The 141,963-nt window shown below is 39.9% G+C and overlaps 5 protein-coding genes and 1 non-coding gene across 19 annotated transcripts; 1 reads left to right on the top strand and 5 right to left on the bottom strand.

Annotated features, from left to right (window-relative positions):
• Positions 1–163: 163 nt before the first annotated feature.
• KATNA1 (katanin catalytic subunit A1) lies at positions 164–18,319 on the bottom strand. 8 transcript variants are annotated; one of them, XM_053938330.1, is made up of 12 exons: positions 18,211–18,319; positions 15,897–16,157; positions 13,225–13,399; positions 12,357–12,514; positions 11,393–11,576; positions 9,373–9,494; positions 7,889–7,994; positions 7,400–7,558; positions 6,166–6,292; positions 4,531–4,665; positions 4,130–4,256; positions 164–505 (listed from the first exon to the last, which is right to left on the bottom strand). In XM_053938330.1, the coding sequence occupies exons 3-12, from the start codon at positions 13,393–13,395 to the stop codon at positions 307–309; spliced, it is 1,488 nt and encodes a 495-aa protein (XP_053794305.1). In that variant the 5' UTR covers positions 13,396–13,399; positions 15,897–16,157; positions 18,211–18,319; the 3' UTR covers positions 164–306. The 8 variants fall into 8 exon arrangements, 7 of the variants coding, with proteins under 7 accessions (XP_053794305.1, XP_053794309.1, XP_053794308.1 ...); XM_053938334.1 differs by lacking the exon at positions 18,211–18,319 and adding an exon at positions 17,025–17,041; XR_008429949.1 differs by lacking the exons at positions 15,897–16,157; positions 18,211–18,319 and adding exons at positions 1,838–1,957; positions 14,756–15,124 and having other exon boundaries at positions 468–505.
• Positions 18,320–18,593: 274 nt separating this feature from the next.
• Positions 18,594–18,664, bottom strand: TRNAG-GCC (transfer RNA glycine (anticodon GCC)). Its single transcript has one exon. It is a non-coding gene; the product is annotated as a tRNA-Gly (tRNA).
• Positions 18,665–20,499: 1,835 nt separating this feature from the next.
• LATS1 (large tumor suppressor kinase 1) lies at positions 20,500–42,350 on the bottom strand. 4 transcript variants are annotated; one of them, XM_053938324.1, is made up of 8 exons: positions 42,079–42,350; positions 37,721–38,226; positions 35,518–35,668; positions 32,193–33,721; positions 26,889–27,471; positions 25,998–26,180; positions 25,642–25,748; positions 20,500–24,695 (listed from the first exon to the last, which is right to left on the bottom strand). In XM_053938324.1, exons 2-8 carry the CDS (start codon positions 38,069–38,071, stop codon positions 24,180–24,182), a joined length of 3,420 nt encoding a protein of 1,139 aa, XP_053794299.1. In that variant the 5' UTR covers positions 38,072–38,226; positions 42,079–42,350; the 3' UTR covers positions 20,500–24,179. The 4 variants fall into 4 exon arrangements, with proteins under 4 accessions (XP_053794299.1, XP_053794301.1, XP_053794302.1 ...); XM_053938326.1 differs by having other exon boundaries at positions 32,193–33,718; XM_053938327.1 differs by having other exon boundaries at positions 32,193–33,718; positions 35,533–35,668.
• Positions 42,351–43,039: 689 nt separating this feature from the next.
• On the bottom strand, positions 43,040–52,177 carry NUP43 (nucleoporin 43). The gene is made up of 8 exons (XM_053938336.1): positions 52,037–52,177; positions 51,530–51,652; positions 51,195–51,272; positions 50,103–50,280; positions 48,379–48,514; positions 47,349–47,500; positions 45,388–45,510; positions 43,040–44,127 (listed from the first exon to the last, which is right to left on the bottom strand). The coding sequence occupies exons 1-8, from the start codon at positions 52,154–52,156 to the stop codon at positions 43,913–43,915; spliced, it is 1,125 nt and encodes a 374-aa protein (XP_053794311.1). The 5' UTR covers positions 52,157–52,177; the 3' UTR covers positions 43,040–43,912.
• A 5,871-nt stretch (positions 52,178–58,048) lies between these two features.
• On the top strand, positions 58,049–93,524 carry PCMT1 (protein-L-isoaspartate (D-aspartate) O-methyltransferase). Of its 3 annotated transcripts, none has more exons than XM_053937334.1 (8): positions 58,049–58,097; positions 70,959–71,063; positions 72,194–72,225; positions 73,976–74,080; positions 77,398–77,518; positions 80,974–81,059; positions 82,636–82,805; positions 91,304–93,524. In XM_053937334.1, exons 1-8 carry the CDS (start codon positions 58,064–58,066, stop codon positions 91,314–91,316), a joined length of 666 nt encoding a protein of 221 aa, XP_053793309.1. In that variant the 5' UTR covers positions 58,049–58,063; the 3' UTR covers positions 91,317–93,524. The 3 variants fall into 3 exon arrangements, with proteins under 3 accessions (XP_053793309.1, XP_053793306.1, XP_053793308.1); XM_053937331.1 differs by lacking the exon at positions 58,049–58,097 and adding an exon at positions 58,450–58,708; XM_053937333.1 differs by lacking the exon at positions 58,049–58,097 and adding an exon at positions 58,450–58,708 and having other exon boundaries at positions 82,636–82,852.
• A 5,444-nt stretch (positions 93,525–98,968) lies between these two features.
• LRP11 (LDL receptor related protein 11) lies at positions 98,969–117,677 on the bottom strand. Of its 2 annotated transcripts, none has more exons than XM_053938225.1 (7): positions 117,155–117,677; positions 112,093–112,256; positions 109,442–109,583; positions 107,212–107,337; positions 106,307–106,516; positions 100,826–100,927; positions 98,969–100,553 (listed from the first exon to the last, which is right to left on the bottom strand). In XM_053938225.1, the coding sequence occupies exons 1-7, from the start codon at positions 117,675–117,677 to the stop codon at positions 100,399–100,401; spliced, it is 1,422 nt and encodes a 473-aa protein (XP_053794200.1). In that variant the 3' UTR covers positions 98,969–100,398. The 2 variants fall into 2 exon arrangements, with proteins under 2 accessions (XP_053794200.1, XP_053794201.1); XM_053938226.1 differs by having other exon boundaries at positions 112,093–112,253.
• Positions 117,678–141,963: the final 24,286 nt, after the last annotated feature.

The following is a 141,963-nucleotide window of genomic DNA, read 5'->3' as shown; positions in this document are numbered from 1 at the left end:
GGGGGGTTTTATTGACACAAAAGCAATTTTTCAAGAGTAAATACTGATGAAAGGAGTTCTAGTATTAAAGGAATTTTAAAATCTTGAAAATCAAATCAGATACCATCAGCATCTGAGAAAAATGGGTGACTTCTGAGCTAGTTCAAAAAGAGCTAGGCAGAACTTGCATTTTAGAAAAAAATTTATTTAGACATCGGTTGCTCTTAAATTACAAAAGTTAAAAAGAGCACGCAGTGCACTGACACGTCACCGATTACTTCTAAAGCTGTTTTAAGACATAAGGTGGTTTGTTTGAGAGAAGACAACTCAACATGATCCAAACTCAACTATCCATTTCTCGTATTTCTCAATGTCCGCAGCAGAAACAGATTTAGAAACTTTCTTCAAAGCTATTTCAAAGTCTTCCATAGTTGTTGGCATGTGCATTTCATCTCGGGGAAGATTTCTGATTTCTTCTGGTGTCAAGCCTTCAATACGCCTCCTCATAGCCATCAATGATGCATCTCTAGTTAGGAGGGTAAGAAAATAAAATCATTACTCAAATACAGGATGGTGAGTTCAGTTGTTTGAAAGGCTCAACACAGCATTCCAGTTAAGCTGCTGCATTCAAAAAGATTCAATAAAGAAATGTAAACTTTTATAGGAAGATCTCCAAGTGCTTGTACAAGCTACATTACCACACTATCCATAGTTTTCAAACATGGCATTATCCTCACCAGGTATCTGATCAGCTACTATTCATAGGCTAGGCAAAAGAGGTAAAGACAAACTGGTTTACCTGATGCCACTGCATGCCTATGATGTAGCTGCTGTTTATAGTATTTTTACACAGGAAGAAGGCAATAACAAATTCACTCCTCCTAGATATAGATGGAGTAGCTGGAGGGTTTTGAATGTTTCCTGGTTTGAACAAGAATCCCACTTCAAAGATGGAGGAGTCAACAGTATCTACCTCCAACCTGTACACTCAAGAGCTAAATGTTAAATAACAAAATCTGTTCTGTCTGTAGCTCCTCAAACTTTGGGCCTTAATGAGCACTGACTGCTTTTACAAGCGTGTCATTTTCTTTAGTGTTAGGTTTGATTACATTTAGATTTCCAGCAGTAAATGTGGTAGCAGCAGATGATGAGCTAGCGAGGTGATAATTAGATAACACTGGAAGGCTGAAGTTCCTGCTAATTCATTGTTACAGATCTTATAATAACAAGAAAACACTGCTAATCTGCCTAGCAGTAAAAAAGATGGAAGTGTAATCTTGGTGATATCACAACAGTATATTGTGCCATATCAGAAGGTAAGAATCCAAAGAGAGAAAAACTTATACCTTGTCTTCTGGAAGAATTTAGAAAAATGGTTTGAGTATATTCTGTTTCAGTACCATCCCCTCCCGCTAAAGGAAACCATAACTCTCAGACTTCAGGAATTTACTAAATAATTCACAGAGTATTCCTGCTGGAAGCTGGAAGAGACCCACAAGGATCATCAAGTCCAACTCTTAAATTAATGGCCTGTACAGGGATCAAACCCACAACCTTGATATTATTAGCACCATGCTCTGATCAACTGAGCTAATACTCAGTGTAAATTAATAAATCAAAATCTCTTAATACAGTAACTAAAATTTCAGGACAACCAAAAGGTTGCCTTGTTGAACTCCATCTCAACCAAATATCACCATGCTTTGCTGTTACAACATAATTTGTAAACCATAAATTACTGTTACACAATGGGGTGAGGGGACATTCTATGCATCTAATTTGCTTTCAGACAACAGTTAAAAAAAACAGGAAGTCCAGCAAAAACAATCCAGCCAATCAACCAACAGGCCTGTCATACCTTAGCACACTGACAGAACTGAAATGCAGCTGCCACCACTTCCTTTTGTGAAGTCATTTTATGGACAGTCCAGTATTCCAAACTGAACTCCTGGTGCTTTCTCAAATGCACTGTTGGTGCCTGGAGAAGCATCAAAGCTGTACTGAAAACACAGGCAGCCACCCATTGGAAGACACAGCAGGGGCCAGTTCTGTTCTAAAGGCCTTTCAACACTGACAGTCCACCCAAAACAACAATTCAAAGTTACTTCATACTCACATCTAATCTGCAATTTGGATGCATTTTGTATTTCTGGAATTTTAAAATGAAGGTTATGTGCTGATTGCTAGGAACTGTAGTGTTACCTCTGACTGGTTTTCACTCTGGCTCAGCAAACTTTGGACTTCACCTCAAATTCCTTAAGATAGGAGGGTAATTTCAGTAAACCACAGCTCTTGGTCCACTTATGTTTTGCTTGTGTCACTAGCAAGGACTGTCATAATATACAGGTTTGAACTTTACCCTGCTTACAGCCTGAGAGCATGAACCATAAAAATGCACTTTTAAATAATCTACATCTTTTTGTCTCAATGTAAATGAAACAATCATATCCAAGAGCTATTTCTCCTGACACCATGACCAAAGTGCAAATACACAGGCTAATACGAGTACTTTCTTAGTGATTTCAAACCATGTACATCCAAATCTCAGTTCATCTGGATTTCTGCTTGCTGCCACCTCAGTCATCACTTCAGAGACTGCCACAAATAGAAGATTCAGATGTTTCTTTGTGTTTTTTAGTCTGTTTACCTTTTTTTTTTTAATAGTATTTGTACTAAAAGGCTTTGGTTGAAAAAATCAAAAGTAACCCACATAAAATTCACGGAAAAACATTACAAGTATTTTCATTTCTAAAATAAGTGTATTGATATTCAGTATAAAATTAATTACAAACAACAAACACTGAACAGACTGGAGGAGACAAACTGCAGATAAAATGCACAAAACAGCTGACTAAGTAAACTCTTTCATACAACATGAACCTATTAGCACAAACTCCTTTCAAAGCAGAACCAAAGATCAAAAGAACACTAGAAATTCATCTCACAAACCTACAAATCAAACAAATCTCCACAACAGAGATTCAGAGCAACTAACATACCATTATTTTCCCAGACACTGCGCAAGGTTTGTTCAAGGAAACTCTACTGAGGCTCCAAACTTTTAGCTCAGCCTGCAGTGGCCCTGCTGACAGAGCCTTTGGTGGCAGCTTTGTGTACAGGCTGCTTGCTTTCATCCCTGTGGCACAGCACATTGTCCTCTCAGCTGTGCTGACACGTGTCTGCAGAGCCGTGTCAGGAATCTAGGCAAGAAACGGATCTGTGTTTGAGGGAGTAGCCAGGAGGTGCTTTTACTCCAGCTCTCTCATCCTGCTCAAAGCCCACAGAATGGGCTGGAACAACTAGGAGCTCAAGCCTTGCCCTGCCACACTTCAGTGCTACCTCCAAAGCCTGAAAGCAATGTTACACAGGTGCTCATCAGATGACAACAGCATCTCAAGCAGCTTCAGCTCTCTGTCCCATTCTGCAGGTCTTGGAGCTTGCCACTGTTACAGCTGTGCCAGTGCAAGTCTTTTGATGTAAACAGGACAACTAACACTTGTCTCTTAACAGATCAGTCCTCTCCTTCCCTTTCCAATTTTTCAAAGAAAATATAAGGGAAGAATTAGAAGATATTTTTAGCCAATTATTTCAGGAATCTAGGCTAGATTCCCACAATCAACAGTACTGAGGAGACAGGGAAATAAAGGAGGCAGCAGAAAACTTCAATCAGTCTCATCACAAAAACCGATGTGCTGAGTACACAGCTTGTACCATCACACCAGACTCCACCTCTTCCATGTCATGAAAGAAGAAAACTCCATGTTTTTACTTTAGTTATTCCAGCCTCTATCACTGTTGCCTCTCAGATATGGATTTCTGCAGAAGTCATACAGCCCAAGCAGAATGACTGAAACTCTACAAGTTAAAGTTAACCATCCTCTGGATAATCCTCATGCATGGAATTTAGTCTATATGAAAGAAGGTGGAATTTTACCTAAATCACAGCTTATTAGATTACTAGGTTGTAACTACTCTTCAAATGGAAATTTAGGTAAATATTAATGCAGTATTTCAACTTTTAGTCATACATAAAAGACAAGTTACAGTCCATTTTTATCCAATAACTTTAATCATGTAAACTGGCTACCTTACAAACAGTTTTCTCGAAATTTGCAGCAGTATTAACACAAATGATGCAATGTCAGCTTACCTGCACACATTGGTTATGTCTGCACCTGAATAACCTTCCATTTTCTCAGCTATGTTTGCAAGGTCAACATCATCAGCCAGTTCCAGCTCTCGCAGATTTATTTTTAGGAGTTCCTCTCTACCTTTGGCTAATCACAGAAAAGAAAATTGAGTCTGTACAATTTACTTTCTGAAGATAAATAATAAATTGAAGAAGGATAAGAGAGAAGAATGAGAAAAAGGACGCTCTACTTGCTACAAGAGTAAATGTTCATCTTTAGATTTCAGCTGGTCCTGAATCCATAAGTGAATTTGCATATACATATCAATTAGATTTTTAAAACAAGTGACCAAAACTAAAGGAATGTTGATAAAAGTTTAGATTTTAGAAGTTTTAGCCATCCTCTCCCCAATTCTTCATACCTGATGGTAAAGGAATGTAAATTCTCTTTTCTAGTCTCCGTCTTAGGGCTTCATCAATATCCCAAGGAAAATTAGTAGCAGCAAGTACCATGACCATCTTAGAAGGATCATCATTTTCAGTAGCCCCCCCAACACCTGCAGTGGAGAAAAGAGGAGGTAAAATAGACATATGTTTTTTTGAAATTTCATGTACAGAGAAAACACTTCTGCAGTATTAAAGCAGAACTGTATTCTACTGCACTTTAATGAGCCCAAGCATAATAGAATCACCAAGCGCAACAGAGCTTGTTTTTTCATCTCTATGACAGCCAGCAAGCATAAATGGAAGCTTGGTTTAAAGAGCAGCAGGGCCACAGGGCACTGCTCAGACCAGGAAGTTCCTCTCTATCATGGCCAGAATGGTTTTACAGCACAGTTATTTGTACTTCTGCCACAACAGTGGCTCAGTTTTCACACCAACATCTTGTAGCAGCCTGTGAGGAAACAAAACAACACCCAACACCATCACTACACCAAAACCCAACGTCCCCCACAGCATTCACCAACAGCCACACTAAAGCAGTATGACTCCCCTACAAGGTGTCTTCACTTCTGAAATCAGGCCAAAGGTTTCATATGTACAGCTGGACTGTGTGAACTGATGAAGTGAATGTCTAAATTTGGTGGACTAAATCAGAAGTTCTTAGAGACAGACAGAGCACCTCAGTTTCTAAATACTATGAATCTGCTACCACAGGAAGACGGTAATTTTGCTGAAGTTGCTACTCTCAGTATCTACTGGTTTTGCTTAGAACAACAGGATTGGGCTGTTGTACCTAGCTGTTGTACCTAGTCTGCCTGAGAGTCTATATATAAAACACAATTTATTAATGCCTAAGTAAAAGGATTCAAATAGTTCTTACTAATAAAATCAGATTATGTACATACCTAATATGAGAACAGTATTAGAGCTCTGCTGCTCTTTAAATACAAAAATAAAAGGGTACCAACATCAGAGAAGGAGAAATAAATATGCAAATGTTCTGACTCATGGAATTCTATCACAAATCAGTCCATAGATTAACACTTCTCAGTGTTCCTTTCCTTCTCTCTGCTCCTCAGAATATAAAATGGATGCCTCTATAGCAACTCTGCATTGTTACCTACTTTTGAACTTCACTGATTTGTGAAATTTTAGCCATATATCTGTAGTGAACTCAGTATTACGAAATGAAAACACTCCCAACCATTTCTATAAAACAGAAGATCTTCAATTCTTACTTATATTTTTAGGAGAAAAAGAGATCCCAAAGAAGTTAAGTGTAATACTGCCTTTGAAGTTTAAATAGAAACAGGTAACAGTTCTTTTGAAGCACTTTTTACTTAATTTTGAAGAAGTGAGAGAAGCAGGTTTTTTTTTTTCCTGCTGCTCTTTTGAAATACTGTGTTTTCCACTGAATCTTCCTTATTCTGTGTCACTAATATAAGATCATAGCTCAGAGGCCAAAAGAATGTTAAATAATGTCACCTGTAGCTTTTAACCCCAATTTCACGTAAGGCTTTTGAAAAACTGCTTCTGAAGAATGAAGTTTTCTATTTTTTTTTGGCCCTCAATTTTCCTCCAGTCCAGCAGTTCCCAGTGATCAGGTTATTTACCATCCATTTGAACTAGCAGTTCTGCCTTCACACGTCGGCTGGCTTCATGCTCCTCCGAAGTTCCCCTGCGGCTACAGATGGAGTCTATCTCATCAATAAATATGGTTGTTGGGGCATAAAATCGAGCCTGAAGAAAGCAAATGATAAAGCAGAAGCTGAAACAGCAGTTCACTCCCACTTAAGAAGTAGCAGCATATTCAGAGCAGAGTAATGATGTATTTACCCCAGCTCCTAGGTATCAAAGGATCCCCACCCTTCCCTCTCTTGGACCCCAGTATTCAGGTACAGAGCAGCTGTGCATTCATCCAGAGCCTTTGAGTAGAAGGGCTTTTGGCAAGGTCCTGTAGTTGTTAGGGCTATAAACAAACATTTCACAAGCTATAGGCAGTTTCCCACATTAGGAGAAACATTTAAAACTGTGAAAGTCATCACGGAATGCTTGAATAATATTTCAGTTAAAGCCAGGATGAATGTTAAGCTGGGACATCATGACATGGAACCTGTCCAAGAGATAGGTCAACTGCAAAGTAACTGACATTTTTGAAAACAAGAGCATTTAAAGACAAGGATGCAGAATAATAAAAGCTATTGTATTAGAGCAGTTGAGATGCTGTTCATTGTGTTATCTGCATTTTTGACCAATCACATTAAATGAGCTGGTATCCTGCCTAACAAACTATAATGTAAAAGATCTTTTATTTCCTGCCTTTTCTGATTACTGTAACTCTGCTGTCCCCTTCAGTACTGGGCACCCTAGCAAACACTGCACGCACACCTGGCAACACATGGAATAAAAAAGACAACTATCTTCTGAGTATTATTTCAAGTATTATGTGCTCTGAAGCCAACTACAGTTTAGAAGGCCACTTCTTTTAACCACAAACAAAAATCCACAAAACACACAGCCTAAATAGGGTCCTCACCCAGAAAGCAATTAATTCCATCCCTAGATTTCCATTCAAGTATGTTCTACAGCACTCAACAGCTTATAGTGAGCTACCTCTAATGTAGCAAGCTAACCCTGAAAATAAAAGACAACCTCTTTTTCAGCTTTTATAAATCCATTTAGGAATAACCTCGAAATGCAAATGGGCAAATGAGAAATGCCCCAAGCATTTGAGGTCTGGAGAGTTGTTTAAGCATGTTATAAGTTTGAAACCTTGGTAAGGTTTCACTGTTCTAGATGTGATTCTACTTCACTATCTCCCTGTTCGTGTTCAGAAACTTAAATTACCATTTCAAACAGCAGACGAACAAGTTTCTCAGATTCTCCTCTGTATTTTGAGGTAAGCGTGGAAGAAGAAACATTGAAAAAAGTTGTCTTGCATTCAGTGGCTACAGCTTTTGCTAGGAGGGTCTTTCCAGTACCAGGAGGACCAACCATCAGCACACCCTATAAAAAAGACCCACTTTTAGGACAAGAATCAAAACAGAGAATTTTACAGTTTGTTTAGTGTAATAGTAAACTACTGGATATAAACTTTCCCTTGAACAGTTATTCAAAGGTAAGTAATGAGTATCATGGCTTACTCACAAACACCTAGCTGAAGACAGTGTGCAGGTATCTGGCTGACATCTTTATTCTGTTGTTATTTACAATAAATCTTGTTACTAAAACATGAGAGGAATTTATTTAAACTATAAAACGTTTAAAATTTCTTGTTCTGCCAAGATCCAATCTCAAAATCCTACTTATGATCGCAGGAGCAGATTTTTTTCATACCTTCCAGGGTCTTCTAATCCCCTTGAAAAACTCTGGCATCCACATTGGTAAAACTACAGCTTCCTTAAGCAGCTTTTTGGCTTCTACTAAATCAGCAATGTCATCCCTGACAAGAAATAGAAAGTTGTTTGACAGATTCAGACAGGAGGTAAAAGAATCACTCCACAGCTCAAAAAACTGCACAATTAAACTTCTTGTTATGCATTGGTTCTCCCATAAATCTAATTCATTTTCCTGAATTATTTACGTTCTAATGGCAAAAGCCTGTATCAGCTACAATTGTCATCTGCCTGGCAGACTCCAGATGGATGCAAAAGCAAAAGAAATCCATGAACTATTTCACTAGAGCAGCACTGTAAATATTCAGAGAAAGACAAGGAGAAGAAAGCAGGTTGGTTAAACTTAGTCTAACTACCAATTATGCTTTCTTGTTTTGCTGAGAGGTTGGATGTCCCTGAAACTGTAAATACCATTTTTCATTATCACAAGAACAACTCACTGAAGACTAATAAATGGAGTGAAATTAAACAGAATGTTTAGATTTTTTTTTCAGAGTTATAAAAGTATTAATTCTTAGATATCTTATAGGCTGGTCTTATTTTCTTGAAAGTAACTTTCAGGGCATTCCTCTTATCAGCATGTGCCCAAGTAACATTTTCATTTCAAAACAAATCTATATGAAGAACTGGTTTAAAACCTGAAGTCGTAATTTAAGATTTGATATAAAAACTGAAACATATATTTAAATATTAAACTGAAATACAAGGCAGTTGCATGCACACAAAGCGTTCTGTGGGACTGTTCGGTTTTTTTTTTAAAGCCTACTTTATTTGCTCATTTAATCCTCACAAAACCACCTAAGCTTGGAAACATTTGGAATACAAAACAAGATTTATATAAGGTTTAATATTTAACACATTTATGTAAAGGTACTGGCACAGGGTTATATTTTATACTAATGGCCACATTACATCCAGCAACATTTCAAAGGGTTCCTACATTGACGTAACTTCTTTGTTAATCAATTTTCTGTCTTGATATGCAAGAAAGAGTAGCAACAAAGATTTTCAAATGAAGAGACACTGACAGAAATTAGGAACTTTTACACTGCAAAAGAGTATCTCAAAAATTGCTATTAGGACTCTCAAAAATTTTTGAGAAGCTTTGTATGGCCAAGTTTGACAGGACTTTAGGGAACTTGATTTAGAGAAAGATGTGCCTGCCACAGCAGGGGACAGCTTTAGCTGATCTTTAAAAGTCCATCCAGCCCAAACTATTACATGAATCTATGTGTGGAAAAAGAATTTTTTGAGCTCTAGAAGTATTCAAATACATAAAAAGTTTAGTTGCCTATTTAAAAGCGGTAAGGAAAACCTGTATGTACTTTTTATATGTAAGTATCTGTTAAAATAATTAATTCTTGTCATATCATGTGAGAGGAAACAGAAACAACTCAAGAGAGTAGCAGCAGTACTCAAACTTACCATCGGATGTTGGGATTCTGAGAAATTATATCTCTTTCCAAAGCTTCTACTAAATCTTTGTCATATCCAGTACTATCAAATTTCTTTGGTTCAGACTCTGAAATATCAGATGTGGATTTGTTCTACATATAAAGGATACAACAATGTAAATATATAACAATGGTCATGCTACTAATGAATTTTTACAAGTCCACAACAGCATCATACTTTTAGAAGGTGGCAACATAAACCAGCATGAAAATTATGAAGCATCCATATTACAGCTGCACTGCAGGATGGATCTGTGTGTTTCACCCAGATTTCTGTACTGCCCTGGTTCCATTTCCTTCTCCCCAAAGCCAGCATATTGTACTGATGCAGTTTCTTTGTTTTGGTACCTAATCAAAACTGCATACACCTATCCCAGTGTTAACAGTTTCTGCCTCTTCTCACAAAGAAATCTGAAACTATCTGAGATACAATAGGGGGAAATTGTGTGTAAGACTGGACCACAAAGTGTCACACTGAGAGTATCTCAAATTCTCTAAGTGTCACAAATATGTCATGTATGTGGGACACAAAAAAAAAATTAAGCATGACTTCCATATGTAGAATGAGCAATGGTGATCTGCACGGAGACCACAGGGGTAAAACCAGAGCTAATTAACTGATACAGAAGCATGGACATGAACAGCAGAGAAGCAGCTCTGCAGCAGAGTCGAAGCAAAGAAGCTACATAGTTGAAAGGGCTCAAACAGCAGAGACCATGCAACTGAAAGGAAATAAAATGCACTAGACATACCCTGGTTTTATACATTTAACAGCAAGCACTGGTGATGACAGAACAACTGTAAAAGAGAAAAAGAGACCTATCCTGTCTCTCTGTGGGTATATTCTGATGGAGAGAGGATTATCACTCAAAGACAATCTAATTTAGCTCCTAATAAAAGTAGTAGCTTACACAGCTAAACAATTCCACCCTTGTAGATTATACTACGTCCACAGGCCATGACATCTTATCACAACTTAAGGTTGCTGAAGCTAACTAACTATTGCATGGATATTTATTTAGACACTGAAAAAATATGAATCTGCTGTTTCCTGTATGGTCTCCCACCTTGGTCATCTGCTAAATTTATGGAGACCAGAGCACAAAGCAAAAATTAAAGCACTCTGATTGCCAAGAACTGATCACTGTTCAAGTATGCTGGGGTTTTGTTCATTTACAACTCAAGAAAGTATGGAGCTAGCAGCATATCTCAAAAGAAAAAAAAAAAGAAACAAAAATAAGGCAAAGGTCTCATTTAAGGATTAAGTAAATTTTGATATGCTTTGGAAGAGGCAAGTCAATCTTGGTTTAAATTATACTCAAAGCAATTATGCCACAAAGACGTTCCACGTGAATGAGCTCTACCGGGCTCTACATCAGAAATTCAGTGATATCACTTTAAACCACTTTAAATCACTTCAAGTTGCAGTAAACACATCACAGAATCAGAGAATGAGTCAGGCTAGAAGAGACCGCAGTGGGTCATCTGGTCCGACCTCCCTGCTCAAGCAGGGTCGTGCCAGAGCACGTGGCACAGGATTGTGTCCAGAAGGTTCTTGAGTACCTTCAGTGAGAGAGACTCCACAACCTCCCTGGACAATCTGTTCCAGTGTGTGGTTACCCATACAGTAAAAAAGTACTTTTTCCTGTACAGGTGGAACTTCCTGTGCATCAGTTTCTGCCTGTTGCCTCTTGTCCTTTTGCTTGGAACCACCAAGAAGAGCCTGGAAACATCCTCTTGGCACACACCTTCAGATACAGATCCCAACTTCCCAGAGCAATTGTTTGTTTTTAATTAATCCATAACCAACACTGTGCACAAAAGAAAAGACACCTTACAAGGTGAGATTCAAATCAGCACGCTGACATGAACAGAAGAAACATTTTATAGGCATGTCATTTTCTAACACACTTTATAATACATTTTATAATTTCAATAATAAGAAAGCACAACTGAGCTTCTCAACTCCATGAAGTTATTTTCAAGTTTACCTTTTCCTCTTTTCCTTTATTTTGCTGATCCTTTTTTTCCCGGCTGCGGACTGCCTTCCCTTTATCATTGGGGTTCCGAGAGGAGGGACGGTGAGAGCCTCTGACAGCTGCACTCATACGATTATTGTGGCCTCTGCAATCACTGCATGGAGCAGACTGACGCTTCCTGGGTCCTGGCGAAGGTCTAATTAGTTGTAACATATGCAAAAAGCCTCAGTGTAAAGCCACTGGTGAGCACCACACAACCCAATCAACTGGTTACAAACTGAAAAGCCATTTGGCTCAAGATAAAAATCTGGATGTCAGAAACAAGACAGATATTTTTAGATGGTGACTAAAACATCCATTTTCCCTGTGCCACAAGCTCAGGGTCCACCTGTTTAAAACAAGCGCCTTGCTTTGTATATTTCATCAGTAGAAGTAATATGGAGCTCAAAAAATTAACAAACAAACAATAATTTGACAATACAGTTAAAGTAATCTAATAGTCACTTTCTGTCAAAATGCACAGTTCTGTGACTGCTTTGCACGTACGTCTGTCCCTTCCTTCATGCTACCCCTGGCATGTGTTAGAACTTCCAGTGAACCAGGTCAGATAGCTACTCACAAAAAAAGGCAAAAAAACAAAACAAAAACCACTAGACACACAGAACAATGTCTTTAGCATCTTGAACCAGCTAATTAATGCCAACAGAGACAAAAGTGAAATAAAAACTCAAAACCAAAAACCAAACATCTCAGGCAACAGTGTGTGGGGGGAAGAACCTTGACATTAGTCAGGACTATGTAAGATAAAACCCCCAGAACGTTCACCTGACACCTCCTTCACCACAAATGGTGTCAAGCTGGTGGTGCGAGTGTTACACATCTAAGCTCAAGAACAAAAATTATACCACAACAGGCTGAAGTCAATGCACACTTTGTCCTGATAAATATTAATTTAGGTCTTCAGGTTTCCTCTTACCTACGTTCAGCAGGTACTGGCAAAGACCAGACTTCTGCATCGTGAGCTGGTAATTCTTGTTGTGAGGCTTTCAATGGAGTATTGTCTAGTTTAAAACTCTCCAGTGTTTTCATTATATCTTTCACATGCTTAGCTTCCACACTTATCTCCTGCCAAACCTGATTTTAAAAAAAGGTAGATTAAGCACACTGGAAATAAGTTTGTAACAGTCCTCTGTTCAAGCCCATGAAATGCCTGGATGGATTCCACAGGGTTTAATGAGCTACCTAATCCTACTTCAGTAAACAAGAATTACACACATTAGATATTAAGGAAGTTTTTCTGCCTTCCTCAGCACATTTAAAGAACAAACGAAGAGATTTTGGATTTAGTATCAAAGAGACTTTTGACAAGTTTTGCAGATTAAACAGGTACGACAGAATCTAACAGACTAAATATCAATCAAAAGTATCAACCTAATAGGTAGAATATCAATGAAAAAAAAAGAAGAGGTTTTTTGTTGAGGACAAATGATCAACTTCCTGTTAAGGATCTTAGCCCCACTAAAACATCGAGGGAAATAAGACCCTAAAGATACCAGGTGAAAAAACTTGAACAAAACAGGGGTACTCATCAGCATAGCTGTCAGGGCAGACATTGCACTTGCTCCTCAGAGCCATGTTCCATTGACTGTTCTGCCACTGTCAGACAAAGAAGTCATAAAGATGACTTAAATAAGTCTATATAACAAAAAAGAAGCCTATATATAACAACACTACTTTATGAGAGAAGGGGGTAAGTCTTTTCATATTTTTGTTTGCAATAAGATAGGCAATTCTTGCTACTTCAATGCTTTTCCCTCAAAATGTCCCAGAAAAGTGCTATTTACCTGCTGCCATTTCTGCTGCAGGTAGGTATCTCTCACAGAGTACAGATACTTATTCATTTGGTCAAGAACTCCCTGGTAGTAGACCATTGCAGAGTCGTAATTTCCCAGTAAGGCATATTCACGGGCCAACTTCACATTCTCAATGATCATAACAAGGCTCATGTTCAACATGAAGCTGAAAAAAAGAAGGAAATATTAAAAAAGTAAAAAACCAACTGAGGACTGAAACAATTTTTTGCAAGTATTTTCATACGCTTATTATCTCATTTGGCATATTAAAACACAGAAGCTGAGAAAATGCTGGTTACAAAAAAAAAAGGCCTAAAATGAATGTCATACATATAAAAAGATAATTGATGTTCTATTAGTAGAAATTAAGCTTTTCACATTACAGCTTTGTTTCTTGTCATGGAGTTTCTGCCAAAAAGTCCATGTAAGATATGTAGATTTAAATGCATTATTACAAGTCACAGTTGCATGCTCTCCTTACCTCTTTATTCTACTGTAAGATAAATTAGTATTTTACTGTGCCTGGCCTGTCTTGTGTGGTTTAAAAAAAACTCTCAAAAATACCAAACAAGCAATAAATCAAAGCCCTTCTTCCTAATGCATTATGTTTTCTTAATTTTTTTATCCTTAATTCCGTGCATGAGAGTTTTAATAGTCTGATTTTGCCTTGTGGAAAACACTATTCTCCCATTAGCTTGATTTTACAATTCCTCAAATTTATTTAATGTTTCTTCGAAACAAATATCCACCTTCCATGCCCAGCTTGCACCTTCCTATCACCTTCATTCTTACACCTACAAAGAAACCCCTGAAAAACATCAAGGCTATTTAAGTTATCACTGAAAGGTAAGCAAAAGCCACAATCAAACCTTTAGTATGTAACCACCCATTTTATTTAATGCATTTTTCAAACCATGCTGTTTTTCCCCTGTCAGTGGTGCTTGTTTGTGGTTTTTTGGAGCAAACATTTCCACTATTTCCACTTTGCAGCACTAACAGAATCTGCACTTTTAGATTAGAATAGCACAGCAGTATTACTTATACAAGTACAGCAGAAGTAGAAGAAGTAGAAGTAGACTCATTCTTTACAGTGCTATTGTCCATGGAGCAGTTCTCTCACATTGTCAGTGTCTTATACACCCCAGCTACTTCTTCTCTAAGACAGTTGTGCAGTCTCCGCTTTTCTTGTCTCTTACACACCAAGAATTTCCCCTCTCCTCATAATTTCCTAACCAGGCACAGAAAACACTGAAATCAGCAAAAAAACACAGCTGCAAGAGAGTCATCCTGCTCTCATTTTGGTACCTGTACCCAGTGCCAGGAAGAAGCAACTGCAGACAAACAACTCCAGCTAAGCCCTGGGATGCAGCATACTTGATACAGATCAACTATTTAAAGAATGTAAGAGGCACTAAATTCACATGCGCAATAAACAGACTTAGGCTGAATATATTTCAAGACCAGGTCAGGGTCGAGCTCAGACACATTATCAGAGGTTTCAGAAGCCACTCTTTGCACACACCTGCCAACCTGTTGGTAAAATGTGAGCTTTCCATCGTAAAGAGGGGCTGTTAAGTACAAATCAAACATTTTAGGACTTTTACTCGTTTTCTGTCCCCTTCCCAAGTAGTTTCACGTGCAGAAAAACAGCTCAGGCATTCCTGAGCCAACATCCTCTTCTTTATTTGCTTCCTTCCTCTTCCTTCCCCAGCTTCCATTAGAGCAAATAGCTGCTGTCAAAATTTTCAGTCCAGAAGAGCAAAACTCTGGCAGCAGCGGAGCTGAAGACAGGCCTCCGAGAGCCCACACCCATCCCTGCAGAGGGGACCCGTGGGGTGAGCAGGGAACCTGCTATCACAGAACCTACACCGTGTAATCTCACTCTGGCCAGACACTCACTCGCCCAGCTGGCCGTGATGTCTACAAGCTGATACAGTTCATGTGACCACCAACTACAAAGATTAACATATCCCAAGCTAATTAGGCTTTGGAGACACAGTTTGGCTTGGGAGTTTTGTTGGTTTTAACCTCAGGAGAAAGAGCCTGAAGATGTTTGTCAACTGCTGCATGGATCATCACACAGATGTTAACAAAGTTTTCCCTGCTGTACTTAGGAGTGAGCTTTTCCACTCCTACTCATCCTACCAGATACACCTGTTTGCCTGTCCTGAGAATTCAAACCGATGACTAACACTACTGAAATCACAAGTTGAGCAAGATGCTAATGCACGTTTTAAAAATCAAGTAATAGCAAGTTACTAAAACCAAACTAGACTTTTAAATACAGAGGGAAGTCATAGGTAACTTTTTTCACTGAATGCTGTAGAGCAATCCAAGCAGAACAGCGACTTTATGTATACAGAAAAGAAAAAAAAGTTAATAAGAATAGTTTTCATCTGTAAACGTGAAAATAACTAGAATTAGGAAAAAAAAAACCAACAAAACTAAAGAGGTAAGTCAGAAACATATGAAAGCTTGGGACCAAAAGGATAGCACTGCACATAATAAAAGAGTCAATGACATTTTCAGGTTAGAAAGGGCAGAGAATATAAGGACAGAAAGTAGAAACAGACATGTAAGCAGAATAAGCCAGCAACTCGTGGAAAGAAAAGAAAAAAAAAAAGAAGGTGCTCACTCAAGCTTATAATGGTATTGGAATCTACCTGTTTCATCAGTGCTATTGAAAATGCAAGATAATTTGGCTTAATTGAATTTGCTGCTTCATCTTGACTCATGAGAGCAAAAGTGCTTGAAGTGGCTTCCAAATACAAGGCTCTTGTGTACAAGTGAGGCAGAAAAAGCTGCTGGCTTTGCTTATGTCTGGACATGCCACTGCTGCTGCCACGACTTCAGGCAGTGTCAGAGCTGATACACTAATGAGTCCATGGGTCTGCTGCACTTTTAAGTGAAGATGGAAAGCAGCTCTAAGGGGGAAAAAGAAGAGTTAGAGTATTAATCTGAAAGTAGACTGAAGTTTGTGGCAGGAGGTGACAATCTACTGGGGCAGCTCAGCAGGGTGGAGGACATGGGAGGGGCATGACTACACACAAATACAGAGTTAAACCAGAACTGAAGGGATTAAAACTCTCAAAAACTAATCCTGCACTACTTAATATTTTTTTAAGTATTTACAAATACTTAGCAATATCACATGTGTTTACAAATACTTGGTGCTATCACGTAACAGGATGTCAAAGCAGCAGGTCTGCATTTATCAGCCACAACCTTTCCATGAATCATGACCAGTGAAGTTATCTATGTTCCAACAGCCGCTGAAACAGTGAAGGGCTCACAAAGTTTACAGTGAACAGGATATAAGGAAAATAACCTAAGCACTTTTGTCTTCCAAGTTTAATTCTTCACTGTGTACAAACACATAGACTTCACAAGAATAATCACTCTTCACACCAGCTGTGAGTATATAAGGTTGTCTGAAATTAACCCATCTCTAGTTACAAAATACATTTTATCATTTGCTCCAAGGACCTAATATATTTCTAGAGTATAGAACAGCCAAGACCAGCAAGGGTTGAACCTAACAAAAGTTCAATATCCCTACAGCTTGTGAGAATGAGGTTTTGAACTTGTTTTAGCCTAACCATTATCAAGAAAACCCTGGGGATACTTCATATTTTCCATAATAACTTCATGAAATCATCAATGAAATGACTGTAAGTAATTTCTGCTCACAGTTATACGTTAGAATCCAGGAACACTGCATCAATCCTGTAACACAAAGAAGTCCCCCAAACTTTAAAAAATAAGACATTGACTGATAGTGTGTCAATTACCGTGGTGGACCTGCTGACTGGAAGGCATGAACCATTCATGGAAAATACTTTCAAGGAGTTCTTCGTTCCAACCTTAATATCTGAACTAAGCCAGAGCCTGAATTTTGGCAGAGTGCGTATGTTTCCATTATTTCAGCCTGCTATACCGGCTCTGACATCAAAGCAACCCTGCAATATTTTTAAAGTTCTCTTGGCAAGCCAGATGAGAAAAAAAACACCCCATAGTAACAGCTTTCAGGGATCAGTTTTTACTGATGACATAATATCCTGCATCACCTCCGAGTTCCCTTCCACCTTTAATACTCTTCTTCATAACATCCACGGCCAGCAACATTTGGTATCAACAAGTGACTGTGTGGATTACTTGGGAAGGCAAGCTGCCAGACTTACTGGATACTAAACATAATGGTTCTCATGCAGTTGCTGTATTTAACAGTAACGGTTAGCAGAAGAACCAAAACCAGCCACAAATCTAAGTACGGCTGGCAGTTTCTGGAAAATTAAAAATGTTTAAAAATCAATCACTAGGTAGACATACAGGGGTGGCATGTGATTTTGTGTTTTCCAGGCTAAGCCTTTCAGAAGGCTTTATTAAAGAGGCTTCTCCCCACTTCATGGGGGCTGGCATTCTTTTTGACAATCAATGTTAAATTAACAAATTTCTCTGGAAGTTTACAGAGGTCTGCGGCTGAATAGATACCTGAAATTGCTGCCTACAGCTTCTGTCTGGAGAGAAAACTTGCATCGCCGCAGATTACTGCACATTAACAAAAAAACCCCAAAACAACAAAACAGGTGGAGGGTGAAGGGAGACTTCGGAAGCAGAGCTCCGTGCGTGAGCCACTACCAGCAGCCCCAGGAGCCCACCCGGGTGGGTTGCGGGGGCCGGGAGCGCCGGCCGCACACCTGCGGGCAGCGGCAGCCCCCGACAGAGATGCCCCGTGCGGAGCCGAGCACGTGTGAGCCACAGCCCTGACATAATGAGCTCCGTGGTCACGGCTGTCGCGACAGCAACTCCCGCGGCCCCTCGCCCTCGGGCCGCCGGGGCAGAGCGGCCGGAGCCCACCCGTGCCCGGGAACCCTCGGGGTGGCCCCGCCACGCGCGGCGCGGCCATCGCCCCCCGTCCTGGGCCCGCCTGTCCCTGCGGCCCGGGCCGGAGCCCGCGGGCCCGTCCCGCTCACTTACTCCTGGTTCGGAGCTCGCACCCGCGGCGGCGGCAGGAGCTCACGGCGGCACCAGCCACGACCCCTTCACTTCTTCCGCCCCCTTCCTCCCGCAGCGGCGCTGGCCCCGCCCCGGCCCTGCCCGCCACCTCCTCCCGCCGCCGCCGGCAATTTTTGAAGGCAAATCCGGCTGCGTCACTTCCAGCCTGGTAGGACGGGGGAGAAGGTCCGCCCAGCCGGACCGACAAGGAGTTGGTGTCCGTTTGAGCGTTATTACTAAAAGCGAAGATCTGTTTTGGTTTTAAATGTTAAAGAGGAGCTGAAGGGGAAAAAAAAAAAAAAAACAAACAAACAAACAAAAAAAAAAACCCACCAAATTTAAAAGGCGGCGAGGAAAAGAGCAACTGCATTGGCCGGGAATCGAACCCGGGCCTCCCGCGTGGCAGGCGAGAATTCTACCACTGAACCACCAATGCTTGTGCGAGAAACGATCTCTGTCTTCATGACTCGAAGGTGATAAGCGCAAGTTTCCTTGCTATACTGCACTTGAGGTCCTGCCCTGGTGGCCGAGGGCCTTCCTTTGGCTATTTCTTTTTCGTAACTCACACACGTGAGTTTTGCCGAGTGAATAGCAAGCACTCACATCTACATGTTCTTTGCTTGTGACTTGTCTGCACCTCTTCAAACTTTCATAGATGGTGTTCTGGGGAAGAAAACGCATCTGAGAGTGCGGAGGAAAACCTGCTGCTGCTGGTAGTCAGACCAGGAAATTGCCCTTAAGTATCCTTGATGGAGCAGTACCTCATCACCTGTCTAAATATACTCAGCTGCTTAGCAACAAAGAGGATCTAAAGGTTGAGCACAATGCAGGAGGTTTATGATAGTCCTTCAGGGTGAACTCCAAACCCCCACAGCACAATGTCATCCTTTAATTAAGTATATCACATCCATTCTTACTCGTCTTGTTATTCTATTTCTACCCATTCTTAAACTGGCAGTTTTAGTCTTTCCCTTTAACAAACGTCTGCGTTTAAAACAACCGTTCCTACATTACTTCAGCTGTTAAGACACAGAAGGCTGGTGATGAGTTTCTAAAATTTTAAGTGTATCACATCACTTGGTTGATGCGAGCTGGAAGAATTTCCTTTCTCCCCTTTGTAGGTGGGCTAATGAATAAAGAATGGTACTGTACTTCCACAACCTCCTCCACAAGTGTAGAAGAATTAGAATATAACTCAGTCTCTCCAATAGCACATTACTTTCTGCATTAGCACTTGGAGATGCGCACTTCAAGAAGGGGATTTTCACACAGACAAATACAGATGAAAGTTGTGATACACTGTCTTCTTAAGGAACAGCTTCATGGTACATAGTGTATGCATAATAAATAATAAAAAATAATAATAGTAATTCATAAGATTTACTTATTTTGATGAAAGAGGCAGCAGAGGACACAGAAAGAATACCAACAAATTGAACTCTTGAACATCAACATGTATACTTTTGAGAACAGGCTACAAACATGAGGTGACAGCCAAGTACAACAGCATTCCTGCTGTTACACATGTGCCATTTTAAACAGTAGAACTGTTGCAGCATAAATGGGACTTGTAGAAGAGGGATGTGAAGGACAGAAAAATAAATGTAATTGGGCAACTAATCTTTACATTTCATGTCTGAATAGCCAAAATAAGAATGTGATTTTCACTTCTTATAAATATCCAGTGTGGGGTTTATTATCCCATCAAGTGTTACACTACAGAAACTGATTCTGAGAACACAGGAACAGTTTCTACAACTCAGAATGTCACTGACTACCAGTAGCCGATAATTCAGTTAGGCTGCTCATGAGAGCTGGAATTCTTTCTCTTATTCTAAAATAGCTTTTAAGAAGGTGTCAGTGCAACCACCCACTCACATCCCATCCCCCAGGTCAAACACACATGCTGTGTGTTCAGTCAACAGGGGCAAGGAAGCTTCCACTGCTCAACTGCTGGGCACTGATAAATTGGAAACCTGGCAGTCCTGGACGGAGGGGATGGATGCTCCAGTGTACCTACTGGAAAAGTCAGCAGAGATGCACATTCTTTTCATATGAACACCAGGAGTCTTGGAGATCATGGTCCAAGCCACCACCCCATAAGCCCCAAAGACCCAAACGTGCCAATCGGCATTCAGAGATCACATGGCACACATGTAGCTGGATTGCAGGAATGCAGAGACCTGGCAAAACGGGATGCCCAGGTCATGATCGAGACAAGTAAAGAATACTCAAAAAAAAAATGGTGAATAACTTACTATGGCCATGAGATGATGCAAAATTGTTAACTTTACTAGCTAGACACAGAATAAATGAATGATTCGCTTAAGCAGAATTGTGGGATGGTCTATGTATTTAATAGGAGAATCCAAAAGAACTGACAGTCTTATAATACAAAAGGGACATTATATATACATATACACACAGAATATGTCTATATATATCTATATAGATATATATAAATCAGTAAACTTGAATAGTGCCTTTATCATGACCATCTTAAGGCATTCAAAACATTTTAGTATGACTTGACCCAATTCATTATCTTTTTTGCTTTGGCTGAAATAAAGCAAATAGATTTAAAGTCTGATCTGAAACACCCACAACATCTGAAACAAAAGCCTAATAGTATCTTCAGTAACAGCATCATAATCTAAGAACCCACCGACTGCACTGCCTATCAGCTGAATAATATTAAAAGGAGTCTAAATAAATCATTCCCACTCACAGTTTTTGCAACAGCGGAAGATACATCAGTCTCAAAGAGACTTTCTAGCCATAAATTCTATAGATTCTATTACAAATTGAGGATAGAAAAGATACAGCAAGAGGGCCTGCCCGAGGATAGAATGCCACTGAATATCAAATAGTATTTACAGTACAAGTTATAGGATTATAGAACATTTTATAAATACAATTAATATGTATACAAGGGCACATAAAAGGGAAACTTGTTTTCATGCTTTACAAAATAAAGGTAACCTGAACTAAAACTTACTGCAGAATTCCACAGCTGCTGGCTAGGAGCCTCTCTTCTCCACTGCCTCTACAAACCAATCCCCATTGTAGGTCACCAGTGAAACACCCATGTTTTAAGCAGCAACTATGAAGAATCTCAACAGACTCTGAATCTATGTATGAAACATCAAGTTTCAAAACATGGGTAAGGCAGAGCATGCTGGAGAGTTGTGACAACATGTGTAACTTTCTCAGAAAAGAACCTGGACTGTAACGAACGGCACTTTTTGCAAGGAAATACATTAACACTGCAGCATATAGGTGGCAAAATTCAAACAAGGAACATTACAACTTCTAACACATGATATTAGAAAATGCCAGAAGCATCTACCAAATTCTAAAGTTATGAGCACTTCCTGTACTTGTTTAAAAAAGGCAAAAGAGTATTTAGTATTTCAGTACTTGCACATGTCCTTAAAAGAATAATAATTTCCTTTAATAAAAGCAATTGGTTTTTCTTTTTAGACCAATGGTGCCTTTACAGAACACTTATTTATTCTTTTTTAGAATTACTTTTAAATTGCCTAGGATCAGTAATAGTATTAAACAGGAATACACCATAGTATAGTGCAGGCAGAGGAGATATATACTCAGATGAAAAGGCAATTTTAAGAGTCAATTTAATGAATTGACATTATTTTCTCCGCACACTTCAAAAATGGTGAGGCAGGCTTGATTAAATTACCTTTAACCAGCAATATATTATACTTTGCTCCAAGACAAGTAGACCAGTTTTACTGGGATACTTACTATGAAGGAGGATAATCTTTAAAGTTTATTTACATGAAAAGCAATCTTTTTTACATTAATATATAAAATGGAGTAGTTATGCACTGCAGCCATTTTATAATAATTAAGCTAAATGAAATTAATCTTAAAAACTACTCTATTTCAACAGCTGTGGGAAAGGCAGAACAGGATTGTTTTATTAAGCTGTAAAATCATTTTCACTATAGTAAGCAACTAACTACTTGTTTGAGAAAACAACTTCTCATAACCATCTTCTAACCATTATAAACACTGCACAGTAGAGGGGTGAGCTTCCACAAACTCTTTTTTCTGTGGCAAAGTACATTTAAGAAGCTTCCTCACTGCCAACCTGCTGCAGTTTCCTCAGTTATGTCAATATAAATCATTTTTGGACCACACTAGGAACTGGATCGCTCAAATGACCACACTCACAAGAAAGGAAATTCCAAATGATAACCAACAAGCACTTCCTTCAGTGATCCAGTATTTAGGACACTACTAGAGACAGTTGCACTGGCACAAAGAGACACTGGAGCACAAAAAAAGAACAAATGGCCTTAAGCAAACAAACCACCTTGGTGAGAACAGTAAACTGGTAACTGATGCTTGATGCAAGAACAGCTATGAACACCAATTTCATGTTGTTTAGATAGTTGCAATGCCAGTGCAATGGCACAAATAATAATTTAGGAAAGCAGTAATGCTTACATGCATGTTATTATCCATTGGAATTCAATTCCAAGGAAGAAGAAATGTTTCAAAAGGCATTAAGTTATATACTAAAAATAGTGCATTTTTTTAACCACTGTATTTTAGGGAAAAGGAGGATAGAGACAAAAACATAATTCTTTCTGCCTCTCAACACTTAACTCCTGGTCTTATCTCAGTGAAACTGCTTAGAGTGATGCTCCCATCCCTGCTCCACATAACCTCAATAGGCTCACTACCCTCCATGAGACCCTAGGAGATACCTGAGCATCTGCTGCTGGAAGTTATGGAAACAGTAATGCTGAAGGCAGCAGGCACAGCTCTAAGTTCCTAATTCTGTTCTGAACTGGGCTGTGAAAGAGCATTGAAACTGTACTGCCAGCTGAGACAGACCCGTGCAAAGCCCTTCTCCTCAGTGCCTGTGTAACCAGAAGGAAAACTGTTCCAGCCAAGGCAAATGGGTCTCCACAACAAGTCTCAAAAGTAATAATTTATAATATTTTCCCATTACTATCTCAAATTTATCATAAAGATACTATTCTAAAATTTATTTTTCAAACTAAAAATTCCAACTAAAGCAGCACTGTACACACTTTACAGTTTGGTTGTACTCGGAAAATTGAACTAGATTTCAGAAAGTGTTGTTTCTAAGGCTTCTTTTCCTCTTACATCTATAGGAGAACTGATGACAAGAGACAATCAAGTTGTTTCTGAGTTAGCAGTCCTGCTTTGAGAGGAGTAGCAGTCACATGCTACAGTGTTACTACTATCAAATCCAATCACAATTTAAGAAAATACTAGTTCTAATGTTTTATCATCTTATGATCATACTATAGCCAAGACTGACACTTTTGTGTTTCAAAGCTGAGAACTAGGCCACTCCCACAGCAGCTGGAAACATTTCACCAGACAGGTAGCTGTTTTTCCAACACTGTGAATAATGAGCCTAATACAGTGAGAAGTGAGGGTACAGCAACCTTTCTTTTTCTCTTCAGAAATGTATCAGAGAACTTTATTAGTGTAAACTAGGTTTTATATTTGATCAATGCATGGAAAAACTGTGATTAAAAATTCTGAAGCAGAGATTTGTTCTCTAAAATTATTCACTATATGTATAAATAGATACCGGGCATTTTATGGGGAAAAAAAAAATCACTATTTCCTATTTTGAGTACTTAGAGTACAGAGGACCAATAACAATATTCAAGTGATTTTTTTTTAACCTAACATCAAATCTCTTCTAAATTAAACAATTAACATCACTGGAATAAATTAATTTTTAGAAGGATTTCCCTGTATTCTAGGGAAACAAAATGTACAGAAAGGGAAAGTAAAGAAATAATTTTTTTAGCATTTAAAAAGAAGTGTGCACATATTTACCCTAGCAATCTTCTTTCAATTCTCTTAAAGGAAGAGACTTTTCAAAAGCTACAGCTGCAGAATTGATTATTTCATTTTTGACTTTTATTCCTCTACTAAACATAAACCAGATCACGATTCTGAACTCCTCTACTTGCCTGTTCATCATCATCATCATCATCTGACTGCTGTTCTGAGTTTTGGGAACTACCATACTCATACTCAATGGGCTTTGGATTGTTGTATGGGTAGCCATTGTCATCAAAAAACCTTCGGAAGGTGAACTCATAAAAAGCATGTTCAGGATGTTTTCCATTTTTGTACCACCCATTAAGGGTATCATTTCTGTTCCCCTCCTTATCATCATCACTCCACAATTTATCTGGATCAACTGGATCAAAGTTTGACGTGTCCGTAGGATGAGCAATTTTGGGAATGTAGAAAGCAGACTGTCGCCGTAGATCGCTTGAAAAATCAATTGTTTTGAAAAATGGATGAGCTTTTATTTCATCTGCACCATTTTTGCCTAAACGATCTTCTGGCCCTCGGCAGAGTTTAATAATAAGATCAGAGGCCTCTGGAGTCAATTTAGCCTGAGGTGGAATATGAAGTGCAGTTTGCCAGTTGATAACCTTAAAAGCAAAAAGATGTGTTATTTATTTATAATTTCACAAAAAGAAACAATACATTAAAACAACAAAAGAAAACAAATGACTACTAAGAAATAATTCAGTATGTCTAACGTTTTTCACAGTAGAGGGGAAAACATGAAGCTGCTCTTTCAGAAACACAAGGAATATTTTGTCTGGAAATCTGGTAAAATGCAGGCAAAGTTTATTCACATTCTAAATCTAAACTAGAGTCTGGCATGGAAGACCTCTGCTATAAACCAACAAAGATACCATAAAATCCAGCACCTGGGACCTGAGATTAGGCACATGGCTTACAATCCTAAAAAGGTGAGGGAGATGAGTTTTGAGTTATATGATGTACTGTAAACCCTAAGAGATTTCAAGTTTAAAAAAAAAAAAATCAATACTGCACTACATTTGAGCCACGTGAATGCAATTCTGCAAAAAACTACACCTGCAGACAACTGCCTTGATGCTTTCTCTGAAACAGCAGGGGCTCAGGAAGGAAAGGACCAAAGGCTCTGAGCTGTCAGTAGCACAGAGCAGGCAGTCATCTACTGCTCCTCCACTTTCCCACCAAAAGAAATCCCCTGCAGGCAAACAAGTGTGGAAGCCAAGAGGTGGGAAAAGAACAGATACTGGAAGAGGGAAGGGAAGGGGAAAGGGAAAGGTAATAACAACTGGAAGAGATACAAACAGTGAAAGGCTGAGATGTGATGTGATTTTTCGTTGGCGTGTTTACTGTACGACCAGGTAAGTTACAAATGTGATTCTAGAAGGCTCTTTATAAATTAAGTGCACCTCCACAGTAACATAAATTTTAAAATTGCCATAGTTTATAACATGCTTGGAAAAGCAACGCTCTCAAACATCACCTTTGTTTCCACTACAAATTAGCAAGACTATGTAAGTTTCAAACCTGTTAATACCAGACTTTTAAAGTTACCTTCATTTGTGTTTCCAGCGGTGTTTGTGCCAGGAATGGAGGCTGCCCCACTAGCATCTCAAAGAGAATTACACCAACACTCCACCAGTCACACAACTGTGTGTAACCTGAAATAAAGTTCAAATAAGGTAGTCAAGCCTTTGTGTAGTTTTTATCTTTAATTTCTAAGAATAAAAAAGTTCAGAAGAGAATTCAATTCTATTCAATACTTATTTAAGATTTCCATATTAAAAAATATTTTTTTTTTCTTAAAATATCGCATCCTGGGTAGAAGTGGGAGTGTGGGAGAAGTGAAGCAGCACACCTGAGTACCAGTCACTTTGCAGTGAGACGCAGTACAAAACCACATACATTACCTGTTCGTAACAACACTTCTGGTGCAATGTAGTTGGGTGTGCCCACAAGGGAATGGGCCAGGCAGCGCTGGTGCTGCCGTGCAGCCCTGCGCTCCAGCGGCTTCAGCCGATCCCCACACCTGCAGTTTGCCGGGTCACCCCACTCACTGCTGAAATCCATACTGTCCTGACGGGCGTGATCACCTGCCATGGAGTGACAAGGATGGCAAAATTGAGGATGATTACTTTAGTTCTTATCTAACATGAAATTTTCTTTATCCATTAACATTTTGTGTTACAAGACAGAATCTGTTTCAGTTTCAATACTGAACCTGAGAGTTAAAACAGAAATCAACATCAAGATGTTGATTTTTGTTTATGATATAAAATACCAACCTCTGAGGACACAATTTTTTTAAGCTAATTTTTGACATAACTATGAAAAAATACCAATCTTGATACTTTTCAGATTTTTCTTAACATCACCACATTGGGTGTATAATGTGTACATTGTTTTTACACTTAATGCAAACATAAACCTCTAACATTTAAATCACAAAAAAAATAAAATCATATTTTAAGTCTTTATCTTCTCACCAGAGACTGTGTAACAGTCTGGCCTAAAATACGTGACATTTTGAGAAAAACTAATCAGAAGTAATTTAAGCCTTGTTTTTGAAGGTATGCTTTTATTTTTGGAAGTTAAAAACAAGTTATCACATAATCTGTATTTTACCACTCTCAAAACCGTGACTTCTCTTTTGCTCCAACTTCTTCTTCAGCTGTTGTTTCAAGTAATCAAGTAGGATTTTGAAAAGCCTACTTAAACCTTCTCATAAAGGAAACAGTACAGTCATCTTTCTACTCATTTATAATTTAATTCCTTGTAAAGAATACTTGTATTTCTCTTACCGCTCTGGTAGTATTTTGAGTCATGGGTCCATCGAAAACCAGTACAGAGCCCGAAGTCAGTCAGTTTGATATGACCATCACGGTCTATCAAGATATTGTCAGGTTTAATATCTCTGTGGATGAAGCCCATTTTATGAACACTCTCAACTGCGCATGTCAGTTCTGCTGTGTAGAACCGTGCCAGGTTTTCCGGGAAGACGCCCATTCTAATTAGGAGACTCATCATATCACCTCCTGGAATGTAGTCCATTACAAAGTACAAATTGTCCTTATCTTGGAATGAATAGTACAGGCGAACTACCCATTCATTATCAGCTTCTGCAAGGATATCCCGCTCAGCTTTAACATGAGCAACTTGATTTCTAAGCAAGACATCTTTTTTCCTCAGAGTCTTTGTAGCATATAGAGCATTAGTATCCACCTTTCTTGCTAGGCAAACTTCTCCAAATGCACCAACTCCCAGGGTTTTAATTTTTACAAACATTGACTTGTCCATTTTAGCTCTTCTTAGCCGAATGTAATTTGACTCTTTCTGGCACAACATTTTCCTCATTTGATCCCGGGCTTCTGGTGACAATCCAACCTATGCAGCAAACAGAGTTAAATCTGAAGAGTGAACAGTACTCTTAATTCTTGATGACCTTCTCATAATTAATTACAAGGCTTAAGCAAAGCAAACCAAATACTTATACACAGCACAAGAAATAATACTTAAAGGGATTTGGTTTTGTTTTAATTTACACATTAGGATTCTATGAAAACATATAGGAGTGATAAAAAACTGAAATGTGATCATTTTCAACAGCAAAATGCACAAGGTGCCATGCACCAGGAGGTTCTAGAGAAGGGATTACTACATTCTTAAGAAAGGTAATTTACAAATTACTGATAAAAACCACTGCAAATAATATTATCTGAGTAACAGTGTGCATCAGCTGCCTCTCTGATTCTCTTTACAGGGTTAGAGAAAGCCAAGACATGTCTAGGAGCTGTAAGTTGCTGAGAGCTAAGGAGCTGCCATGGGAAAGGCAGACTAACTGGAGCAGAAGTAACTGAACTTCCTGACCATGCTCTAGAATTTCAGCTGCAGGAGGGAGTATGCACTCCCCCTCACTCTCTCACTTCCACGTGTAGCTACCCAAAACAGATACTACCGGCACTGCTTCCTACTGCCTGCCCACACCAAGGCCGTGCCTCTGCCACAAGCTGAGACCTACCGAAATTCCTCTTATCACATAACACACCCCCTCCTAACAGGACTTCACTCACACTCTCACCACTCCTCTCCACTCTTCCTAGGAACCAGCTGAGCAGAGCACTTCCTTTTGAAGTGGCTCACTCATCCTGATAGTATCTTTCCTTGGCTCCCCTCTGTGTACATATCCCTATCTTGACTGAACATCCCTGGTGTTCCAGCCAATGCCACCAACATTCTGAGAGCCGAAACACTCACAGGCCACACACAACTCATCACCTACAGCGTGGAAACCCTTATCTACAAGAACCACATTGATCACTCTCATTGTACTCCAACCTGCATGCCCTCCTGGTATATTTTTGCTGGTTTCAATGCCCATTCAATTTTGGTGCCATTTATCTTGGCAATTTTCAGGGCCTGGAATCAGAATAATCCTTATTTTTTGAAATATGCATAGAATTTGTCTTCAAATTTTTAATATTTTTCCTCTGTGACATTATCCCCACATAGCTTAATGTTCATTCCTGCTTTTGTTTTCTGACAGCATTTTCAAATTACTATATGCTACCTTTTTCACAGTATTTCAATTATTTTATCTTCCTACCTGGCTTGAAATCACCATCCTACACTAATGATTTCCAAGTTCAACCTATAGCATACTTCCTTATTTTTTAATAGACATGTTGATCATAAACTCAAACATGGCCAGACTGAACACTGCAAGTATCACAACTGTACTCAAGCACTATTCTAAAAGCTTCCATTTCTTACTGTAACAGCTTATCAATTCTTGATACCAAATCTTGATACCAAATCTGCTTCCATCTCTTTAAAGCCTCAAATATCTGAGATACTGTCTGCATAGCAGTATTCAGAACCATCAACAGGACTAAGTAACTAGTCTAGGCCTGTATAGACTGTATGTTAATAGATGACTTTGGCCTTACCTGACTTCCAACATAACTTGAAACAAAATATAATAGATGTGACTAACAAAAAAGGCAAAAAACAATCAATTTGATATCATTCAGTATCTTAAAAATGCTTTCACAAGTTACTATATGTCACCTATTAAAGAAAATACTGTTAGAAAACAAAATTTCTTACAGGCATCATAGCAAAAATGGATCCAAAGGAGATGCAATTAGGAAAATGCATACAATATGATTGTCCACTCAAATGAATTTCACAAGTTATACAAATTTGGTAAGATTTAAATGGGGAAGGCTGTCTCAAATTTGAGATAAAAATTTTTGTAGACATCAGATAGGCAGTAGTTAGGACTGGTTAGCTGTAGTTTCAAAATTGGTGTGGGAAATAGGTTCAACTACATGTTTTGAATCAAAAAATTGTCTTATTGCAGGAACACCTGCATACTGTCTTCCAAGACAGAAACATCTGAAGTTTTCCATGAATGAACAGGCTTAAGGCACACTTCAGCACAGAAGGATTTTTTTTAAGACTTGCAAATGTCAAGAAGACAGCTGAAGACCTGAGCCTGGTAAACTTCAGACAATGGGGGGTCACCTTCTTAAGGCCCAGCTGGTTTGCTTCTGTACAGACCCACTTGACACAACTGAACACAAACTGACACAAACTGAACCCCACCCATCACTGACAAAGCTGGAAAAGAATAAAACCTAGATGGCAACAAACTCCTGGGTGTGAGACTCAATACAAAAATTAATCACTCCAAGACATACAAAGAGTCTCCAAAACCCTGGTTTTGGAAAGCTTTGCTTTCTTCTCCCTGCTCTCTAGCTCTTGCATCTGAACCGTTTTATAATAAAAAAACTAGCCCAAGTTCTGCAATTTATCATCTCTTCCCCTCAACCCACCTTGATTTTTCCCTGTCATCCACTAAACCAAATGTTAATTACAAACTTTCTCTCTGAATTGCTGTATTTTCCCTAGAACTCTCCCCAGCTTCAGCATTTACCAAAAATTAACAAACTGTCAGCTGCACAAACTTTTCTGCACGTGTATCTCCAATTATTTCAAGATGTCAGACACCAAAAGTTTCCTGACTTGCTCTCTAGCATCACACAGTTTGCTCTCACTTTGTTTCCTTCTCATCTTGCTGTGCCTTAAAGGATGACTTAAGTTTCTCTTTGCAGGAAAAACACCTATTATAACTCTTGGCCAAACTCACACATCTAAATCAAACATTTTTGCAACGACTCAGCTCCTAGGAGACCTAACACCATAGAAATATATCACATATGTTAGAAATACAGCATCCAGTGAAAGCAGGTATTTTTACAGGGATGTATTCTGAGTTTTTTTCTTTCAAAATTCAAAGGACAGAAAAGAAGGGATTCAATACTTGCTTAACCTTCTTAAAACTTTCTGAAAATAAATAATTTCCCTTTCCCCTTCTCATGAAGGCCCAAAATATACTTTACTGTTGTAGCATTCCTCTCCTATATGCTTATGAAAAAGGAGAGATCTGCTGCAGTAAAATAACCCATCTTCCACCCTCCAGCCTGTAATTAAACATCCCAGCTTTAAACCCAGCATAAACTATTAAAACTATAGCATTAGTTTTAATATAGTTTTAATATAGTTTTATATTAATTAATTAATATAATTAATATTAATAATTAAATTAATAGTCTATATATTATGCAATACCCCTACTAACGTGCTTTAAAAGCACAAGAAAAATATCAAGAAAAGTTATATCAGTGCTTTCATATAAATAATACTTATTCTGAGATACTACAGAACACAACACAGTAAGAAGGGAAGTTTGCAAATCAACATTAATTATAATCTTACATTTAAGTACTCAAAAATAGCCAAAATAAATTCATGCTTAATTTTGATGCAGGATTGCATGCAAAGCCCTCTAAAAAGGGATCATGCTATTCTTAAGAAACACTGTTGCTTCAGAATCTTACTTGTCTACACAGGGATGGAGGCTACAGAGCTCAGGAAAGCTTCCCACACCTTAACAGTTTAAATCAGCTGTTAGTGAAGTGAAAAAGGAAAGAGAGAAAACTAAGCATAAAGATCTAGTAAGAGTTCCAGGATGAAATCTTGCTAACATTTACATATTTGTGATTAAGCAAACACAAAAGACTACAGCTTACAGTAAGAATTTTCAAAGAGTAAGAAAACACAGATTTAAAAAACAGCATGTCAAGAAAGCAGTATAAGCCGAAAAGATACTCTCATAAAATAAATAAAAAAGAACATCATACTTATGTCAAACTTTCAACTACAATTGTTAAGAAATATATTTGTGTGACACATCTCAATTTCACCTTTCTGCAAATCTTAGTTTCACTACTTCTCACTGTTTACTCTTTTGAAATTACATATGCTTGTCAGCTCCAGTTTTTACCCTTTTGATTTGGTTTAACAGAACACTGAAATAGTAGAAATAGACCAATGGCTCCATGCAGGCACAAAAAGGTTGATTTCACATGTATTTGTTTGATAATTATGCCCTTCAATTGCTGTTATTTAAACGAATATATTTACAGTGCAGATTACAAAATAATTAGACAAAAGATAACATCTCTTTCATTCTAAAAAAGCCCCAACTAACCTTTAAATGTTTTTTTTATTTGAACTTAAAAAAGCTACTGGTAACAAACTTCAGAATGTAAAACATATTACTGTTTGGGGGTCTATATAACAGCACTAGCCAGCCTGCCACTTGTCCCCAGTTTGCTTGTACCTTCAGTACTTATTTTAAAAAAATAGAAATATTTTTAAAAATCGTTAAAATATTGCCTGTAACTCAAAAATCAGGATTAAACAGAACCCATAACAAAAAGCTATGAGCCATGTAGCTACATTTCAGTTTATGTAACAATTTTGCTTCTGCCACCTTACTGCATGTAGGCCACATGAATTACCTTTACACATCCAAAAAAACCTACTTAAAAATCAATTTCTAGGAAGAAAATTAAATATATAAAGAAGACACGGAAAAAACTTGCCACATCTCAAATACTAAGATTAAAAATAGACTTCAATGCCACAGTTCTAAATGCTCTACTTATCTGTACTATTTAATTCTGCAATGAAGACTATCTCATAAAAGTAATATAAGAAGACTTTAGTAATAGATTTAGAAAGAAGGAAGAGTTTACCCGCATCATTTCATTCTCTAGTTGTTTTTTCCGGTGCAAACGTTGCTGGTGTGACTTGAGTATATTCTCCACATGCTGCTCCATGAAGAATTTAAAGGCTTGAGGGGAATAACTTTGAATGCGAGACTCTCTTCTTTCTTCATCTTTCTTGTTTTTTCTAACAGGAACAGGTGAGGTTGTAATTTGTTTCTTCTCTTTATCTGTTGAATCAACACATTCATAATTTTTTTCATTCTCATCCTCCCTGGACAAAGGAGGTGGCTCCTCCTTGTTGAGCTTGGGTCCTGCCTCATATAGATTGACAGAAGGATTCTGATGTAACAAGTGTTTAGGGTAAGGTGGTGGGGGACCCTGGTAATTTGGAGCCTCCGCAACAGGAGACATAACTGCCATATTGGTAGAGGGGCTGTCGGAGAAGGGAATGGTCTGAACAGTTTGCATGGGCTGTGGCATCCAGGAAGGGTGAGTGGGTGCCAAGGCAGTCTGCAGCTCTGGTTTCAACACTCGCATGCTTTTCACTGGTTGCTGAATGGGAGCTGGCGTTATGGCTGTCACCGTGGTGGCCGAAGGCTGGGAGCTGCCAGAGTGACTCTGCCTGCTGCCGTGATGGTTGTTGAAGGAGTTTGACCGCACGGGAATACTGGGCTGCCACGCAGGCATGTCGTGCCCATTGCCCGGCGATGACTGCGGCTGCACAGGGGAAGGCTGTGACCAGGATGCAGGTATTCCAGCTACATTTGTGTTGTAAAGTTCCAGGTTGTGACTATTTCTGTTTGGCACCATTATTGCTTGGGGAATATTCCCATTGGTGTATGCTGAAGGAGGGGCAGACCCTCCTGCCTGCATCTGTAGTGCTGTGGGACTCTGCCTGTTAGCTGGATTCATTGGGTACGGGGGTGGCTGGCGACTCACCGAATTTCCAGACACCACATTCTGGTGAACTATGAATTCTGCCTGACAATTGCCATTTTGCATTCCAGCTCTTCCGGAGGGAAAACTAAATTTACTGTTGGCAGAACTCTGCATGATTATTGGTTGTCTGCCAATGGGGACAGCACTCATGCCTCTCTGACCCTGTGTGGATGAATTCATAGGAGGCGCATTCATAGGTGGAGGTGGATAACCATCCTGCCATGCTCCTGGTGGCACTGGAGAAATACGGGAGATCACGTATTCCATGTTTCCAGAGTACCGCTTTGTTTGAGAATTTGGCTCCCAGGAAGGAGGTGGAGGAGTAGTTCCCCTTGGAGGGGGTGTCTGCCCCCGAGGAGGTGGAGGAGGAGGAGTGACACTCCTTATCTGTGGTAGAGGTGGGGGATTCACTCTTTGTCCATTGGCAGGATGAGCCTGAGCAAATGCCGCAATGCCAGATCCAGATAATGGCCTTCCTACATCAGGCTGCGAGCTGGGACTTTCTGAGCGATAAACGACACCCTCTGCCAGGGAAGGGCCGTGCCGCTGAGGAACCAAGGACTCCTTAGAACCCTTCCAGCTCTGCTTGCGGTTAACTGACTGCTGGACAGCCCCTGCTTCCACGAGAAGAAAACACAGCATTTACATTATTGGAAATTATTCCTATTTACTGCTTTGACTATTTTATTCTTCTGCGTTAATTACTACAGAAACAGGACTTGAGTTCTCCAACACAATATGATCCACTGTACTTCATATGAAAACTTTTTCTAGTAATACATAGCACAGCATGCTAACATGCTCAGTGTACATATAAGAGGAAAAAAAAAAACACATTGAAACTATAAAACTGTAATACCAGAAAGTGATTTTTTAGAAATCACTTTTCTGAAACTGCATTTTGCTTCAGTAAAAATGTAAAATTTAATAGAAAATAATGGAAACGTGCAAAATTATTAGTCATTATCAGTCAATGTATTTTTAATTACATGCAAAAAAAGTTATAGTGTGGAAAAATGTTGTTGCTATCCCTTCCAGTTAACACTTGCAAAACACCTTAAAAACACCTTCTTAAAATTTAACTGAATGCTGTAAAATCAAGGCTTGCACCCTTATATGCATACCCAGATCACCCAGCCTTATTATATTCCCATAATGCAGAATTTGACTAAGTACTTGAATTTTAAAAGTTGTATCTTTTTGAGTACAAGTGTTGTAGATAGAGAGGCAAGAATTAAAACTGTATGAATGCAAAACTTAAAGAGCAAAACCTCTCTACATATTTACTTTGCAGATGCTGTTTAGCATCATATAAACAAAATATACAAGGAACTGATAGTGCAGGCAGTCTTACTGTGGTTTTTATAATGTTAACACTAAAATATGTGTAAACACACGCAGTACTTTAATTGCTGAAAATCACCCTGTCCTCACTTAAAGAACGTGCTAATTACTATATTTTTGCAGGTAACAATGAAAACTATGTCTAAATGGTGGAATTTACCTATGAACTTCATACAAGCACCAACTAATCCTGCTTAACAGACTAAAGGAAAATAACACTGTTCTTTGCGACTCCTGACTAATTTTTCCTCCTACCTATATTGTTGATTTAAAATCTAACTTCAGTGCTAGCAGCTCAGCACCCAACTTTAGTCAAATAAAGTTCAGTATTTCTGCAGCATTTTAAAATAAGTTACTCTTTTTTTAGGTGTATGCCACTAAAAAGGCATCAAGTTGTATTAAAAATGTGCTACCATCTGTTTAGAAAGCAATAATAGCAAGTGGTAAAATTCTGACTGTGCTAGTAAAGACACAGTCCATCCTCTAACATCTCTAAGAACATGAAGCCCACCTTAAAAACTATACAAACAAAAGCTAGAACCAAGCAGGAAATTAAGCAGAGAGGGATCCTGAAATATCACATCCTAAAATACAAATATCATAGTTATATATAAATACACACACAGACAAATACATACACAAAACCACACATACAGAATGCTGTTGTGTGGGAGTGTGTGTGAAGAGAGGCAAAATAATTAAAAGAATTCTTCAATGCTCAGCATTTATTTCTAAGTGGCACCTGACACAGAACAAAACACAGGCACCACATCAGCAAGGTAACAGAAATTACCAAAATGAGATCTGAATGCCATTCCTTGTATAAAATGTTTACGCACAGTAATACAACCATGCAGTTATAAAACAATGCGTAAGAAACTCAAGTCAAACGGACCTATCTTTCAGAGGATTACATCAGATATGTAAAATGCTGTTTTTAAAAGCAAAATACTTGTATCTCAGCATTTCTGTTCTACTGTGAGCACGTGAAGGCAAATTTTACTATGTTCTATGTTTCACCTATAAGAATACATTCAGTGAGTTACTGAGTGACCATGGATACACTTACCTGGTGGTTTCATACCTGCGTTCACAGGTCTTGCTGCTGCTGCAACCATCTGTTCCCGACGAGGATCCTGGTAGCTCATTTTACTTATAAATTCAATGGCAGCCTCTATACTACGGTTGTTAGTTTGTCTAAGAGCTTGTATAACCATATCCTAAAGAGAAAATTATATACAAAAAAATTATGTACAAGAAATACCAAAAATCATGGTTATTTACCCAAATATCCTCCACTAATTTTACCAAAGTAGTTGTACAAAGTATCAATTTCTCTCAATTGTTTTAGAACTAATTTTAAAATGTCTTCTTCAGAAGAGATCATCCAAAATAGTACTGCAGTCTCGATGTTCAGAAGAAAAGTTAATTTGTTGAAGCATTGTAGTTTGATGTAAATCATGTCATCTTGCTATTCATAGAACAGTTTGATCATACCACCCTTAAAAAGGATTTTATAATAAAAAAATCCTATACAATAAAGTTGCCACAATCCTCATGGACCAGCTGACATTAGAAAAAGCAGATACAACATCTTCAGCTCAAAAAATTTGGCCACCTATGCAATATGAATTAGTTAATGTCTTAAAGAATATCACTATACACAGAACACGTGATGATTGAACTTGAACCATAGTAAGCAAAAGAAATTTTCTGTAAGCTATTTAAGATTAAAAAACCCCAGCATTCTGATTATTAAACCCTGATTATTATACATATACATACATACATATATATATATAATTATCTATATACACACAACTGATACTTATTGATATCTATCTGTTCCACTCTACACCTTAATGCTACCCTACTACCTGAGAGGTGGGGAAAAATAACAAGAATGTTTATTATATTTCATTTGGAAAAAAAAAACCAAACAAACATAAAACCAAGACATTTTGAAACTTCTTGACCAACAAAACTGTTTTCCTACTTCAGCTGTATCTGCTCCTAGTGACGTATGCAGATCAGTGCCATATGGGCTATTGTGGCAACAAACTGTAGGTTAACACACGGCAGAAAGGGCTTATGCTGGCACTGTGCCTGAAAAAAGCCCCATATAATCACAAATGTCATGGGAATTTGCAGTTATATCCAAGAACAAAGGGTAGAAGCAAAAGGCTTCAAGATACAAAAGATCCAACAAAAACACCAACTTAAGATGCCTTTCTAATTTATTGTCCAGTCACATACCACAACCTTCAGTTTGTAAAACCAGCTGCAGGTTCAAATCTGAGCTGAGAACCAATCTACTTTGAAAAACAAATGCACACCCCTCCTTGCCCCAAAATCCCACACAACAACAAAAAAACTTCCTCAATCTCAGCAATGAATCACAGAGCTGTAGCAAATTATTACAAAAATAATTTATCATTATAAAATCCTTCCATTCTTCCTGACACACAGTCTGGACTCTGTATCTGATCAAGTGAAAGGAACATGAAAATCCACTATCAGCACTTGACTTGACTGGGATGCTGTTGAAGAAAAACCAGTTGGTAGTTTTGGAGAAGCTCACTCTTGGTAGAGGTAGATTTCTCTGTAAATACCAAAGCATCACAGACAGCAGAACTCATGAGCTGGTCACTACTGCAAGCAATGCACCCCTGTAAAGTTAATCCCTGTTGTGGTATTGTGCCTTTTTCCTTTGGAAAGATAAGTGGTTTGCCAGCTCTTTTTAAACATGCTTTTGTACCCAGGTTTACAAAGAAGGCATGAAAACAAGTGTGATTTATGTGACGTGCAGGTCCCAGTAAAAACACAGAAGCTGTAAGTGTATTCATTTTTCCTTTCTGGAAATCACATTTCAGATTAATTTCCAAAATATTTAGTATTGCTTTCAATTTAGAATGGTCGCATTTTATCAACCCATTTTAATTGAGCACAATCCAAAATTACTTTGAGCATCAGAGGCAAAAATCCACGTTCTAGAGTCCAGTCCTCTCTGCCTAAAATTATATCAATAATTAAAACAACCTACCACATAAGAACAATCTGGACAAGATGCTTAAAAAAACAAAGCCAAGTCTCTCTAAATCGTTCTAGTCCTCTTCTACATCCCCCACTATTACCAGTTTCATGTTTTAACCAGATTTTGAAGCTTTTTGCTTATCGTGCTGTTCAAACATTCCCTGACCAGCACCCTCTCCAAAATGCATTAATAGTTTATAGCTAGCAGAACACCAAATCTTCAAAATAAAACACTTCACCTCATCAAAGCCAGCAGCTTGCAAGTCTTGCAGCATTTGTCGATTAACTTCTGATGTTCCTTTGACAGCTGAGGTTGCTTCATTTGCAAAAGGCAGAAGTGAGTTTCTTATCTCCTGCAAAACCTTATGATATGTTACAAATTTGGGAGGATTTCGGCCTTGTCTAGGATCTTCAGGTAACATTTTGCCCATGCTGTGATCAGCTTTAGCAGCATCTGAGGGTTTAGGCAAATTCCTGAGGCTCTCTCGTATTTCCTGTAGCATCTGCTGGCTGCTGCCAGTATAATTACTGGCAGGAAAAGTTTTAGGCCTCATTTGTCTATAACCTTCTGGCTTCTCACTTCTCTTCATGAAAACATGTATATATGCAACCTCCACCAAGGACTCGCACACACCAGAATTCAAGGAAGACTGGCTGATGTCAGAACTTGTGAAAGCAGTGGCTCTTCACTGTGAAACCTTGGTTCCTGTAGTGCTGGAGCTTGTCACAACCCAAAACTGCTATTCTGTTAACAAAACAAAACAAATCAAATCACATTTAACAGAGCAGTAAAAAAATTCACGATGTACACTGGTTCACATGCAGCACTGCCTTCAGATATTAAAAACACGCTAAGTGAATTCTTCAGGCAGTCTTTACTCAACCTGATTTACAAACCATGTTGAGTTTTTAACTGTCTGTGAACAACTAATGTTTTAGGTGCCTCAAGTCTCAACAGTCCTGAATTGCAAAGGATGCAGACACAGTAAAGAGCTCTGTGTGGTGGACAAAGCTTTCAAGACCAGACATGAACCACACACACTGGTGTGTACTAACTCAATACTGCTTCTTTGCCTCCCCTCTCTCCCGTGTCTGTTTGTCACCTATGTTCTCCCCATCTGTAGTTGGAAGAGCCAACTCTACTACCCAGACAGCCAGGACATGGGTCAAATAACCTTGCTGTTCAAGGATTCTGACATCCACCTCCAGCAAAAGATGGGAGTGAGAAGTACACCAGTAAGAGCATGTAATTACAGTGATTTTATCCGTTCTCTAGCAGTCACATTTGTTAAAACTAAACACTTGCCTGGCTCATCGCATGCAACTTTATGACTTCTTGTATCATCTGCCACTTGCAACTGTTTAAGGGTTCAGATTCTGAAGCTTTCACAGTCTCTTAGCTCAAGTCTGTTTGAACCAGTCTTCATCAATAGTTAAGTAATTTTTAAATTTATTTTACATAACGAAAAATGAGAGCAGGAAGAGAAACAAAGAAAATTTTAATCAGATTTTTTTTTTACTGTAAAATTGTTTAACAACTCAAGCATCAAATTTTCTGAGAGCATAGCTATGACATTTGGTAAGGGAAACAGAATTTTCTGCCAAAAGCCAAATAAAAAAACGTTTGCATTTTGAAGGCGCTGACTCATCAGGGAAAGAGCCCTGTGTGTGCAGAGAACTCAAATCTCTGTGTTCAGGCTGGGCACTCATTATTACTGCAACTGCATGGCAAAGGATAAAGCAACCACAGTGAAACACTGAAGAAACTGCAGAGCATTTGCCTCTTTAGAGTACCATGAAATTAAACTTTTTCAGTCTGTACTGCTTCACAGAGGAAGATCAGTTACTAAGACAGTACAAGACAAACTAAATGCTTCAGTGCTGTCTTTTCTTCACAGGCAACAAAAATGTTGAAGCCCAACGCACAGTGTTCCTTTACTACTGTGTTGCTACGCATTTCTCGTATTACACATAAATTAGGCAAGTATCAAAATTTTACACACTCTACAAAAAAGTCACTCTTTCTTCATTCAGGTTTCATTTCTATAATACTTGCACTGTCACATACCAATTAGCGATTCAGCAATTGAGGAAGAATATGACAAGTTAATAGGAAAAGAACTCTCTGAAACATACGCAAATTATATAAATTAAATACTCATGATACCCATGTATTAGTAATACCTGAAAACTAAGAAGTAATACATAAAAGAGGACTGCAAAAAGAAACACTTGAGGTATATCCACGCTTAATCCCAATCTCCTTGGAGAACCATTTTAGAAATAACAGAATTTTTCTCACGAAACTTTCTAAATCTTAAGGGGTATAACTGCATCCACAAGCCTTCTTTGCACTGTGATAGCTTTGAAACCTTAAATGAGTGTAGTTGGGTAGTAACATGTTTTTTAATACAGTCTGAGAGCATATCATTTTTCAGTGCTCACTGATAAGGAAGAGATCATCAGACATGAGTGAATTTTAATAATTAACAGTGAAATTTTGCCCGAAGTATTAAGAAATCCAGAAATCAGCAGAAAGTACAGCATGAGAGCCATTAAAACATAATTTAATTTTGGCCACTTTCAAAATAATTTTCCAAACATGCCATATTTAAGACCACATTGAAAATACTTTTTCCAAAGAAAACTTTTTCCAAAGAATATTAAGTAAGAACTTGACAAAATACCCACACATAAGCTCTTAGCAAATTCTAAAGGCCTGGAATTCAGGAGAAAACAGGGGTTTTGCACCGACATATTTTACAAATTTCATCTGTTATTTCAGTATTCACTTCATGGTTATACCTCGGGTAGCTGGGATAGATAAATCTAACACCCCCTAGGAGAAATCAAGGTTAAATTAACAGGAAACTAAAATCATAAATCAGGAGCAGTCTTGGAAAATAAAGCTGCACTCTAACTTAAATTTTTAGCAGCAGTTTAGGTTTAGGAGTGTAAACCAGCCAGTCCACTTATCTCCCATCACTTACCACAGACAGCGTAACTGTTTGTAAGGCCACACAGCATGAACCAAACTAAGGAACTCAGCCAAATAAATAAATTTTTTGGTGGGTTGTTCCTTTTGGCAGCACTGATGGGTACCAGCATGTACACGTGAAAATAAGTCTTAATTCTTAGAAAATAAATTAAATTAGTCCTCCAGAAAACAGGAATTACTAGAGTTTACCTTGCTTTATATATGAATCTCAAAACTCACAAGTCACCTCTGCTTATAGACATTGGCACACATTTTAAAAGAAGAGAGTGTTGAGGAAGTATCTCAAGTGAGTATTCCAACTTTGTACTTCTAAGTACCGAACACCAACTGTACCCAAGAGAACTGATGTCTATTCCCTCTTGTAGTTTTGTGTCCTTAAATAATGTGTTTGTTAATGCAGCTGTTTTTGCTGATTAAATTTTCTTCCCTAAAGAAGTTGGAAAAAATAATCTTTCACTTCTTTTCAAAATATGGGAATACAGTATTTTTTTCTGCAGGTCAAACTGTAAGGGAAAAGAAAGCCTATCTTATTTTTTTTTTACATTGTAATCATAAAAGATTGGGCTTTATAAATGTAAGTGCTTGAATGAAAGCTCAGAAGTGTTCAGGGCCAGGCCTGATGAGGCTTGGAACAACCTTGGTCTAGAGGCAGGGAGCTGGCACGGGATTAACTCTAAGGTCCCTTCCAACCCAATGTGATGCTCTGAATGGCAACATGACTCCCATGATTTTCTGAGGGTAAAAATATACAGCTTTATAATCTAATTTTAAAATTCCTTATAAAAATACTTTCAATGCTGATATTTCCAATTGAGTACTGAACATCACATACTAATGTATCTAGGTACCCCCCCTCATGCACCTATTGTAACAGCTTATTTTATACATAATCACAATGCTTCATTACTAGGGATAAAGAAAGTAACAGAAACCTCACAAGTCATAAAATTAAGTTTGCAGGGACTTGGTTCAGACCGACTAAAGGAAGCTCTTCTTTGAGCTGCAACAGCAATTTCCCAAAGGATGCACTTCCAATGCTAAAAGTTTTCATAGGATGAGGAGAAAACTGGACCCAGAAATTAGCACATGAGCACAACTGCATACGTTCAGAGAAGCCAAAGCTGGGAAGAACCAGAGGCCAGCTGAACACTAGGAACATTGTGCATTCGCTCGGTTTGCTTCCATTCTTACGCTCTGCTATCTCCTTTAGCAGGATGCAGCTTTTCTACGTACACATGTATTCCCTGGAGCAGCAGGACTCATTTCAGGCGCACTTCGGAGCGATCTCCACGGCTCACAACTGCAGGGCAGCCAAAGCCCCGCTGCGCTGGCTCGGGCCGGCACGGATTGCTGCAGGACAGCAGGACCCGGCCTCCCGAGGACCACGCAGGCCAGGAGGGTTTCACCGCCGGGAGGAGTATCCGGAATGTGCCCCGCTGGGACACCTGCGCTTCTGTCGCCTCGCCAGCCCCAGGCCGTGACCTGAGGTCGCTCCTGCCACGGCTGCGTCCCGCAGAGGGCCCCGGACGCCAGGCCGAGCCGGAGCGGGCCCGTTACCGCCCCGACCCCCCCTCCGGCCCCGCGCACAGCGGACTCTACCTGAGGCGAGAAGGCGGCGGCGGCGGCAGCGCCCCAGGCGCTCGGAGCTCGGCCCCGCCTGCGCGGCGCCGACCGGCCGCGGCCCTTCCCTTCCTTCCGCCCTTTCTCCGCCCCTCGGCGATGCCGGCAGCGCCCGCTCGGTCCCTCCGTCAGCGCCCGCCGCCGCCCCGGGCCGCTCAGTTCGGCGCCGCCATTTTGTCAGTGTCCCCGCCGCGGAGCCGCCCGGATATGGGCAGATCCCGGCCTGCCTCGCGCGGCTCCTGCCGCTCCCGGATGGAGCTGCAGCGGCTCCCGCCCGCCCCGGCGGGGAGCGGCAGCGCCCTGTAACCCCCGCGCGCCCGTGCGGGGCAGCCGCACGCACAGCGCAGCCCCGCGCTGCCGGGCGCGGGCACGGCTGGCCTCTCCCGGGTCACCACGGACAAATTCCCATTTTCTAATTTTCCGATTGTCTTTTAATGGTGGGGGGGAGAAAGTTCCGCTGAGCCTCGTGTTTCAAGTGATGCCCGAATGATGGACTCATTACAGACCAACAGGAAAGAAAACCCACCGGTTAGCACTCGGAGTGATCCATTTCATTTCCATCTTTTGCATTTCAAATAAATCGGGAAGCAAAAATTTAAGCTGCTCTAAGGAGCTCATTGGCAACTCAGTACACCTTGCCCCGCAAAGGGAGGACTGCCCTGTCCCCAGCGCCCCATCCAGCTCCTGCAGCCAGACACACACGGAATGTGCATCAGGTAAGGGGCTCCTGCCACGGCAGACCCAGGCCACTCGCGCCGACGTGAATTAAAGTACCACTCTAGAGTGGTTATGGTGGAAGGGCCATGTAACACCTCATAACTAACCTGTTCCTGCCCAAATACAGAGGTTTCTCCATCCTTCAGGCTCAATACCCAGGCTCACTCCAATTACGTTCCTGCAAGCACATCTATTTGAATTATGTAGTAAGTCAGACAACTACTCTTGTGCAAAACCTTTTAATAAAAAGAGAAAGGGCTCTCTGTAACAAAAAGCAGGTACAATGCCAATAACAAAATTTAAAACTTTACAAAAGATTTCAATAAACCAGATGTGAATTTGTGACAAAGACTATGTCTCAAGTTTAGAAAGTCTTGTTCTTACACCTGAAAATACAGCCAACACATCTGTCAATTATTACTTCTTAACTATAAACCCCACTTTTCTGTTGGGAGATTTACTGGTGCATTATCAAGATTTAACATGTAGCATCCATGATGAAGCTGTGAATAATTCAAAATGATGTTGCTAGAATGCTTAGATTCCTATAGAACCTTTTACATTTCATAGCTTTAACAGTTTTCCTTTCAACTCATGAACTAACATTAACAGTTATGTTCCCCTATATATATATATATAAAAACTCAGGTTAAAAAAAACCCCTATCTCTTTCAGGTGACATAAAAAGAATTTCCACAAAGCCCACAGTTTCGCTTTAAAAATGATACTTGAAAAATATCTTTACAGGGAAAAATAAAAATTCAGGGTTTACTTTTTCTTCTGTTTTTATGTGCATGTGTATTATGGACATCGCTTTACAGCAAAGATTTTGCCCTTAGTGACTACTTTCCTGCTTGTCAAAGCCAAGCAGGCAGCAGGGAAGAAATGGCATGTAAGCTTGCTCAGTTACCCATCCTGGAGCATCAAGTGGCAGCTGTCAGAATGTGAAGCACCTCACTTCTTCCACAGCACCAGGACCAAGCTGAGGCCTCTCCCACACACGCCAATAACAGACTAGCGAGTAGCATTAAGAATGAGCCTGACATTTCCCAGTAGTTCAAACTGGTCAATACTTCAAAGGGATACCACAGTCACTTCATGCAAAAAGTTGTCTGTTCACATAAATAGCCTCCGCGTCAGTACCGTATACCAGGCATGGTCCTAGAACGTCTAAACTATTCACAGACAAAGTCTGATTTGGAATCAGGTTGGTGATTTCCATGCGGTCTTTGGTCGGATCACTGCTTAGCCAGGCACTTACTACAGACTGGTTAATGGTACTGTGGGAAAGATAGGCAGTGCTTCTTCCTCCTGAAAGAAGGAAGACAAAGAAGTAAGTTTCCATTTTGTTTATATATTCTCAGAATTTGGAGAAACACAGTAGATATGGGTCAGACATAATGAAAATATAATTTTACATTTAAGTCAGTTTTCAGAGTAGTTGAGATGTCATTTCTTTGGTAAATTAAGGGAAAAAAGCTTAAAAAAATCAAGTACTTGAAATAATTACAAAAATTATCTACCAGCTCTACCCTCAGTTACAACAAATATATCACAACAGCTATTAACTCATCTGACTGGACAGTGTAAAGTACCTTCAAGTTTCTCTAGCCAGATAACAAAGCAAGGGTACAAGAACACAAGTCTGTTTATAGTGTCTTGCTCTATTTGGGGTTTTCAGCTTTGTGACAATAACACTTATTCCCTACTGCTCCTCCTCCCTATTTTGCAGCAAGTGATAAACCTATATTTGACTTTGAATTTTTTCCACAGAACACTTTACATTCAAATTGAAGTCTCACACTGTAAGAACCATAAGTCAGCATAAGAGTAGCAGGTGTCGGAAGTGATGCTAAAGGATTTATACTTCATATACTTGAAAACATGCAGAGTCCAACTTGAATTAGTAATCCTATAATTTCCATAGATAAAACTTAACTTTGAATGACAACTTTGAGGCCAAAGGCAGCAGGTGACATCTGGAAGTTTCCCCACTACGGTCTAATGTGGCAAGCACTTAGCAGTCTTTGTGATTAGAATGTGAAAATAAATGCTTGTATTAGAAGTCAGTATCATAACTTTAAAATCCTACCACCATGCAAAAGGATCCAGTTTCATTTATTGAAAGTTCCAATTATTACCCTGAATTGTAAATTCATAATTCTACTATCTCGTTAACCTATCAATTATTTTTGTATTCTAAGTTAGTGTAACTCCCTTGGAGACTCAATAATGTCAGTCAGGCTGCCTCTGTTTCTTTTCTACATACAGATGATTTTTAAGTGAATACAGTCTATCTTTGAAATCATAGATGTCCCCCTTCACACATTGGTCAGAGGGTAGCAGATTAAAAAAACCCAAACCAGACCACGAAAAGCCCTGCACAACTGTTTGCCATATAAGTAGTTTTTCCAAGAAAAGTGCTTATCTAAGTTTGCTTTCTAAGAAAAGAAAGCTGCTTTTAATTTTCTGTATCAAGATTGTGTTATTACTTGGGTCATGTGAGAACACTGACTGTAATGATGTTACCAACTGACAAATTCAGTACAGATGGACTTCAAACATCCATACCTTGATGAAGAAAAGATGGTTTTTCAGATACGTTTGTGGAAGTATCCCAGTGCCAAAGAGATCCATCTTCAGAACACGTGAATAAATGATCAGGGTCAGAGGGATGGAAGTGAACTTCCCACACTGGAAGTATCAAACAAAACCACTTCAGAAAAAGTCTCAAGTACTTTGATCAAAGTATTTGGATAGTATGATATAGACATGTATTTACAAGAACCCATGCCTCCATCAAAACCTTTCGTTTTTACTTCTGTGTGGGTAGGAAACCCAAAGCCCCATCCTAAGTTATATACTGCAGTTTTCCCTCTGCTGGCAGGGGTAAAGTGGTAAAGAAGAAAAACAAAGAAAAAGATCCTATTTTGTTGCATTTTCAGTACTGTGAAAATTATTAAAGTCTTATCTGAATTCAGGCATTTTGTGTACTATCATGTCATATTCCCAACTGTTAAGTTTAAATCGACACATAGCATACGTTCCTTCCCAGGACACACATTATTTTGTGTCTAAATACCACAACTGCAGAAGACATTTAAGTCAGTAAAATTTAATATCAAGAAATATTTTTACTCCTTTAATTTAAATGTAGCATCAAATCACAAGATTTTCAGCATAAAATTAATTGCTGTCTTGTTCACATAGTTACCAGGGAAGTGAGCTGTTTCAACGCTGTGGAGACGCCAAATGAATGCTGAGTCTCCCCTTCTTCCTCATGTTTTCAAGTTTGTTAGTATCTGCATTCTGCTTTACTCTATCTGCACTAGCTTCCATGGCTATTTATACACCTACCCTGCTAGAAACACAGCCATTCTGATCAAATGCATCTAATAGCTCATTAAAGAATTGCTTACTAAGTCTACTTTTAGTTTAGATAGAGTTCACTTTTAGATAAAAACAGTCTCCTATACAGAGAAGGAAGCCACATTTTCCAGATGAAAACATGGAGCAGTATAAGTATCCTGGGAAGAGTACAGAGATGAAGGTTAGGGATATAGAGTGAGGAAGGCAAAGAAGAAGCTCGACCTGAACTTGGGAAGGGATGAAAATAACAACAGGAAGGGTTTCTACAGGTGTGTCAGCCAGAAAAGGAAGGTCCAAGAAGGTGTACGCCCCCAGTAATCAATGCTAGAAAACTGGTAATACTGGACAGCGACAAGGTTGAACTACTCAACAAGTTTCTTATATCATTCTTCAATGGCAACCTCTCTTCCCATACCTCTCACGTGGGTGGGCTGCAAGACAGGGTCTGGGGGAGAAAAGTCCTTCCCACTGTACAAGAAGCTCAGGTTCCATCTAAGGAGCCCGAATGTACATAAATCTATGAGATGCATCCTAGAGTTGTGAAGGAATTGGATTATGTAGTTGCCAAGCCACTCTCCATGTCTGAAAGGTTATGGCAGTCCGGTGAAGTACTAGGGGACTGGAAAAAGGGAAAGATGGCCACAAACCCATGTTTAAAAAGAATAGAAAGGAAGACCCTGAGAACTACCAACCTGTCAGCCTCAGCTCTGGTCCTGGGAAAAACATCGAACAAATCCTCCTAGAAGCTAGGCTAAAACACATGAAGGACAAGGGCATGTAGTCACAGGACGAAAGGGAATGGCTTTAAACTGACAGTAGGTTTAGATTAGGTTATTAGGAAGAAATTCTTTACTGCGTGAGTTGTGAGGCACTGGAACAGGTTTCCCAGAGAAGTTGTGAATGCCTCACCCCTGAAATGTTCAAGGCTAGGTCGGATGGGCCTCTGAGCAACCTGGTCAAGTGGAAGGTGCCCCTACCCTTGACAGGGAAGGTTGGAAGTAAATGAGCTTTAAGGTCCCTTCTAACCCAAACCATTCTATGATTCAATGAAATAGCAAGTATGTGATTGTTTTCTACCACAGTTACAGCAACATATTTTTACAGGAATCAGAAACTTCTCTAAAATGTCACCTTCTTCTCCCCCCTCCGTTTCAGATACTTACTTTCTGCTTCGTGAGCATTTAGCAGGGACACTGGCATAGTACCCTGCCTGATGTCCCATATACTCAGCATTCCATCCTGGCCCCCTGTGGCCACAATATGCTGCTGATTGGGATGCCTATCCACACAGTGCAGTGGAACTCTGTCACCTGCCCTGCAAAGAGGAAAAAACAAAACAACCAAATAACCCCAAGGCGAATTTTTTATTTAGCTTCTATTTTCCCCTTCTTAATTTGGCATCAGGAGCACTGACAAGCGAGGTACCAGTATCGACAGGACCTTCAGTTCCTCTAACATCTGACCACCCCAGGCTGAAGGCACATGACATCTACTGGAAACCAGAGGTATGGCAATAACATGAAGCTACAAACGGGTTTCGTGCCCTATGGAACATCTACACAGCATCTGACAGCTTTAAAGGAGTGAGAAGCCTTGCAGGCAAATAATACTCTATGTATACCTATAATAATATTATTCTGATGCATGATATATTTGCAGTTTTAGTATATACTAAGAGTTAAAAAGGGAGACCAGGCACTAATAAAATCAGGTACCTAAACCACAGTCTAGGCACAGCAATGGGAACTATTACACAGACAACAACAGGATTGAAATTTAGCCCATTTCTTTTCTCACAGTACCTTGTAAGGCACAAAGTTACCATTCAAATACATTCCAAATGCCAGAAACCTTACATTAGGCCTGTGCAGAAAAGCATATATAAAGAGTTTGGGATTGAGGATTGAAAGTTTTTTTCTCAAAAAAGAGAAGTGTACAGGTATAATAGTCCTTCAAAAGTTAAATCATAAAACAGACCTGCTAAGCACAATGCTGAGTCACAACAGTGGTTCAGCCATCAAGCAGTCTGCCTTTTGCTTATTTAAGTACCAAAGAAGTTAAAATCCTTTAAAAAAAATTAGTAATTGACCATCCTATTGTTAGGAAGCTATTAGGAAAGATTTGAATCAGATTATACGAAGTAGCACATGCTTTTCAGTAAATAAGTAAAACAAATTACTTAGGAAGTCTTACAAAGAAAATATTTGAGATGGCTCATTTCTTTGCTGTCTGAGGTCCCATATTTTTAGCTGTCCAATTGAGTTTACTGTCAAGATCTCAGTTGTGCGAAGGAAAGTCACTGCATGGAGTGTACTGCTGTCTGCATTGTCTGCAAGAGATGAGGAGAGCATTTTGGTATGGAATGGTAGTCTCCATTTAATTGCAACAAAGTAATTCTTAATAGAGAACAGAACAGAGTTGCTTAAATATGTGCATAACCTCTGCAGTTTCAGGGTCAGAGACCCCCTAGTATCTGCAAATACCCTGTGAAAAAGGAGCCCTTCCTTGCTTACTGTATGAAACATTACTGAGACAAATCTGTAAGATGTATTAAATTAGCTCTGGCGATTACAAAACTACTCGTTGATTCGTAAGATTTCTTTTTGTAGTTCCTAGAAGAGGAATTAATTCAACCAAGTTTATGGTTCTCAGAAGTTTTCTTCATATGGCCAGCACCTACTGACAGGAAGTAGCTATGGAGCTTTTCATAATGGAGTTCTAAACACAAGGAACAGTAACTGGCTGACAGTATTAAGCAGTTTTATACAGAAACACTTAATTCACCAACTTTTAGACCTTTTCTGAACTGCCAAGTTAAACCCAAATTATGCTGTGCTTGTTAATAACTAAATAGCAAAGCCCTTTTTTTTTTTCAGGTCCTTTTCTCCAGTGCATCTTTTTGTCACAGTAATTTACAATGTCAAGCAATTCACAGCTTTGAGGTGAAATTTTTGAGGCCTTCTGAAAAACAGACACTATTTTCTTGTATTTTGTTACTATATATAAACTTTTCATCTTGATTATGATGGGGTAACTTTGTTAAGTATACTTTCACCTCAAGTATTTTAAAATTCTTTGTGTAAGCCCATATGGAAAATATAGGCAAATTATTATCTTTCTGCATAAGATGGAAATATTTTCTGATACTGAGACAAAAAAGTTACACTGATGCCTAGTTACAGACATTTGAATGACTTTTCTTCCTACTGTTTAAATTAAAGCAGAGGGGAAGAAAAAACTCACTAAGACATCATTAAAAAGAAATGTTGGATTACTGAATGCTGAAGTTCTAGAGGATTAAAAGTTTTATGACAGGCTAACACTAAGTGCTTTAGCAATGATACACCTTTATGACTCCAAAAGATTTTTACATAGACTCTAACTTTAGATATTTTTTTCTTCCTACCTTAACTAACTACAAACCTATGCACTTTGTACTGTACTCTTAAATCCACTAAACAATAACAAAAATTCCAAGGCATTCCTTTGCAACTATTGAATGAGGTATAAGAGTTCTATCTTCAAGTTAAGGACTCAGCTTAGTGCCTGGGAAATGTCAAGATGTCATTGAATTGGGAACCAGCAAAACAGATTGCTTACACCACAGAACTCCATTCTGAAGAACCTGAGAGCATCTTCCAAGATGTTCTCTCTCTTACCTCTCCAACTTTTACTGTAAAACCATGAATTTAAAAATACCAAGATGAATATAGAAATATATATAGAATATAGAAATACATCTGAAATATGCTTCAAGTATTTGAATTCTGGAGGGATACAGGAATAATCTGGAACAAACATGTTCAACTTGGAATACTGAAATCCATATTAAACTATTTTTTTATTTTGTTATAATAAGCTGAAAACCAAACCCCCTCCAAATTAGACTAGTTTAAAAACCCAGGTATTTCACATACCTATAGTTCTTACTGCATCTTTTTGGTCAGCCCTGAAGAGATTTATTCTACCATCTTCTCCAACAGTGACAATTTCTGGGTTGTTGCAGACGACTCCTGTACAGGCTGCTCCACCACAAGCTGTGTCTTGATCCACATGATAATGGGCTTTCTCCCACCGGTGGTCAGCAGATAATGTCTAAGTAGTAACCAGACATGAAATTATGGTCTTAAATAATGAACCCAATAGAACAAATCTTCCAGAATACTCATGAAACCAGAAACAAGCTCCAGGAAAGCCACAGTATTTCATGGGAATGAGAGCCTCCTATACAAATACAAATCAAGAGATCCAAATTTTCATCAACTCTTAAGCACACAACCCTTTTACGAAACGTTAATTATTTCTTCTCTGAACCACTGTGTTCACATGATCTAGCAATTAGAAATAACACTATGGACTGTAAAATGCCTTTCACTAGGCTGATGTCTATTTCCCCAGGACAGGGGAAAAGAACAGTTGCCCTTAGAAAATAAAAGGTCAGATTCAGATCTTGATTGCAAGGAAATTAGTTTATTTTAGGTACCACACCAAATTATTAACTGATATTCACCTTTACTGTGACATTGTGAACATACATAAAAAGGTAATTATGCATTTATTTCCAGTGATTTATAACCAAAGCAAAAGGCTACAGAGTTTACATATCTTCCTTCACATGACACTCATGAGAAGTCATTCATAATTTTCAATTCAGAATTGAAAAAGAAGTATTTTAGTTCAAGAATTCAAAAACTCTGATAAGGCACGTAGAAGTCCATTAATATCTACCACCCCAAAACACTCTAATGTCTTCAAGGATGTTTTCAATGAATGGGCTGTTTGGTTACAGATACAGACAAGGAGGTACCTCAGTCTGTCTCACTCTGGAATCTAGTTTATGTAGCATGTGTGTAAAACGCTATTTTCTTTCCTCGTACTTGGCAAGTGAAAGCTTTTTTTAACACACTTTAAAAAGAAATTAATTTTGGTAGCCAGATGTTTTTTATGCTAAGATCAAAGTAACCTGTATTACAGAGAATAGCATCTTAAAGCCAGTGCATGTCACATACCTGGTTATTTCGATGATGACGGAATATAGTTACAGTTCCTGTTGATGAGGCAACCACGATTCTCTCTTGATCCAAAAACTAGAGAGAGATAAGAATGCTATTAGCCAATGTTAGTACCACAGTGATAATTTTGACTTTAGACTAACCTAAATCATTGGTAGGTGGAGGGGAAAAAACCAAACCCACGAAAAACACAGCAATATTGATTGGCTTTGTACTTTTTCTTTGGAAGAATTTTTGGCCAATCTCAGCATTTTGACAGTTCACTCTCACTCAACTTCTTCTAAGTGATAAGCCCTTAAAAAATACGGATCTATTCAACACAGGTATTTTACCTGCATATCCATAACATCACCGTTGTGCTGGATGTCACACAGCAAATTAGGTTCTCCATGATATTCACCATTGAGGCCCGCATTTCCAAGGTCGCCAGCAGACCAAATGGAGATCCTGTTATCCTGAAAGGAAACGATACCACATTTACTCGAAAATGCTTCTGAAAGTACCTAGCAATAAGCCTCAGCCAGGGAAAGCAATAGGCTGCGGGCTGCGCACCGCTCCTGAGGAAGCCGCCGCCGGCCGGAGGGAAGCGCTTGCCCAGGGGGATAACGCTGCCGTGCGCCGGGGCGGCCCCACGGCTTCCTTGGGGATGCGAGCACGGCACGGCCAAGCGAAGCGAGGGACTGCCGAGCCAGGCAGTGCTCACGGCCGGCTCCGGCCCCGCTCTCACGCACCAAGCGGCGGAGGCGCAGGGGACCGAGGTGGCGTGGGGTGCCGCCGCCACCCGCCCCGCGCCCCGGCGGGAAGGTCGCGCCGCGCCTCCGGGCCCGCCCGGGCGGTACCTCGTTGTCCCAGGAGCCGGTGGCGAAGAGGTCGGGGGGCTGGAGTGAGGCGGCGGGCAGGGGCCGCCAGCGCGTCCGGCTGATCTTCTGCGACACGAACTTGGCGCTCACGTCCTCCATGGCCGCGCCCGCCCCGCGCCCGCTCCCGCCCGCCCCGCGCCACGCGCGCGGATTGGCTGCGGCGCGACGGCGAGCGCGGAGGGACAGGCCGGGGGCGCGGCGGGGCGCGGGGGCGCGCTCGGGCCGTGCCGGGAGCGGCGCTGAGGCGGCGGCGGCGGCGGCGGCCCCTCTGTAGGAGGCGGCCGGCGGCCGCTGCCCGCGGTGACCGGACCGGGGCGGCGCGGCGCTATGCCTGGCCCCTGAGAGCAGCTGCACCGGCGCGTATCGGCTCGGTGTCGGTTGTAGGTCGGGTTCGGAGAGGAGGAAGCGGGGGATGACGCGATCGTGCAGCTGTGTTACCTGTCTGCTCGGCTGGGCCGCATCCACCGGAACGTTGTGTCCGTATGTCACCTTTGCCTTACATGCACCGACTCCTGTTTTCTCAAAATGAATGACTTACACAACGACTAAGCATTTCTGGTCTAAGATCTGCTTTTAAGTATGTCCTGCTTTCAGCTGGGGCAGAGTTAATTTTCTTCCGAGTAGCAGCCACAGAGCTATGTTTCGGATTTAATGTGAGAGCAACGGTGACAACACACTGATGTGTTACTTGTTGCTGAGTGGTGCTTACCCCAAATCAAAACTTTTTCAGTCCTCGCTCTGCCGGTGAGCAGGTGGACGATAAGCCAGGAGGGAGCATGGCCAGGACAGCTGACCCAAACTGGCGAGAGGGATATTCCATACCACAGAATATCACATGCACTGATTAAACTGGGGAACATTGGCCAGGAGGGACCAATTACTGCCTAGGGACAGGCTGTTTGTATTTTTTATTTGAATTATTAAAGTTATTAAGAGATAAGTTATTATTAACACGTGTTTTTTACATTGGTTTTATTCCAGTTGTCCTCCCCATTCCCCCTGGGGTGGGCTGGGGGAGTTTGTCGGGCTTATGTGACCAAATATTTGCCTGGTGCTTGCTGGGGTTAAACCATGATAATGTACTTCCGAGTGATAGTCATTGCTCTGACAGATTCCTACCTGTACAGAAATAAACAGAATATTTTTTGTCCTAAATGGTATGTTAAATCAAAGAGGAGCACACAAGTACTTCCTTTTTAGCATTTCACTTGAGACCTAAACAGCTATGCAATAAAAAGTTCAGAGGTTAGTTGTAAAATTAAAGGCTGCCACAGTTGTGTAGTCAGCTGTCATTTCAGAGGATGAGACCATTGATCCAGTCACTGCAGTCCAGTAAGGGACTTTCTCACAAAGATTTTTACAACTTTGTTTTCTGCTGCATTTTTTTCCAAAGCTGATGCTGCCCAATCTCAGAGGTTCTGTCAGATGGACATAACAGTGGCTTAGACAAATTTTCCACTGTGTTATTGCAGTTTTCCTATTTTGTCTATACAGCAGTTTTGAGTTCCTCATTAAGTCTGCTATACTGTTGTGTAATCCCTGAGGTGTGATACCAAACCACTGATATTTTATGTGCTTCATGCATCTTTTGAACTTCATTTAACTTTTTCTTCCATAATTACATTCAGCAGAATCCAACACATTACATATTCCAAAAGCTGGATGCTATAGTAGACTACCATACTGCAAACATACCTTAAAAAAATACTTGTTACACACGGCAGTAGCATTGTTGTTCTACAGTAGCAAATGTTTCTGGCACCCTTATTAAGCTGCTCACAGCAGTTCTGCAAGTCACTCTTGACTCCAAGGGTATTTTCAGCTAATTCTTACAACACTTAGGAAAAATATCAATAGGCAGCCTCAGAATACAGCTACAGACCAGTCTGAATAGAAAACACTTTGGGATTATTGAAAAGTTTTATTAGGCAAATATTTTTGTTGGTTAGTTTGTGATTTCTGTGTGTATTATTTTACCTTGTGCTTTTGAATTATTTCTTTCTTTGCTCAGGATTGCTTGTTCAGAAGCATTTGGGAAGTATTAAGGGAAGTAAGTTGGACATAGATGCTTATTTTCACTTAGAGGAAAAGAAAAGTCACAGTTTTTCTTCCCTGTCCTACATGTTTTAAAGAAAATGTTGGCAGCATTTTATATGACGGAAGTGAGAGCTGTGGCAGATTTAGGGCTGCTTTGTAAACCTTTAAATATATTCTCTGTGCTTGATCCCTATGAAAGATGTATACTGTGTTAGTATATAATTTCAGTGTAATGGCAGATTTAAATAAACACATAAAAAGCGCAGGTAAGCACAAAGAGAAAATATGCCTCATCATGTATTTCTGTGGTTTTCAAGATGTTGAGTCTAGATTAAGCTGACTCTAAGCCTTGGGTCCAAGCATACCAGCTAAGACAACAAGGAGCATCTATGGATTACCCTTAAATATGGCTAAAGCTGGGAGTGTGAGTGAAAGGGAAGAAAACTGAAAGCATGTCTGTCTCAGAGAAAGTAGGGGGCCTGAGAACAAAGGCACTTACTAGATCAGTGATTGTACTGGGACAGGATAAAGCTAATTCTGAACTGGATTTGCCTATAATCTGCTTTTTTGCAGTCATCAATGAACAATATTTAAAGAAAGTTATTTGGAGATGCCAAAACAATGTCTACAGCTGGTAAGAGTTCCTGGAGCTCTGCCCAGTTTATTCTCTTGAACGAGTACAGTTACAGTGCAGTGTAGTGCAGAGCAGATGTAACAGCAGAGGGCCCAGCCCTGAGTGCAGTCATAAGCCTTGCCCTTGGCTGGGGCTCCCATCTGGTCTGGGACACCCTGCTCTTGGCCTGAGCTTGTTGTAGGGGCTCCTGTGCTCAGCCGTGTTGCCCAAACTTGGTGGCTAGCTTGACTTGGGGCCTGACTTGTCACTTCACTTGATGACAAAACCATTTCTGTCCCCAGCCCTGCTCTGCTTGCTTTGATGTGTCATCTGGAAGGTCTCATCTGGAAGACTGACCTTCCTTCATGAAGGGGTACCAGTTCTGCTGCTCCCTAATGGGGAAAGTCATTGATGTTACTGAGTTCTTCTCACCTCATCTTTGAGTGCAGAGCTGGTAAAACATGGATGTGGAGTTCAAAATAATGTAAACTTCTGAAATGGTAATAAAAAAGGAAGGTACACATCAAACTGGCTTGAGCTTATAGGAAAAGAAATGAGATGAAGGAGAGTGATTAAGTTAAAAAATAGAATGGAGTCAAGAAGAGGAGGGAGTGTAGGTGTAAAAGCCAATTAGTGTAGGGTTTGGGATATAACTGCGGAAATGTACAGCAGGAACATTTCACAAGGAAATTTCTGCTTGTGGTATGCAGAAGCAGATGGGAGCAGACAGTGATGAGCAATTTTTCAAATTCTTTCTAAATTCAAAGAATTTTAAAAAATCTAATGGGCTTATGAGGTGGGAGGGAAGGAATCAAACAGAAATAGTAGCTTGGAGGGGTTTATATATAAATGTATGTAAGTACAACTAGAAAGGATTGGGATGTGCGTGAATGTGCAGCAAAGGAAGAAGAGACGATGTGCTTACAGTTAGTGGGATCTTCATGTCAGAACAGAGTGGTGGCCCACTCTGGCTGCTGGCATTCCTGTGCCTTTTCTCTAAGAGGACTGTCCATGCATCAGCTCCCTGGAGAGTCTAGGGAAATGGCTCTACATGTGGAAAATGGAGGTGCCTGCAATAGACAGTGAGCATCCAGGGACCAAGGTGCTCAGAATGATTTGGACAAGTGAGTTGGAGTAGGATACAGAAATCCTGAGTATCAGAGCAAATGGACAGGTTTCACATGAATGGTGATGGCCAGAAAACAATGGTTTTTTATTAATTCTGCTTGTATTTTACACTAGTAAAGAATGTCTATGTTGCTTTTAGTTTAGTCTCAATGGATGTGTTCCTAACAGGTTTTTAAAATGTACTAATGGCCTGGGATCGTGGAACTGAAAGAGTTAGGGCCTCCTCCATTTGTTTACTGCATAAATGGGTGCATCCTGCCACTATTGATGCATGTTAGTTTCCCAGGGCCCTTTGAGGCAACTTGGCTTGTCTTAGAGCTCCTGGAAGCCTGCCAAGCCAAGTGCTGTTTCCTTCACACATGCCTGATATCCATCCAAGACACCCCAGATATTGTTAAGGAAGGCTCACACTTATTTTCATTCTCTGAATACTCATGTCAAGAACATGGCAAATAGGTCCACTCAGTCAGAAAGCAACTGGGCAAGACTGCAAACTCCTAAGAGAGAAATTCGGGCTTGCTCTCAGTGCTCTGTGACAAGCCTAAGACTAATTCAAGCTGGTCCTGGTAAGCAGCATCAGCTTGTGTGTAAATGGTTTCTGTTGTGGTTTTGGTCTCCCAAGGGGGTAAGTATCCCTGGAATGCTTTTAAACATGGGCCAGCTATTTTCTTGGCAGCAACCTCTCTATGAGAGAGCAATGCCGTTTGCTTGCATCTGACAATAGAAAATGTCTTTTGCATTTAAAACAATTAAGTATTTCTATGCTGTAGTTTTACAATGTCTGTTCTCTGTACATGCTGCCCTCTGGGAATTCCTCTAACTCCATGGCTTCTTTCCTTCTCTCTCAGCCCACTGGGTGTATCAGGGAGATCTTTTATATTCTGGGACAGGCTGGGAGCCTCTCTCGGACTGCAGCTGCCAGATCATGCTTAGGAGAAGTTAGATGGAGAGCACAGAATGAAGCAGTAGATCTGTCTCCAGGATTAAAAGAACCAGACAGGAAGTCTAGGGTATATGCATTAAGCAACTGTCAGATTTGCCCTGGACAGACTGCAAAGTAGAGAAGCAGATTCCCACCTTCACCTCTTCACCTGAACCAGCAATGATTGGATGAAATAGATGCGTTGTGTGGAGCTGGAACAGGTTCAACACTCATAGTCAAGATGGGCTGTCTCACAGAAGATATAATCTGTGTAATCTCCCATGGTGGTATTTTAGGCTGTGTCCTTGTATCAGAAATACTTGAAATATCTGCTAGATGACACCTTATTTCCCCCAATGTTTATACAATATACTATTGTTAGGGCCAACCTATCCATAGGTTCTCACGTTTTAAAAGCCAAGAACGGAAAACCCTGCTGTCTGGTACCATGTGGATGAAAAACCTGTGCCAGTGTGCCTGGTTAAGAAAGGAAGTGCTGCAAAACTATTCCCAGGTGTGTGCAGCCCATTTGCAGGGACCAGAAGGCAGCATAAAGGCAGAAGTCACAACACTGACAGTGGGTTCCTAAAATTGCAAAGATGATATATGCTTCCCCTTTAAACAATACAAACGTGTATAGATAACAGGTGGCAAATGAATATTGGCAGCAAAGTTAATCATAAAGGAGTTTCAGAGGGGGGAGAAATACTACAGGACTGTAGGAAATGAATTCTCTGTTTTTCCTCGTTACGTCACAGCTGCGGGAGAATCCGAAGGTGCTACTTTTCCCTTCAGATTGCTACTTCATCATGGGCCTAAGGCTGGGACAGAATAAAGACCCATCGGCATTTACTAAATTCTGAGCTATTGTCCTGGATACCTCTTAAAAGGAATTCTAATTTGTAACTTTGTCCTACGTCATCGGTATTGCACCGTTAGATGCTCCCGTGAAACATCGATACTTTCGCGGCCTTTAGCCAATGTACGGCTATGCCAACTCTCCATATCCTTCCAGCCCGCTCCCATTCTCGCGTTGTTTCCCGGGTGCAGGTCGCACCCGCCCTGCCCCGTCCCCACCGTGGCCTGCCGTAGACACACACGGGACACGCACGGGCCACGCCGCTCCCGCGCCACCTGACCAATGGCAGCCTCCAACACGTAGGCCTGGCCCGCGCGGGCTGGCCGCGGCCAATAGGCGCGCCCCATGCAAAACACCGCGCCGGGAGACGCCGCTAATTGGTTCCGTCGCAAAGGCGGCGGGTCGCGCGCTGGGTCGGAGCCCGGAGCTGGCGGCGCAGCCACCGTGATGGGGCTCTCCCGCCCCGACACCGCCTTCTCCGGTACCCGGCGTGCACCGACTTGTGTCACGGGAGTGGCTAAAGCCGGGGCAGGGAGGAAAGTGCGTGCGCACCGAGGTGCCGTTTCGCTATCTCATTAATTAACAGAGCTCCTAAGTTCACATACCCGCGCCCCCAGACCCGTCCCGCCCCGCCGCAGTTTCGAGGGCAGGACTAGGGTCTCGCCGCCAGCGCGGGATCCAGGGTCCCGGCAACAAAACGCGCGGGCCGGGAGCAGCCGCTGTGCATCTCCGCCCCGGCGCGCGAGGATCTCCCCACGCGCGCCCCTGGGCGCGGTGGGCGCGCATGCGCGGGGGGGCACCGAGCCGGCCGGCGGAGCGGCGGCGGCCGGGGCATGTCGGGCACGCGGGGCGGTGGGCGCGTGGCCCCTCCCCTCGGCGAGCGCGCGGCCGCCGCAGCGGCGGCGGCCGCGGGAGGAGGCGGCGAGGAGGCGGCGCCTGTGTCGGCGCTGGAGGTTGTGTCCTTCCTGGGGAAGCTGCTGTGCGCAGTCGCGGCGCTGAAGGCGGCTCTGTACCTGCTCCGCAGAGTGTGCCTAGCGATGGCCTGGAAGTCGGGCGGCGCCAGCCACTCCGAGCTCATCCACAACCTCCGCAGTGAGTCTCGGGGCGGGGGCGCGGGCGGGGCCCCTGGGCTGCGGGGCGGCCGTCACCGACCGGCCGCCCGGTGACCGTTAGCGACCGCGCGCTCCCGCGGCGCCCGCCCGACCCGCCGCTAGCTGTCACGGGGAGCGACACCGGCGCCCGGGCGCGTGTGTCCGCGTTGTCCGTCCGTCCGTATCTGTATGTGCGTGTTTCTATGTCCGACCGGGGGTGTGTCCGTGCGTGCCCGGGTACTCGGGCGGAGGGGTGTGTGTCCGGGCGGCGGCCGGTGTCGCAGGGCGGGCCGGGCCGTTGTTGCGGGAGGCAATGCGGCGGGAAGGGTGGCGCCGATGGCGATCCCGGAGGGGAAGCGCCGTGCGGCGGCCGTGGCTGTTCCCTACTCGCCGCGTCCCCCCCTCGCCGGCCCCGTTCCCGCCGCCTCGTTCCCGTCTGCCTTGTGCGAGCTGAGGCGGGGCCGCGGCGGCAGTGCCGGAGGGCCCGTGACCCCCGCACGCAGCCGGATCGGCGTCCATCTGGTTCGCTCCGGCCGGCGGGACTGGTGGTGTCGGCGGGCGCCCTCCGGTCTTTCAGGCCCGGGCTGAACAACGCAGCGGGAGCCGCCTGGGTTTGGGAATCGCGCCGAAGAGGCCGCGGCTGTTTGTGTTGGGTGAAAGGGACGTGTGGCAGCAGTCCCTCCTCCCCCCTTCCCGGCGGGGTCCCGAGTGGCTCCGCTCGGAGGGGTGGGCTGGGACCGCGGGGAGAGGAGAGGAGCTGTCGGTGTTGCGGACTCGTGCTGTGACAGCCGAGCTTTGCGGTGGCTGCCCGGCACTGGGCGCTCTCTTGTGCTTGCCGAGGGTTTGTGCTGTCCCCGTGCTGAACGTGGAAGCTGTTGTGCGGGCGCTTCTTCGCCGATGTACTTCAGTATATCCTGAAGTCTGCAGGTCCTGAGAGGACAGAGAGACAACACCTTATGCATTCGGAACTTCCATTTTTCATATTAGAATAGAACTAATCTCTCTTAAATATACTTACAGTGTCTCTCGTCTCTGCTTCTGGCCTTTTCCCTTCCTCTTCTCAAGTCCGTGTCCTAGATGTAAATGGATGTAGATCTGGAGCCTGTATTATGACAGGTGTCTCCTATTTTAGTGATACTACAACACCACAGACAAGTTCATCTGTGTGGCCTCCACATTATTCTGGTGTCATAGGAGAATCACTCTTGTTGTTTTCTCCTTTTCTCTGCTTATGTTGGATCATCTGATCCTGTGGTCTTTCTCAGTATTTTTTTTGAAAACTATCACATCCAGGAGAATAATACAGACTGAAGTGACTTTCAGCTTCCCTGTAAAAGCTACTAATTATCGTAGAGTTTCGTTGTAAAAATTCTGTTTAATAAGTTGATAATAACTTCTCTAGTTACAAGTGTTGCAATACATTTGTTTTGTTTTGATTTGCAACTGAAAGGGATATAAATACTGTTTGAGTGAAATACTGTTCTCTTACACAGCAGGGAAAAACTTTCTGATGTAAAAATCAACGTTAAACGCCAAAATACTTCCAAAAAAGCAATTATTGCCATAATAGTCTAGGGCGCTCAGAACCTGAAGGCAAAACCAGTTTCTTTGTTGCAGAAGACAATGAGTTTTTCAACACATGGAAACTGTTTAGGGCGTTGCAAATAACGATGACAAAGCTAAAAACCATTGTAGTTCGTATACTGCAATAGTTGTATAGAAAGAGGAAAGTAAAATAGAAGTGCTCAATATTGTAATCTCAAAGCATGCACTGATGGTAATTTCCCCCTTCCCTTTGTTTTGCATATGCATGCCGAAATGTTTTGAGGGGTGTAAAACAGGGAAAGAGTGGATTGGCAGTAAAATATTGTGGAAGCAAAGAGGCCTTTGATCTTGCAGGAAGATTGCATTGTCAACTTCAGTGGGACTCTGTTCATGGTGTAGGGCTTTATCAGTGCAGAACAGCTGCTGAATTAAGACCATAACTTTCAAGTAAGAGTTCCTCAGGAAGGATGATACCTTGTTGCTAAAGTTTGCAACAGATTTAGGAGAAAGTACTGTTTAATGTCATACAATTCCCCCATATATGTTTCAACAAACTTAAAAGTTATTGGTTAAAGAAAGACTAAAATGTTCCAGAGAATTCTTTTGGAGTAGTAGATCCATCAATGTATTTTCCCCTCTCTAAAAACAGCTACATAGCATTTACAGCATTTTATGCTAAAAGTGAGAATGCAAATTGAATGAGGTTAATTTGATGTTGTCCAGTGTTTGCCTTGTGTGTAACTTAGTAAATATGTGTGTAATGTAATGTATATTTTGCATAACTTAAAGAAAATAAGGCAGGTTATAGTGACACATGTATGTTTTCTTCTGCAGTAAATCCTGGTGGAGAGGTTCTCGCCCCTGCCCTTATGCCACAATTCTTCTCTTGACTGTTCTAGCAGAATTGCCTGTGAGAGAGGCAGTGCTGTAAGACTGGGTCACTTTCTCATGACTTGTGAAACATCAAGATTTAAACTCCTCAATGTCTATAAGCTGTTGTACTATTATGGTTAGAGAAGCAGTAAACTTGGTTGTGGATTAATGAGGGCTGGGAAGAATGGGAACTTATTAAAGTGGTTTTGCTTCCAAATAAAACATCATTGGAAGATTCCTGTACGCTGCATGTTCTTTTCCTTTAAAACAGCTATAAAGATTATTCTTAATTATAAGCTGTTACTGACAGTTACTAGTGCTTCTGTTTTGTGGCAATAAAATTCTCCATTTTGTAACATTTGCTTTACTGCTCGTTTCACTGTTGCCTTAACTGTAGAACTAACTTTTCTGTAATGTAACAATCATTGTATTAGGGCAGTGACAAGTGATTCTGGGTATTTACAATGCAGATTTAGGCAGTTATTCTTTATAGGCTTTATCTTTGCTGTCCTGTCTTAAAAGGGACAAACTAATAAGGAACTTTGCATGTTTTTCAGCACATGTTTAAGGACAAGTGACTGAAGAATGTTGCAGTACATTGTTTTGTTGTTTTGATTTTTAACTTCTTGTTGCACTGTAAACATCTTTTTGCGCTGTTAATTTGAGGCATCATAGATGCACAATTTGACATATGCAAAATAAACTTGTTTAAAACACGCTCTTCACAACAAAAATGCTGTCCTTGAATGCGCTGTTGCTACGAGCGGTTCAGCTGCTTTGTTTCAGCAGTTCTTGAAAGTACTTCTCATTTTTTAAAAATGCCTTTTTAAATCTGAATGATTCTTTGTTCATTAAAGCCTTAAAACAAACATTTTTCACCTTCATGGAATAATTATTTAAATCTTTGCTTCTTCCTAACTGAAAATAGTTGAACATATGCCGTCAAACTTGAGTAAACTTCTCCCAAAAATATATTTAAACTAAAATCTTTTAGCAGAAAACATTTCTAGGAAGCTCTCTAAATGCAGGTTAGAATAGGGTTGAAATCATGCTAAACACAGAAATAATTACCTGTGTTTAAATAAAGAACTGACAGGAGATGTTTTAAAATTATACATCTGTCATATAGAGGTGCTATGGAAGGAGGAAAAGAATTGGTGAGTTATTTACTGTTGTCTTGCTTGGTTGAAAGTTTTTAGATTCTAAATCTGTTACTTTTTTCCCCTGTCTATCTTCAGCTATCCACTGATAGGTTACTATAAGATCATTTCAGCTTCTTTCATACTTGGGCTTTTGCCAAGTCCTGCTACTTTACATGCCAACATCTTAGAAATCAGCTTTCCCATGTGAAGGACAGAAAAATTGGTTCCCTGTCCAATTCACAAGCAATCAAAGTTCACTGAGTTTCCTTATTGCGCCTTTTCCCTCCAGTCAATGTCATGCTGCCATAGGACAAACTTGCTTTGCTTATTTCTCTGATCATGTTATGTCAATGGTGTTTTCATCATGTATACCTGCTCTTGAATCCACATTTCCCAGTGAAAGTGGGTTAACTTGTCTGTGGCAGAAGTTGTTAACCATCTGTGGATTTGTTTCTTGCTACCATTCTTTTACCTTCCTCACCTGATAAACTTGTGTTGCGAAAGTTAGCAACTGTAATTTACAAGATTCCACAGAATTTTGCACCTTACATAATAAGATCAGAGTCTTAATTTTTCAATGTGAATGATGCTTGAAATCAGTATATATTCAAGTATTATCAGTGTCTGGGAATTCTATTTTTAAATATGCTAAAGGTATTTCTCCAAGTGTTTTAATTATTTAAATGTTAAATAATTAAAAATGGCATCTTGGCATGCTTCGTCATGATGAAGGCTTATCTGCAATGAATCTGCACTTTTGATGCAAGTTTCTTATTGCGCAAAAAATCTCTTTGGGAACTGCCATGCATGGGAAAACATTGCATATAATAAACCTAAGCTAGGTTCAGCAAGTAGTAAACATTGGTTTGGTTTTGTTTATTTTCCTCTGTTATATCTTTTCCCTTGGTTTATCCAAATCTCTTCTACATCTGTCTAATTTTTTTTAAGGAAGAGTAATGTAACTTGGATGAACATGAAGAAGGGGAATAATAATGGAAAATTAGACCAAACTTAATGACTCCCCTGTACAAGTATTTATGCTGCTTGTCATGTGCAGTCAGTGACCACCTTTTCCTTCATCATGAATGTATTGAGGCTTCAGTGACTAAGCATTATAACTTATGACCAGGTAGTGAAAGGGTTAGAAAGTGAGCTATTTTTTTTTCAATAAAAAATTAACACATCCACTGACAAGTTAATTTAAGAATATCTAAAATTTCTTAAATTTAGTTCATGTCTCAGGTGGCAGCCTTGAAATCTGTGATGCTATTTTTTGGAGCATTGAGATTTTAAAAAAAATTTTGTTAGCAAGTAATTTGAATAATCGCCTAAAGGAGTTGCTGTGAAACTTTTTTATTTTTAAGTTAGATTTAAGTATTTGCTAATGATTTGCCCATATCAGTGAAATGTTTTGAAGGAATTTCTATACCCTTGATCTTTTAAGAGGCAGGCCTTCATGTAAATCAAGACAACTAGATATCCCAAATAATAGGAAATTATAACAGAAAGAAAAAAACCCAACCTAAATTTAATAACATTTATCACGTCTTATTGGTGTGTAAATTAAGATTGTGTTCTTAACTGGTTCTTCGTTGTTGGCATGTTTTTTCCCTTAATGTTAGACAGGATGTCAATGTAATGTTAAAAGCATACCCATACTTTCCCAGACACTCCCAAAATTCAGTGCATCAAAATCCAAGTCCTTGATCATTCAAGAAAAAAAGAGGCCATTTTTTTGCTGATGATTTACATCGCAAATCTTTAGAACTCCTCATAAATAATTTTAATTTAAAATATTTCATTCTTTTGCTTGATTGAAGATATATTTTTATTTTTGTATGTGAATGTCATGATTTGATTTTTTCTGGTGGTTTGAAGCTGCCTAGTAATCCATAGCAAAATGGAAATGATAATGCAAATGTGTCCAAAACAGGTCATTACTGCTGCATCTAGGCATTTTAAAAAGAGGGAATCTTCTATGGTTTAGCTTCAGTACAACTGTAAGCTTTTATTTTAATGCTACTGTTTCTTTCATCCTGATGTAGTATCAGGAGATCACTAAGAGCTACTGGAAAGCCTAGAAAGAAATGTATAATGTTCATGTTCTTTTGAGTGATTGTTTATGTGACTGTTATCCCTTAACGCCTCAAAGTCATGTTCTTTAGCGCTACGTAACACTTTAAGTAAATAATTGTATTAATTTTTAATTGATTTTATTAATGTTTTAATTTTTAATTTAAATTGCCAACATTTGGCAAAAACTGAGTGAACGCTCTTAAAGTTTGAGATCAGTAAACTGTGGACTTTTGGACTGGCTGACTTTTGAGTTACATTTTAAGACTTCAGAACCTGAATACTTCAATAGTGGACTTGAGGACAAAATAGTTTTAAATGCTTGCACTGTTGAAATACAGCTTCAGAAATTCTTCCTAATTTCTGTTAATAGGACATTTCTTTGTCATTTTGCCCCAAGAGTCAGAGTTATATTTTGCTGATCTTCCTCAGCTTTCGTGTAGTACTAGTGCCTTAATGAAACCACCTTCATAATGACAAACTCTTCATGTGGTCTAGCTGCTGGTCTTAACAGCATTGGCTTTTCTGAAAACTGCAGAGTGGTTGCATGGAATCTGCTCAGTAAGGTGTGAGATGTGCACCATCTGCCTTCTTTACAGATCTACTAAAGCTGCAAGTAGTTTTGCCACAAGCCTTATTGTGAAGAGAGTTCCCTGTCTTTCTGTCTGATCCAGCTAACTTTATCTTAACCTTTGCAACATTTTTGATTATTACTGATGGTTGTTGTCAGTTTGTATTGAGCTCTTTAGTTTTGAATTTCCATGTGATGTGTAAGTGAAGTTCAGCCTTCTCAAATGTTGAGGGATTGAGGAGTGCTCAGATGTTGAAGTCTCCCTCATCTGCATATGGGTGTTAAAGTTCATTGGAAAATGAGGTTCTATGTTTTTGCATGCTGAAACCAACCCTGAAGTTACTTTTTTATTTCATGTATTCCTCAAAGTTTCTTCATTCAGCTGCTGATACAGATTTAGATGAAATCAACATAATTATTAGGATAAATGTGAGTACATTACAGAGAACTTCTGTATAAATCTGTGTGCTGGAAGGCTGTGTTTAGCAGGCCTTTCTCCTCCCCTGGAGAAAAAAATGGTTAATACCAACTTTGCAACACTGCCTTGTGGTAGGAGGGGGCAATACAGCTGTGGTTGAAATGTCTAAATTAGTTAGCTGCAGACTTTCAGACCCATGAAAATGAATAGAAAACTCTTACCCGTTACACCAGAGTGGATGGGTTGTTTTTGAAGGCGATCCTTATTAAATAGGGAGGGAATGCTACCTTAAAATAAGAGTGAAATGTTGACAGGTAAGTTTGTATTTAATTGAAGCTTGAGGCTGTATACTAGTTTGTGTTGAGCCTAGCTTATGATTCCTGTTTTACATCTGCAGGTTTTGAGTAGCATTTAAATGGTAATTGAATATTTATTATTATTAATAATCCTATTATTACTCCTATTTTTAAAAAATTTCTGTCACTTTAGAATTTTCATGGGACTTGATATTTGTGTTTCATTTCTGCGCTGTAAGGTTAACTCTGATGGACTTTTGCTTTCCTCAGTCTTTCTGTCGTCGTGTCTCTGAACAAGAGACACTCAAGTGATTCCTTCCATTGAGCTGTATGCAACCTCCTTTGGATAATGTTTGGATATTGTGAATCCAAATCACAGTGAAAATAGATGGACAGCTGAATATTTGAGGCAGATACCTCTTAAATTATCAGCAAAGCACAAGAAATTTGCATGTGTGAGTGGTATAAGAGACACTTGTTTACAAACACCTACTTTCAATTTATTTAGCACAAAGAGCTTTGTATGGTTTGGGTCAGTGTCCGTTACTGGATTTTAGGGTGCTGATGCATCACTTCTTGTTCTAAGTGCTTTCTTTGTGTTCATGCTTTACAGTGAAATCTTCCTATGCTCATTACTAAATAAAATTCTATTAACTGAACCACATTCTTTCCTATTTTTTTTTCTTCCTCTGCTCAAACAAAAAGACCCTGACTTTAAAAATGTCAGTTGATCAGGTGCTTAAAACAAACAGTCTTCACATTGCTTGCAAATCAGGATGTGGTTCTGTTCCAGCCCATTCTCCTCTGGAAAACTACTAGCTGGTTTTCATGGGTCAGGTGGAGACTGTCATTTGACACTGTCCTGCACTATATCCATATCTTTAAAAGTGAGAGGTATGAATTAGATGGATGGACTATTTGATAGATAAGGCTGGGTGGTAGGACTCAAAAGAGTTGTGGTCGAAAGCTCTATGTTCAGTTGTAGACCGTGACGAGTGGTGTTCCTCAGGGGTTGGCACTTGGACTGGTGTTGTTTAACATCTTTGTCATTGACACTGACAGTGGGATCGAGTGCACTCTGCAAGTTTGTGGAGAGCAAATTGTCCTGCATCAAAAGTGTCATGGCCAGCAGGGCAGGGGAGGCAATTCTACTCCTCTGCTCTGCACTGGTGAGACCCCACCTGGAGTGCTGCATCTAGCTCTGGGGCTCCCAACATAAGAAGGAACTAGTTGACCTTGAAGGATTCTTCTAACCCAAACCATTCTATGATTTGTCACATCAGTAATTTCCATCTACATGAATGAATCTTTTGTAACATAAAGCTGTATGTGCTTTGCATCATGCCTTAAGATCTCTGTATGATTTCAAAATATCACTGTTTCGCTGAAAATTCATCTTCCTAAGTGAAGTATTCTGCAGTGGTTATGGAGAAAGTAATCTAAGAAGCTGGACTATGTGGATGCTGAAGTAGTTGCACTACTTCTGGATGTCGAAGTAGTAAATGGTTTTGGGATCTGCACGAGGACTTTTTTAATACATAGAGTCAGCCACAGGAGGAGTTTGAGTAGGTGTTATGGTTTGTATAGTAAGCTTGTGTGCTGGATCATGTGGCAGTGACACATTCTCTTTTCTGATCTGGAAGCCAGTGTTGGTGTAAACGTTGACTTGCTAGTATTTTATGGTTTGGTTAGAAAACATGTTTGGTCAACAGTCAGGATACCATCAGTGAGGTAGGCAATTCTTTGAAACACAAGCACTTCAGTAGTGCATTTGTTGCTAAATAAAAGACAAAATAAAAAGATAGGTTGTTTACTTGTTGCAAGTCCATGGTGCCTTTTCAGATTCTTCTTTCCTTGCTCTCTGACAGCCAACTGCCTGGTTTCCCAGGTTACATTCAACAGTGGTATATTCCCACCTTCAAGTCCAAGGACTGCTCTGAGTTCTTTTCCTGTTTTCATGGTGTTATTTGTGGAAAAGAGGCAGACCAGAGAGAGTTTTCAAAACATGCTCCAATTATGTCAAGTTGTCATTGCCACAGCCTCTGCACAGAGCAACTCTTGAACTTGGCAGGCAGTGCTTCACTGTTAAGTACTTACTTTTCAGCTTCAGCCCTTTGAAGCTTGGAAGCTGTGCTGATATAACTCTGTTTTATTTGACTTTACTTTTTATTTCAAGCCGTCAGTGTGTTTGTGTATTATCCTTTGCTTGTAAACACTTGAGTATCTGATTTGTTTACAGTACAAACTGATTATCATTCTTGAAACCCAGCAGTCTTCTCAAGGAGAGATTTCTGTGCACATTATAATTGGAAAGGATATTCTACTATGCGTTTAATTGTGAATTATTTTCTTGCAATATATAGCTTCGTTTTAAGATTTAGAAAATGGTTTTAGTGAGCATTTTATTAATAGTTAATTTTTTTTTATTGTTTTGGTTTTTTGGTAGAGAGGTCATAAAATTAGAAAGTCTTCTTTGCAATATAAGCTTCTATTATTGGCTTCTTCAGGGGATATACTTGTTTTCTTGACTTAATTGAAAATTTGATAGAGACATGTTTCAGACAGAATTAAGATCCTGGCAGCTGGTCATCTTGGGACTGACTGTTGAAGGAAAGAAAGAACTTTTTTGGAGTTTGGTACTTACAGTTGCTATGTTTCGCTATATTCAGCTGTGAGACTAAGAAAAAAAATCTTATTGTTATCAACACAACAAAAATGACAACTAAGTCAATATTGACCTTACTGTTTAGGGCTTGATTGTTTTTCTTAATTCCCACCTAAAATTTGATGATGTTTCCATTGTATAATAAGCAAATTTGAAAAGCAGACTTAACCTGTGGGGGGTGGCTGAGAGGGTGTTGGTCTTTTTTATGAGAATGAAGTGTTATTCAATAATTGAAATAAACAGCTGACAGCAGATTCAGTTTCTCCCACAGGTTCTGAGTAACTTTCTTCAATTCTTATTTACTAATGAAAATATTACAATAATCAAAGACAGTACAACAGTCAGCAAATCTCATGATTGTTTGCTGAATGAGAGCATCCTGAATGCTCAAAATCTGTAGAATATTAGTGGTTTCTGTTTTCAGGTTTTTTTTTTTGTTGGGGTTTTTTTTTTTTTTTTTTTTTGTTTTGTTTTTTTTTTTTTGTTTTTTTTGTTTTTTTGTTTTTTTGTTTTTTGTTTTGTTTTTTTGGTAGTTTGCCTGTCGCTGTAAGCATCTTATTTGATAGTTGTATGTACTTTGACTGGAGCTAAGTTTTGTAAAATTAGAGAAGGTTCTTGGCCTTATCATAGGGCCCTGCAGTTGCACTTCGAAGCTGGAAGCTTGTTCTTTTTGTTCTCTGCATGTTTATTCCACAAGGCACAAAAGGAAAGAGCAGGTGGCTACCTATAGTTCTAGAATATATACACCTATCTGCAGGTAAAGAAAGAAATCACTATTTTAGACCTTTTGTGAGTGCTTCTTGGCTACTGCTTTTTGACATCCCTTCAGCCCCCTAGAGCCTTTATCTCCTCACTTCTGTTATAATTTGACTTGCTTATTCTCCTTTTTTTTAAAGTCTCCATTTGGTTTGGAGATACTAACTTCTTAGTGATTCTTAATGAGACTCTAAGAGTAAGAGTTTGATTTTTTTGGTTTCTGTGCTTTGTTCACAGAACTGCTATACAACTAATCCCAACTAATTTCTAGTGGTCAGGGAAAACTTTTTTTTCCTTACTATCCTCTGTTGTTAGTGCCAATGTATTAATTGATTGATTTGTTTGTTTTCTTTTGGGTACAGTTTTGCTCAGTAAGTAAACTTCTGAACTGCTGCAAATGCCTGCTGGCTCAGATTTAAAATCTTGGATTGAAATGAGTTTCCTCTAACTGGAACTGCTGTAGTATTCAGTTCAAAATGAAGTCAAAGAACAGGATATATCTAATGTGAGGGGACTGTGAGTGGAGTGTATGCTTTTTCTGGGAGTTACCAGATACAGAAATATTTCTAAAAAATAATATATTTTTAAAAGGAATCGTTTTCCTTACAGTTTTCCTTAGTAATAGTATATTTCTTTTCCAGTTCTATGTGATACTTTGTCTTCAGACCAAAAATGAATATGATCTGAGGAATGATTTTCCTCTCTGAATTCAAGTCTATATTATATAGGATAATTAATTCTGGACACAAATAGTAGATATGAAAAAAGACAGGAAAATCCCATGATTAATAGGTGTAGTTGTGAGCATCCAGTAAACAGTCAGTAAAGTCTCTGCAGAAGTTAGCCCATTCCTGGGCACAGGTGTGTTTTTAAAAAAAAAAACAAAAACCCTGGTCCAACTTCAGGACAATCTTACACAAGTTCCATAATCTGATTTTAATGTTTTGGGTTAAATATTAATGGCGCTTAAATTATCTTTTTTTTTTTTTCCTTCTAAGTTTAATTTTGCAAATAAATCCATATTTAAAGAAGCAATCCATCATTGAAATGTCAGTTATTTGTAGTTTATATAATCTTTTAATGCAAATAATTAATTAATTTCTTCCATTTGTTTTCCAGAGTTTTCTGTTATTCATTAATGGGCTCTTGGGAACTTCAAAATAATAGAATTAACAATGTTTAAAAAACTTCAATAAAACAGCAAGGAAACATGGCTGCTTCTGGCATTTTACATGCATGTGCATTTATATTTTATTTTGAAAAGTGGAAAAAGCTTCAAAGTGTTTTGTTATAAAAACTTTTTGGCCTCAGTCTGCCCCAGCATAAGAATTCAGATTCAGTGGGAGTTTCTTAACAAATGGATTTTTTTTCTGCTAACACAAGACAAACAGACCTGGAAACTAAAGTACTGATCAATGATGCTTCACCTTAACATTTCTAACTTGCTTTTGTATATTTTTCAATAACTACTTGTATGGCTTCTTAGAAATATGAAGTATATCTTGTTTGGTGTGTGTAGTAATACTAATTTCTTACTGACTGTATTTTCAGGATTTATCAAAGGTGTGCATGAAGTTGAGTTTTCCTAGGGAGTAGATCTTCTCAAGTGGTTTCAAGAAAGCATTTGTAACTGCTGGGAAAGTCCTGTTCAACAGTCACTGGCTTAAGCATCATTTGATCTCTGGACTCCAGATTTAATTTTAGTATCACAGAAGGGTTTGGGCTGGAAGGGACCTTTAAGGATGATGTAGTCCAATCCCTGCCATGGGCAGTATCACGAGGGTAAGATTGTAAGATCTGTGTAAGGTACATGATTTCTCACAATGCTATGAATATGTTAACACATTTCACAGACTCCTGCAGTGCAGAAGAGAAACAATGCCTTCATTTTTATATATTTGTTTGTTTATAGAAAATGGAATAATCAAAACAGACAAGGTATTTGAAGTAATGCTGGCTACAGACCGTTGCCACTATGCAAAGTACAACCCCTACATGGACTCTCCACAGTCTATAGGTAAGAGCATCCTGCAAAAGTGATGGAGATTGTTTTCCTTTGTGTATCTGTGACTGCTTTTGTCATTTATGTGTTAAGAATGTGAAAATATTTTTTTTTATTTGGAAAGTTGTTTAGTTCTTCATCAATTTATTTACATTTTAACTAAGCTTCAATTTCTTGTGGAATGCAGTTGGCATATTAGGATACATCAGGTAGAGAGGTGATTTCAGCCAATATTGGTATGTGTAAATATGTGTTTATTTTTCAAACCACAGCAACTTATGATGGTGTCACTGATGTAAATATATAAAAATAATTCGCATCCAGTTTATGGTCAAAACATTCCCTGTCTTTACAGAAATTATTCAGTTGGGACCAACGCAAAGTTTCTTAAATCATTATGTGAAATCTTTAAAAATAGGCTTTGAATGGGCAGGTCTTCTGATAGGACAGTAATTTTCCATCCAGGTCCCAGTTTTATCTTTCCAAGACAAGAAAATGAGCTATGTATATGTACTAAATTCTTTTTTCTTGATCTTCTCCCTGCCTTTAATTGTATGTGGTAAGTGAATTTTATTAGGATTTTGTTAGTTATATAGGAAAATTAAAAAATATTTTAAGATACATACTCAAAGGCTTATGTATCTTTACAAAAACAAATATAGGTGAGTGTTCCTCCCATTCTTATAGGTGTTTGTTCTCATTTGCTGTTTGCAAAACACATGAGGTTGTTCTCCAGATGTTCAATGGTCTCCATTACGTGAAACTCAAACTGACAAATTCAGGTTTTTATGTAGGGGCTGACTAAAAAGGAATTACATTATTTTGGGAGACACTACTCCACTGAATTGGACCTACTTGCTCAGTATGTGATATTCATTCAATGTATAGTGACAAAATGGAGATTGTAACTGAGATCAAGGATAAAACCCTTTTTTTTTCCTGTGCAGAGTTGACACAGCGTAGCTTTCAGCTGAGGTACCCTAACTCAGTTCTAATGTAGAGTACATGTGTAACTGCTGGGGTGTGGATGTTGTACCCTGAATGAGGGTGACAGTGAAGGTGTTGCACTTTACAGTCAAGGTAATAAAGATTGTAAGGTTACTCTCTGAACAACAATGAACATCTCTCATTCTCTTATTTTACAGGTTTCCAAGCAACAATCAGTGCTCCACACATGGTAAGCTTTAAGCTAGGTGATTAGTATAGTGATTTTATAAATATCCAGGTGCTTTTGAAATAAAATATTTACCCTAGTAAATTTGATGAGCAGTTGATTGCAGTGACACTTTTGTGCACTGCTTACTGTGAGGAAGTGGAAAAGATTGATCAAGATTTTTCTTGCAGATGTACAGTAATAGGATGAGGGATAGTGGGCAAAAAAATGTAACATAGGAAATCCTGATTAGTTTCTAGAGTTAAAAAAAACTATGAGGGTAGTTAAGCCCTGAAAAAGGCTTTGCAGCTTGTGGAAATTCTGTTCTTTGATATACAAGGACGCTGACTGAACAGGGTTCTAAGAAGCCTAATTTGAAATGCCCATGTATTGAAATAGGACTGGACCAGAAGATTTCCAGAGATCTTTTCATTATAAATTACTTTGTAATATATAAAATCATAAGAATTCAGGAGTGAATGACAGTGATTCCTATAGTATGGTACTACGGTAATGCCTTTAAATCTTTGGACAGGAAAAAAGATACATTGTACTGAGTTGCAGGGCTTTTTGGGAGTGGTTTGAGACCAGGGTGAGTGTTCCAGTTGGGATTTCAGTGCATGCATCTAAAGCAGATATAATTTTTCTGTGTTTCTTTATTTGAGATACAAGGTGAATAGAAGCAAGTATTTTGTCTTTGCGATGTTTGGAAGGTGTCAAAACATAGTAAAAGTCTGCTTCTCTTTACTAAAAACTGTGTAGTTGGCTTAGAATTTACCTAGTTATCAATATAAAAAAAACCAGGAATTTCGTATAGAGATGCTAACAATATTATTCAAGAAAAGACTGAAAAAAAGTACTGTTGCTAAGGGGAAAAATAAGTATTAATTATGCTTCAAAATTTTAAGTCCCTTAAGTCATTATTTTTCCAATGGTTAGCACTAGTAGTATATGAAGTGTTAGAGCAAAAAGGTAATAAGCAAATATTAACAAAGAATGTTCTAACAGAGAATATTCTAATTATTTATATTTTCTGGGTGGGATGGATTAAGCTGAAAGAGTGTGGTAATGGCTATCTCTGAAACATGAAAGAACAAATTGAATTTTTAGTGTGCAGCCTATGCTTAGTTTGTGTACTGGTCCACCACATAGCAAAGCAAAAGTTATCAAGTGTGTCTGTAGACTACTGCATTTCATCCGTGAGCCTGGCTATTTGCCTTTGTAAGAGACAACTTCTTTTTCCTATTCTTTGATTCAGCAAGCGTGCAGGTAATACAGGAGGTAGTTTTAATAGCCATTTTCCTTGATGCTCTGGAGCTGCCTTCTTCCTAGTTAGCTTTTGTATCAGGTTATTGCAATGCATATAGCATAATGATAAACTAAGTTCTCTATTGGCCATATACTGCCAGAATAGTAAGAGTCAGCAGACCTGAGGAGAAATAAACTGATTTATAATGTCTTTTCTAATACTCTAATATTCTAATAAATAGTCTGTGCTAGAAGTGTGAATGGTCAGATGAGGCTTTGTATATGAATACTAACCAAAAAAAAAAAAACAACCTCATTAAATTTTTTGAAGCTAATGAAATAACAATGATAATAAGAATGTCATGTAGTTAACTCCTTCCCCCCCATTTTTTGTAATAGAAATGATTCTGAAATTTCTTACACAAATGCTCAGGGCATTTCCCAAAATCTCTGAAGAAATTAACATCTATTGAGTAAAACAGATTCTTAAAATAATTTGAAATTTTCTCTCTCTGTGTTCTATTAGCATGCGTATGCACTTGAACTTCTATCTGATCAGCTACATGAAGGAGCCAAAGCACTCGATGTAGGATCTGGAAGTGGAATTCTTACAGCATGCTTTTCGCGAATGGTGAGTTGTTTAGTTCAATCACTTGATCGTCAGAACTGCTTGGACTCGAGTGTAACTCTGAATTACGGGGCAAAGAAAAGCATCTTTCATAATGAACTGAAGTATATTGTACAGAAAATAATTTATTCTCCTGGGTGTGATTGGTACCCATTTCTTATGGTAGCTGATAATAGATGTTCAAGTTAAATAGCCCAATAAATGGTGTAATGGTGAAGAAACCCCCTAGTGAGGAAGTTTAGGGTTTTGGGATTGTTTTGGGTTTTTCTTAATGATTGAATTTTAGTTGTTGCTTTATATCTTGAAGGAAGAAGATGTTTGTTTCAAATTTTGTTATCTTGTGTGGCTGTGAGTGTTCTCATTGTGATAAATTATCACAGATGCCTGTTACAATGAGAGCTTAGTGAGGCGTAAAAGAATCTTATTTCCACAGGAAAATATCTTGTGTATATAATACATTTTCTTTGAATTTAGTTGCTTTTTTTTTATATTGTACAAGCATTACTGTAGGTGTCAATTTAACCTTTTTAACTTTAGATATTAATTTAAATTTTATGTCTTTGCCAAGTAACTTAATCTCAATTGGGTTATTCAACCTGTACCTAAGGAATTTTCTGTGTTCTTCCCTATCTTACATTGGGGAAAAACAAAGATGAAAAAATAAAAAAGATTTAAAAATTTGGATTTTAGTGGCTGTAGCAATTGTATTCTTAGACTGATTAATGAAGAGGAATATAATCAGTTCTTTCTCTCTTCCAGGGCTTTATAATTGCTTTATGATTAGATTATGATTCGTTAAACTGCCAACCTGATTTTTTGTTTTGTCTTTCTGCAAAGTTAATTTGAAATGTGTTGATACATATGATAATTTCTCATTTAAGTTTCTTTGCTACGTAATTTTCTCTTATTCAAGCACCAGTCTGAGTCTGCAATCGCTTCTGTTTCCCAGTGTTAAGAGTTAGCTGGGACTGTTTAGGAGTGGGCAATGCACTTGCAAAAGTATTTAGATTTCTAAGTGTTAGCTGCAAAATCTGGGGGGAAAAAAAAAAAAGTAGTTGAAATAGGTTAACCAAACTGCAGTTTAGAGTAAGTTTTAAATGGCACTTAATTCAACTTGCTGCCTTTTATTTTTGTTCTGTGAAGTTAGTAATAAAATGCTAGCATGGGAATGACAGGCCTACAAGCATTAAAACTTTTGTCCAGGCTATATGTATTTCTCACTAAAGTTATGAATGCATAAAGGAATAGCCATTTTCAATAGGACATGCTAAATTGTAGTTGTGCATTTTTTTCTACTAAAGCAAGCTGTGGAGAAGTCAGAATCAGCACAAAAAGGAAATTGCTTTCCAATTTCCTGAAATTAATCCCTCTATCTCTTTATTGCCATATAAATGTCATGTGCCTCTTATAAATCCTCCTTGGTTGTTTGCATTGGAATGGCTTACAGAAGTGTGTAATGAAAAATTGAGTAAATGCTTTCATTCTGCTTGATAGCACTGCTAACTGTAACAAAAACTTGAAAGAAGTTACAGATGGTTGGGGATACAAGCATCATAAAGTCACCCCATGACACAGTATAATACGGGAATTAATGGTTGAGTGTTTTGCCACCAAAATTCACTTGGGGATGTGCTTTTTGTGACTATGCTGATGTTGCTTCTCAGTCTACTTCATATCTAGAATTAGTAGCTCACATTTGTAGCACAAGCACCTCAGTGCTCATAGATGAAAATTTTACTCTTATGATGATAATCTCATTTGTGGTACCTCTGGGAAAGCTTTATGTTTACTTAGACTAGTAAACTTGAAGACTTGTAAACTAGTAGACTTGAAGATTGTTGTTTAGATTTTCATGTTAAACATCTAGGGTAGTTTTGCAAGCTATGTAGATAAGTTTAAGTTTATTTACTTTTGAAGGTTGCTGGCAAATTAAAGTAATTACAGTTTTCATCCTGTCAGTATGGGATTTATGAAAAAAGTGGTGTATATTTTTATTCCTAACATAGAGATCCAAAAATTGTGCCTCTTTGTGTTGTCTCAATTGCATGCACTTCACAATTCCAGGGTAATAGAGGCATTGATGAGGACTCAGAAATAGCATAATGCAGCAGGAGGTTCTCTTACTTTATCAGGCCATTTCATGCTCTGAACATTTAGCTAAATTTTCCTTTCTGTGATGTTACTGTTTGGAATATACTGGATTTTTTGCCAGCTTATAGTACAACTGACTGCCAGGCATTCCTCCGAACAGCAAGCCATGGCTGTCATAGTGAAAACTTGCTCTGTGTGTTGCTATGTTTCAGAGGCTGGAATGGCCTTCCACTCAAACAAGAAAAGCTAACCTGCTTTTTAAATGCTTTTTACATCGGCCTTGTTCATAATAAAACAAAAAAAAAATCCCCAGGATAACCAGTTACTAATTTTATATGTCTTAACAATATTAAAATGTAAGATACAGAAATATAAACAGTGCATGTAGATGTGTCCAAAGACAGTTGTTAGGCAACATGGGCCTTACTAGGACATACTCTGCTATTGTGGTCTTTGAGCTGAATCCTGTTAAAAGTGGTCAGTTTTTTTAAGATTTGGATTGGTTTTGAATGTTTTTTTCTGGACTAAGGACAAAATTCTGGAAGAAATACCAGTAATGGAGAAGTTTTGGTTAGTAGACCTTTTTTTCCCCTCTCAGAATACAGAAATTTTGTGACCTTTTTTGAGTTAAGAGCTCTCAGAAGTTCCACTCTTCCTGTGGAGGAGAGCTGTAAATCTGAAAGTAGATTCATGAATGCAAGGGTGAGCGGAAGGGAATTTGTCCCTGACTGGTAATTGCAGCATTTGCTTCTGAAAGAATAGGACTCTTGAGATGATTTTTGAATAAAAATCATTATTTAATCCTTGAAGTAGGTTTTCTCTAGAAGAACCTTAATCCTTAGTAAGTTTTACTCAGTGTGAAAGGAGATCAGTTCTAGTCTTTGTCCTTGACATTGTTACTTTTTATTGCAGGTAATGAAAACAAACATGATCAAATTTAACTTCTAAAAATTCCAAGAAGAAATCTCCACTTACAAATATAACACAACTGAATCACATCTCAAAAAGATCACTCTTAACAAGTATTTATAAAACTGTGCAGACACACTTTAATTATCAGGTGCTTCTAGCAGTCAAAATTTGTCATTTCTAACATTAGTTTTAATAACATTGGTTAAATATACTTCCACTTTCCTGTTTTTATTTAGAGAAATGAGGTCAGGAAGTATAAGTACTCATTCTGTAAATAAAACCAGCAGAAATTGTTCAACTGTATATTTTTATTCCAGGTTGGTCCCAAAGGACAAGTTGTAGGAATTGATCATATCAAAGAACTAGTAGATGACTCAATAAATAATGTCAAAAAAGACGATCCCACATTGCTGTCTTCAGGAAGAGTGAAACTGATTGGTGAGCATCAGACTGATATACTTACTAATTAAACTGATATTCTTTCTAGCAGCTGGTTGAAAATGATTGAATTGGATATTATTAAAAGTTTGAATTTAATAAGCTAAGTCCAAGAAAGAGAAGCCAAATTAAAACTTTAAAATTTAAATTACCTTTGAAAATCAATATCTTCCCCCAGTTTTCAGAGTATGACTTCTGGTGATCTCAAAGACTACATAATCATTCTACTAGAAAAGGTTAACTGGGTGGTGGTTTTTTGGTAAAAATATGTGCTGAAGGTCTGTTGTGTTATATTTGCTGTTTAAAATTGGGGTTAAACTCACAACTGTTCTTGAATAAATACCCTGTCATCTAAATTTGAGTGTTTTAAGAAAGCCTTCACATATTGATAGAGTAGTTGAGAAAGATGCATGCAAAGATTCAAGTGGAAAATGTGCTAGATTGGCAGCATGCACCACTGATGTTTATTTCACTTGTTTTTAAAATTGACAGTAGTTGGATGGTAGGGAATTGATTGACACCAAAGTACTTTAATTCAATTAGAGTTACTGAGTGGAAATAATGCCCAAATGATAAAAGCACAGTGAATTATTTTAAATAATGTTTTTTACTAAAAAAAAAAAGGATTTGGTTTTTTGTTTGTTTTTTTTGTTTGTTTGGGATTTTTTGTTTGGTTAATGTTTGTTTTTCTTAGAAGATGCAAGGCTGGCAAGAGGAAAGTGTCATTCTATTCACTATGTTTGAAAAAGAAGTTGAAGGTCTGGAAATTTTTTGAGGCTTCTTACAAGAACACTTGGAAAAATTATTATTATGTGATGTTTGGCTCAGCTTAATTACCATTTTGATTCTTGGTCTTCTCTTGTAAATGAGGGACTTTTCTAAATGTTTTTTAAATAAGTTTATCAACACGTACACATGTATAAAATGCAATGTATCTCACTGAGAACACTTATGTCTCAGAACTTCTTGGAAAAGAAGTTAGGCTGCCAGGGCTGTAGAGGAGGATTGAGGGAATAATTTCCATTGATGCTGTACAAAAGCAATTTCGACTTATGCTTCTGGTCATTCCTGAAACAAACTCTTGCAAGTTGTGGTGGTCTTGCAAGTGTAGAATTCTAAGTAAACATAATTATCTTCATTATTTTTGACTATATAGCAGGGTGACTAAGAGACTTGTGGATAGTTTTGTTGTGAGGTACATTTCAAAAAAGTACAGATGGACAAGTAATACTTCTATGAATTAGGTGGAGAAGAATGTTTCAACTGTGTTGGATTCCTGGGAACTCTTTGATGTGGAGCAAGAATCCAGACAGCTGTTAATTTAAAACAAAAAGACAGCAACAGAAAATCCCACCCAAAACCCCCCATCCCAAATACACAAACAAAAAAGTTGTGAAAACCAGTTAAGTGATGATGGGAGCTTTATGAAATAAGACCAAGTGTGTCAGTTGCTGGCTTTTCACAGTGTGCTTCAGCCATTCTACTCTGCTTTGTCATATCTCACATATACCATAACTGCATTTCAGGAACACCAAAATTATTTTGGGGTGTCTCATTACAACTGCATTGAGAAGCTGGGAAGAGGTATACTTGGACTAACATGTCTTTTGTTAGTTTGTGGATCTTTTTCTTTTTTTAATTTTTTTAAACTTTATTTTTATTTTGTTTCCTCTTAATATCAGGAGGAAGTGAGGTGAATCTCTCAAGTGCTTCTACTTACCACTCTTTGGCTCACATGAGAGTACTCTGGGAAAGCACAATATTTGATTCCTTTTGGATGAAACTAGACAAGATTATGTGTTCCAAGAAGCAGCCAAATATGTTTGATATGTGCATATTAAGACAATAAGACTTAGATCTAGACTGCAGCGATTATCCTGAAATGTATATGTTGCATGGATGCCAGGTTCTCAGCAAAAACTTTTGCTGTACAGATCTGCTTCTATTGTACTGCACTATTTGCTGATGCAGCCATAGCCAGGGGGGATGAGGGATTCTAAATGACTGAGGGAAGTAATTTTCTTCTGTTGCTGTGCTCATGCTACAACTCATGTGAAACAGGTCTGCATAGAAGCACTGAAGGCTTGGGTACTGTGATCAGCAGATCAGGTTTAGATTTATAAGCAAGAATCCTTTTATATCAAAATGTCCAGACATTTTTTCCTCATCACCACCTGCCACCCACCACCACAATTTCTTCACTAACAGGCTGCACGTAACTGGAGATATGAGTAGTATAGGTGACATTATTCAGGATTTAAACACAAGCTGAAAATTTGGGCTTCTCTTTCCCCTTGGACATTGAATAATATAGTAATTTGAAGGACATTGAATATATGAATGCAAACTTAACTATTTTTTAAATGTTCTGGATATCTAAAACTGTGTTGCCATGGTGGGTGGATATATTTCTTCTGTAACTATAAGAATTTTAGTGGAATTTAAAAGGGAAGAGCCATGCAGTGCGTGATGCATATGAAGGAGTGTGATTTTTTTTTTTCCCCCCTTTGGTTGAGTGTGTGCTGTTTTTGAAGATGTTAGCTATTGATTCTGAGAGCAAAGGGATTAGTTGTTTTTGGGTCTGGTTTACTGCTCTCAGTAAAGTGATAAGATGTGCAGAAGTCACATTCCAACTTCTCTGGAGAGTGCACTAGGGACCTTTATGTCTCAGAGTACATGTGTTCTCCTTTAGAAGTGACAGCAGTTTCTTTCACAGTGGCTTCTTCAACTTGGCAATCATATCTTTTGCCAGCAATACTGGAGATGGCTGCTTCTAATGCCTGCTGTGCACCCTGGGGAATGAGGATCTGCCTCCTTGTGTAAATTACATGATTTTTAGCAGTATCTGGATGAATAAGCTAAAGAAGTCTTTCTCCATTGCCATCTCTGATGGAACAGCAGCTTGGTTCAGTAACACATCATTGCTGCTGCTTTAGAAGAGTTGTACAGTGCTACTAAGATATAAATTATATACTTGACTGCACTGAGGTGGTTGTTCCAGTAGAACCCACTTTGGCAGTCAGAGGGATTACACCCTGGAAATACTGGAACTTTCATTACTGATGATCTCTGTTGCCATCTGACTTAGTGGAAATGGTGATCGATAGGGATGAGTTCTCTTGAAGCACTGGTACTTCTTGCTTGGCAGCTTTTGCTTGTGGCCCTTGGTTGGAGCTTGTGCTGGTCAGAATTCATAATATGAGTATTTATGTCACTGACCTCTAAAAGGCTTCTCAGCTTCTGAGGAAATGTGCTCTCCTAAAGAGCATGAATGCAGAAGGTCCTTGCGAGGCTTTAATTTCAGATGCTTCTATAGTATTTAGTATATTCTGTAAGCATGTGTATGCACATATAAGGGTGTTCTGTTGTGTTAATTTTTTATGTGTCGATATGGAAAACCAGCTGTTTTCTCCAGTCCTTTTTAAAATGTTTTAAAAGATAGTGTTTTCTTGCAGTGGGAGATGGACGTATGGGATATGCAGAAGAAGCTCCCTATGATGCAATTCATGTTGGAGCTGCAGCCCCGGTTGTGCCCCAAGCAGTAAGCCTTTATGTTCTGTGTGTGTGTTTCTGTAATATCTTAGCTGTAGAGAATGCTTTGCATACATCTGAATGTAAAATACTTGGTAGCTTGCACTGCTGGGAGTATCAGTGGACAGTGTGGTATTACTATATGGTGTGGGGTTTTTGTCTCTGTTACAATTGGTCTTCCTGTTGGTTTGATAAAGCTGTATGTTCTAATAACTCTGCTCTAAATAAACATATTTTAAAATGACATGTGTGCAACCCTCTATTACAACAATGAACTGGAGAATTTTATTTAATAAGATAATTCAATTTTACCAACACTTCAATTTAAGTGTGTTTCCCAAGTTCCAAAGCACTGAGTCTGTTGAAAGTAAAATGCTCAGGTGGAAGTACAAACTGTGCCATTTGTTTGTAGCTTTCAGAATGGATACAGGGCAGTTCTTACTAGAGAAGCTGAAGAGTAACTGGACTTTTAGAGTATGCATACATATAGTCCATTTTTACAGAAAAGATTTTTTTTTCTCTTCCTTTCATCAGGCACATGATGGTAATACATAGCATTATTTTTATATGCTAGATGCCAGTTAAGGTTTTTAAATCTTAGTGAGGGATAGTGAAAGACTGGGCTTTGAGATGTTATAGACAGATTGGACATTTTCAAACAATGACCAGTGGTGGGGGGGTTTTTTGCTTCATTTTTTTAAAGTAGGTTATGTTTTTAGGGTTTTTTTTTTTTTTGAGGGGGATTTATTTGTTTGGGTTTTGTTGTTTGAGTTTTTTTGTTGGTTTGGTTTTTTTTTTTTTTTGGTGGGGGTGTGTGGGAGGGTGTTCCCAGCAAAATTTTGACAGATGACAACTAAAAAAGTAATTGAAAGCTTATTTGTGAATGAAACAGTTCTTAATTGTAACTTTTGTTAGTAACAGGGATTAAGTGTTTTTTTTCATGACATCTGGGAAGTATGAAATTTTCCTTGAGACTACTGTGATCAGCTTCCTTTAACTATGGAAAAAATGCAAGCTTTTCTCACATACTGTGTTTACATGTCACTTATCTTAGTAATATTCATTTATTTTAGGCTAGTTTCATAAAAGGCTGTTCCATTCACAAAATGAAAGAGGAGCTGTTGGGCAGTGTGTTGTAGATAAAATTTTTCCAGGTAAAGAAATAATGAAGGTCACCAATCTCAAATCTTATTCTGAGGGCTTAAGGGGAGATCAGTTACCCCCAGAATTTTTGACAATGGGCCTGTACTGATGCACAATAACTATTGAACAATTAAACATTTTCAAAAGATTGAATCTGCTTAAAAATAATTTGTGGTTTACATGTTTTCCTCACATATATAGAAAACACAACTGCAACCTACCTAATTAATTAAATTATTTTACTGTAATACCAGTTCTTGTACCATGTTGCTGTAATACTCTCATTTTCAATGCACTTTTTATTTTTCCTAATGAAAGTAGTTATCTACTGCATAAAAATAGATAGATACATAATGGCAAAGCTATTAATCTACTGTAACAAACTTTGGATCCAGCTTCTCTGAAGTGGCTGGTTACATTCTAATTTCTGTGTTGTGTTCTAGCTTATAGACCAGTTAAAACCTGGCGGAAGATTGATATTACCAGTTGGCCCTGCTGGGGGAAACCAGATGCTCGAACAGTATGACAAACTAGAAGATGGCAGTGTCAAAATGAAGCCTCTGATGGGAGTGATATATGTGCCTTTAACAGATAAAGAGAAGCAGTGGTCCAGGTGGAAGTGATTTTCTGTTCCACTTACTTCTTCCACACACATGCAAGGTGAAAGGGTGTGAATTTTAAGCAGATAGACTGCAAGGCCTGCCTTTGCTGCTGTCATTGCTTTCTGCTCCTCCATACCATGAAAAGTGACGCAGTCTGCATTACTACATCACTCAAGGGAGGTTATGCTAAGTTTGAGTTAAATTAAAAGCAAAAGAAAAATATTGCATGGGTTGCACTTTGTCTTTTTTGGACATGTTTTCTTTAGTCTTTGGTGTTTTGAAGATTCTTATTTGTAGTTTTAAACACAGTATTTTCTAAGGTTAAACTTCACTTTTAATGAACTTTTTATAACTATTTTACCCAATAATTAGGGTGAAGTGTAAAATTTTACTTAATAAATACTGTTTTGTCCTTTGAGTTAGTAGTAACTGGGTGTTCATTTTTTATTTTTCTGAAACACTACAAATGAAGAAAAATCTTTGCAAAATCCTTTGTGGAAAATGTTGATGATCTTGCGAGTGCTTTTCCTTTAGCCTTCAAGTAGAAAAAAGTAGAGAAGATAGTTCCTTCTTCCCTAAAGTATAAATGTAGTTGAGCAGTGTTTAGAAAATTTTCTCAGACATGTTATTAGAAGTCTGTAATTGTCTCTGATGTGGCAGTATTTGTGTTTGCCAATACAGCAAACTCTAAAGGCCTTTCTAGAAGTAGGAAACCTTCCAGTGTGCTGAATTGAACAGCCAGTAATAAATGAATAAATAAATAGACTTAATGCAGCTGTCAGCTTAAGCCATGCTAGGCATTAGTATGTGAATGAACAAAGCAGCAGTACTGTTTTGCTTCCTGGCAGAAAGTGCTTGTGAATGTATTATTGGCATTAGTGAAGTGCAGAGATGCGCATTGAGCTCTGAAAACAACTCTTGAGCTTTATAACCTAAATTTAGATTTTTGGCTTTTTTCCCCCTTGATATTTTGGAGTATAGCTTGTGATTTGAATACATGAATACTTAGTCTACCTATCAAAATACTCATAAAAAGTACAAATAAAGCAGTTTGCATACTGTTGCTTAGTGAAACCTCATTTCAGTGTTTCTTGGATTACTATATAGCCACCACGTACAAATTATTCTTAAAACAACTTCAGTGAGATACTGCTTAATTCAAAGCTTATGAAGCATGTTTGTTATTCAAATGTTTTGTATTTGTTATGCAAACGAATGCTTTGGCCTCGAATATTGCCAGTATTCCCTCATTGTGGTACTCAGGGGTTTCCTGCCTCTTGTAAGGCTTTGGAAGCTTTCCTTTGTGGTCAGTTTCCTCCTCTGGCAAATGTTTTATTTAAGTTTGGAGTCCGTGCTTCACTTGCTCTAAAAAAGAGTAGTCGTCTTCTTAAGCCTTCCTTCTCTCAGAGAGTTTTCATAGATTTTTCTCTATTTCCACCTGATCTGATTATAGTAGCAATTGGGATTTTTTTGGTATCCCAAAAAAGGATAGCAACGTGTGTTCATTAAACACTTTAATAAGGGTTTCTCGTATGATGGTATTTATCCCTTACTACAAGTGAAGGTAGGGTACTGTGTTAAGGACTAGAATTCTGAGTTTTTTGCATCTATTCTGTGCAGTTTGGTATTTCATGTTGTCTGCCAGCTTGGGAAGAGCTAATAGCTTGTCTTTGGGTCTTCTTCAGTCATGCATACTGTAGGGTTATTTTCCCTAGAAATTCGTGCCATTTTCTGTGCTTTTCTGAAACAGTTCTTGATTTTATTTATTTATTTTTAATTTAAAAATTTACAGTGGTGTTACCAGAAAATGTAAGTGCTTAGCCTGAAGGCTTCATCTGCAATGGCATAGAGGCTGTATCTTGCTATACACATTTAAATTTCGTTCAGTCTTGGAATACTCTGTTAAAGAAAATCTCAGAAGTCTAGTTCTTGTAACATTTGCTATTTCTTTATTTGTCCTTTTTGTGATATGAAGAAAATTCCCATTTCATTTTCTAGGATAACTGTCAGTGTACTGCTGACCTTACGGGAGGTCACATCTTTTTTTTTTTTTTTGTTTTTCCTTGTTGGTGGCTATGAAGTGTATGGTCAGGCAGCTGCTGCTAAGGAAATTCCTAATTATAGGTCAGCATTTGCTATCTGTGCTAGCATCAAAGATGAAAGAGGTGTTTTTTCTTCACTTCCTAGATTTCAGTTTTTCTTTTCTAAATTGGTCAAGATCAGTGAGCAGAGTTCAGTTAGAGACTCCTCTGAAAAAGCATCTCTTAAGAGTTTCTGTAATAAAAATCTGTAGTGTACGGGAGACTAGTTGCTGTAAATCTCAAATTCATTAAACAATAATCATTTTAAGATTAGCTCAATTCTATGTGTTTACTTTGTCATTATTTTAGTTTACATTATGTGATTTCATTCCTAATGCAGGTAACTCTTTCATCACATTGAATGAAGAACGGGTGTCCCTTCACAGAATACATAGGGACACAGAATGATAGGCCAGCAGCAATTTCCTAGGGTAGCAGACCCTCCAGTTGGCAGGAAAGAAGCTGTTTAATTTTTGCTGAGCCATTCACATTTTGGAATGTTCTTTAATGGGGCTGTAAGGTGCTTTTGCAAAGCAGCACAACACTCTTAAGTGGTGTTTGAAGTCAACCCCCATCTTCAGGTATTTTGTATCATGCTTGCCTATGTAAAACTGGAACTTACAGAGAAAGGAAGTCTGGACTAGCTGGAAGGAAAAGATTCCTTGGATTTCAGTACATTGCTAAATAAAGCATCTTACTTGTGAATACTGTTAAATTTCTTTAGATTTAGGCCATGACTTTGTAGTTTTGGTTCAGTTGCAGTAGTATTTTTTTAAGCTCCCAATATTAGTGGGAATCCTCTCAGATAAGACTCACTGGGACATTTAGAAGTAGAATATACACAGGAACCCTATCTCTGGTATAAAACAAAACAATGCAGTGTGCCAGAGATCCAGCGATCTATGCCCAGTTATGTGATTATACTGATAAGGGTATCCTTTCACATAAAACTTCAATTGCTTTGGGTTTTTTTACTGAAAAATAGGATGGAGAGAGGGCCTCTTGTGTTGCACAGTTGGGAACATGGCTTGATGGCTGCCTTATTGGCACATCTTGTATAAATTAGGATCTCTCTGGTTTTATTTCTCTGTGAAATAAAACTTATTACTTCATTTACTACTTATATGGAAAGACAATTTTAAGTGTCACAGAATCATGGTATTATTTAGGATAGAAAACACGTTTAAGGTCATTGAGTCTGACTGTTAACCTAGTGCTGCCAAGTCCACTCTAAACCATGTTCCTAAGGGCCGCTTCAAGACCTCTTTTAAACACTTTCAGGGGATACCTTGTCCTGCTGGCCACACTACTGCTCATACAGAGGCATAAGAGAATAACAATGTAAATAACAGCAATGAGTCTCTGTTGCATTTCAGATTTGATTTCCAGACAGGCAGCTGTTTAAAAATGTTAACAACTACTTTTGTCTTACATATTGTATTAGTAGAAATGATTTTTATATGTCATGCTAAATTCATATTTGCTGATAAAATACAAAATTATAATGACAGTATGACCTTTCTGAAGAAAAACTTCAGTGACTAAACTGGGGCTGTTACTGTATCCCACTTATCTGTACAAAAACCATGACTAACACCCTTTTGGAAAATGTATTTATTAGGATACCTTTTAATATGTTGCTGCTTAGAAACTCTTATTCAATGTTTCAAGTGCCCTTAATGAGCTAGTTGACCAATTTAGTTTGAAATTAGCAGGTATTGTTTGCTGGAATTCCTCAGGCCATGCAGAGTAATGATTATGGTTTAAGTTTTTATTTTACTTTGGCAAAAAGAATCTCTGCATAAAATATTTTAGTTTAAATTTAAGAATTATGTATTATGTATCAGGGTGGTTTGACCCTTACTGAATGCCAGGTGTTCACCAAAGCTGCTCCCTCCACAACTGGACAGAGGAGAGAGAATACAACGGAAGGCTGGTGAGTTAAGGACAGGCAGAGATCACTCACCAGTTACCACCATGGGTACAACAGACTTGACTTGGGGATATTAATTGAAATTTTTGCCAAGCAAAATCAATGCAGATAATGAAAGGTAAAACAAACCTTAAAAACATCTTTCCTGCACCCCTTGTCCCTCCTTCCTAGCTCTACGTCCTGCCCCCTAGCAGTGCAAGGAGGCAAGGAATGGGGTTTACAGTCAGTTAATCATATGTTCTTCCTGCTGGTCCTCAGGGAGAGGAGTCCTTCCTCTGCTCCACTGTGGGGTCCCTCCCACAGGACACAATCCTTCATGAACTTCTCCAACATGAGTCTTTCCTATGGGCTACAGTTTTTCATGAACTGCTCCAAGGTGGGTCACTGTTCTTGGGATGCAGTGTAGGTTCCCCACAGGGTGACAAGTCCTACCAGGAAACCTGCTCCATTGTGGGCTCCTCTCTTCATGGGTCTGCAGGCCCCTGCCTGGAGCCTGCTCCAGCATGTTTCCCACAGGGTCACAGTGTCCTCTCAGACACTGCTCCAGCATGGACTCCTCCAGGGGCTGCAGGTGGATCTCTGCCTCCCTGTGATCCTCCATGGGCTGCAGGGGCACAGCTGCTTCACCATGGTCTGCACCAGGGGCTGCAGTGGAGTCTCAGCTCTAGTACCTGGAGCACCTCCTGCCCCTCCTCCCCTGATCTGGGTGTCTGCAGGGCTGTTCCTCTCATATGTTCTCACCCCACTTTTCTCTGTACAATAACTTTTTCTTCCTTGAATGTGTTACCACAGAGGTGTTGCTTCCATTCCTGACTGGCTTAGTGTTGGCCAGTGAGGGTCCAGCTAGGAGCCAGCTGGTATTGGCTCTGTGGAACATGGAGGAAGCTTCTGGCAGCTTCTCACAGAAGCCACCCCTGCAGCACACTCTCCCCCCACTATTACCAAAACTTTGCCAGGCAAACCAAATACAATGATGTAAAAGTGCATGTCATATATCTGATATAGTAGATTACAGAAAAAATTCCTTTATCATTTCAATTTATTCTCAATTTTATGATTGATCATAGCAAATAATAAATATAATAGCACCTTTCCAGATTAAAATGCTGCAAGTCTAAATATTGCATCTTTAAAGTTATAAAGTGAGAAATAATGGGCTGCTGAAACATTGAGTAGATGCTGTATTTCTAATTCGTAAAAGGCTACACTCTGAGTTTCGCTTTCAGTAATGACACCATGTTTTTCATAGATGAATGACGTATTGAGAAGGGAAAGTCAAATGCTGCCTAATGACAAGAAAATTGAAGTGGACCTAAAAGAATGAGATACAGACTTCAGCTAGATTTATAAATGTTTGTTTAAATATTGAATTTGAATCCCTTCTACTAAAGAGGTGGTGAGGGATCACAAAGCTGCATGACTTATTTGTATCCCAAACTTATTGTTGATAAGATTACTGATTCTTTATAGTTTGTAATTTACCTGAAAAGCTGCGTATTAGATTTTTTTCTGAGAATGTTTCTTGTTTTTTTTGGAATTTCATAATGGGAAGTGTAGAATATTCATGTATATGTTTTCCCTAGTAGTAAGCGAAAATTTTGCAAACTTTCTTACATTTTTTTCAAGAATAGTAATTTTGAGCTAATGACTTCTGAAATTTGCTTTAACTTGAGTTTACAAAATTGCTTTGATGCCTCAGTTGATAGATGAATGATTCTCTTGCTGAAATTACAAAAGCCTGAGAAGGACTACTGTGGTGACTTAAACCCTAAATATATATATCGCTTGCTAAGCAGGAGCTGGTAAGCAGATTGGAAGGAGTGCATATATGAAAGTGGAGAGAAGTTACGTGAGTTGTGTAAGAGTCACAGTAAATAGCCATGGCCAGAAAGGATGCAAATTACTAGATCTTTCCTGTGGCTCTAGAGGACAACAGGATAGTTTTAACAAGGAAAGAGCAGTCTTTTGAGTCTCCTTTTAAGTTTGTAGCAGGATAGATTTTGTTATACCACTGGGAGGACAGGATAAAGTATCCTGATTCTTACCAGTCGCTGAAATCTGGTGGGTTTCATAAGTTGGCAGCTTCCAATCCATACAGGATCAGCTCAGGTCAGCTGATGCTGGTTTGCAGTATGTATTTATGTCTGCAAGCTGTGCTACATTAGGCAGAAAGCTGACAACTGTTACCTATCGGGTGATCTGAGACTTTTCTGGAACTTTCTAATACATAATAGTGCACATATAAATTCAACTTCTGTCTCTAGAAAATAAATGTTGTATAATTTCAACATGTCTATAGTGGATTGGTTTGGGCTGGCATGCTGTTGTTAGATTAAGGAGTAGTGAAGAGCAAGTGAAAAAACCTCTTGAGGAAAGCTGATCCCCTTAATACAGTAAATGTTCTAAAAAATAAAATATGAAAATCCTTCTTTTGAATGTCACATATAGGATTTAGTGGTCAGGAATATGTTAAAGCAACAAAAAATACCAACAATTAAAACATTGCCATGCTAATATAATTTACCTTAAATGATATATTTATATAATACTTATATGTTTTAAGTAGAAATAGCATGTTGGAGAAGAAAAAAACAAACCCATACTTTAAATACTTTTAAGTGCATTAGCAACATTATGCAAAAGCCTTGCTAACATCTGCGGCTGGGTAAAATTATTGTGTTTTAATAGTTTCAGAGTAAATACAGAATGTTTCTTAGGCTTACAGTTTCTTGAGGATCTGCCTTGGGTTTGAAGGATTATGAATTGCTTGTCACAGTAAAAGACCAGGGTTTTATAAAGCTGTGAATGTGTGGTAGGAATCAGGATAAAAATCACACCCACAATTAGGCATATGAGACTAAGCCAGCAACAGCAGTAGTCATTACTTACAAACACTTCTTGAAGTTGTAAAAATTAACTGATGATGCAGCTCCTGGAAGTGTTAGGGATGAATGAAGCACTTGTCCTGAATTCACTGGCACTGCATTTTAAACTGGGTATCAGATGTTCATTTCTTTTTATCTGTTTAAAATAAGCAAATACCCATTCTGTGAGACAGACAAATATGGAGAGCTTCCAAACCTTTAGCTATAAACAGATTTTTCTTTATCCCTGCCAAGATGTGTTCTTCTGCCTCCTGCTTTTTTTCTGCTGTGTGTAATTACTGCAGTGCTGTAAAACTCTGTGATTAGTACTTTACTATTAGGAGGCAGTGCAAAGTGCAAAGAATGCAAATATTTATCACTTACAAATCACAACATTTGCATCCCAACTGCATTAGATAGAAAACTAGTTATTTAAGCACTAGTTTCTACAGCCTTTTCAGTTGCTTTTAAAATGTTTTGCATGCTGTCATTCCATGCTATATGATTCCTGGAGCATAATAATGTCTTTGGAACTTAAAGGTTTTGTATGTGTGCATGTAGAACTATATTTTTGTGGGTTAGTTTGCATGATAGCTGGAAATACTATTGTGTATTGAGCCAGCAATCACATTATTACTGAGTTTTTTTCTAATTCAGACACTGTTTGCTTTGGCTAATGAGGCTGATACACCTACTAAAAGAAAAATTGCAGCAAATTCATTCTGAATTTATAGATTGCTTGTGCCTTGTCAAAAAAAAAAAAAAAGAGGCAAAACACGTCTCTTTGAGTTTCCCATTGCTCAGAGTGGCACAGTGCACAGCTTTCAGATTTGATGGGTGTTTTGCATTAAAATTAATGCTTCAGAAATACTTAAACAAATCACTACTATATGATAACTTTATAGTTGGAATATAGGTTCTATGGCTTTCTTGTTTCAATGTGTTTTAAATGTCCTACAGGAAAAAAACCTCTGCATTTTCTAGATTCCTTTCAGTCATTTAGAGAGACTTGTTGATGCATCCTTTCTCCTAACTAGATCTCCTTTTAGCTCACACACACACACATACACACATACGCACACACTGCCCCCAACCCTTCCATAACCTACTCCTGAATTATCATAGCTCCTTCAGGAGCTAATTGAGTTCTCTGAGAAATAAATAAACTAAGTGGTACAAACTGCAGAACAGGGATGCAAGACACTGTTCCCACTTTCTTGAGAGACTGCAGCTGAAGCTAAACTTGCCTTTTTGGCAGCTACAGAGGATGGGTTTTGCCAATACTCTGTCTAGTAAGTTGGCTCAGTTGCTTGCCAGTGCGTAGCCAGCAGAATTCGGATGGCAGGTAGCTGTGTTACTAGCTGTGCAGTGTGGAGGGGTTTCCTTAAAGCAAGTGATCCATTAAATGTAAAATAGAGGGACCCATATTTCACAATAAGTCACATAGTAGTATGAGATGATATGGGATTGCTGTTGCCTTTCCTTTGGTGTTTGTTTCTTTTCTCAAATGCTTGAAGAAGTTTTGCTGATGTCCGTGAGCACTTAAATATAACCTGTTTCAATATCAAAACTTTTCAAATACCATTTCCAAGGGGAGAAGAAACATAACTGCATGTGTTTTCTTTCTACAGGGATGAATTGTAAAAGCTACATCATCTTGACCCAAACATAGTGTTACAGTGGACTGCTCATCTCCAGTTCTAAAAGCTTTTTGAAAACCAACAGCATTGCAGCTTGTTTTGGACTTCGTTATACTGTTGTTATCAGCATGGAAAAGCGTGTTGTTTGTTTTATTTTTTTAGATGCTCAAGGCAAATCTGATAAAGAAATGGTGGAAAGTTTTATGTGGGCACTGTTTTATTTAACATGCCTTTATTTCACTTTCATCTGTTCAAAGTGAATTTCTGCAAAACTGCAGATAAAGACCTATAGCTTGTGAACTCTGATTTTGATGGGGGAACTTGAACACTCACTTCTCTCGGCTCCTGTGTCCCTTGGTAAAACTGCTTCTGTGCACCTTATGACACTACGTAGGTAATACCAGGTTTTCTGTGTTCCAACGTCTGCTAGATGCTACTAAAAGGAGATGATCTTCCTTCCTAAGCTTTTGACATGGTGTCATAGACTAGCATGTAGTAGATACAATCAGCTGCTTTTTTACCTTAAAGCCAGGCATTTGTATATATTAAATTTCAAGACATCAGAGGTAGGTGGCCACTCTTATCAAACATTGCTGTTCAAGCTGGACATAACAGACATAGTTTTCCCTTTCGTTCTAAAATTGATTAATGTAATATTGAAATTCTGTTGTGGTTTATAGCTGAGTGCTGGTGTGATACACATGGAGCTAACTCTGTAACTGTGAGATGAGGTGTGTTCCAATCACTGAACAATTTATGCAATGCTGCTTTGCCAAATAAAGTTAAAAGCAAAAGGGGGTTTTGTGCTTGTGTGGAAGATTAGGATGGGTAGGTAGTCTGAGATATGGATTGCTAGGTTCTTTATTAAAAGCCAAAACCCCCTTTGGTTCTAAGAAAAAGTTGTTTTTGGAAAAGCCATTTGCTGTATTAATGTTCTCATTTTTATATCTGTGGACACCCAGGGAAAATTCTAGCTTTTTAGAAAGTGAATACTAAATTGCTGTAAAAGGAATGCATCGGAAAGAATTCTGGACTCCAAAGTACAAATAAATGCATTTGTTCAGTTTTCATATAGAAGAGTAGTTGGAAGGCTATAAACCTTTTCTTCTGCCCTAAGTTTTCTATTTTGGTACTGTAAGATATCAACAGCAAATTACGAAGCAGTACAGTAAAGTGGGCTGCTTTAAGAAAGGAGGGAAGTGTGTCTTCAGTCACCTTGCTCATATTTGAGCAACCAGGAATTAAAGTAAACAGCTTACTATCCTTTCTTTTTTTTTAAAATAGGAAAGATTATAGACGAAAACAACCCATAGTGTCACTGGAAAAAAACCCAAAACAACTTTTTATGGTGGAAGAGAAATTTTGTGATAGGATTAATCCCTGGAAGCATAAAGGTTATAATTCAAAGGTCTCTGAATATGGAAAAGGAACATTTTAAATAACCTGCCTCTTGAAGGCCCGCCCCATTTTGTTCCTCTGTGAAAGATACTATAGTAGTATCTTAATTTATTTAGATGTTTGGAAGTTAATGTACCACCTCCTGATCTGACTGTAGCCTGGGAGCACATGCACAAGATTAATCTTATAAAGAAATTAATATAGTGCATATTCTAGAAAATACAATCCAGAAAAATCCACTTGCGTCTGACAAATTTGTACTAACCCACAATCAACTGTGACTCTAGTTCTTGGTGTTGAAGTGAAATATCTTAACTGATGCATGCTAACGTTCAACCTTTCGGTCACTGTATCTTTCAGTTTGAGTTCAGCTTTATTTACATCTTCTCACTAATTTAATCAGTTAAATGAAAGATACGAGCTCAACTGTATCCAAATTCCTGTCTCTGGACACAGTGTAATAAGCTAGCCTGACTTGGAAGTGGTGTTAAAGCTGAGACCCGATGACAGCTTCCTGGGGGAGAACCCCTTCAGGAGGTGTAAGGCTTCAGGGACCAAGGCTGGTGGGAATAGTGCACCCATTCCACTGAAGGAGTTGATGACAGTCAAGGTACTAGGACAGAAAGGAGTATCCAGGAGTAGCATTTAGGAGTCAAAAATGGAAACTCCTCCATGATGGAGCAATGGTTCTGAAGTGAAAACTTGGAGACAAGGACAAGTTGAAATGCAGAAGACTTGAAGAGCTTGAATAAATGCTGTGTGAACTGTCTGAATTGCTACTTTGCCAAATAAAACAAAATGAGAGGAAGTTGTATCTAGGTGTCTGTCTGATTTTGTGACTGATTTTGTTGTTTTTTAACTTTCAACAGGATTTCACATATCCAGAAGAAAACATGTATAAAAATACCAGTTTGCTAACTGACCAGAACTGTGTCCATTTTCAGTCAATTAATGTATTGCAGCAGTTACAAATCCTGTTAATAGTAGCCTGTTAGTAGGTTCCACTACCTGGAATGTAAGTGGGGTTTTTGGTGTCTGTTTGGAATTTCTGAAACACACATCTGTGTTGTTTCTGGGATCCAGACAGTAGAAGACTTGGAAAGCCAATACCTGTATCTTGAAAACCCACCAAGAGTTGTGGGCTCTCCACAGAGGTGTTTGATGTGCTGTAGGGATGCTTTCTGTTTCTGTAGCAGGAACTTTTTCTGTTCAGACTGGTCAGAGCCCATAGCATGACTTTTTCTGGAGGGAAACCAGCACACAGCACATGTGCACCAGCACTGCTGATGAAGCCACCTGGATGATTCCTGAAATGTTTTGTAGTCATCAAGTTTAAAACAGTCAATAATGCCTGGGGGCTCTGCGTGGTAGGCTCTGGAGCTTGCAGCTGGCAGCAGTTCTCTCCACATGTGCAGTGTTTTTGTGACAGGGTGACAAGCTCCAGGATTTTTGAGTGTGAAGGGACTGTGTAATTAACCAATCAGCACAAAGAAGTAAAGTAAAATAGTCAGTGGAAAATTCTGAACTAGTACTCTCCTTCCTGCCAGGAAGAAAGTTGTTAACCCATTCTTACAGTAATAGTGTTTTCTTCCTTCTACTCATTAATGTGCCCTAGGTTGTGCTGCTTTTGATTAAAATGCAGTTCACAGAAGGAAGACATGAGACAATTCCTTTTGAACCTTGACACGATACAAAAGATGAGTAACACAAACCATGCTCATGATTTGTAGCTTTGGTTCTATTTAGCTGATTTTATAGAATGCAGTTCGAGAGATGAATAGTTACCTTTATGCAACCTTGATGCCTGTCCCAAGCAATGTGGAAGAGGTATTCTGCTGAAGTGAATAAGGGGTGGTCCTGGTTCAGAAAAAAGGCAGATGATGAGGTCACATATGCACATTGTGCAGAGCAAAACAAAAAAAATTCAGAGGGCAAGTGTTGCCTCACAGATGGCACAGGGAGACACAGGAGATGATGAGGTCTGAAATTGGTCTTTTGCATTTCAGGATGTTCAGACTTCATAGATCGGGAAGGGTAAATTAGAGCTTAAGTATTGTGGTAAACAATAGATGGCTTCAAGCATGGGGTTTAAATTGGTTTGTGTGTTCGGACATTTTGCCATTGTTGAGATTATTTGAGTTTTGTCCATCTGCTTTTAACTGTGAAAAGTTGTGAACTGCAGACCAGTTGTGGTAAGTCACAGACACTCTTAAGATACCATAACCCCACTCTGCCTTTATTGTAAATAACACACACTTGTGTGCTCAGAGCCCTCAGCTGGCAAGGTTTGGGGTTCCATGCCTCAGCCAGGTCTGAGAAAATAAGCATGGACTAAAACTCAGCCTTATGCTGGTGGAGGTGATGTACACTTCCCTCTACCTGGCCTATTTACTTCCCACACTTCATCCTCGACAAACAGGATTGCTTTCTGTTCCAGGTAGTATTTTTTTACACAGTACAAATTCATGCTGCAGCAGATGCACTCTGAATTTTCCTATGAAAGGCTGTTACTGTTCTCTTATGCTCTTGGCAGGGTGTTAATGAGATGCTCAGCAGGATGTGCTTGGGAACTAAAACTGTATTCCTTTAGATTATGAATTGAGTGGACATAACTATTGCTGGAATATGTATGGAGGAGATTCAGCTGCCCATTGAGAATTGCCTGAAAGCTTCAGAAGGAGAAATGAAAATAACTCATGTCATGTCTCATCATACCAAACTTAGAACTTGAGACAATTCTGTGCCTTTTAGCAAAACTTTTTTAGCAACAGCAGACTATTTTCATAAAGATTGTTGATAAAGTTACTCTGAGATCTCATTTCTATTCTCTAAGGTTTCTTTGTAGTCCAGCCATTTTCATCATATGCTTCTGAGCAACTGACCTGGTAGATACTCTTGAGAACATTCCCTAATGCTTCTGAGAAGCTGAAGTCCTTTTTTCAGCCATGTTTGGGCTTATGTTTGCATTTTATGTGTTTGTACTATTAACAAGCCATGTGTCTTACTATGTTCTGCCAAATCCTTTTTCAGCTATAATGGAGAAGTGGCATCTGAGTTAAATCAGTAACTTTTATTGCAGGTGCCTTATGGACTAGGAGGACACTCTCAAAGGCCTCTGGTTAGGAAAGTGGGTAATTCAGAGCACCTGCCAAGGCTACTGCTCTGATCAGAGCTCTAGAGAAGCTCCTCTGCTCTGGATATAGAGGCAGCCTTAGGACAGTCATCGCTTGGGCATGGAATTAGCCTTCAGGCATGCTTTCCCTATAGGCCCAATCTTCCACTGGGCTGCCTGCTTTCAAGCTCTTTACAGTGCTGCACTCATTCAAGCTACCTGCTCCCTCTATATCTGTGTTATCCAGGCACTTTGTTTGAGTGTAGAAATCTTAAATTCATCTCTTTAATCTTTTTAGGATCTTGTAGTTTTAAGAACTATGTTAAAATGTCTTGTTCTGCCCTCTTTAGAGCAGGATTATACATTTCTGTTGGCCAAGGAAGTGGCAACTCTTTGTCGTTCACTGAACCTTTCTGCCTTGTCTGGTTTCTGCCAACTTGCTCAAAATACACTTTTCATTGGTTTATGAGTGGTTTATAACTGCCAGCCAGGAGCCTTATAACTGCAAAAATTAAAATTTTAGCAGGTGTATTTAAAAACTTGTTTCTGAAGTGTGCTAATCCAGTAATTCTAGATTTCTCTTTCTTTGTGTTTCAGGGCTCCAGTGCAGAGTGCAGCTCACTTTTTCAGTTGTTTTAAGTAACTATTACTTGAAAAATATAGAGCAGAGTTACTTTTACACAATTCCCCCCCCCCCCCCTTTAAATACTACTTGTTTACAGCATGTTTCCTGGTCACTCAGCTCAGATCAATTGTGTCATGGGCTCTTTTTCATATTAATTACTGTGTGTTTATTGTCTCTGGTCTTTATGCCCATCAGCACTCTCTGAATCTTCTCTAGCTTTTCCCTTTGCTCTTACTCTTTTAGCTTTTGCCATTAGAAACTGAAAAATCCCAATTCCTGATGCACATAAAAACAGCCAGAACAGATCTCAGTGATGCATGACTGTGGATTCTGTTAGGGCTTACTAGAAAGGCTCTCCCTTTGTTTTGGGGTGGCATGTTCGTGTTGCTATTGGTTCATGCCTCTGGCTGGCTCTGTGCAGTTTGGGATTGAAACTCTTTACGCTTTATCTAGGATTTGAAAAGCAAATGGAGCATCACACTGACCTATTTCAGCCTTTTTGTTTTGTAAATGTGCTCTTGGAACTGCCTCTGCTATTATCCTATAGTGCTATTGAGTGAGATGTTCAGGCTCGCATCCCCTGAAAAAGTGGGCAGTAAGCAGCCCATATTATGGAAAAAAAACCTCCTTACTTGTAAATATGGATCAAACATAGGTAAGTATTGTGTTGTTTGCTACTCTGAAGTAATTTGTATCCTTAAGCTGTCTGAAGGGCAAAACAGTTTTTAAAAAAGTCTAAATGAAATAAGAATCTTGATTAACATTAAAATACACTGACAAAATAAATTTTAATGACCTCTCCTAATACACAGAGGAGCAACATCCACAGGGCTATGCAGTCAGGGTAGTCAATATTTCCTGCTTACCTAAGATGCTGGTAAGAATAGGTGGACTAAGCATATTCACAGGTATGTGGATAGACAAACGTCACTGTTTAGGACAGGAAAACCGGATCTGAGACTTCAAATAGTGACGACTTTCACACAGCATGTCTCGCTTCTGCTACAGGATAAACACTTGTAGGTAGGTCCCTTTTGACACAGAAATATTCTGTGATCTGCGACTGTGTGCAACTCCCCAGCTCTGGGGTCTGCATGAGGGGCCATGAATGCAGTTTTAGTAATGCAGCCATGAAGATAGACTAGAAGCACTGCCTGCGCTGAGCAGTCCTTTGACATCAGAGGGAGAGCCCCAACCTTGGGAGTGGCTGGGAAGGGGCTATGGAAGTGGTGTCAGCAGGAGGCAGTGGCTGCCTGGGGAGAAGGGGAAAAGCATCCTGAGCATGTTTACAGTATTTTCTGCTACTCCCAGGTGTGCTCTAGCTCAGTAGTTCAGTATGACTTCTTTAAAATCAAACAGCATGAAAGCCATTAAATGCAAACACATGATATTGAGACCAGTGTGTGTGTTAATTGCAGGAGCTTCCAAGCCAATCTGTTACTTTGCCAACTTTGTCTTGCTCTCCATCCAGCTGACAATGCCCCCAGGCTCTCTGCTAAGGTGAAAACGATTTTATATCACTCCAGCCGTGGAGTTTGCTGTCACCTGGAAGTAACAGGCCTCAAGCTGGTGGCCCACAGGGTAGTAACTGTCACCATCTCCCATCCTAGAAAGAAGACTCCCTGGGAAGATTGGCCACTCTAAGGCAGCACTAGACAGAACTTCTGTACCTTGCTTGCTGTCTGCTGCTCTCTGCTCACAGGTGTTCATTCTCAGCTGTCATATGCAAAATCCGTGAAAGTTTATTCCACTAGCAGCAGCACAGAAACAAAGGCTGCAGCCTCTTGCACCATGGCTGCACTGGCCAGCTTGTGCTTTGTGCCAGATCTTGCTGATGCCCTGCCCAGCAGAACAAACCAAACCTTTTGTTCTGCTGCTGGCTGTGTGCCAGGGTAATGGGTTTTGGTAATAGGAGCACAGTGAGCACAGAGGGAAAAGACCACTTTTCTTGCTGCTTTGGTAAGGTGATGAAGGACATTAAAGTATTTAATTAAAACCCAATGCAAATTTCAATAATGGAAAATAAGACCCCAACCAAATGGGCAGTGAGTCTTTCCTAGAAGGCTGTATTTAAAATGTGGCCTTTTGGGCCTTGCGCTATTTGCCATGTCTGCTGGGGACTGGGATGGAAGAGAGGCCATACTCCCAAATTGGAAATGGGCAGCATCAGCAGATGGTCTCCTGGACCCACTGTAACACAAGTACAAACAACCAGACTTTGCCTCATGTGGCACGAGCAAGGAGCACTGGCAACCAGATTCCCTGAGTGGCTGGCACAGCCAGCTCTACAACTGCTGACCTGCTCAGCTCAAGCACTGCTTGAGAGACAGGTCACACAGGCAGATGTCCTGTCCTTCTCTGTCTCCCTGAAACAAGTATCTCAACAACTCCCCCCAACATACACATTCTACCTTCTTATAAGGCTGTTCCACAGAAAGGAGAAATTCTGTCTGCTCTCATGATGCAGTCTTGTAGCACTGAATTTAGCTGGCAATGGAAATGAAACACAATGCAATAAGTGTAAGAATAGAATCAGTTTATTAGAGCTATTTTACATAAAGTAATCAAGAACAAATTACTTGAAGAACTATTTGTATACCATGGCAATATTCTTGCTGACTCAAAGTTACTGAAGTACAAAAGACAACATACAAAACAATGCATGCCCCATTTGACTCTGGTTTTATTGAGACCCATGAGGAATGTGACATCCTTGGGACAGCCAAACAAGACAGACAGCATAGTGTGTGTATATATATATGTATATATAACATGTACTGTACACATTTTACTGGTAACACATCTGCAGTTCACTCACACATATCGATTACTTGCTCTAATTCTATGAGAATTTTTCTGGGGTGAGGGCAGATCACTGAAGCTTTCAAGCTTTGCAGGGAGCTAAGGGATAACCAGCAGGAATCCTACACTCCATTATCTTGGGTAGAAACTGCTCTGTGCTGTTCTCATACTGTGTGAGGGTGGTGGGCTGGATGTGGGAAAGGCTGAACAAGCCCTGAGCTCCAGGGAGAGACACAGTTCCTGGGATTGTACACAGAATCTAGAGGGGTTTGGGTTGGAAAGGGCCTTAAAGATAATTTAGCTCCAACCCCCCTGCCATGGCCAGGGACACCTTCCACTAGACCAGGTTGCTCAGGGCTCCATCCAGCTTGGCCTTGAACTTTGCCAGCAATGGGGCATCCACAGCTTCTTTAAGCAGCAGTACACAACTGCTGTTGAGCACTGGGAAGTCCAAGCCAGCTGAGGAGCTGCATTTTTTCATTTCAGCATTTAGCAAGCATGGCTGTCAGCTAGCAGTGCAGAGACTTAAACTGAGTGAAAATAACATGCTTTCTTCCTTAAATCCCAATTTTATTTGCAAAAGCTGGTGCGTGGATAGCAATTGCTTTTAATTAACAAAGCAAGACACATTCTTTAATGAAAATACTCCCAGTGCATCAGGTGGAAAGAACACAACTGGTCTCTGCTGGACAGTGAAGGAACATGTTGGCTGGAGCATCCAGGTCCCCACAGTGGTGGCAGCACTGAGATGGCACAGGCTTCCCTCCCACCTTGGCCAACACAGCTGGGCTGTGGGGCCTTGGCTGCTCCAGGGCCCAGGCCCTGGGGTGCACTCAGCACTGGCTGAGACCCCAACAACTGTGGGGAGGGGCAAGGGCACTCCACATCCAGTCTGGGGTCTCCCCACCTTGAAGTGTCTTCTGCACAACAATCAACTAGAGCTACTCTCTGGAGGCTGAATGTTTCTTATTTTCTGAGCAAGGTCATCTACCCACTTTTTATATTATCACCAAAGGGGAAGAGTATGTTCTACATCTCATAGGCTTCTTCTAAACTTGAAAATAAACAAAGGATGTTGGTCCTTTTATAGAGGCAAAGATTCGTGGACACAGGAGAAAGGGGAGAAAACAACTGACCCAAATCCAGTTTTTAGAGATACATCCCATTGATGAGGTAATCGGACTCTTCAGATGTAATGGGTCGAGCTTTTTTGAGCTTCTGTTTCACTAAGCGCAGTCTGCAAGCAACCATAAGCAGCAGCAAAGCAGTGATTGCCAAGCCTAAGGCTAAGGGTAACACAGCACCTACAATGAGGTTAAGAGAAATTACATTTTATTTAACACAGTGAGATGCTGGTGGAGAAAACCTGAACTATATCTTCAAAAATACAGCTAGTCTATCATTAGATGTTAGTAATTGGAACAACTCATACTATGAAGCTAAACTGCACAATCATGTTAGGGACAGTTCAGAATATGTAAGTACATTATTCAATTCTTGACCACTTCATCTGTATCTACAGAACCTGACTGAAAAACTGACATAATTCAAAATTAATTCACATCATTGGTCTTACCTGTTTCTGGGACTGGGCGACCACCTCCAAGCTGATCTCTCTTTGGCATCATTATGCCATCCCCATTTTTATTATCTGTTCTTTTCCCTGAGGAATTGTTATCTGTACAAAATCAAGCAAGATAAATGAATACTGCAGTTCAGTGACTCAAGAAATCTTATCCACAGGACACTAGGATTAAATAACGTGAAGCACTTAAACTTAGGGGGAAAAAACAAACAAAAGAACAGTTTAAGAACTTCTGACTTCGACTGTATAACTTGAGTTTTTGAAATAATGTGAAACTAAAGCTAAAATTTAGATTCAATTTTACATCCCAAACCACAATGCATCTCAACCAAAAGCAAGAGCACTTTGATACATTTGCTGACAGACTTCAAAACTGTGACAGAGCTAGCAGAAACACACTATGCTACAAGATCTGTAAAATATGATTGTGAAATGTTGTAATTGGAATTACATGTAGTGGTGGGTGTTAAGGAAGTGTTTAAGTCAATTAGCTTGGAATGTGCACTGTGTGTAAGTCCCACCCACTACCACCAGCTCTGAAGAGCTGCAGGTGTCCCTGGCAGTAGCAGCAGCAAATGCACACGACTGCTAATTAAAGCTTAAATTGTTTTATTGGTACTGTCATGAAAGTCCATGCTAATGTTCCCACTCCAAGGCAGAAGGCAGCCTTGCAGGCTGCAGCTTTATTGCCCTGCCATTCCCTGACTTCACCTGCAGGGAATGCTGTAGAAACAAGCCATGGCCCTCTCCTTGTTGGGCTCCTGATGTTGTCCTGGCATGTAAAGTAGACTGGAAAAAATCCTAACAGTGAATGTACTGGCTTTAAAATACCCATATGGTATCAGAGATGTGCAAGACCACCTAAATGTAACTGACACCAAAAGCAGCAGCTGTTTTTCCTGAATTAAACTAAATGAATTTTTGTCTTTATTTTGGAAATACCCAAAAGACATCAGGTCTTTTTAAGAGCTGCTCCAGCCTGCATCTAAACGCCTGTTTTAGAAACTTGTTTCCCTGCCGTTTAAGTAAAGGGAATATTTAAGTCAACTGTTTGTAAAGAAATTTGGCAAATATGGAGAATAGTTTAGTGGGAAATTTTTGGAATGGTAGAAGAATAGAATCCTTTCAATAAAGCTTGTAGGGTTTTGCTAGGACTTGTGGCTGTTCTTACACGACTGAAGAGACTATCAGAGTCAATGCTGCTCAATATCTTATCTGTTATCTCTAGAACACAATGAGCAATTTCCTCAAAGAAGTTTAGGAGCCTGGCATAAAGCATTTTACACGGGTTTAATTTAGTTTTCACTTTCTCTTGATTTTCTGGTCTACTCAGAGGAAATTGCCGTTTACAGCCCTTTCCAATTACCCTAAATTACAGAGCTAGGTTACGGCTACTGGTGTGGGTGCCTCCGCAGTAAAAACATGACTAAGGCTTGGGAACTCAGTCAAATGCTGTAATCCCAGCCCCGAACAGCACTGCACGGGCAGCCTGGGAGAGGCAGAGGCCCTGTGCCAGGGGAATGCAAAGCTGTTATAGTGATTTACACACTTGGGTTGGCTGCGCTGGGGAGTGCAAATCTTCAGGCTGCTCATGAATTCAACTTGTCTGCACGACCCTGTTTGCCACTGGCCACTGCTGCTTAGAAACCAGCCCCCTGCTCACTCCAGAGTGCTGTGCTGCTGAGTGTTTTCTATATTCATCTGCAAGTTCAGGAGTGCCAGAATATGCAGCTGGGCTTAAGAACTTCCCTGGAGAAGGACATGGGCTATTTGGAGGCAGCCATGCAGAAATGCTGCACTGGCCTTTGCAGGAGATGCAGTCTGGGTAACTTTACTACCATGGAAACATGTCTGCAGAGAGAGAAAGAACCCTTTCACTGACATCAAATGCCTCTTCCTCCATCCACTCCCGACTTTGAAAGAAAATGTTTGGCCTTTCAGCTTGGGCAAAAGTAGACCATGAGTCTGTTGCAGAAGACTCAGTGCCCTGAGTGTCTGAGGGGGCTATCTCAAAGTCAGACTTGGTATTCCCCTGGACTTACCCTGCTGTAGAGGAATCCCATTGAAAAGGCAGGAGTGCAAAACAAGATTTACCCATTGTAAACAATCAATGATTTTTGGGTTTTGTATTGGTTGGTTGTGGTTTTTTTCACTTTACTTCTAATAGATCCCCTGTTAGGTCAGACAGAAGTTTTAAACAGTCCTTAACTTGGACTTGCATATTTTCATGCTTCGGTGTAAATCCTTAAAAAGTTTGTATGAAGTCAGAGCTAAGTATGAAGGGCCACTGTAAGGAAGGTTAAAGGAAATTTGGAACAGAGAATCTATTAAGAGAAAATGGACTCTGGAAGAAAGTTCCCTTAGTATCACACTCATAGGTAGAAAGCTCATATATCTGCTACCAGGAACTATCTCACAGTCCAAAACATTACAACTTAGCCCAGCTCCTTTGGAGAAAAGATAAATTTGGTCATACTTGACAAGGAAGTCCCTTTATTAGACATCTTTATTGAATTCTCAGAGATGAAAACTGTTTATGGAGAGCTAAGTAGCAGAAGGGACAGGCCTTTACTGGTACTTTAGCCACCACTAATAAAAAAACAAATGTAAAAAAGAAAACAAAAGAACTCCCAAGTCCTACAATGTCTTGGGAAAAACTTCTCTTCTTTAAATATCAACGCAAAGCTCCTGTATCAAGCATAGAGTCTAGCAGCTGGAATGTGCCACATGCTGTCTCCAGTAGGTAAAACCTTAATTTACTCTACCTGCAGTCACTTGATTTAAGAGCATCATGTTTTCCTTCCTGGATTGATTTCCATGATGATCTGAAACTGTCAGCTGATAATTACGAAAAATGTGGCCCTGAATGGAGCACTTGCAAGTGAAAAGCCAAAACCTGTGCTGCCACTGTAAAGCCACATCCCCTAATATGTATCTTATATACATAGTGACATTAAAACCGCTAAAGCTTATTTTCAAAATTTATGTAAAATATATATAAGAAGCCAGGATGTTTGCAATGTCAGCTCCAGGCCAACAAGAACACGATTGCCTTGGTCCAACAGAGACCTTTACAGTGATTCAGAGGCAGAGGTTCTACCTTGGCACCAGCAGCAGGAGACAATCCCTCCCAAAACAGGATTTCTGCCAGTGGAATTGCTGAACTTTTGAGGCTGCTGGTATGATTTCTGCTCAGTGTTGATTATCTCTTTTCGAAAATGTATCTAGCATTATTGCCCTCCTGGACACGTTTCCGGATGAGCTCCATGGAGCTGCTCCAGCATTTCTGTGCCTCTCATTTTTGTATCACATAAGTATTAGATTTGGTCTGTAACCTCCCTGAGATGGCAGTGGTGGAGGGACATCTAATTAATGGATGTGGGTGGATTTTAAGGAATAGGTTAAATGCCTGTCTCTTCAACTCCATAAAGACTGTGGTGTTTCCCAGTGGGGCAGGACTTGAGCCTCTCTGGACCTCTGTGAATCATTAATACACAGCATGGGACTCCATGAAGTTTCAGTGTCTGCAGGAGAAGACAGCAGCTCAGAGCAGGTTTCTGCCCTCTGGACCCATGTACCTAGCATGCACCTAGCACCTCTTCACGTCTCACCCCACGCACCCTAACTGGAATCGATCCATAGGGGATCTATTTTAAACCTATTTTAAACAGCTGAGCTGTTTGCTGCTTTTTTTGATTAGACGTATTGGGCTCCTGGGTCAGTAAAGACTGGATCCTTTTATTCCACAGGGAAATAATTAAGCAACTAAAATCAAGTTTTGACTGAGCCCTGTCAAAAGAAAAACATTAAACCCACAAGAATTAAAACAGCTTGAAATCTTGCCTGTTGAAAATTAGAAGATTACAACAGGTACTGGTAGTACACTAATCACAGAAGCCCCATCACACTTCTTTAGTTTTCTAAGAATCTTTCTTTGCTTGTGTACTGCTGTGCAAAAGCTACCTTTAGAACAAAACTGGTGCAAGTAAGTTACTGTGCAATGGGTGAACACAGAAAATTATTATGCAAAAATGCTTCTGCATTGTACGTCCAGTTATAACCCTTGATTATCAGTTGCTGAAGATGGTGACCTCAGTTCTGGTTTTATGCCTGGATTCACAAGCCAAATTATTTTTGAGACCTACTTAGCAGTAGGTCTCAAAAATCTTAGGACCTACTTGACTTCCCACTGGAGCCTGCAAAGCTCTTTTGGAAGTTTGATGTTTAGTTTGGGTGGCCCCATATCAGGTGTCACTCAAGACTATGTGAATGAGAAGGGTTTGAAGCAGACTTCAGTTTTAGTCAGCAGTGAGGAGTGGTCTAGAGGTCATCTATACTGCCAGAAAAGGGAAAAACATTTGGGACAGGATTTTGCTGTCAGTCCCCACACATTCACTGAGGCCATCGAATTCTTAAGAACATTGTTTTCACTCCCTTTACAGAGATTTCACTCCTTCTGCACTCCACAGATGAAGTACATGCACCTTGAAGGAACGTCCAGGTGCCAACCAGGTCAGTGCCCTTTTCCAGAGCCGACAGCAGAGGGCACTGAGCACTGCTCTGTTGTAACTGGAAAATAAAGCTGGTTATAAATAGCTGTGTCTTGGGGCACATGAATCAGTCTAAACCATGAAGAAATAAAAGTGGGGGGTTTGTACTGATTCTACACTCTGTGCACACAGCTTTGCTTTCATTTAATTGCCATTTCAGCTGACGAATTTTAATTCATCAGCATGAACCTTAAAAGACACATAAATTTCACTGCAGTTTCTGGAGCTTTACCAAGGCCAGGGTTGGGGCTCTGCCTGTAACATCACACAATGACTCACTACAGGCTTGCAGCCACTGTGCAGAACAATACTGGGGACCTGTACGCAGACACCTGAGGTAGCTTGTTACCAAAGCCTGAGACTTTTCTACAGTGATGAAAGACTTCTCCTGCCCTGGAGACAGAGTTCAGGAAAAAAAAAAAAAAAAAAAAAAAGCCCATAATAGTAAAGATATTAGCTCAGGAAAAAAAAAAAAAAAGGAAAAAAAAAAAAAAAGAGAGAGAGAAGTAATACTTAGCACCAGGAGAAAAGAAATTACTCTCACCCAAGTTGAACAGTATTTTTTTATGTGCTCCTGAAATACGCCCTACAGATTTTAAAGACCCTTAATACATCAGCCTACACAGCTGAACCTGTGGCAGAATTTTTATTTAGTTCACTGCACATTTTGTTCCTTAGACTGTATTATTTCCCTACCATTCCTACACTTCAACTTTCTTTTTGCACCTAGTATAAAACAGACTGACAATAATAAATCAAAACCTACTTAGAACTTCATTATTACAGGTTTCTTTTGTATTTATTTACATTTTAATTTTTTTCCTGTTAGCCAGGCACCAAAAGACAATTAAATCAAATTTAAGGTGCAAGACACTTCCTTTCTTTAAGGAGAAGGTGTCATCGAAACTGATTCAATTCTTACCTGGCACAAATCCACTGATTTGTTTCTTTGGTCCCTGAGAAAGCGATTGGTTAGACATGTCTGCATCCACTGAGAGAAGTGGTTGATTTCTGGCAGTGGCTTTCAGGGTGTTCACGGCAGAGTTTTCCTCTATGTTTTCAGTCAGTCCTGCAGTCCTTTGCTGGGTAGTGCCAAGAGCTGCATGTGTCACCGTCTTCCGACCCGAGCTGACTGTCAACAGAAACAAAAGTTTCTGTACAAAGCTGAAGGGAATTGAAGTGTTCTTAAGGAAGACTATTCAAGACAGGCCTTGAGGCAGAGTAAACAACTTCCTCAGGTTCAAACATATGATGAAATGTGAGCCACAGATAGCTAACACTTGCTCACAAGAGTACACTCATGACCCCTACAGTGAAATCCAGTAACTAAACTACAAATGATTAGCCATTGTGCCCATTCACCCTCTGGTGGCTTTTGTTCTCTTAGCTGAGCATGGGCACATGCTGAGGGATGACTAATGAAAGCAAACAGCATGATGGTGAATCAACCAGTTCCCTTGTGTGTCCACAGTGTTTCAGATTCTTGCAAGGTGTCTAACAGCACTGTGAAGGGTACCTCTGAGACACCCTTTCACAAGAGACCACGGTTCTTGTTTTCAGAATCATCCTGCAAAACAGATCTTTTAACTGCTGAACACAAAACCTGTCACTTAGGGACAGTTAGCTTAAATATGCTTTGAAGAAAATTTCTAAGCACCTGAGTATGCAAATATCAAACCTTCCCATGTGCTAATTCCAGTGAAAGGCTGGGAGCAAACTGCTTGCTTACAGGGAGAGAGGTCACAGAAGTGGCATTGTCCCCCTTTGGTCATTGAGGCTGTGGTTACTTTCACAGTCTACTGTGCCACTGTGGCCTGGCACACTTACGATTCTGGCAGAAAGTCTCATCTGATCCATCAGGACACTGTCTCACACCATCACACGCAAATGTGATGTCAATGCAGCAGCCATCATCACAGATAAACTGGTAGCGAGAGCAAACCCCAACGCAGGCTGTTGAGAAACAATTCCCAAATTACCAAAAGAGAAATCCAAGTAGTAAATACTGAGTCAGTGACTGAGTCAGTGGCTAAAATCTGCAGCATAGAGGAAAAAGCAAAACCACGCTACATCAAAAAGCACCATGAACAAGGCAGAAAGTCCAGACTCAGCTGTGTGACATCATATTGACTCAGAAGCAAATATAGGCAATAGCTGCTCCTGGCACCTTCATCACTAGCCTGGTAATCTTTATATTACAGGAATACTCAACCTGGAGGCTGTTGCACCTTACACCTTGTGCAGCACCCTTACAGTGCTTTGAATTCTGCTGGCCTAAGCTGAAAGAAGATCTTCCTAGGCTTAAAAGATGCAGAACAGTCCTGGAAATAAAGAAATGAAATCTCTGTGGCTGTAACTGCATCCCTCCTCCTTTTAGTAGTAATTCCTACTAAATATTCATTCAACACCAACATGTTGCTTTACATGCACACATTTGGACCATATGGGATCTTTTATGACGTATTTTCTGCAACATAATTAAAATACTCAAAGAATGCTTGTCATTTATTGACATCAGCAATCCAATGACTTCAATACAGCACAGACCAAAAGAGGACTAGGTCACATTCTCACAAATTACTTTCACCAGAAAGAACTGACTGCTGCCTGCTTTAACATTTGGATTCCCCTGGAAATGGAGAGTGTCCCTGGATGCCCCATTTTGCATACTCAAAGCTTTCCTGAAACCCATTCTGATTCTGTAATTGTCAAGTGTTTACATCTGTGCTTTTGTCTTTCCAACAGCAGTGCAGTTCATCACTTTGTAAAGAACTATCAAGTTCAGGGCTTGATTAGCGTTGTAAGAGCAAATCAATTTGCATAAGGGAGCACAGCCTTTGGTTGTTATCCTGCTGTGTACCAAACGCTGCACCACGCTAAGGGAAGGATGCCAGGAATGCAGATAACTGTTTAAAACCCCTAAAATCTGAAAATGCATCTCCTGAACTTCCTGAACTTCCAGTAATAGCACTGATCTTGCATGTATTAAGGCATCAAGAATTGGTTTAGCTACAGCAGTAGCACTTGAATTGCTAATGTAGCTGGGGAATTAGAAAAATAAAAAAGACACCAAATCCCCTATGTACTCCATACAAAAGATACCCCAGATACCCACACCAGCAAATAAATAAAGCACCAAACCTCTCTGGCTGCTTCAGCTATATTAAATATTAATGAACACAACTCCATCATCCATTACTGGAACACAGGCATTATTAAGCAGATTTTTTTCTTAATAACAGCTTATTGCCAGAGGGACTACCCTCTCACATAGACATATTGTGCAGAGCAAGATTTTTCACTGGTTCTGCTAAACATGATGATAATGCTATTTAACTTTGTGCCAGAGCAGCAGATCTGCATTAGCAACTTGTTAATTACAATGTAATTAGAAGTTATTACATTTAAGAGCAGGACTGACAGCCACTGAAATCTAACTTAGTTTCTTTTATGCTTTGCACATGTTTCTGAAGCTCAGAGTTTAAAAATGATGGGTCAGTTCCAGTTTCAGCTTCCCCAGTAACATAAGGCTTCAATACCAACCATTAGAAAGAAAAACTTAAATGCATTAAAACAAAAAACCACTTTCAGACTACAGATGCAGGTCAGTATTAGTATTAGTCTGCCTCAAACATACTATTAAGTAATTTTAATTGGGTCTTCCCTATAGCACAAGCCCTGTTATGATGCCCACACCATCTGACTGTTACAATGCACCTGACACCTGTGTCAATATTTCACTCCTCAAATCCTGCATGCTTATTAGCAATAGAAGGACAAATACTTTTTACAAAAATTTTTTACAAAAATACAAGTATTTTTTACAAAAATACTTTTCAGTGCCTGAAAGTATTATTGCTCTAACAGGCAAGTGATGCTTGCTTGCTTCATCACAAGAGCGATTAAAAGTTGAAAGAAATGTCATTATTTAATGAGCAAGGGAAAATAAAACACTGGAAACGGAGAATAACATTTTTACCTTTATCAAGACCCTTGCTCTGCTCTGAGTATCATACCCTGGGTGTCACAGAGGCAACAGCTCCAGCCATTTTCTCACCTGCTGCAGAATGAACCATGGGCAGAATGGTCACAGAGACGTTGTCAGAGCTCCTCTGACCTGCAGTGTCTGTCACTGTTAGCTGGAAAATATACCCGCCTTCCTGAATGTGGGACAGTTTCAGTGTTCCTGGCTGTGGTACCTGAGTAAAGACACACAGTAAAAAAACCATATTGGCACAATGGATCCTTCTATGACCTTCCAGGAAAAAGGAGCTCATCATGCAGATTAAATACTTACTGCAGACTAGTGAGCCTACTCAAGCATGTCCTACTCAAGCATGTATTTCAGCATGTAACATTTGCATCCATTTGTAAAAAAAACTCACAGCGTTCAGGTAGTGTTTTCATGATCTACTCAGTTACCTGGAGCTGTGGATCTCAGCACACAAATGGAGAAATTGAGAACAAATGGTCACATACATTTAACTCAATTTTTGAGTAATTAAAAATGTAATTTTAGAGGATAAGCAGTAAAATATTGGCCTTTTGCTCTTTATCAAGTTAGTCTGTAGATAATATAACATGGATCCACAGAAATAAATTTTCATGCCTAAAAGAGAACAATAATTTTTGATTAATTTGGCCATAGAGTCCTAGACCTTCCATTATAGAAGAGTGTATTGATAAACACATTTTTTCTCTAAGTGAGAAAATTTCCTACCTGAAATTTCTTACCTTTTCTATTTACATGAATGGACTCAGTTATCTGATCAGACTGTTGAGTACCTCCTGATGGAGTGTATGATCCCTTACAATTTTATTCTTTAATACGTTAAAGAAATTATTATACTCTAAAAAACACCTGCTGTTGTTCACTGTGACTGTTGGGAGAGCAAGTATGGTATTTAAAACTCATGAGCCATGGAGCCCAAGTCTCTTCCCAGTGCAGAGACAGAAATGCCACTGACTTCTGAATACGCCACCACTCCTGGTGTCCTCTGTGCTTTCCTTCTTATTTTCATGCTGCCCTGAAGAATGCTGGCCTATATCTGCTTACACAGAAACTTTGCCTCAAAAGAGATAATCAGCATTAAAAAAAACCTCCAACCCATTACTGTCCCCAAGTGTCCAGGAGCTGTGCAGCTACAGAATAGGGGTAGTAATCAAAGAAGCAAATTACCTAAAAAAAGAAACAATCAGTCACTACAGGAAAAAAAAAAGGCTTCCTTCTACAATATGATACGATCTCTTTATAGCAGTCCTTCCCCCTCCTCTGCCTTCTATTTATTCTTTGCTACATAAGAGCAATGCAACAGCTGCCTTTTATCTTATTTAAACACACTCCCATTCTCCCTTGTAGCTATGGATTCATACATTATTCTCAAAGAATAAATGACACGAAATCCAGTAACTTCAGGGCAGTAACCAAAGCACTGAAGACATCAACTGAAGAATGCATAAAAAAAAATCACAGCTATTAATTCAACTCTAGAATTTAAATTATCATGGTTAATCACCAGAGTCCATATCTGTAGGAGAAATCCCTGCTCACTTGAACACAATGGAAAAGTATTTATTTAAGCATTAATGTGTGTCAAATTCATTTTCTGCTAACAAATACAAAAAAGCCACCAAGGTTAATGTGAATTTTACAAGTTTGAATGGATATAAGGCTTGTCTCTATTTTATAAAGTGACTTTGAGTAATATTAAAAATATAAACTTTAAATGTTTTTATTAAATTCTAATTTTTGTTTTATTCTATGCTACTAAATCAAAGATTAATTTTAAAAGTACTTAATTGCTCTTTTAAGAAAATAATGCTGCAAGGGGACAGATTATGAAGTCTTTGATAATGAAGTGTTCCTTTTATCTAGATGATATCTAGCAACTAAGCTTCATTTTGCTTCATACTCTCTCACCTCTACATATCCTTCCTGCTCTAGGTGGAGTTCCCAGTGTGCCCTGGATGTTTTGGGCTGTGAACAGACTACGAGTAGAATCTGTGAACTTGAGACATTTTTTCTTTCTTTTTCTGCTGATCCTAGAGCATTGACAAAAAAGACTAAAATGCAGAATCCCTCTCTTCATGGGTAATTTTAATTTGAAATCAAAGCACAGCAGAAAATGGATGGATAAAATATCTCATAAGGTTTCCATAGTGTTTCTTTGTAGCTTCTCCGTAAGCACTGACAGGAGACTGCTGGTGAAAATCCTTTATTATTTTTAGTAACTGAATTACTGAGGGGTCTCTAACTGGGGTGACAGAAGCTGAAAACCAAATGCAGTGAGTATAAATAAAGCACAGCTCAAACACAGTGGAGTATTATTATCTACTTATTTGCTGCTGGTTGTCCCATGCCATCCAGGAAAGAGATTAACTGTGTAAGCCACTAGAAATAATCACTGGAACTACCCAGGGACACAGTGTAGTCTCCTTCACTGGAGATCTTCAGGATGGGATTGGACAAATAAGATAATCTCATTGAGGCTCCTTGTCCCACAAACAGTTGGACCAGATGATCTTTTGAGGTCCCTTCCAACCTGGGCTGCTCTACATTTGTGTGAAATAAATGTTCAAGTTGTACAGGCATCCTAATTTTGGTGCCTTGTAGACAGATTTGTATATATTTAATATTTTTAGCTGTACATTTAAAACTTGAACACAACAACCTGGAAGTAACTGGCCACAAGGGGATTGCACATGTACCTGCATTTCAACCGATGAGTCACCCTGCAGCAGTGCCCACTCATAGTGCACAATTCCGTGGTCATCAGAACTTTCCCGGCCATCCAAAAGCACCCAGTCCACAGGTGACTGCAGCACAATGTCCTGGCCCGCCCTACACTGTGGAGGCTCATCATATTCTTCTTCTTGAACAAAAAAAGAGAAGATGAGTTATTTATGAGGGAAGGCGGAGTGATTATTTATATAAACCACTTTTTTTTCCTTGGTTAAGGTATTGTTTCACCTTTGTGCAACTTCCTGAAAGAGGAACGTGTTCATTAGTGCACGTTTTGTTAAGCAAAGTAGTATCTGCTTCAATTTTAGTTAATTGTCCTATGATGTCTTCAGGAATTAACATTAGAAGCACATGGCATAGAAAACCTCTCTAGGTACCTGGATGTTTCAGTAATACAACAAACAGGATTATTAGCATCAGTGTACTTTTTTAATCTGAACTAAGGAAAATAGGTCTAAATATGACTTACATACAGATGGTAGTTACAGCACCTTTTTTATACCTTTTATAGTACTCTGCATAATTCAATAGGCTTCTAGTCCCTATTTACAATGCATCATTATAGGAATGAAAGACTGATTTAGCATAAGGTGGCACCCTGATGAAGTAGTGTACATGATTATTAGAAATCATCAAAGACCACCAATTTTAAGTGCCTCATTTAAGATATCAAAAGCTAAAATATCAGAATATTTAGGATATTCAGAATATTTATTTATAGCATTTTGCTATATTCAAAGTACAATCTTTACTGATTAAAATTGTGAGTACTAAGTGCTTTTGCCAATCACACCACAAACTTTTGGGTTAGACTAACAAAAGTCTAACCCAAAGACTGTATCTTTCTACAGTTCCCCACTCAAGTTTCATTCCTTCTCTGGGCATCCTGAGTGCCAGGGTGCTCTGCTCTTCAACCTCCACAAAGGATACCCTGTAAAGGATATTGATGTTATGCTCAGAAGAGCAATTACTGAAATCAAGGTTGTAACTGCACTCCATGTGGGCAGAGCTGCACAAGGAAAGGTGGTTTTTCATCACCTTTCATCAATGTGGGGAATCTTCCTTGCACGTGCTCTTCAGCGGTATCATGAACGTGCTTGAAGCCTTGGAGCTCATGGGAGCAGTGGGACAACTGTTTACCTCTGACTAAAGAGAAAAATTCTTATTTCTTGTTTTTTTCAGTAGTAGGTCAGGCATAGAAAATTTCAAGGTAAATATCTAAAGTTAGGAAAACATACAATAACTAGGTATAATAATAGAAAGGTATAATCATAGAAAGTATGAAACAGTTCTTGTTTATCCAATGACAAAGCTTTCCCTAATTTGTATACACTTGCTTCTCAAAACCAACTTTGCTTAAAAAGCAACATCCAGGTCCAAAAAAACCCGCAAAACTCATTGTTAATAAAACCTCAAAACTAATTGTTAATAAACACCATCATTATGGTGCCAGGGCAACTTTTAGATGATATAAATGAGTTATGTACAATCTTCACACAGTTACTTACTTTACAAATAACTGTCAAAAAGAAACTGACCTGGGTCAGTTTCAAACAGCACAGCCCAGTCTTTTGCTTCTACCTTGGAGAGGGGTTTTATGTCACCTGAATGGTTTAAATGACTTGATCAATGCCCTGCAAGGGCAGAAACAAGCCCTAATTCCCCTAAGCAATGAGGATACTTTCTTCCTGGACTAACTTTAGACTTCTGCAGCAGGAGTTGCAAAGGAAGGACCACTTCACATTGAGTCAGTCACAGAAATTCATGCCAGCCCTTTGTTAAAGATGAGTGACGGACCACACAGACCTCTGGTCACAAAGGACAGAGGCACCATCCTTTGCCTGTAAGCCACCAGATCATCTTTGGAAAGGTAAATCAATGGCAAAAAGGAAAATCTGGCTTGAGACATATGGCATGGGAGTAGACAGCCTCTTGAGCTGAAGATTCTTTTTCCACAGCAAAGTTTTAAGCAATGGAATACATGATCCTTAGTGAAACACTTCCAAATCTGGGGAATAAGAAGTCAATACCAAAAGTACCAAAGAGGCAAACTCATTGGAGCCACTTGCAACCACCACTCATGGGAATAAAGCACTATCAGCCACAGGTCAACAGAAAAATAATCTCTTAACTTCTGCTTTCAACTTGCATTTAAGCTGAATGTAAATAAGCAGAATGGAACTGAAATATACCAGGTCAACATTCTGAGATGCTGGAGCTGGCTCCTTTCTAGAAAAAGGGGTGAAACACTTATTTATTTGGGAACCAACACAATAGGCTTTTTTTTTTTTTATCATGCTTTTTATTTATTCTGTTCCCTCTATCCTTTATACAGACTTGACCTGTCAATAATGAAGCTTCCAGCTAGTTTTCTGAATGAAGGCTTTGTTTTAAAAGGTTATTTCACTGCCAACTCCTGAATGTGTTTGGTATTAAGGTACCTTGATGTTGAATCCTCCCATTGCTCTCCACTAGTGATCTTAGAGATCACTGTATCCCAATGCACAGAAATATTTTGGAATTATGAGGGCACCACATCTGTGGGTAAGTGTTGGTTTGGTATTATCAGAAAGAAAACAGTGGAAGATTCAAGAAAAAAAGTACTCTGAAAGAAAAACAAAACAAAACAAAAAAAAACAAAAAAAAAACACCAAAAAAACCCAAAAAAAAACCCAAAAAAAAACAACAAAAAAAAGGAGCAGCTAAAATGTAAACCCCTCATGGAAAAAAATCTTGAAATGAAAAGTTCTTTACTAAACTTCTTAAACTCATTCATGGGGTGACAGAAGGGAAAAGAGATGTGCCTTCATCATCCTGTTGTCCAGAATGTTTTTCAATGTAATTCAAGAATGCACTGGTAACAAAACATCAGAGCAAAATTATTCAATCTTAACTTTAACTATCCTGGTCTATGTCACATCTGACAGATACTTAAATAAAAGTTCATTCTCCTTTGTGGCTTTGTTTCAGCTCCAGTGTAATTGCATTAAGAAATCAGAATCCCCTGTTTCCAATACCACCATCACCCACAAGGCAGACTTTTAAATAAAACCAACAGGACACAGAGCAATTTGCAGATTAGGAACTGAAATTGCCTTGCAAGTCCAGTGCTGATAGTCAGAAAAGCTGCCAAAAGGCAAAGTATTTAAGAACTCCAGAATTCAAGAACTCAAGGAATTGAAGAAATTCGAGATTTCTACTAGACAGAGCATATTTTGTACAATATATTATTTATATTGTGCCATAACTGCACCCTAAATTAGTTCCTCATAGGTTTTAATAGAATTAAGGCAGTTCAAAATGAAGCCTAATTCTGTGTGACTTTGATGTAAAAATCTCATCTTAAGCCTTATATCATGCAAGTGCATACAGGCTTATGAAATACAGCTACCATGAAGCTGCTACAAAAATAATACTGTGGAACTAATACTCCTCCTGTTGAAAATGTCAAGATCACACCTTGGGTTTTTCTGGTACCTTAAGCTTGCCTCATCTCTATTGCTGTAAGATCCTTCCTTATAGCTCTCTAATCTACCTGTCCATGCACATTCCAAAAAATATTCAGGAATCATAATGCCTCTACAAATCAAGCCCCTGCTCTCTTTTACTTCCAGGGGATTCCCACTAATATTCTCATGAAATGTGCAGGACTGAATGAACCTCAAGCCTGAGGTCTCCCCTCCCAAGAGAGCAGTAACAGTAGGCAAATCTGGGCACTGTTTTCACCCACACCAACACCAGGTCTTCTTCCTGTTGCATGCAGTGACTAATTTACTTCAGATGAGATCTATCACTGAGTAAGATACAGATGACTTTTGGGAAAGTACTGTGCACAGAAATAATGAAATTTAGTCAAAATTAGTTAAGAGGAGACTGTTTAACAACAGGAGGTGGGGGAAGGCAAATAAATTCTTTGAATCAGGTGCTAGGAAACAGACTCCAAATTTAGAAATCCAGATTTGTTTTCATCTACAGCTGCTTGGTCTGGATAATATTGTTCTTAAATATGCTTCAGAGCTGAACAAACAGCTGCTTTTGATGTGGCCTACTTTCCAGAGGTGCTTGTGGAGAATGTCCATGCTGCGTCTGCACTACTGGTGAGGTATCCCTATCTTCTTCAATCTAGGTCTCGAGTTCTTAAGCAGGAAAATTTTTGATTTAAATGAGTAAGAAGCTGTCTTAGGCAATGACATTTGGATAGCACTCCCAAGACTGCCCCGTGCTTGCTCTCAGGCCATGCACCACGTTATGGCATGGCTGGGACCAGCACTTCATGCTTTCAAAGGTGATCAACATGCACAGCTCCTGGGGAGCTGGGACTTCTCTGGCTCCCCAGAGAGTGTGGGGCCAGTGAACATGCACATCCCACTGTCTGGCTCCCAGCCACCAGCTGGCTGGCACAATGCCTCGCCAAGGGCTCTGCAGAGGCAGAGATATTGAGGGATGGGTTTCCCTGTTGCATCCTGGAGTTGCAAACCCACGCTGCATTTCCCCAAGCCCAAACACCCCCAAAGCCCTCACAGAAGTGGTCACGTCTGAAGGGACCACAGTGGGTCTTTGGTTCAACCTCTCCTGCTCAAAGAGGGTCGTCCCATGTGCACATGGCACAGGATTGTGTCCAGACGGGTTTTGAGTATCTCCAGTGAGGGAGACTCCACACTCTGGGCAACCTGCTGCAGTGCGTGGTTACCCGCACAGTAAAGAAGTTCTTCCTTATGTTCAGCACGATCAGTTTCTGCCCGTTGCCTCTTGTGCTATTGCTGGGCACCACCAAGTCGAACCTGGGAGCATCCTCTTGGAACCCCCTCCCCTTAAGGTATTTATACACGTTGTTAAGGTTCCCTTGAGCACAGCCGGGCCGCCTCTCCCGGCCCAGGGAACCCCGCCGAACGGCACGGCGCAGCCCGGCTCTCCTCGCCCCGTCCTCCCACCGGCGATGCCCCACGACTCGGGAGCGGGTTCCCGGCTCCGCGGCCCTGCCGCCCCCGCCATCTCTGTGCCTGCCTTCCCGCCGCGCAAGCCGCTTACCCGTGGGCGGCGGGGCGATGCCGGCGGTCCGGCGGCTGTAGGAGCTGTAGCCGCGGTGCGGGGCGAAGCGGCAGACGGGCCGGCCGCGGTGCGTGCAGTTGAAGAGGTAGCAGCCCGGCTCGGCCGCCGTGCCCCGCGGCCGGGCGGCACCCTGCACCACGGCCAGCGTGCAGCGCGGCTCGGCGCAGCAGGCGTCCAGGCACTGCCGCCAGCCCGACACGGCGCCGGGCGCCCGCAGGAAGGTGGCGCCGGCCGCGATGGAGTCCTTGGTGCGGATGATGGAGTCGGGCCTGGCGGAGAAGCCGCCGCTTCCGCCGCACCGCTCCCCGCCGCCCCCTCCGCCGCTCGCTGTCGCCGGCGGTCCCGGCTCCTCCTGCTGCAGCTGCCGGCGGAACTCCTCCAGCAGCGTCTCCACGCCCGAGATCTGCGAGCGCAGGTCGGCCAGCGGCGCCGCGCAGCGCCCGCCCGGCAGCACGGCCCGCCCGCCCAGCGCCGCCAGCAGCACCAGCACCAGCGCCGCCATGGCCCCGGGCGGCGGCGGGAGCGGCTCCCCCGGGGCACCCCCAGCGAGCGCGGCGCGGGGAGGCGCCGGCCCCGCCCGGCTGCACCAGGCGGAGCGGCCGCGCTCAGCACCCGCCGCCCCGAACAGCTCCGGCGGGCCCCGCCCCGGGACCGCCCCCCAGAGCGACATTCCTTCAGGAGCCGCAGTGATAGGAGAAGGATGGAGGGGTTAAAACTGGAAGAGGGGAATTTTAAAATGTATATTGGAAAGAAATTCTTTACTGTGAGTGTGGTGAGGCACTGGAACAGGTTGCCAAGAGAAGCTGTGGATGCCCCGTCCCTGAAAGTGTTCAAGGCCAGATTGGATAAGGCCTTGCACAATCTAGTTGAAGGTGTCCCTACCCATAGCAGGGGGATTGGGATTAGATGACCTTTAAGGTCCCTTCCATTCTGTGGAAGCCCTTAACATCCTGTGATTCGACGGTTCTATGACTCCGCATGGGGAGATGACACCTGCAAATAATCGGGGTTGGGTGGGGGTCACTGAAACTGCTGGTGGTTCTGTGAACCTGAGGAAACAAACAAATGAAGAGATAAAAAAGAAATTGTGGAAGATCCATCCTGGGCATGGCATTTCTGTTCGGAAATTTCCAAAAAAGGAAGGCAGTAGTCAAAAACATAATGTGCAAAGCTGTAACTTCCTGACCTGCAAAAAAAAAAAAAAAATACCAGATAGGATCTTAACCACCCAAAACAATGGTGAAGAACTCCCTGTGCAAGTTTTTGAAGTCTTTGCTAAACGAGTTTCAGAGAAATTCTTGCAATTAAATTAATCAGTTTTACATCTGTCACAACTTCTGTTTTATCATGAAATTATTGCTGATTCTCTAACACAAATTAATAACAGTATTATCCCTGAAAATCAGCAATCCTTCAAAATAGCTGCTTTGTTATTTTTTATCAGATGCACAGAGCCTCAAAGTGCTAGAATGGCACATTGAGACCTGTCTACGGGCACTGAAAAACATAAGCTTGCCTGTAAATGTAGAGAGGTGGTGGTGGGTTTTGAGCTGTGTACTAAGGGATTTCATAACAGGTCAAGTGAAAGCTCTGTGTTTTCATTTTCATTTGGTTCATTCTTCCAAGCATCTTTAAGCAGACTTATTCATTTCTTTAATTACTGGAAAAAGTTTAACAGCTGCATCAAAAATATCATGTCAGGATGCTTAGAATAGTAGCAAGAAAAGTAAGACATATTAGGAATGGTTTTAAAACATCTTTGTACTCCTTCGTATTTTTGGCTTGTTTTAGGCCATGTTCCCAGCATAACTCAGAATTTTGTCTAAAACAAATCCGCTTTAATATTCTGCCATCATGGAGCTTGGGTGTTGCCCAGGAAATTCACATGCAGCTTGTAGTTTGGATTATGATTTCTTCTCCTCCTCTCCCAAATCACAGAACTGTAGTTCAGTGATTCATTGAAGCATGTTGGCCTGTCAGCAGGGCAACTGCTGAAGATTGATTTTCTCTGGCTGTGTGCTCTATGGGCTTTCTAAATTCCTATAAATTATATTTTTGACACTTTCAATTTCCCATCAATTTTAGTTGAAACTGATCAATACATTCAAAGATTACAGGACGATGGAGGAGCTAGACAGTCACCTGATATAATCCTCATTTGCTTTGAAATCAGGCTAAAATGCCACAATTTTATTTTTAGGAAGATTTTGGAGAGGTGATGAATCTATTCCTAACAGAGGTACTGACTGTAATGCACTGATTTGCTAGAGATGACACTGGTTTGTATAAACCAAAATAAAGCTCACACCAGCATGGTGCACATTGAAGCTGGCAGAGCAAAAAATGCACCAAGTCATCCCTTCTCAGAATGATCAAAGATTTGGAACTACCCTGTTTGAGCAGAAGCTCTCTGTTCTAGATCAGCACACAGCCAGCGTTGGTTAGTGTGGGCCCATTTGCAGGGCACAGAGGGTCACTCCTCTCACCATCCTTGTTGCATCCAGTTCTACCAGAAAGTTGATCCCTGGTTGTCAGAGGTGGTGACACTGAAGTGGCAGGTTCTTGCAGAAAACACAAAGAAAAATGATCCCTTTCTAACACTTTATAGTGAGGAAGCCATGGTTGGAAGGTATCTCCAAGGGGAGTAGACTCTTTTTCAAGCAGGTGAGCATTTAAAAGACAAAGAAGGATTTGGCGAAAGGGGGAGGTCACAGTCCTGTTGTCTTTAGTGTCACATTTACCAGTTTGAAAGTTAGTAGGATCCTTATCCTAAGTTAGGATAAGGATGGCATGCTTGCATTTTTGTGTGGAAGAGTTGACACCACTCTCTGATTAGCTTCTTGAGCAAGAATTTCTAAGTGCAGCAGGTGTTTTTTTTGTTGACCAATTTCTTGGCTCAGAATGTGTATGTTGTTACCCTGGCCTTAGGAGAAAGATAGCATTTGTAGTCATGCTGAGCTTTTTTCAGAAGGTGGCAGCAGCTTATTACTTATATAAAACAGATTGCTGCTAAACATCAATGTCTGCCTAAGGGAAATCACAGATTCATAACTACTTATATTTAATTTCACATTTCTTTATTGGATCATTGTTGTGAGTGCCTCAGGTTTTCTTTGGGTTTTGGAGTTGCAGATCAAAACTAATTGTTAGCTTATAGTAACACTAAAATATTTTATTCCTGTCTCTCATCAAATTTTGGGATGGCCGATTTTCATAGAGAGGGCCTTAGAAATTCATAAAGATATTTGTCAGGTTTTACTCTTTTTTTTTTTTTTTTTTTTTTTTTTTGGGTTTTTTGTGTTTTTTTTTTTTTTTTGTTTGTTTGTTTGTTTTTTTGTTCCTTTTCAAAGGATACATGCATGTACCACAGTTTATTGTCCAAAATGTCCACTCCATCAGGTATGGGACAGCTAAAGAGACTGCTAGATTTCTTTTCCAAAAGTGGAGATTAGACTACACATATATTCTTTACATCCAAACAATACCTGGCAAAGTAATACAGGATTTCAGAATTCATGAATATTCATGTTTCCAACCATCTGTTGATTAGTTTCTATTCATATTCAAAATTCATAAAATAGCTGAAACTATGGAAATAGAGTCTGAGTGCATCTGCTTTACTTTTCCTTTAGTTGATTTTTTCCAAAGTAACGGAATAACAGGAATTTAAAAAGTAGGGGACAGAAAGGCAATGGAGTAGGATGAAAAGAAATTGAATATGCAGAAAGCAAGCAGGAAGAAAAGGCAAAGTTATAGCTAGGCTTCCTCATCTGAAGTGCTTTCCTATGGAGTCATGATTTTTTTTTTGGTTGTTGTTGTTTTGGTTTTTTTTTTTTTTAATTGGAATATGTGCTCGGAAAAAGAAACATATCTTCCTTTTCATTTGATGTCTTTCAGACGCTCTGCAAACAGTAAACACATAATGCAAATGTTATGTGCAGAAAACATGTTGTCGGCATGATGTTATCATTAGACACATTTTCTCTGCTCCAGTTTGCTTGTGAGAATCTGTCAAGTAAACACCCGTTATAGATACAAATCAGCTCAAATGCTGGAGTGGACTGTTGATTGACAGCTAAGTTTGAGCAATTTGCCCACGAATGAATTGAAGTGATAACCTTTTCTTTGCGGCTTGACAGTTCAGGTTTCTGACCATGAGAGTAAGAGCAGTTCTGCATAAATAACACAAGATACGGTATTAAATGTTAGAGTGGAGGCAAAACAATTAACTCAGGTATTTAAATCAAGTTTTGTGTTTTGTCTTTTTTTTAATATTTCACATTCTTCTCGAGCAAAATTCTGTAATGCTGTGGTGCCAGTGTTATGAAAACAGGAGGAGGAATAATTTTTCAAATTCCAGAATGAAAAACAAAAATGTGATCCTGAAAGTGCTTCATATAAAATTGACTTTATGAACATCCCATTATGATGCAAATAAAAAAGGTATGACTGGTTCCAGCTTGAGATGGTTTTAGTTCAAGTATGGTAAACCTGTTTTCCTTGCCCTTGTAAAGGAGAGAAAAATAGCCATGCCCTGTCTTTGGAATGCGTATGAGTGTGTATAATTGTGCTTGTCTTTCTACTGCTGTATTAAATATCAGTGTACTAAAAATGAGAGCTCTCCTGATTGATAAAGTGGAATATTATTAACAACCCCCGTCCTTTCTATATGCCTGACTGCATTTGTGTCTCACACAAAGCAAGTGTTTTACTACAAAACTGGAAAGGAGACAGAGAATAAAAAAAAAAAAAAAAAAAAAAAGCAGGAAATTGTGTTTTAGAGACCCTTCCCTACTGGCAGCAGAGGTAAGGATCAGGCTGAGAAATCAGGTGATTGCTTTAACGTTACGTTCATACGTGCTGCGATTGCTTCTCTGCCCAGATACTGCATAATTGACTGCACAGCATCAGCCAGGCACCACGTGGTATCAGCACAGATACTCTGACGGCAAAAGCACTGAGGTTCTGCTACTGAGATAAATATTCCTAAAAAATAACAAAAAACCCTCCTTGTAAAGAACAAGGATGGGTAGGGTTGAGAAGAGGGGAGCCATTTCTGTAAAGTGAAGTTAGCAGTGCTTATTAACTGGTGTAAGGTGAAATTCCCTCTGAGGTCACATAATCATCATGCTTCTTGCTGCTTCTCCTAAGTCATTACTAGGGTGAACTGACTGTTTCACCAAAATCAAAATCAGGCAGGGTAAAAAGAGAGGTAGGGTAAAGCTAAGCAAATAAATCCTAGTATCGCTGACAGAATAATACCACTCTTACCACCTATCCTTGCTGGATCTTGGAAAAACACATTTCTTTTCAACTGGAGTCCACGAAATAGTCCTTCAGCATCTTTCTGGTCAGTGCAACAGCAGTGGCAGTTGCTTCTTGGGGCATTAAACCTGTAAAACCACAGTCTGAGGGATGAAGGACAGTTATTAAAAAAATAATAAAGTACTTCTCTGGAAAAGTGTTAGTTAGGATTAGAGCTGGATATTTTTACCCAGGATTCCAGCCAGTTCTGTAGAAATAGGTTAAAAATGATTTACAAAAAGCAAAAACCTAATTTAACAGTCAGAGCCCAGGTTAAGCTAGGAGAAGAAAAAAATAATTTACCTTGTAAACAGCATCATTAGAGGGGAACAGTTGAGAGAAGGAAGATGAATCTATACTATGCATTTTTTTACAGTCATCATATTATAACCTTCGAAGACATTGTCTGTATTTATACTGTAGCAGAACAACTTGTGCTCCAAAGTGTTAGCCAAACAAAGATTTGTATAAGCTGTGTCCCCAGTCATTGAAAAAAATTCCTACTGCATATTGAAAGTGTGGAAAACTATTTCATGTACTGTCTGAACATACAGAACTGACAGCCCAAATCATTTATGCTTGTGTTTCTGGAGGTTTTTTTGAAATGCATGAAGTTTTAATATACATAAAACTACAAAAAATCGCTTCCCAGAAGGAAAATATCTACCTGAAAAAATTATTCATGGCTATTTCATCCATGGATTCTTCTGCAGCACAGCATGGTGATAAAAATCAGTTGGGTAATATGCTCATGATTAGTGAGTCAATGGGAGCTGGTGGCAGCCCTGACATTGATCAATAATGCCAAGATTTTGAAACAGGTTGCAAAATAATAGCAAGCTCTGCAGATGCCACTGACTTAGCAAATATATTGGATGTAACTACCAACACACCCTTTTCTGTAAGTGATTCCTCATGATTTTTGTAAAAAGGACAAAAAGAAGCCAAAGAGTTGGTCACTGGAAGCAGTTTTATATGGAGTTCTTCATTTATGTACTCTATCATTTAGTATGCCCCTCTTACATGAAGAGTTTTAAATTTCGCAGCACTTCTTCCTTTTTGGCAGTTTCCAAACTCTTCAAGAATGTTTTGCAATGGCAGCAGAGCCTTTGTATCCTGATCTTACAGGAAAACAGAAATATAATGATGATAATGTTTACTTTACTTGTGACAGTAAAAGTCATGACCTGACTGGACGGCTTGATCTATACTGCAAGGAGCCAGCTTCGTCCACTCTATTCTTTTTAAGGCTTCTTTTTAACCTCCATTGTAAAAGACGAAACTCCTTGTAAACTCAAATATACTTTCATTTTCTTCCAGACTCCTCTGTCTTTTGCTGTTTTCTTGGAGATGTTAAATAATGGTAAGGAGTGTAGCAATCACTGCATATAATTTTAACCCATTGTATTACAGCTAATAGATCTTTCAGTGACATTTCTAAAGCAATTTCTTGAATACAGCTTTGTTTCTTAACACTGAGAATTCATTGTTTGGTTTAATAAATCTGCTAGCACTGGGAAAATGTGCAGTTTGGTTCAGTCAATCACCTGAATGGATGCTTTCCTATCCTTCTGCTGTCTTAAGTGCACACAGCCATGATTAGGTGAAAAGATGATAAAATTCTTGTAAAGGAATTCTGAACCTTGTTGTTCAAAAATAGTAGAAGACTATTCTTAGGTTGTCACTTCATTTTTAAAAATTGAAGTGATAGCTTATGGCCTTGCCACGTTGGTTTGCCTAGCTAGTATTTTGTCAAAGAAGTAGGACCCAATGTATTTTTCTTTTGCAGGCATAAAAAATGAACCCCTGATAGCTGGAAGCACAACGTTTTTGCGTAGTCTGAAGGTGTACAAAAAAGATGCGTAGATCTTTTCTCTGTCTTGGAGAGCAGATCATGTAGCTTGTCCTCTCAGCTCTGACAAAAGTCTTCTGCTAGCTTTAGCTGTCTTTGGGTCAGATTCAAAACCTGCATCTCTTACTTGCAAATTGGAAATGCTAATAGATATCTATAAATGGAGAGTTGCAATAGAAAAATTAATTAATATTAATAACACACTTTGAGGTCATTGCATTGAATAATTAAGTGATGCAATTAAAAATATTGTTGTCTGCTTTCTCATTCAGTACAGTTCAGTTCCTCTTTTGCTGTTGATCTGACTGTGTTTGCCTTTGATTTCTGTGTTTGGACATCTTAAGCACCCTGACTGTACAATTCTATCAGTTGCATTGTAGGTCACACACACACAAATCTCTCCAGATGAAATCAGTTGTGTGTTGTAGTGGTGTTTCTGCTTTGCTACCAGTGGAGAAATTGGTTTTAGGTTTTTGTCATAACTGGCCTGTTAATTGGAGCACTTATATGAGTTTCATCCCAAGCATTTTCCTTCTATCCTCATTAAAAAAGTCTTTCTGGACTTCAAAGCAGGAGGGCTGTTAAATTAACTTAGACAGATGAGAGAGTGGGATTTTCTTTAAATTGGGCTGCAAATCACAGATTTTGTATTGAAGCTGGAGGCAAAATGACTCGAATGCAAATAATCCTCCAATGTTCTTCCTACTGTTTTCCAGTATGTACCTCCAAGGATGCATGTTTCCTCACAGGTGACAAACTTGGCTAGACAAATAACACACAGGGTGTCAGCATAAAAAATCCCAGTCATTTTATCTCAGTCATCTGTAATTTAAGTGTTCTTACAGTATATACACTGTGGTGGGAGAATATCTGCATTTTGGTACAGATTACCCAGGGTAATTGTGCAATGAAGATCACTGGTAGCATTAAACAAAAAAGGTCCTAAATGTGATGTAGACTTTGTTTCAGGGAGTGCAAGTTTCAAAATTTTCCCAACACTTCAGATTTCATTATTATTTTATAAGAACCCATAGCTTGAATACATATGTGAGCTATTGCATGTTACAATTTCCAGAACTGGCTGGTAATACTATTGAAAAATACTTTTTAAATGCACTGAATACTTTTTATTACTTCAAATGTGGACTTGAAATATTGGGATAACAACCATTTTCTCAGAGTTTCTGCACTTCTTATCTGAGCTAATCTGGAAACTGTTTATTTCAGACCCTCAGAAACAGCTCCCCTGAAGCTCAGTTTTGTCAGGATACGAAGGTTCCAGCACGTTCATGGTTTGACCAAACCAGTTTCTCTCATCTTGTGTTTCTTTTCGAGAGAGAAAAAGAAAATACTTGGACTTGAACAATATTGACTTTTCATGTTTGTGTATAGACATACACACACACACACACACACACACACACACACATATGCACAAACACATGTATTATGTATGTATGTATGTATGTATGTATATATCCTGGGCTGTATCAAGAGGAGTGTGGCCAGCAAGTCAAGGGAGATTATGCTCTCATGAAACCTCACCTGTAGCAGTGCATCCAGCTCTGGTGCCCCCAGCATAAAAAAGACATGGAACTGTTGGAGTGAATCCAGAGGAGGGCCACAAAGTTGATAAGGACACTAGTGCAACTCCTGTATGACGACAGGCTGAGAAAGTTGGGGCTATTCAAGCTGGAGAAGAGAATGGAGACTTCATAACAACCTTCCAGTATCTGAACGTGGCTTACAAGGAAGCAGGAGAGGGACCCTCCATCAGGAATTGCAGTGACAGGATGAGGAGTAATGGGTTCACACCAAAAGGGGAAATTTAGATTGGAAATTAAGAAATTCCTTACTGTGGAGATGGTGAAGCATTGGAACAGGTTTCCCAGAGAACTGATGCACCATCCCTGGCAGTTTTCAAGGCCATGTTGGATGGGACTTTGAGCAGCCTGGTCTGTGGAAGTTGTCCCTACCCATGGCAGGGAGTTTGGAATGAGATGAACTTCAGGGTCCTTTCCAACCCAAACCATTCTATGATTCTATGATTCTGTTTCATGAAAATACTACATTCCTACAAGCAATGCTTTAGCCAGTGTAAAGGGCTGTGACAGAACACAGTTTAAATGCATTACACAATATACTTTTCACTTAGGTGGTTTTCCCATTGCTGATATTGTACAGAAATTATTATACCTGAAACTGGGAAACTGTGATTAGAAGTGGTGCAAGTCACAGTAAGAATGTATTTGATTTGAATCATGAAGCCATTTTAAAAGTCTTTCCCTGCACAGTCAAGTTATTGCGTAGTGCATATGTGCTTGGCATTTCTGGTGTTGAAAGCCTGCCCCTATTTTTACATCTCCAGCAGCTACAGAAAAGCCAAAGGACTAATCCTGAGAGGCCGTGTCACTGGTGTAATCTTAGCTCTGTGAGTGAGATGTCTTTTGCTGGTAACTCATACTCCTGACTGGAACTCATACCATATTCAGCAGAGTTACTGAGGCTTTGCTATAGGATATTCTGGAACTACTTGACTGTAGAACATCCTCATTATTATTGTTTGATTGTAAAGCATGCACACACTGCAATAACTCATTTTGATAAAATTACTGAATTTATTTGTTCTTCTCATCTAAGTAACTGTTGTAGAGTAGATCCTGCTGGATCTTTTCCAGCTGGGCCAGACTTCAACTTCTTGCTCTCTGCCAATATACAGTCTACAAGTGTTCAGATTCCTAATACTTAGATAAATACTGGAATGCATACTTTTTCCTTTCCATTCACCTTTCTCTATATAAAAAGTGAAAGTCTTCTCCAAGGGCTAAGGAATTTGGCTATGTGTGGAACAGTATTCAAATGTGTTGCTTAGTTAGATCAACCTCACAAATCACACTGTTGGGTCCATCCAGACTGAAATCTGAGGAATTTTCTCAGGTTCTGTATAAACTTCCTGCCAGATGGTATGGAAAGTTTGGATAGTGTGTGGGATTGACAGTTTATTTGAGAGGTAGATTAAAGTGATAATGGTATGTGCTATAGGGTTTTCTGGTATTTTTGAACAGCTCTCAGGAAAGTTTATATGCTTAATTTAATGTCGTTAAAAAAGATCTTCCCTCTAATTCCTTAGCTTTTCCATCTTTATCATCAACTTTTTCAATCCAGAGGAGGCAACAATATGTTTATCCTTTTTTTTTTTCCAATAAAAGGGGCAGAAGCATAATGTAATTTAATGCTTACATCAATTAGCACAGTCATAATATTTTATTTCTGTAATTGTTACTCAACTCCTATTTTCAAGAAAAAGCTAGGTGAAATATATTTGGGTAATTTCCATACTTCATAGAAAAAAAATTAAGCTCCTGCAGCAAAACTATCCTCTCCTTAGTGGAATTACATTTTTTGTGAGTAAGCATCCTCCTCAAAAATAGTAATAATGTAATATTTCTTCAAGAATATTGGCATTAGCCAGTTAATGTTTTAGTTACAGCATGCATGGCAAAGAGGGAAAGACTTTACTGTTGTTTTGTTTGCTATGGTGTTAATAGGACATTTCAGCTTTGCTTACTCACTTTCCATGAGCTGTTGTTGAAACTTCAAGTCTGAGGATCATTTGTTTGTGTTACTCCATATTCAGTATGTCATGAGATGGAATATAATCTCAAGGTAAAGACTGTTTAAAATCTGGGATCTGACTCCATGATATCTGGGTCTTCCAATGCCTCTGGATATTCTCTCTTTGTCCCTCCATAGGTCTGACACAGAAAAGAATGGCAGATGTGTAACACATTTAAAAAATGCTTAAGCACCTGTAGGCTGTTCAGTGACTACAGCACACCTATCCATAGGCTGGCATTGCCTTTGGTCAGGATACCACTTAGTCATGCACCTATTCGTAATGGAGTTTGGGATCCTGCCTAATTTTGCACCATGTGTCCCTTGATTACAGCAAATTTATCCTCCTGTTCCTTTAAGCTGCTTCAATTATTTATTAATCTGTGTATTGCTTTAAAGAGCTTAGCAATAGCCTGCATGAATACTCAGTATAATTTTCTCCTGTAACAAAGCTGCCAAATCCTCGCAATGTATTGCCCAACCATCACTCTGATGTGTCCCAGCTAGCTCATGGCCTTTCAACATCCAGGCAGCCACGCTAATCCGGGCTGCCTTTCCAAAGCCAGACACACCGGGATCATGCCTACACAACACTTTCAGCTTTAGAATTTGAGAAATAGCATGTTGGTTTTTTGTTTAGTTATCTGAGGGGGTGTTATTATTTTGGCATTATGGAATATAACACTTGTTAGACAACAAGAGTAAAGTGAACATCTGCTTACACAACTTCCACATTTGACAGTTTTGAAAAATGGCACTCCTTTCTCTCTAAGTGAATTCCTTCCATACCTTTGACATCCTGAAGCAAATCATCAGTGCTGTTCTTGCAGTTATTTCCCTACAATATCCCAGTTCTGGATCAGGACACTGAGTGGAGCTTGATCTGTTGGAAGAGTCTGACCCTGCACTTTGAGAAGTAGCTTTAATTTGTACTAGAAATAAATTTGCATTCCTTACACCCCAAGTCTGTATAATGAATAATCCTTGTGCCCTATCTCTCTTCCACAGGCCACAGCCCTTATGAGTTTTCTCTCCGTCCCTACACTAGCCAGCATCACACCTCACTTCTCCCAAGCAGGACATAAACACTCTACTTCCTTTCCCCCTGCCCTGCCTTCCACAATCTTCTACAGCACATGCTGCAAACAGGACAGTCCCTTACAGCCCTTTTCCTTCCTCTCCACATTGGGACCAGCTCTCCCAACCAGACCTCCATGCTTGTGTCCCTCTATTCTCCCTTTCAGGCCCATAACTTTCTCCCAGCTAAATGTGATCTGGGTTTAATTCTATTATAAAAAACCTCAACCCCTTATTTGATTTATTCTGGCTATGCAAAAAGAGGAGAGTTTTTCTGGGTGTAAAGCCTTTATGCTACACAGTACAGTGGAAAGTAAAGGAATACATTAACATGGTCACCAAGGTCACGAAAAGTCTGTGTTTTGCCTCCTTCCCCCAGTAAGGTCCCAGGGTTGTTGCACTATTTCTTGTCTAGCTAAGACAAATTTGTGCATCCTTCTGAACTTTGACTACATTAAAATAATGGGGTAAGAATTTAGACATTTTGTTTGATAGTTTTCCATACCTTTTATTGGAAAAAAAAATCTTGTGATTAATTTGGGAATGACATCATGGCACTTTTATCCTGGTCTGCTCTGGAATGACATAGATAGAGACCAGAGTTTTATGCATCCCTTTTCCTGAATTTTTTGTGGATCAAGCTTGCCATGGTGTGGAGAGTTGCTCAAGAAGACTTCAGTTAAGCCAGACCATATCCAGCTGTCAAGCTGAAGGAAAGGACCTGAAGAAGCTTAGCCAGGTCCTGAGTCTTTGTGCTCCAAATTATTTTCTGCCAATCCATTTGCACACAGGTTACCCCATATCTGCCCCTTAACCATGGCCTACAAAGACAGCCCTACTCCCAAACTTTTACATGGAAACCTGCATATTGTCCCCCAGAGGCCACCTAGCACTACCTCCACACAAAGCCACTCAGTCCTCTAGGCAGCCAAAACATCCCAAGAGCTGGGGCAGCCTTGTGGTTGCCTGCACAGCCCAGTTGAGATGGCATGAGTTAAAGTAGAGGTGGGTTTGAAGGCTGGATGTCAGTGTGGCATTTACTTAGGTTCTCACTGAGAGAAGAGAAGATACAGGACCTGGTTAGAGACAGAGAGACCCTGCTTGGAAGATGAGGGAAATGAGTGAACTCTCTCAGAGTGGAAAATCTTGTGGTCCCCATGCTTCCTCAATTTGAGTGATGCAAATAATCTACATGTTTGGGACATGGTGAAGTACACTATCATTGTCACCTCAGCACATTTTTACCTGAAGCCTGCAGGCAGCCTGCAACTCTAGCTCAGGGTTGTGCCAACCTCTCCATTCTTATGAGGGTGTTCTCTCTTACACATTTGGTGATTCTGGCACGTGGAGAGTGAGTGCTCCATTATGCTCCATGTGGCTTTTCATTTTACTTTCTTCATAGCAATATCCAAGTACAAGTCTGGATCTGCTATTTGCCACTAACAGCTCAGCCTCATGGCTCTCTTGGGAAAAATTGTGCATTTGGAGCACTGCTTTGTTTTAATAGGTTTTGGTTTTCTTTTAATAGGATCTTGTTTCTGTTCTATATATAAATAAACCAAATATGTGTATATTTGTATGTATAAACCTATGTAAATGTAATTAAAGTTTTGGGTTTTTTTCCCAGAGAAGGCAAGGCTCAAGAGGAATGGATCTTTTGAAAGGCAGGGAGGATAATATTTAAGATGGTTCTTGGTGGATGCAAGAGTTCACTCTTTAGCCTGAAGATGATATTGATAAGTGGGCTTTATCCTCATAGTGGAAACTGTCACTTTATCGCAGGAATGGAGTTTTAATGGCATTCTTTATGTCTTATACAAATGCATGAGTGGTGCTATTCCTCCCACCTCCTTTGCAACATCAAAAACCCCAGAATTACTGTTAAAAAGTGTAGGCCCTTGATAACCATCATCAGCTGGGATGCTGCCAGTGGTAAAAAAGTTATCAGCAAGCTCTATCAATAAGCTGGAACTGACTTCAGTATCAATTGAATGAATTCCTAAAAAAAAAAAAAACCAAAAAACAAAAACCAACAGGTTTGCATTTGAGGCATAAACTACCTGGGAGTGAAAAAAGATTACTGTAATATATTAAAAGAATAGTTTCCTATCTGCCCTCATACATTGTAATTAACCTATATGAGGCCAGAACTATGTATTATACATGAGCTGAGAGCATCCAAGCTCTCTGTAGACTAGGCAACTTACCTGCTTGTGTTAGTACAGGGCTGTGTTTTGGATTTGTGCTGAACACAGGGTTGATAATACAGAGATGTTTTTTTATTGCTGAGCAGGGCTCACACAGAGCCAAGGCCTTGGATGCTGGGGGGGAAAGGGAGATTGGAAAGAGAAACAGCTAGGACAGGTGACCCAAACTGACCACAGGGATATTCCAGACCAGCTGACATCATGCTCAGAATATAAAGTGGGGGGAAGAAGGAGGAAGGAGGGGATATTTGGAGTGATGGTCTGTCTTCCCAAGTAACCATTGCAGGTGATGGGGCTCTCCTGGAGATGGCTGAACACCTGCCTGCCCATGGGAAGCACGGAATTAATGCCTTGTTTTGCTTTGCTTGTTTTCAGGGCTTTTGCTTTCTCTATTAACCTGTCTTTTTCACAACCTATGAGTTTTCAAGCTTTTAACCTTCTGATTTTCTCCTGAATCCAGCTGGTGGGGGAGTAAATGAGCAGCTGCCTGTGGCTTGGTTGCTGGCTGGGCTTAAACCATGATCTTGCTTTACAAGCAGTCATGCAGCACCTCTGACTATGGACTTTAAAGTCCTTCATTTTAAACAGTAGTCTCACAATCTGCAATTGCAATATACTGCTATAAAATATCTTTACCATGCTCTGTATTACCTCTGTGGCCACTCATTCCTCAGTAGGCTTGAAAGGATAAATCAAACAAGTTTTGTTTAGTTTTGCTTTGTACTTCTTCAGCACAATAATATGCCTGTTAGCAGGCTAGCAAGCACTCTCTGCTCTTCTGGTATTAATAATATTCCCTATTCAATTCCAGTTATCTCTGTCAATCTCCAGCTTTTCGATCACACTCAGAGACCTTTTCATAATTCCTGGCTGGGGCACTGCTTTCAATTCCCTCCCCATGGAAGTTATACTGTGTGCATAGGATTCTGTGACACAAAATATAGATGTTAACACTTCTATCTGCACTGTAGATGAAGCTGCAGATCTGACCCAGACCAGGTGCACTAACTATAATGCTAAAATTGCTTATCATTGTCTACAAAATGAAGTGTGTAATTACAGGATTCATAATTCACATTACATGGGAAGGACATACAAAGTGGATGCAGTGTGAAATAATCCAGTTTTATTCCTTTATGCTTAAAAAATTTGTTTTAGAAATACTTTGACTTTTACGTAGGCCATTTTGTATTCTGTGTTTGGGACAAGTGAATGACAATCAAAAGGTGGCATCTCTGCATCTCTGAAATTCTGAGGAGAAATGATATGGAGAACGCTCTTCTAGCTTGGGTAAGTTTCAATTACCTGGATACTCAGTCTTGATAAGAATTAAGATACAAACAGATGTGAAAGAAATATGGAGTGTGCCTTTGTATCTGCTTGTTTATCCTTCTGTAGAATCTCCTTTTCCTGACACTACCTCCCTTAAACCCCAAGCCATGTTCACAAGTTTCATGCAAATGTGTTGCCAGACTGTGCATTGCCCCATTGGTTTATGGAGTTTGGGAAAGGAGGTTGCAACCAGAGCCACTCCTACAGTTTACTCCTACAGTAGCACACAGGCAATTTCTTAAAAAGATTAATACATGTGCAGTTGTCTCTGGTTCTTAGTAGAGTGCATGGAAGTGAACAAAGAAGGACTAAAGTCATAGAGGTAGATGTAGCTCTGTACAGAAAAGGGAGCAGATGAATGGTGAAGGCCTTACATTCATAGGGATGATTCTCCTTAGACACACAAAATATGGGTTATATTTAGTATTCCAGACTGAGCAGTGGCAGGCTGAGGTCTGAGGCCAACTTCAGCTCCCTGTTGTATTTAAAAAAACTGTGATTGTGTGCTATCAGCTGGCACTGTCCCTTCTAGATGTGTGTATGCACAGGGGGAGAGGCCCTGAGCATGCAGAGATGGTTGAGGTTGCATCCCCCAAAGGTTCTGCACAGGCTCCTGTGTCAGCAGGTGTCAAAGGATCCTGATGTTTCTAGGGATGCATTTGGGGCCAGACAGGGGCCATGAAACCTCTGCTCAGCCCAGGGAAGAGCAGAAGGCTGCTGTGCTGTGGGGGAGAGCAGAGCTTGCTGGAGGTGCTTTACAATTCTCCCAGGATGTTTCTGTGATTTCAACAAATCTAACTGCCCCCAGCATAGCCCCACTGCATCCAGCTGCATGTTTGCATGCTGGCCCACAACAAGATGAACCACATTTTTTATGTTTTCTTTGAGTTATCCAGTGTTATGAAACCCATTTTTATTTTGGAAGAGGCCATGGACTTCCTGGAGACCTGGAGTAAGGAAACAGCCCAATTATTCCTTAACCACAGATTTTTATAACTGCAAAACAGTACCTGCCTTCACAAGCTGGGAAGATCCTGCACTACAAACCACTCGAGGAAATTCATGTCTGGCTTTGAGGGTGTGTCCTTAGCACAGACAGCCATTCCTCCACTGTCTGGGGTGCCAGGCAAAAACACTCTGGGCCTCTCCTGTGGACAGGCACACGGCCTTCCTTCCAGGCAGCACCCAAAGAAAAGCACAGATGGGACAGGCAAGGGGGCCTGGTTTGCATAAACCAATCAAGGAAATGATGAGCAGAAGACTCACCATCTTTAACTGTGAGTTCCAAAGTAAGGGTAAGCCAAAGTTAGGGCTTTGCGTACTTGTTTGCACCTGCTTGGTAAATGATGCCCTGGATATGAAGGACAAAGTCAGAGACCCTTCTGTTTTCTCTCCCTGGTTTGTGAGAGTGAGGAGTTCAACACAGCATATCAAGTGGCTGAGTCATGAAGCAGAAGACTTTAGCAGCAGAGTACAGCAATAAAACATAAAATCAAGCACTTGCCATCGCTGAAACAGGGACTTTCCAGAATGATTTGGAATCTTCATTATTTATGCTGCACAATTAAATATTCACCATTTCCTGCTAAATTTAGGTTTGTTGAAGTAAACAATGATGCATAAGGGCAGAACTGGACAATTCCATTTTTAGGTATTAATAATTCAGAACCATATTTGAAAACAAGAGAGTGATATGTACAATACATCATAGAGGTTTTTATTATATCCACCCACTACTTACCCACCCACACAGAGCTCTGGATACCGTTTCTACTTGGAAACAATATAGCATCATCATATCTCAGGCCTCTTTTAGTGTACAGATATACAGGATACATTTACAAGAATGCAGTGCTTTTTGTTCAGCTGGATGACTCATTCTTTTTTCCTGCAACCAAATCAACCTCTTATTACTTAAAGTTGGTATTGACAAACATTCATGCTTAGGATAACAGAAACTATGTTTATCAGATTACGTGAAAATAGAGAAAACCATTTTCTGCAATGTGGAACATATTATTATGGGATAAAGCTCTGACAGGGAGCTCTCAGTTTTAGTTTAGTTTTACCTTTAAAATCTGAACACTTTTGTTTATCACATTGTCATTATTTATCTTGCTGTCACTTTAGGGCATGTAAAAATTTTATTGCTTTGGGACATATCTCATAAATTCCTTATGCAACACTGGCTATTATCTCTGTGGTCTGCCTCTGACACCAGTATAGCCACAGCACAAAGAGCTATGTGGGGTGCGTGGAAATGGCAAGAGAAGAAAAGGAGAGACAGTGGATGCATCTCTTAGGGATGTGTTTTTACTGCAGGATAGTTTTTGTTTAAGAACTGTTACCTTTGCTGTCATTCAACAACTTCAGGGTTGATTTAGCTTAACTTAAGGAGGTTTCAGACTTTCTGCTTGGCCATGATGTCAAGCAATGCCTGCAGAGACATAAGTATCACTCCTGCCTCATCAGCCTCATGATCTCTTCATCCCAGCTGCCACCCCCAGGATGCACAGGGCTGAGGAGAAATTCATGCAAGACTGATTTCAGCTTTCTGGTGGTCAGTCTAGATGATGCTCCATAGACACTGTATAAGAGATTCAGCAAGAGATTTAATAACATAAGGACCCAAATTCAAGCTGGAGAAAGAAGATGAATTTAGAGCAAGTAAATCCCAGCATGAGTCCAAATTAAGCAAAGACAAAAGATACACCTCAAGTGAAAGAGGTAAACAGCTGGGTCCTTTCAATGAAATTGTTTCAGGTTTATTTAGATGAAATGAAGATAAGAACTTGCCTGGAAGGAGCTTGCTTTATTTTATAGCTATCTGGTTATTTTTTCTGCTGCCCAGACCATCTGTTCCATTGGTGGGTATGTCATCATTCGCACACCCACTGAATGCCAAATTAATCCAAGTCACACAGCTTACACCTCCCTTCTGACTTAGACCAAACTATATTTTATTCCAGCATAAAATAGGCATCAGAACTAAGTTTGCCTCACTCACTTCCAAGAAGGAAACAGTGAGCTTTGGGACTTACTGTGATCCTTTAAGGGGACAACCATAAAACACTGGAACTTTTTTAGAGGGTCCACCACAGCTCATCAGCACTGGGCAATAATGGATGCACAGCAGAAAAAGGGATGGACAAATAGAGCAAGAACACAGGCATGCTGCTAGACCCCTCTCTCACACTCCCAGGGTCTGTGCCTTTGGAAAACTCTGAGTCTCCATATCCAGGAATTCTCAACAGATTTCCTTTTTGAGAATCTTTTAAGCCCACAGAGATTTTTTGTGCCCACAGCCTCCTGTGGCAACGAATTACACAGCTGAACTGTAGTTTGAAAAGTTACCTCCTTTTGCTTGATTTGAATCTACCTCTGTTGATTCCATTTAATGCTATATTGGAAGACAGTGAACACTTCTCCATCTGCTTCCTTCTAGGTACTTAAGATTATTTAGATGCTTATCATGTGCCCTCTCTGGTTTTCTCATCTTCCAGACAAAGGTTCCTGATCTTGTTGACCATTTCTCACACCAAAACTGTTCCAGATTTTTCAGCATCTTTGTTTTTTTTCCCTACACACTTCTTTGAGCCAGGAGGATGGGGACAGAAGAACTCACACTATTTAAGTGCATTCACACAGTAAACCTTTACAGCAAATTCATGCTATTTTCTGATTTGGTCTTAATTTCTTTCCTAATATTTGGTTTGCTTTTTTAAATGCTACTGAGCACTGAGCTGACATTTTCATAGGCCTGTCTATAATAACCTCAAAATTGCTTTCCACAGTAGTAACAGCTACTTTGGTGACCAACACTGCATTTGTATAGTTGGGCTTTTTCTCCCATGTGCATTACTTTACATTTATCAATATTGAATTCAACTGCATTTTTATTTCCAAGTCATTCTGCATTTTGATATCCCTCTGCAGCTCTTAGCAGTTGGCTCTAAATTTACTTCTTTGAATAACTCATTATTATCAGCAAACTTTGTTCCTTTATCTCATCCCACTTTCCAGGTCACTTAGGACTAAATCAATCAGCGCATTCCTGTGGGAATACACTGTATATAATGTATAATAATAACAACATGTAATACAGCCTAGTGGGAGCCCACTGGTGATCTTCCTCTGAAGACTTTTCTCCTTTGTGTCCTATCCTTTAACCATTTATTTCTCATTAGAGTACATTATATTTATCTCATTGCAGCATAAGTTCTTTACTTCCAGGCAGGCTTTGTCCCACTGAAAATGCAGCTTAATGATTTTGAAAGGAATTTGAACCTTGGTTGTATCCAAAAGCAACTGAGTGAGACTCTATGGAGACAGAACCAAACTCACTCCTTTTTGTCACAACTCAAAGAAATTTTATCTCTCCAAATGATCATGAAAGGGTGCCTGAGACAAACTTCTGCTGCACATGCAAGCCCCAAGGACATTCACACTCCAACTGAAGACATACATAGACATCTATGGAAACAAATATTGCACTTGTTGGCAAAGATTGAGGTTTGTTCCACATTTGATTCACTAGGATGTACTAGAGCTTCCTGGCAGTAGAGCAGTATAATTATCTGTGCTTTAGGGGCTGGGTTTGTTGATCTGAGTTTATGTCAAGTGTGAGAGAGACTGTGGCCTGCAGAGATGAGGTCACTGAAATGTGTGGTTGGGAGACAACTTTTGGAGCTCATGGCAGATTTGCAGACCTGGGAGGCAAACAGTAATGATGGCCTTGGGAAGAAAGGGCAGTGGAGGCAATTGCTGAGTGAGACATTTCACAAGGCACTTCTTCACTGAACGCCAGAGCAGCAGTGATTTAGTGTCAGAGGAGGTCAAACTAATAGCAAGAAAATATATTTAAAAATAGGGAATCGTGAAACTAAAGGGCAAATACATAACTGTCACATAGGACTCCTTGTTACAATATATTGCCAAAATGACAGTTCCATTAGAGTTCAGATTCAGCGTGGACTAAATCAACTGTGGACTGGCAGGTCTGTCTTTTCAACTCTGCTACAGATGCCGTGAAACAGCTTTCTCTAGAGATTCCCATCCACCTGCCCCCTGTCTCCTTGCCTAGTCCTAACCACATTTTTCATATGCCTATTCATTTGCTGAAGTCTATATTCCTTTCCAATGGCTTTTTCCCCCTTTTCTTGACAAAAAGATGTTCTATATCTGATTTAATCTTTTGCTATAAGAAATGGGGAGCATTTCATGCTTTCAATTCTTTGAGATCCTCAGCTGAATAGACTTCATCTCCTTGATCCCTGGGTGTATCAAAGTTGGCCTTTTAGCTGGGAAGAACCTTAACTTCTCTTTTTCTGTCTAACTTAAAAGCAGGTCCTTCCACTCAAAATACTGATGCACTTAAAATAAAATGTCATCAAAGCATGACAGGATTGAACTCCCTGAACTGGAGCATGAGTCAGGGAGTGTTAACAGTGAGTAAGGTTGGTGAAGGCTAACCCACTTCTTGTAAATGAGCCAGCATCTGGAAGAAGCTGTTGTAACCTGTAGGAGAAAATTTTGACTAAAACTTGATGGCTGAAAAGTGGGTTGTAAAGCAGAGACAGCACAGTGCTGAGGCAGGGACCTGTGGCTCCTAGGCTCATGGCCTCTTTAGGTCATGGCAGCTCAGGGGCTGCTGTAGCTGAGACCATTGCAAGCAGAAAGGGAGACACAGCAGTTGTCCCTCGAGTGCAGCACTGAAAGGGCAGTGACTACTGCCTCTGAACCCAGGGAATGGAGATTTTCTTGATCCAGAGTCTGTGGTTCACAAGGGAGGTAGTCAGAAGGAAGCTGGGAGCCTGTGGGGGGAGAGGTGGGGCATTCCTGTTGCTGGAGCTGCAGGCAGGCATGATACAGTGCATGTCCCCACTGTGGCACTGGTCTCTCCAAAGGCTGGCTCAGGGGCTGCAATAAGGCTGCATGTGTGTCTTAAAGAGATGGCTGCTTTAGTGCCACTACTGAGCAAGTGTGATCCACAGGGAGTTCCTACAGCCAAGCAAGGTCAGGGAGTGCTGAGGGAGAGGGAGCAAAAGACCGTCAACATATTCAGATGAGAGAAAAGTCTCTGAGAACAGAAATTTGACCAAAAAAAAAAATCTGGTGGCAGGGCCCCAGGGGCACCCTGAGCCTTGACTGTCCCTGGCAGCCCTGACGGTCCCTGCCAGCCCCCTGGGGCTCCCCACAGCCCAGCCCCCAGGGCTGTCAGCCTCTGCCCCAGCCATGCTGCAGCAGGGCCGGTGTGCAGCTGCCCACAGCCCTGCCCAGCCATGGGCCCCACCAAAGCAGGCCCTGTGCCCATCCTTGGGAGACGCCCAGGCTTGGGGCTGCTCCTGACTGGGGGTGGGATGGCTGAAGCAGGAGTCATTTCTGGTCAAGCAGCTGTCTCAGCCCACCCCAAGCAGGGCTGGGAGAACAATTTTGTAGCATCTGGGCATTGTGACTGTGGCAGTGCTGATTCATTGCCTGTATGACATTTCTCAAGCAGAAGGCAGAAGTGGTTTTTGCCAAGCCAAAAAACGTCGGGTTGATTTCTGTGAGCATTAAAGCTTATGGCTGCACCCATGTGCCTCATCTTGTTGCTCCTGAGGAGAACCTTTCCTGCTCCTCATGCCACCACAGCTTGTGTCTGGTGAATGCTGGTGTCTCTCTCCATGCTTGGGAAATTTGATGGGTGCCTCTGGGGAGTTATGGGGGATACACACACAGGTGTCATGTCACACTGCAGGAGCTGCAGGGGTAAGCAGTCATCCCAGATAATCGATTTAGGGTGTAGGCAATACCACAGAACTCTCCTAGGGCTTTTGGAGGTGGGATAACAGTGTAGGAGAAGTGCTCCAGCCTGAAAAGCTGACTGCAAGGCACTAGAGTATAGTCACAGGATGATACTTCCAGAGCAATTCTGTCAGGAGCTGCCTGTCTCCACTCCAAGCTTTAGACTGAACAGACTTTTTTGTCAATAAAAACACAGGTGTTCAGATGTCTAGGTCTTTCATTAAAAAAAAAAAAAGCGATTATTTCATGCTTAAACTATTTGTGTTTAACTAGTGAGATGTATAAGACAGAGGAGTTTCTTAGGGTAGGCTTTTTGTCAGACCTTTCTGAACAAAACCAATATGAAATAATTTCCCACTGAAAATGGTCAGGAGTACTTTTTGTCATCTATGTTTCCGCTCAGGTATCACCAGTGTTCTTTGCTGGCTGAAAGATTTGAGAAGCAGATTGACACAGTGGAAATTCAGTCAAGCCAGATGAACATGCCTGCAAGAGAAGTCATGAATTCTGTATTACAAGGATAAATGAGGTCAGGATTCATAAAAGAGAGGTAAAGAGATTCATAAAAGAGGTAGCATTGAACCATGGACATGTTGGTCCTGTTGCCCTCTCCTTTAGCCTGAAGATGGTTGTGTGGTTTGCTCCAGCCTGTACCAACTTCCACTGCATGTTTCTTGAGGCATGGAGAGATAGTCTGTATCTTAGATTTTGTAGCGGATACCTGTTGTTGGAAACCTGTTTGCATCTTCTCATTTTTTTAATTTCAGTGAATTTGGATGCTACTTAAAGGTTAATAATTGCTATAGCTTCAGTGAGAAGCTAGACACTCTTTGTTTGAAGAATACCTTCACTTCCTACAAACAGAAAGAAGCAGCAGGGATAATGAATATTTCTCCAAGCTGATGTCTGTGGTTTGAGAGAGAAATTTACAAACATATCCAAGAACAACATGCAAAAAGGGATCAAGACTTTTGTATGATCAGTGTAGTAATCTAAGTATTAGGCAGTCACTTCAGGAAGCTGCAGGCATTTGGGTTGTATCTCCTTGAAAAAGTAATTTTTATATATCAGGGATTCCTTGGGGGAGAAAAAAAAAAGAGAAAATGCTTGTGCACAGAGAACTCTAAGCCAGGAATCTTCAAGTTTTATTAAAGAAAGGTTTTCCATGGCCAGAGAATGTGGCAGCTGGACATATAACAGTGTCCAGTCTTTATGATCAATAGGTGTAACATTGAAAATGGACTTTGGGAAAGGTAGCATGTAAGGTCTCCCAGGGGCATATGGTCCTAAGGATTAATAGTCACTTTATTTTCTATTGATGTGTTTCAAAATGGCTAACTGTGGGTTCCATCCTTAGTAGTGCTGGACCACTGAAAGCAAGTAGTGCTTTTGTGAGTCTTATTTTATCAGAAATCTTGTGCTTTTGGACAGATTGAAAATGGAAAGAGAATTGCAAATCTTTCTTTGTAATAAATGTTTTGTGGCTCTCAAACTGATTCTCAGTGGGTGGAGACAAGGTAGCAGTGCAGAAAATAATCTCTTACTGGTAACTGAGCAAATGTAAATATAGATGTGGAGTATAAAAGCTTTCTGGCAAATGCAGACCTGGTTCTTATGATAGAAATGGCAGCACAGAGGAACAGAGCTCCATGCAGGTGTGCCATTTCTGACAGAAGCCCAGTATCAGCAAATTCATCTGTAGAGAGCAAACAGAATGGCTTTCTGTCCCTGCTTCAGTCTGTGTGTGGGCTATTAAGACTGAAGGGGGAATTATGCGATTCAGGCACAATATGGAGCTGCCTGACAGATTGCAGACAGATGTAAGCTTGCTTTGCCTGAGCTCTGCACTGACTGAAGCTCAGCTAATATATTCTGCTTCTCTGTCAGGCTTATTGCATCAAGCTCAGCATTATGCTGATAATGCAGTCATGTGGCCTCTGCATCCAAACTGGCTCGCTTCCCACCAGCTTGAAGCAAACTTGCATCTGTCTTCAAAATAGGATGTAGATATAACCTTTTAACAGGCCAGCACTTCTCAGCCCACATACTGTGGAGCTGGGACATGCTCAAAGCAGAAGGGAAAGGATCAGAGGTTGTTCAAACTCTTTGAAGTAGAAGGGATTTGAAGATATATGGGAGTACATTGGAACCTGGAAAGGGTTACAGGGAGTAGGAGCAGATGGTGGCTTGACTGACAAGTGGAGATGCAGAGCATCTAAGTATACCAAACTAAGTGTATCTCTGGAAGCAGGAAATTGAACAGAATATGTTTCACATGAGCTTGTTACTATAGCTATTCCCCAACTAGCAGATTCCACCTGTGTGTGAATGTACCTCTTTATTTCTCTGATGTGTTCCCTACTTGTACAGAGCAACCAAGCAATTTGATTACTGCCATGCTGATACAGATACTTTGAGAGATTTCATTTGCACACAAGATGTCATTTTGTCATAAAAATGGAAATATTGATTGCTCCACAAATTATATTGATTATAAATGAGAGCATAGCAGGGATTAGTGAGATGGCTTGAGAATGTCAGAAAGAATGCACCTACTTCCTTCTGAGCAGGAAAAAATATAACTCTTTTATTTAGAGTATTAGTCAAGAATTCTA

The sequence above is a fragment of the Vidua chalybeata genome, chromosome 3 (assembly GCF_026979565.1).
Source record: "Vidua chalybeata isolate OUT-0048 chromosome 3, bVidCha1 merged haplotype, whole genome shotgun sequence".
NCBI lineage: Eukaryota > Metazoa > Chordata > Aves > Passeriformes > Viduidae > Vidua > Vidua chalybeata.
The sequence above is the reverse complement of the archived record's forward strand: the minus strand, read 5'-3'. Positions and strand labels throughout refer to the sequence as shown.

Bases quoted from the DNA above. Each gene is read 5' to 3' on its own strand.
- KATNA1 (XM_053938328.1), bottom strand. From the start codon at position 14,823: ATGTTTGATTTGTACTTAACAGCCCCTCTTTACGATGGAAAGCTCACA. The intron at 12,515-13,224 runs GTAAATAGCACT...TTTTAAAATCAG, and splicing joins TGCAGCAGAAATGGCAGCAG to GTTTGGCAGGAGATAAGTGT. The intron at 11,577-12,356 runs GTAAGAGGAAAC...ACAACTAATTAG, and splicing joins CCAGTACCTGCTGAACGTAG to ACCTTCGCCAGGACCCAGGA.
- LATS1 (XM_053938324.1), bottom strand. From the start codon at position 38,071: ATGAAGAGAAGTGAGAAGCCAGAAGGTTATAGACAAATGAGGCCTAAA. The intron at 33,722-35,517 runs GTAAGTGTATCC...TTCTCGTGGAAG, and splicing joins CGCAGGTATGAAACCACCAG to CAGGGGCTGTCCAGCAGTCA. The intron at 24,696-25,641 runs GTAACTTTAAAA...TTTGCTTTTAAG, and splicing joins CGCTGGAAACACAAATGAAG to GTTATCAACTGGCAAACTGC.
- NUP43 (XM_053938336.1), bottom strand. From the start codon at position 52,156: ATGGAGGACGTGAGCGCCAAGTTCGTGTCGCAGAAGATCAGCCGGACG. The intron at 51,653-52,036 runs GTACCGCCCGGG...GTTTCCTTTCAG, and splicing joins CCGGCTCCTGGGACAACGAG to GATAACAGGATCTCCATTTG. The intron at 50,281-51,194 runs GTATGTGACATG...GTTACTACTTAG, and splicing joins GTCATCATCGAAATAACCAG to ACATTATCTGCTGACCACCG.
- PCMT1 (XM_053937331.1), top strand. From the start codon at position 58,450: ATGTCGGGCACGCGGGGCGGTGGGCGCGTGGCCCCTCCCCTCGGCGAG. The intron at 71,064-72,193 runs GTAAGAGCATCC...CTTATTTTACAG, and splicing joins GGACTCTCCACAGTCTATAG to GTTTCCAAGCAACAATCAGT. The intron at 77,519-80,973 runs GTGAGCATCAGA...GTTTTCTTGCAG, and splicing joins AGGAAGAGTGAAACTGATTG to TGGGAGATGGACGTATGGGA.
- LRP11 (XM_053938225.1), bottom strand. From the start codon at position 117,677: ATGGCGGCGCTGGTGCTGGTGCTGCTGGCGGCGCTGGGCGGGCGGGCC. The intron at 106,517-107,211 runs GTAAGTGTGCCA...TTCTGTTGACAG, and splicing joins TGAGACTTTCTGCCAGAATC to TCAGCTCGGGTCGGAAGACG. The intron at 100,928-106,306 runs GTAAGAATTGAA...GATTTTGTACAG, and splicing joins AATCAGTGGATTTGTGCCAG to ATAACAATTCCTCAGGGAAA.